General features: G+C 39.3%; 2 protein-coding genes across 5 annotated transcripts; one reads left to right on the top strand and one right to left on the bottom strand.

Annotated features, from left to right (window-relative positions):
- The first annotated feature begins 19050 nt into the window (after positions 1–19050).
- Positions 19051–61984, top strand: MED23 (mediator complex subunit 23). Of its 3 annotated transcripts, XM_043888131.1 has the most exons (30): positions 19051–19286; positions 19647–19678; positions 19830–19917; positions 22222–22346; positions 24185–24296; positions 25725–25823; positions 26606–26707; positions 27145–27214; positions 28383–28495; positions 29852–29947; positions 30492–30509; positions 35757–35957; positions 37649–37792; positions 39006–39151; positions 40229–40474; positions 43088–43230; positions 44561–44735; positions 45370–45533; positions 47604–47728; positions 48764–48969; positions 49054–49234; positions 50297–50467; positions 50907–51123; positions 52811–53047; positions 54067–54232; positions 54794–54866; positions 57469–57683; positions 58346–58466; positions 59205–59336; positions 60908–61984. In XM_043888131.1, exons 1-30 carry the CDS (start codon positions 19239–19241, stop codon positions 61073–61075), a joined length of 4134 nt encoding a protein of 1377 aa, XP_043744066.1. In that variant the 5' UTR covers positions 19051–19238; the 3' UTR covers positions 61076–61984. The 3 variants fall into 3 exon arrangements, with proteins under 3 accessions (XP_043744066.1, XP_043744067.1, XP_043744068.1); XM_043888132.1 differs by lacking the exon at positions 30492–30509; XM_043888133.1 differs by lacking the exons at positions 29852–29947; positions 30492–30509.
- Positions 61985–64554: 2570 nt separating this feature from the next.
- ARG1 (arginase 1) lies at positions 64555–78513 on the bottom strand. 2 transcript variants are annotated; one of them, XM_043888130.1, is made up of 9 exons: positions 78421–78513; positions 77962–78161; positions 73596–73668; positions 70836–71010; positions 68823–68982; positions 67012–67106; positions 65539–65643; positions 65183–65319; positions 64555–64945 (listed from the first exon to the last, which is right to left on the bottom strand). In XM_043888130.1, exons 2-9 carry the CDS (start codon positions 78016–78018, stop codon positions 64779–64781), a joined length of 969 nt encoding a protein of 322 aa, XP_043744065.1. In that variant the 5' UTR covers positions 78019–78161; positions 78421–78513; the 3' UTR covers positions 64555–64778. The 2 variants fall into 2 exon arrangements, with proteins under 2 accessions (XP_043744065.1, XP_043744064.1); XM_043888129.1 differs by having other exon boundaries at positions 77962–78164; positions 78421–78491.
- Between the last annotated feature and the right edge of the window lie 36736 nt (positions 78514–115249).

The following is a 115249-nucleotide window of genomic DNA, read 5'->3' as shown; positions in this document are numbered from 1 at the left end:
TGAGTGACAGTAGTTTGAATCGGTCGTCTGTGTAGCTGGTTTTCGAGGATCTTAGTTCCCTGACCAGGGATCAAACCTGTGCCCCCTGCAGTGGAAGTGCGGAGTTTTAACCACTGGAACGCCAGGATCTACTTTGTAAATGTTGAAATTAAACGGGGAACTGATATGTTAAAAATAATCAAAAGGGAAGCCAGTCTTCTTGTGGGGAAGGCTGCTCCTGCGGACTTCACTTGAAAGCTCCTAGGCCTAATTGAAACGATTACCTGGACTCAGTACCGTTCTTGTAGTAGTGCTATATTGTATTAGATATGTTCATGTCTAATGAAGTGGGTTTTGAAAATGCCAGTATCCAGTGGATTGCCCTTTTGATGTCAGAACATGTCTTTTCAAACCGCAGAATCCCCTGCACATGTCAAAAAACCTCATGCCTTTTGCTGTTCTTTCTTGGTCGTGGATTGCATAATGCAACTTTCTCTGAACAGACAGACTGTGGTTTGATACCATGTGATTGGGTCACGTCTTTGCTTCCTGGTTCTGGAACTGAGGGCAGAAACTGGCATTTTCTCAGAACTTTTCATGCCTTGTCCCATAGAACTGGCTCAAGAAAACTTTTGGAATCTTCTAAAAATGTATAGTCTGTCTTGACCCAGCCTGACTCCAATACTTAGGGTAACATTTAATGCCTTTCTTAATGTAGTTTTCTCAGTATCAAATCCAAGCAGTCTCCATAAATATTAAGATTTGCTGCTACTCTGAATTAGATCCAGGTTTAACTGTACAGTTTCAGTCCAGATAGTGCAAGTAGGTTTCTTACGGTTACCTTTTTCTGGTGTGAACTTAGGATTGATTGACTTGTAGGCTTTTTGCCTTAGAAACTTTCTCATATGCTAGAGGAATAAGCCTGATTGGTTTTATGGGTCCAGTTTTATAGATCAGATCTGGCCTTTTGACAGCTGCTTTCTCAGTTTGGCAATCTGAGAGCAATAAGCATTATAAAGAATGATTTATAACTTAAATTTTGACTTACAGGATATACAAATAGGTTGCTTTCACATTTCTCAAAGGTTTAGTGGACCTTGCATCATCTTATCAATCTGAAAGGAACATATTTTAAGAATGTGCCAGGAATTCTACCTGCCTTGTCTCATTTAATTTGCATGACCAACCTTAGATGATAGCTGTGTAATAATACAAAAACTTCTTACTGTGTACCAGTTAATTTCCAGAAGAGTCTTTTTAAGTCCATTTGTTCCCAAGTCCAGTGACCAGTGCTCCAGAAATAACTGTAGATTTTGATGATATTGGTTTTAACCCAAGATTCTTTTTAGTTCTCTTAAATATTTTTCAAAGATGTTAACATTTTGTCATTCATATTTTAATCATAAACACATTTGTAAAAGGAAGACCCTTCAGATGGAACAGATAGTGACTAACAGTAATCCAACTACTGAGACTCAAATGATTGCGCATTAATTACCATTAATTCCATCTGCCTGCGTAGGCATAGTTTTGTCGGGATTTTGCTCAGATTGGAACTTAGTTTGTATTGATGAAAGTTGGTAAAATAGAGCTTCTGTGTTTCCATTTTACAGACCAGGAAACTGAGGTCATGGTGGTAATGAGTGGAGCCTGTGTTTGAGCTTTTCAGAGTGTGGACTCTTTGCACTACATCATGCTGCTTTCATACACAGTAAACACCTTGTTATGCTCACTGTGTCAGGAAGGATTTTTTTTTTTTAAACCATGAGAATTTGCTTCACTTTGTCTTTATTATGGGATTCCCTGGTCTTTATTACAGTTCACCTCTTTGAAATTGTAGGTTACTCAGATCTTGCAGTCTTTGACATAGATAATTTTAATTTTTCCAGGGAGTCTAGTGACAATTGATCACTCACTATTCGTGTTGATTTGTTTATATTCATAGCAGACTCTTATGCTTCTCAAATTAACATAGGCACAGACCTGAAAATTTGAGTCAGAGAAAAGAAAAAAGCTATCATTGTCCATCATTAACGTTTGGCTTATTCTTCCTCCTCCATACATTTTTTGTATAATATAAACATTCTTTAATCATTCTGTTTTAATAGTTTATCAAAACTAATAAATATGTTTTTAAGATGGCAAAAAAAAAAAAAAAATTCATGAAATCCTTTTGACCTCCAGCTAACTTCAGGATGCTTCAGAGGACTCTTGTATATCCCAAAGAAAGACATTAAGCTAATTAAACTTATCTGGTATATAAAATTACATGGGGAACACTGCCAAATGAGTAATAATACATTTTTTAAGTTGTATAGGTAAATATTATTACTATAAAGGCTCTAGAACTCATATTAAGTTGCTAAAATTTGAAGAGTTCTGGTATATTGTCAGTGCTAATACTAGTTATTATATAAGTATTGTATGTTCCAGAAATTGCCAATTTCCTTAATAATTGCCTTGTAATCAGGTCTTTAACCATGCTTTTTAAGTCTTTTTCATTTATAGACAGTTACTGTCTTACTCTGATGCTTGTGGATGACTTGTTTTCATGCTCCAAAACTAAATTAGACTTGGTAGCAGGTATGAGGGTTATTTCAGAAAGAATACTAAAGAAATAAGAACAGGGTTTCCTTTAACTGCTTGTATCTTACACTCAGTTGAGTCTCTTCTAAGCTCTACCACATTCGGCACAATTCTGTAAGCCAACAAACTTCTCATGAACTACTGTTGCTTTCTGCCCTTCATATCACCTTGGTTGGAAGTAATAACATTAATCTTGCAAATTTGCTTCCTGCATCACAAGAAGAAAACAACTGTGGCTCCAATTTGTTAACTGATTATCTTCTTGCTCCAGGGATGATTTACAAGAAACTCCTATTGATAAGACTGATCTAACCAGATCTACAGATGGGTCATACTTAATTGACAAGCAGGGTCATTACAAAGTTGCAAATGCAATAATGACCACAATGAATGTCATTATAAATTTTTATTTACCAGAAAAAAGTCAGCAGAACAAGTCACATGAATTGTCTTTACTCTAGCATGTCAAGTAAAGATCAGGTGAAGTGAAGTGAAGTGAAAGTTATTCAGTCATGTCTGACTCCTTGCGACCCCAAGGATTATACAGTCCATGGAATCTCCAGGGGATCTTCTTATCCCAGGGATCGAACCCAGGTCTCCCACAAAACAGGCAAATTTTTTACCAGCTCAGCCACCAGGGAAAGTGAAAGTGAAGTCACTCAGTCCTGTCTGGCTCTGCAACCCATGAGTGTAGCCTACCAGGCTCCTCCATCCATGGGATTCTCCAGGCAAGAGTACTGGAGTGGGTTGCCATTTCCTTCTCCAGGGGAATCTTCCCGATCAAGGAATAAAACTGGGGTCTCCAGTGTGAGGCTGCGCCATGACAGGCAGCATAGATTAGGAGTAGGCCTGGTTTTCCAGGGTAACATGATTATCAGGCCACCTGGAGCCAGCCAATCAACATGCGCCCAGTAAGGAAAAGGGAACCTATCAGGGGAAAGCTGAAAAGCCCCGAACGCCCAAGTTTGAAAAAAGCCGCGAAGGTTTGAGCCAATAAGATTACTTTGCAAACATGTAACCAGTCCGCTTAAGCCAGCTACCAACTGCTTATGCACACCTTATAAATTGGGTAACAGCTCGGGCTCAGCGCTTTCTGACCCTGCACCACTGCGTTGGTTGCGGCAGTGAGCCCTGACTCGAGTCAGCAATAAACTTCCCTTTTTTGCGAGTTGCATTGTCTTGGAAGCCTTCTCTCTTTCTGCTCGGGGATTCAGATATCGGGCATAACATCCAGCATTGCAGGCGGATTCTTTAGCAGCTGCAGATTCTTTATCAGATTCTTACCCCGGTAAGGTAACAAGGTCATGTAACAAGAATTTATAATGAGGTCAGTATACTTTCTAAGTCACATAAAAACTTTGGAGTGCTAGAAAACAATGAAGTTTTTAACCTCTTCAGGACAATCTACTTTAAAAAATAAGTTGCACAGTTATTGTTATACAATTGCCAAAACACTTGGCAATTATTAAAACAACGGGGCATTCCAAGCCTGACACTGGGGAAACTAAAAGAAACAGCTTGCTGATGCTGCAGCCCAACAGCAGCTTTAAATATGCATCCTGTGCAGCCTTGAGAATGTCCACTGCTCTCCAGTAGCCCTGCTAACCCAATAAAAGATTCCTTTCCTAGGGACTCAAGAAAGTGCCACCATAGAAGGGAAACAGATATTGCAACAAAAGCTGGGAATTTTGACCCCATGACTAAACTAATGAATCTAAAAGTGGTTTAGAGGATTTTTGGTTTTGTTTTAATCACTAAGTCATGTCCAACTCTTTTGTGACCCCATAGACTGTAGCCCACCAGGCTTCTCTGTCCATGGGATTTCCAAGGTAAGAATATTGGAGTGGGTTATCATTTCCTTCTCCAGGGGATGATTTAGACAGAACAAAACAAATTTATAGTGTCTATTGAAGCCCAACTGCCACTGCACCAGTACATCCTTCAACCCAAAGGGCATCTGGAAAAAGTGGTTGTGGGGGGAAAGCAGTACTTTGGAAACTTTCACCGGCAATGCTGCAAAAGGAAGTATATTACATTCTTGACAGGGTCTCATGAAGACACTTTAAAAATTGGTAATGACTTTTCCAGAAAGCTCCCAGGAGATGTAAAGGATCATGAATTTCAACCTAGAGATTTGGTTGACTGGAACGGGCATCAAATAAAAGATTGTTTGCAATCAGAATGGGAAGACCCTTAACAGGTGTCATTGTTAAGAACTAATCCATTCACAGCCAGACTGAAAGACGATGATTCATGGATTCACATCTCTCACTTTAGAAAGGCTCCTCCACTTGAATGGTCTTTGACCCCTGTTTCTACACCTGACTTCAACTAAGACAAGCATCAGCAAGCGAGGGCGAGAAGACAACAGTAGCAAACTGACCCATCTACTCCCAACCTCCAAAGATTCTAAGTTGTTTCATCTCCATCCTCAGCTTCTAGGGTTTCCAGCTTTCCATTAGAATTGCTACACCCTATTCCTTAGGCAGGTAGGTACACTCCCTAATCTTCAAATCTAAGGCAGTATTTCTTCAAAACCAAATGGCTTTGTTTTATACTATTGCATTTTGGGGTTTTTTATTGGGGGGGTGGGTACGGGAAGGTTTCTGACTTCCTCAAAGTTCACTCCTTTATTCATACACCCAGAGTGATGGTCTCAATAGCCGCTGACTCAAACTACCCATCCTGGCTTTCAGAGCTCTCCAATTCTGAGAGGTACTACTCTGGACTCATTCTCCAGGCAGACCCGACTATTTGCCTGAAGGCCAGCTCTAACAGTGATCTGGCCTTCATTGCAAACACACCCTAGGTGATCTCACTTTGTCCAAGTCCTACTGGTCACCACAACCTCCTTTTCTGCCTTCGCTTCTTTCCTGATCTTTTGATGCATTTCCTGTTCCCAATGTCAAGCCTCTACTTTGAACCAATTTAATCACATTGGTTTGACTACTAACACGCTTCCTTGGGTACTGTTTTATGTTCACCCTTTTGCTCCATCTGTTTTGGTCAGCTCCACATAATTTTTTCTTTTTGCTGAAGGAGAAGAAAGCCTCTCTTTTCTACTCAACCTCTCAACCTCACCACTATCTCCTTCCATGCTTGGATTCCCATGTCATTCCAGTCAAGTGCCTACAAACTCTCCCGAGCCGACCCCCATCCCGAACCTGGAGGACAGAGCATCTCACCAAAAGTCTCAGAATCGAAAGGAAATTGCCCAGCTACATTTCAGAGTTGCTTGGAACTTGTGACCCCTTGATTTCTTTCAATTTTCCCCTTTGGACATGGGGATGTATATCCTAGGCTGTCCTACCGTTATGCTTTGGAAGCAGATAACTTGTTATCTGGTTTCACAGGTTCACTGTTGTTGCTTCTCATCTGCTCAGTCATGTCCAATGCTTTGCAACCCCATGGAATGCAGCATGCCAGGCTTCCCTGTCCTTCACTATGTCATGGAGTCTGCTGAAACTCATGTCCACTGAGTCGATGATGCCATCCAACCATCTCAACCTCTGTCACTCTCTTCTCCTCCTGCCTCAAACTTTCCCAGCACCAGGGGCTTTTCCAATGAGTCGGCTCCTCCCATCGATGGCCAAAGTATTGGAGCCTCATCTTTAGCATCAGTCCTTCCAGTGATTGTGCAGGGTAGATTTCCATCAGGAGTGACTGGTTTGATCACCCTGCAGTCCAAAACACTCTCAAGTGTCTTCTCCAGCACCACATTTTGATCTATGATCCTTTGTCTTAAAAATGTATATGGCTGTTCTTTCAACTTCTTCAGGCAGAAGAGTTCTCAGAGCTGCCCAGCTTATAATCCTCAGTGTGGCTCATATAAAATTCCATTTTTTTTTAACTTGATAGGTAACTGCATTACTGTCAACACTTTCCTGGCATAGTCAGCAGAACATCAAGGACACCCACAGAGGACACCAGGAGCCTACCCTAAACCATTGCTTGGTCCCAGCAGGGGCCATCTGAGTCCTACCCTCCCCCTGGTCTTCCTCAAGTGCTCCGGTGAGTTCTGATCTCTGTCTGAACATCATTGTTTTAAATGTCTTGAATTGTACTCCAACAGTTTGTCTTGGGATTTGGAGTCTTAAGAGGCTACCAGTATATTTCCTATGCAGGGACCTAAGGGGATCTTTGGAGTGAACTGGGTGACTGTCCTTTCATAAAATTTGGTTTAGGGTTACTTTGAATTTAGGTGGGATGGGGTGCGCGGTAGGAGGGAGGTTCAAGAGAAAGGGGACATATGATTACCTATGGTTGATTCATGTTGATATAGGACAGAAACATGTATAATGTTGTAAAGTACATAAATAATGAATGAGTTTTATTTTTAAAGGTGAAAAGAGGTAAAAATGTAACTTGATTTACCTCTCTGTTGAGAGGAATAAGTTTTCTTCAAATATTGTTCTGTTTTTGATAACAGATATTTGTAAAGCTTCTTTACCAGTAACTATTCTCGCTTGTCTTTCAGATCTTATTGTCATTTTCTTGTGTGAATAAGCACGGCTTCACACTGACATGATCCTCCTTGGCCAAATGTTTAAAACCTTTTTCTGTCTTGACAGTCTTTCTAAAATCAAATTCATGAAGTCCATATGACTTCCCGCTAAATTCAGGATGCTTCAAAGGGCTCTTGAATACCCCAAAGAAAGATACTATGCTAACTAAACTTATCTGGTATATTAAATTACATGGGGAACATTGCCAAATGAGTAATAATACATTTCTTAAGTTGTATAGGTAAATATTAATATAGAAGCTTTAGAAATCATAAGAAGTTGCTAAAATTTGAAAAGCTCCACTATATTGTCAGTGTTAATTCTAGCTATCATTTTAAAATGTTCTATGTCACAGAAATTGCCAAATTTCCTTAATAATTGCATTGTAATCAGGTCTTTAACCAAGCTTTTTAAGTCTTTTTCGTTTATAGACAGTTATTGTCTCAGTCTGATTTGAATGCAGAGTTCGAAAACTAGCAGGGAGAGATAAGAAAGCTTTCCTCAGTGATCAGTGCAAAGAAATAGAGGGAAACAATACAATGGGAAAGACTAGAGATATCTTCAAGAAAATCAGAGATACCAAGGGAATATTTCACGCAAAGATGGGACAATACAGGACAGAAATGGTATGGACCTAACAGAAGCAGAAGGTATTAAGAAGAGGTGGCAAGAATACATAGAAGAACTGTACAAAAAAGACCTTCATGACCCAGATAATCACGATGGTGTGATCACTCACCTAGAGCCAGACATCCTGGAATGTGAAGTGGGCCTTAGGAGGCATCACTACAAACAAAGCTAGTGGAGGTGATGGAATTCCAGTTGAGCTATTTCAAATCCTGAAAGATGATGCTGTGAAAGTGCTGCACTCAATATGCCAGCAAATTTGGAAAACTCAGCAGTGGCTACAGGACTGGAAAAGTTCAGTTTTCATTCCAATCCCTAAGAAAGGCAATGCCAAAGAATGTTCAGACTACCGCACAATTGCACTCATCTCACAGGCTAGTAAAGTAATGCTCAAAATTCTCCAAGCCAGGCTTCAGCAATATGTGAACCGTGAACTTCCAGATGTTCAAGCTGGTTTTAGAAAAGGCAGAAGAACCAGAGATCAAATTGCCAACATCTGTTGGATCATCAAAAAAGTGAAAGAGTTCCAGAAAAACATCTACTTCTGCTTTATTGACTACACCAAAGTCTTTCACTGTGTGGATCACAACAAACTGTGGAAAATTCTTCAAGAGATGGGAATACCAGACCACCTGACCTGCCTCCTGAGAAATCTGTATGCAGGTCAAGAAGCAACAGTTAGAACTGGACATGGAACAACAGACTGGTTCCAAATCGGGAAAGGAGTACATCAAAGCTGTATATTGTCACCCTGCTTATTCAACTTATATGCAGAGTACATCATGAGAAACACTGGGCTGGATGAAGCCCAAGCTGGAATCAAGATTCCTGGGAGAAATATCAATAACCTAAGATATGCAGATGATACCATCCTTATGGCAGAAAGTGAAGAAGAACTAAAGAGCCTCTTGAGGAAAGTGAAAGAGGAGAGTGAAAAAGTTGGCTTAACTCAACATTCAGAAAACTAAGATCATGGCATCCGGTCCCATCACTTCATGGCAAATGGATGGGAAATAGTGGAAACAGTGACAAACTTTATTTTTCGGGGCTCCAAAATGACTGCAGATGGTGATTGCAGCCATGAAATTAAAAGACGCTTCCTCCTTGGAAGAAAATTTATAGACAGCATATTAAAAAGCAGAGACATTACTTTGCCAACAAAGGTCTGTCTAGTCAAGGTTATGGTTTTTCCAGTGGTCATGTATGGATTTGAGAGTTGGACTATAAAGAAAGCTGAGCACCAGAGAATTGATGCTTTCGAACTGTGGTGTTGGAGAAGACTCTTGAGAGTCCCTTGGACTGCAAGGAGATCCAACCAGGCCATCCTAAAGGAAATCAGTCATGAATATTCATTGGAAGGACTGATGCTGAAGCTGAAACTCCAATACTTTGGCCACCTGATGAGAAGAACTGACTCATTTGAAAAGTCCCTGATGCTGGGAAAGATTGAAGATGGGAGGAGAAGGCGACGATAGAGGATGAGATTCTTGGATGGCATCACAGATTCAGTGGACATGAGTTTGAGTAAACTCCAGGAGTTAGTGATGGACAGGGAGGCCTGGCGTGCTGCCGTCCATGGGGTTGCAGAGTAGGACAAGACTAAGTGACTGAATTGAACTCAACTGATGCTTTTATGAAAATGCTTGTAGATGACATGCTTTCATGCTCCAAAACTAAATTCAACTTGGTAGTAAGTATGAGGGTTATTTCAGAAAGAATACTAAAGAAATAAGAACAGGGTTTCCTTTAACTGCTTATATCCCACACTCAGTTGAGATCTTCTAAACTCTACCACATTTAGCACAATTCTGTAAGCCAACAAACTTCCCATGAACTATGGTTGCTTTCTGCCCTTAATATCACCTTGTGGATGTAATGATATTATTCTTGCAACTTTGCTCTCAGCATCACAAGAAAATAACTGTGACTGCACTTTGTTAATCGATTATCTTCTTGTTCCCAGGAATGATTCACGAGAAACCCTGTTGATAAGGCTGATATAACCAGATTTACAGACGGGTCCTATTAATTGATAAGCAGAGTCATTACAGAGCTGCAAATGCAATAATGTCCACAGTGCATGCAATTAAAAACTTTTATTTACGAGAAAGAAAGTCAGCAGAACAAGTCACATGAATTGTCTTTACACTAGCATGTCGATTAGCTAAAGGTCAGGTGAAGTGAAGGGAAATGAAAGTCACTCAGTCATGTCTGACTCTTTGCAATCCCATGGGCTATACAGTCCAGAATACTGGAGTGGGTAGCCATTCCCTTATCCAGGGGATCTTCCCAACCCAGGGATTGAACCCAGGTCTCCCAGACTGCAGGCAGATTCTTTACCAGCTGAGCCACCAGGGAAGCCCATGAATACTGGATTGGGTAGCCTGTCCCTTCTCCAGGGGAATCTTCCTGACCAAGGAATCAAACTGGGGTCTCCAGCATTGCAGGCAGATTCTTTACCAGCTGTGCTACCAGGGAAATACCTGGTAAGGTAGCAAGGTCATGTAACAAGAATTTATAATGAGGTCAGTATACTTTTGAAGTGTCATAACAACTTTGGAGTCCTAAGAAAACAATGAGGTTTTTAACCTCTTCAGGACAATCTACTTTAAAAAATAGGTTGCACAGTTATTAACTGTTATACAATTGCCGAAACACTTGGCAATTATTAAAACAACGGGGCATTCCAAGCCTGACACTGGGGAAACTAAAAGAAACAGCTTGCTGATGCTGCAGCCCAGCAGCAGCTTTAAATATTCATCCTGTGCAGCCTTGAGAATGTCCACTGCTCTCCAGTAGCCCTGCTAACCCAATAAAAGATTCCTTTCCTAGGGACTCAAGAAAGTGCCACCATAGAAGGGAAACAGATATTGCAACAAAAGCTGGGAATTTTGACCCCAGGACTAAAGTAAACTAAACTAATCTAAAAGTGGTTTAGAGGACTTTTGGTTTTGTTTTAATCACTAAGCATGTCCAACTCTTTTGTGACCCCATGGACTGTAGCCCACCAGGCTCCTCTGTCCATGGGATTTCCAAGGTAAGAATATTGGAGTGGGTTATCATTTCCTTCTCCAGGGGATGATTTAGACAGAACAAAACAAATTTATAGTGTCTATTGAAGCCCAACTGCCACTACACCAGTACATCCTTCAACCCAAAGGGCATCTGGAAAAAGTGGTTGTAGAGGGAAAGCAGTACTTTGGAAACTTTCACCGGCAATGCTGCAAAAGGAAGTATATTACATTCTTGACAGGGTCTCATGAAGACACTTTAAAAATTGGTAATGACTTTTCCAGAAAGCTCCCAGGAGATGTAAAGGATCATGAATTTCAACCTAGAGATTTGGTTGACTGGAACGGGCATCAAATAAAAGATTGTTTGCAATCAGAATGGGAAGACCCTTAACAGGTGTCATTGTTAAGAACTAATCCATTCACAGCCAGACTGAAAGACGATGATTCATGGATTCACATCTCTCACTTTAGAAAGGCTCCTCCACTTGAATGGTCTTTGACCCCTGTTTCTACACCTGACTTCAACTAAGACAAGCATCAGCAAGCGAGGGCGAGAAGACAACAGTAGCAAACTGACCCATCTACTCCCAACCTCCAAAGATTCTAAGTTGTTTCATCTCCATCCTCAGCTTCTAGGGTTTCCAGCTTTCCATTAGAATTGCTACACCCTATTCCTTAGGCAGGTAGGTACACTCCCTAATCTTCAAATCTAAGGCAGTATTTCTTCAAAACCAAATGGCTTTGTTTTATACTATTGCATTTTGGGGTTTTTTATTGGGGGGGTGGGTACGGGAAGGTTTCTGACTTCCTCAAAGTTCACTCCTTTATTCATACACCCAGAGTGATGGTCTCAATAGCCGCTGACTCAAACTACCCATCCTGGCTTTCAGAGCTCTCCAATTCATTCTCCAGGCAGACCCGACTATTTGCCTGAAGGCCAGCTCTAACAGTGATCTGGCCTTCATTGCAAACACACCCTAGGTGATCTCACTTTGTCCAAGTCCTACTGGTCACCACAACCTCCTTTTCTGCCTTTGCTCGTTTCCTGAACTTTTGATGCATTTCCTGTTCCCAATGCCAAGCCTCTGCTTTGAACCAATTTAATCACATTGGTTTGACTACTAACACACTTCCTTGGGTACAGTTTTATGTTCACCCTTTTGCTCCATCTGTTTTGGTAGGCTCCACATAATTTTTCTTTTTGCTGAAAAAGGAGAAAGCCTCTCTTTTCTTCTCAACCTCTCAACCTCACCACTATCTCCTTCCATACTTGGATGCCCATGTCATTCCAGTCAAGTGCCTACAAACTCTCCTGAGCCGATCCCCATCCCGAAGCTGGAGGACAAAGCATCTCACCAAAAGTCTCAAAATCAAAAGGAAATTGCCCAGCTACATTTCAGAGTTGCTTGGAACTTGTGACCCCTTGATTTCTTTCAATTCACCCCTTTGGACATGGGGATGTATATCCTAGGCTGTCCTACCATTATGCTTTGGAAGCAGATAACTTGTTATCTGGTTTCACAGGTTCACTGTTGGTGCTGTTCACCTGCTCATTCATGGCCAACACTTTGCAACCCCGTGGAATGCAGCATGCCAGGCTTCCCTGTCCTTCACTATGTCATGGAGTCTGCTGAAACACATGTCCATTGAGTTGATGATGCCATCCAACAATCTCAACCTCTGTCACTCTCTTCTCCTCCTGCATCAAACTTTTTCAGCATCAGGGTCTTTTCCAGTGAGTTGGCTCTTTGCATCTGATGACCAAAGTATTGGAGCTTCATCTTTAGCATCAGTCCTTCCAATGAAGGACTAGATTTCCTTTAGGATTAACTGGTTTGATCTCCTTGCTGTCTAAGGGTCTCTTAAGAGTTTTCTCTAGCACCACAGTTCAAAAGCATCAATTCTTTAGTGCTCAGCTTTCTTTATAGTCCAACTCTCACATCCCTACATGACCACTGGAAATACCATAGTTTTGACTAGACAGACCTTTGTCAGCAAAGTGATGTCTCTGATTTAATACACTGTCTAGATTTGTCATAGCTTTTCTTCCAAGGTGCAAGTGTCTTTTAATTTTATGGCTTTTTAATTTCACAGATTCATAGCTGGAAGGGAATATTGCCTCAGGATGTCTCACACCTCAAGTCTGACCTACACCTGATTTAGATATTTAGACAAAATTCTAGAATTGGAGTTGATGCTAGAATGGCTAAGTTTTGTGAGCTATTGTGATGGGTGAAATGTATTTTGCATGCTACAAGGACAAGCTTTTGGTGGCCCAGAGGAAAGAGTTTTGAGGCTGAATTGTATGCCCCTCAAATACACATCTTGAAAACAAAATTTTATTTGAACATGGGGTCTTTGAAGAGGTAATTAAGTTAAAATAAGGTCATTATGGTGGGCCCTGACCCAGTGTGACAGGTGTACTTATAAGAATAGAAGTTAGGCACAGACATGCACGGGGGAGGACCATGTGAAGGCACAGGGAAGAGACAGCCACTCACAAACCCAGGAGAGAGGCCTCCAAAGAAACCAGCCAACTGATAAACCTATGAATTGTAAATAGTTCTTATATGTTTATAAATATAAATAATGAAATTAGTGGATTTTGACTTATTGAGCAAAACAGGCAATTTTGATCTCAAATTTTTACCAAATTGATCTCAGACTTCTAACCTCCAAAACTGTGAGAAAGTACCTTTTTATTTTTTAAGCACCCAATTTCTATTGCTATGGCAGCAAACTTATACACTCAGGCTAACTCTTGGAGTTAGTCTCCAGCAGAAAATTCGAATTCTTTATATCAGGTTTTTAGAAGTTCTTCAGGGCAGTTCAGTTTGGTTGCTCAGTCATGTCCAACTCTTTGTGACCCCATGGACTGCAGCACCCTAGACCTCCCTGTCCATCACCAACTCCTGGAGTTTACTCAAACTCATGTCTATTGAGTCAGTGATGCCATCCAACCATCTCATCGTCTGTCATCCCCTTCTCCTCCTGCCTTCAGTCTTTCCCAGGATCAGGGTCTTTTCAAATGAGTCAGCACTTCGCATCAGGTGGCCAAAGTGTTGGAGTTTCAGCTTCAGCATCAGTCCTTCCAATGAATATTCATGACTGGTTTCCTTTAGGATGGACTGGTTGGATCTCCTTGCAGTCCAAGGGACTCTCAAGAGTCTTCTCCAACACCACAGTTCAAAAGCATCAATTCTTCCACACTCAGCTTTCTTTATAGTCCAACTCTCAAATCCATACATGACTACTGGAAAAACCATAGCTTTGACTAGATGGACCTTTGTTGTCAAAGTAACGTCTCTGCTTTTTAATATGCTGTCTAGGTTGGTCATCACTTTTCTCCCAAGGAGTAAGCGTCTTTTAATTTCATGAGTACAGTCACCATGTGCAGTGATTTTGGAGCCTCCCAAAATAAAGTCTCTCACTGTTTCAATTGTTTACCCATCCATTTGCCATGAAGTGATGGGACTGGATGCCATGATCTTTGCTTTCTGAATATTGAGCTTTAAGCCAACTTTTTCAGTCTCCTGTTTCACTTTCATCAAGAGGCTCCTTAGTTCTTCTTCACTTTCTGCCATAAGGATGGTGTCATCTGCGTATCTGAGGTTATTGATATTTCTCCTGGCAATCTTGATTCCAGCTTGTGCTTCAACCAGCCTAGCATTTCTCATGATGTACTCTGCATATAAGTTGAATAAGCAGGGTGACAATATACAGTCTTGACATACTCCTTTCCCGATTTGGAACCAGTCTGTTGTTCCATGTCCAGTTCTAACTGTTGCTTCCTGACCTGCATTCAGATTTCTCAAGAGGCAGGTCAGGTGGTCTGGTATTCCCATCTCTTGAAGAATTTTCCAGTTTCTTGTGACCCACACAGTGAAAGACTTTGGCGTAGTCAAAAAAGCAGAAGTAGATGTTTTTCTGGAACTCTCTCACTTTTTCGATGATCCAGCGAAGGTTGGCAATTTGATCTCTGGTTCCTCTGCCTTTTCTAAAACCAGCTTGAACATCTGGAAGTTCACATATTGTTGAAGCCTGGCTTGGAGAATTTTGAGCATTACTTTACTAGCGTGTGAGATGAATGCAATTGTGCGGTAGTTTGGGCATTCTTTGATTGCCTTTTTTGGGATTGGAATGAAAACTAACCTTTTCCAGTCCTGTGGCCACTGCTGAGTTTTCCAAATTTGCTGGCATATTGAGTGCAGCACTTTCACAGCATCATCTTTCAGTATTTGAAATAGCTCAACTGGAATTCCATCACCTCCACTAGCTTTGTTCATAGTGATGCTTCCTAAGGCCCACTTGACTTCACATTCCAGGATATCTGGCTCTAGGTGAGTGATCACACCATCATGATTATCTGGGTCATGAAGATCTTTTCTGTACAGTTCTTCTGTGTATTCTTGCCACTTCTTCTTAATACCTTCTGCTTCTGTTAGGTCCATACCATTTCTGTCTTTTATTGAGCCCATCTTTGCATGAAATGTTCCCTTGGTATCTCTAATTTTCTTGAAGAGATCTCTAATCTTTCCTAATCTATTGTTTTCCTCTATTTCTTTGCATTGATCATTGAGGAAGGCTTTCTTATCTCTCCTTGCTATTCTTTGGAACTCTGCATTCAAATGGGTATATCTTTCTTTTTCTCCTTTGCTTTCTGCTTCTCTTCTTTTCAGAGCTATTTGTAAGGCCTCTTCAGACAGCCATTTTTTTTTTCATTTCTTTTTCTTGGGGATGGTCTTGCTCCTTGTCTCCTGTACAGTGTCACGAACCTCCGTCCATAGTTCATCAGGCACTCTGTCTATCAGATCTAGTCCCTTAAATCTATTTTTTACTTCCGCTGTATAATCGTTAGAAGTTAGAAATTCTTACATAGTAAAAATGGCATTGCTTTTGTTTAGCCACTAAATTCTAACTGTACTGCAACCCCATGGACCACAGCCTGCCAGGCTCCTGTGTGCATGGGATTTCTCAGGCAAGAATACTGGAATTGGTTGCCATTTCCTACTCCAGGGGATCTTTCCAACTCAGGGATTGAACTCTTGTCTCCTGCATGGCAGGTGGATTTTTTTTTTTTTTTTTTTTTTACCACTGAGCCACCGAGGAACCCCAACAATGTCATGCAGTGTTGCATATACATACACAAATGTTAGGGAACTATGTATCTTCCAGGTCAAAGATTTGTATAGCAAAGCCACAACAGGAGAATTATTAGATCAAAAATTAGCAAGTGAACAGCATGAGTTCAGCTGTATGAGGTATTCCACAAACTTCAAAAAAAAGTTAAAGGTCACTTGGACCCCTATGACACTCAGGAGTTTTTTCACTAGTTAAAGCTGATCATCAAAAAAAAAAAAAAAAAGACTTGTTTATTAGGAGTTGGTGATGATAGTGGCGTATGAAAAGAATACAATCTCAATAAAATAGTAACAGATAGATTTCAAAAATATATAAAAGGGATAACATATCATAACTGAGTAGCATGTATCCCATGGAGGCAACGTTGGTTTAGCACTGATTCAGGGCAGGCTGCCCCAAGATGTGCCTCTCTGGAATGCTGAAAAGACTCAGAAAAAATCTTTGAACTTCCCCCCCACTTATTAACTGAAAGAATTTAAGACATAAGACCTGTTTGAGGAAGGAGCTCACACCATAAATAGTATAGTGAAATATGAACTAGGGGTGGTAGACAAGGAGGAACTTTCCAAACTGGTTAGATCAAAGTCTTATCTATGTTCTATTGTCTCTAGATGGCCTGGCAAACATTTGCTCACGAAACATTAATTCTTTTCATCCTGCTGTGAATACCTTACTTCCCTTTGGAGCCCAGACCCCACCTTCTTGTTCCAGGCAATAATACTGAAGTGTGTTGCCATTTAATTGCACATCAATTTAAAAAATTGACTCAGGGGAAAACACATTAAGAAGGTCTAGAAATGGATGGCCAACTTTTATTTAATGAACGGAGCATCAGTGAGCATAAGATAAAAATTAATTGCATTTGGCTATGACAGATAATTCTTACAGACCATCTTGGTGATGATGTATGTCACTTCACTCGCGTCTGACTCTTTGCAACCCCATGGACTGTAGCCCACCAGGCTTCTCTGTCCATGGGATTTCCCAGGCAAGAATACTGGAGTGTGCTGCCATTTTCTCCTCTAGGGGATCTTCCCAACTCAGGGATGGAACCCGCATCTCTTGGTCTCCTGCATTGGCAGGCAGTTTCGTTAGTACTTATGCCACCTGAGAAGTCCACTGACCATCTTATCTACTTAACTACACAAGCCCTGGCCAATATCAAGAATAGCTGGCATTTGCTGAGAATACAGTGATGTGGAACACAGAGCAGAAATGTGGAAATCTGCTAGATAGTAAGTGAAAGCTGTCTTAGAAGTGAATCTGATGAAAGATAATCCACAATAAAACAATCTGTTTAGCGTACAACAAAAAAATAGATCCCTAGGGTACCTGGATTTTAATAATTCTGACTCTCTCACCCTTCTAGCTTGGACATTCTGCAAAATATACTCTTCAATACAGTTCATTAAATACCTAGTACGGAAGGAACAGTGGATAAATACTCCATAAATGAAATTCTCTAGTACTTCTGCACAAAAGTGTTATATGAGGCTAAAGAAGAGACCCCTAAATCAGCTTGAAGAATAAGACCAGTTTCCCACGAATATGTCAAACTGATGCTTGAGAGAATAAAGCTCTGGCATGCTCCGACCAGGCCAGTGGACCAATCCTCCTCTTTGCCACCCTCACCAAAGGCTCGAGGTATTCAGTAATTGACAAATATTATTGTTTTTAGATTATGGTAACTGAAAATAGTAGATTTTATTCAATTGTTTTAATTAAAACAATTAAAATCAATTATGATGCATTCATTCATTTTAAAAACCTTCACTGACAGCCTGCCGTGTTCTGGCACTGTGCAAGGCAGTGAGGTTTCCATAGTAGAGAAGACATGGTCCCTGTCGTCAAGAAAAGTGCAGTTTTCAACGCCTGGCTCCAGGCAGCTGGTGGAGCCCCAGAAAGTCAGCAGCTCGCAGACATCAAGTCGACCCAGGTTGCAGGAGGGGCATTTCCCTCGGGCTGTAGCCCCTAAGCCTCAAGTTTATTTTTTTAATTCCCAAGGTACAAAAGCATTAGCGCCAAGCAGGAAGCAATTCCCGCTTCAGCTGGGAAGTGGTGGCCTGCAGCCAACCTCTCCTCCTCCTGCCTTCGGTTCAGTCGCTCAGCCGTGTCCGACTCTTTGCGGCCCCACGGACTGCAACACAGCCGGCCTCCCTGTCCATCACCAACTCACGGAGCTTGTTCAAACTCATGTCCATTGAGCCGGTGATGCCATCCAGCCATCTCATCCTCTGTCGTCCCCTTCTCCTCCTGCCTTCAATCTGTCCCAGCATCAGGGTCTTTTCTAATGAGTCAGCTCTTCCAAATCAGGTGGCCAAAGTATTGGAGCGTCAGCTTCAGCATCACTCCTTTCAATGAATATTCAGGACTGATTTCCTTAGGATTGACTGATTTAATCTACTTGCAGTCCAGAGGACTCTCAGGAGCCTTCTCCAACACCACAGTTCAAAAGCATCAATTCTTCGGTGCTCGACTTTCCTTATGGTCCAACTCTCACATCCATATATGATTACCAGAAAACTACAGGTTTGACTAGATGGATCTTTGTCGGTAAAGCAATGTCTCTGCTTTTAATATGCTGTCTAGGTTAGTCATAGCTTTCCTTCCAAGGAGTAAGCATCTTTTAATTTCATGGCTGCGGCCACCATCTGCAGTCATTTTGGAGCCCAAGAAAATAAAATCTCTCACTGTTTCCATTGTTTTCCCATCTATTTGCCATGAGGTGATGGGACCAGATACCATGATCTTAGTTTTCTGAATGCTGAGTTTTAAGCCAGTTTTTTCACTCTAATCTTTCACTTTCATCAAGAGGCTCTTTAGTTCTTCACTTTCTGCCATGAGGGTGGTGTCATCTAAGGTTATAGATATTTCTCCCGGCAATCTTGATTCCAGCTTGTGCTTCAACCAGCCTGGCATTTCGCATGATTACTCTACATATAAGTTAAATAAGCAGAGTGACAATATACAGGCTTGATGTATTCCTTTCCCAATTTGGAACCAGTCCGTTGTTCCATGTCGGGTTCTGTTGCTTCTTGACCTGCATACAGATTTCTCAGGCGGCGGTGCCTTGGGCTGGAGGTTTCACTTGGGGGCGCTCGCATCTGGCTCGTGGATCGCGCTTCTCCACAGGCGGAACCCTCTGGCTGGGTCTCTTGTTTCTGTGAGTTCCGTAGTCCGCGCACACCCAGCGCTCCAGGCTTCCGTGCGGCTTCCGGCTGATTGCTGGGCCCCGGAGGGGACGGTGCCGGCTCGGCGCCCGAGGAAGAAGTTGAGTCCGGCGACTTGAAATTACCGGCAGGCGTCTCCGGCCTTCTGCCCATCCATTGCCGGAGTTCGGGCCTGACCCGTGCCGCGCTCCTGGCATCCACGGAAGGCGAGGGTGATGGTCCAGATGGAGACGCAACTGCAGAGCATTTTTGAGGAGGTGGTGGTGAGTGGAACTGCCAGGGATCCTGGGCGATGGCTGGGTGAGGGGGTGGCTCGGGGACAGCGGCTCAAGAAATCTGGCCCGCGCAACCTCTCCCCACGTCTTCCTTGTTGTGACATCAAGTATGTGTGCAAGGGCTGAGCGATTCTCAAACTACTGTCAAATTCAGGCTCATTTGAAATCCACAACACCCTTTGTTACAGACCAAGCTGGTGGGTATTGTTTGTTTCTGCTCGTTGCTGACTAAGGTGATTTGCCCTATGTTGCACTGTATTATTTTGATCGGGAAGGCCCCTCTCCCTCCCTTAAAATAATAATTAAAAAAAAAAAATCATGTTGTTTACTATTTTTGTTTTTTAACAGAAAACGGAGATTATAGAAGAGGCTTTCCCTGGGTGAGTGTATACGTGGCAGATCTTTGTGTTTTTACCTAATTATAAGATTTTCTTTAGATCTGTCCTGGAGGTTTATAAGATCTACTATTCTGTTTATGTTGAATTACCTTTTTAAAACTAGTGGCAAATAATTCGATTTTTGTTTTTTTAGCATGTTTATGGACACCCCTGAAGATGAAAAAACAAAACTTATTAGCTGTCTAGGGGCCTTCAGACAGTTTTGGGCTGGTCTTTCTCAGGTGAGCACTGCATTTTTAATACACTCAGCTGATGATTCTTGGCCCTTTATTTTTTTACACTTACTTTGATGTTGCTGTTAAGGTTTTTCTGGAAAAGGAGAAATAAAATTGTCATCATCTTTTATTTGTCTATTCTGGCTTCCGTTTGTTTCAACTTGTTTTCTCCCAGTAGAGAATCTGTATTGAAAAATCAAGTTGACCATAACACAGTGTGAGTTGTTTTTATAAATCTCTCCCAAGTTAGATTGTATAAAACCATTTTCATCCTATTCTGATTTATTTAGTGCACTTTAGAACAACTGTGTTAGGAGTTGTAATGGATAAAAACTTCATTCATTGAATCAGCAAAGGAACTGGTCCAGCATTGATACAAAGATATTATAAGAAAGGTGCTATAGTAAAGATACAAAGATGCCACAGTAAGGATCCAAAGATACTTAAACAAAATTGAGGCAAGTACAGTGAAACTTAATAATAAAGAGCCTTCACTAGAAATTGCAGCCTTGTAAAAGATAAAGTGTTTGAACCTTAAAGAGCTCATGATCCAGTAGTGCATTACCTTCTTATGATGCCTCATAAATAGGAAAATGAGAACTGTTTACCGTTGAGCCGCTAGTGACAAAGACTCACTACTCAGAAATGAATTGCATAGTTGCAGTACATTCATTCTCTTATCTTTCTTCTACTTTTGATTATTTTTTAATATATTGGTATGGTACAAAATGCAGAGGGGTACCAAAAGTTCCACCCAATGGGTAATCTGCCTTCTGCTTCTCTTAGCTTAGTCATTTGTTTCTTTTTCTGTCTGATCCGCGTTTCCAGTTTGTTTCTTTCTAGAATGTTTAATGCATAGAATCATTGTTATAGAATGTCTGTATGCCATGTACAGTATTCATTAGCACCTTGCTTTTTCCCTGTTAAATTCTCAAATTGATGTAATTTTATATCAATCCATTTCAAGTTACTTCTGCCCTCTTTCTTATAGCCGCATTATATCTTGTTAAATGGCTGCACCGTCCTTTGTTTAACCAGTCCCCCGCCATCTGCTATGTTGCTTCTTACCTTTTTCTCTTTAAATGATACTATAATGAATAGTTTTAGGCAGGGGACACAGAATATATTATTGCTGGGTCAGAGGATATTTCTATTGTAGTTTTTATAAAAATAATCTAATAGCTTCCATAAGGGTTTTACCAGTTTATCCTCCCACTAGCAATATATGAGTGGGGTATATATTGCTATTCCGTCAAGCCTCACAGTAGCATATTAATGAGCTTTTTGATCTTTATCAGTCTAAAGCATGAGAAATTTTATCTCAGTGTAGTTTTATGTTGCATTTCTGTGAGTGATATTGAACATCTTACATCTTTCTAACATAATGTTTTAATAATTGATTAAACAATTTATGAGTTAAGATAAAACTCTTTGTCTTCAAGAATTTTGGATTCTAACGGAGGATCCAGGAAGAAAATAAGTATTTCTAAACCAGCACTGTTTTGTTTTGTTTTGTTTTTCATTTATTTTTATTAGTTGAAGGCTAATTACTTTACAGTATTGTAGTGGTTTTTGTCATACATTGACATGAGTCAGCCATGGATTTACATGTATTCCCCATCCCGATCCCCGCTCCCACCTCTGTCTCCACCCGATCCCTCTGGGTCTTCCCAGTGCACCAGGCCCGAGCACTTGTCTCATGCATCCAACCTGGGCTGGTGATCTGTTTATTCAGCGATAGAAATGTGAGTGAGGGACAGTGGTAGCACAGCAGGACATCTTGAGGATGTTCTGGAATGTAATCTTTGATTTGGGCACCACATTTTGGTATCAGATTTGAAGTTTTGGAAGTCTAGAAGTTGGATATGTCATTAGTTCATGACTGATTTGGCTCTTAGGGGTTAGAGTCACTAAACTCTCCTGAGGCTGCTGTAGTTCATAGTGGGTTTCTCCCCCAGTGACGGGTATTTATGTCTGCCATTAAGGGCACTGCCCTCAGCGCCTTCCTCAGCCTTGGCTAGACTTCTTTGTTGGTCATGAATATGTTCATAAAATCATACTGTTTTTGGAGGTCCCATGTAGTAAAAATTGTGCAAGTTTTAATCTATATAATTGTGTGATTTTAAGCTTAATATAACTCAACTACTACATCTGAATATTTTCAGTCATTTTTAAATTGTTTTCATCCATTAATTTATAATGAAGTATCTCACTCATAGTCTTCATATATACTCCCAGATACTATTAGCTCTTTGTTATTTATAAAATATAAGTCTAGACCTAAAATGTGATCATTTTCTGATTTTCTAGGAATCTCATGAACAGTGCATCCAGTGGATTGTTAAATTCATTCATGGCCAGCATAGTCCGAAAAGAATTTCTTTTCTTTACGACTGCTTAGCAATGGCAGTTGAGACTGGTCTCCTTCCACCCAGGTATGGTTAATGATGAGTATGAGCAGTCGAAGAGTTTTCTTGTTTTTATTAATGTTTAGAAATTGGTTGAGGTGATTGTTGTAAAAGGATACGAGAATAAAGAAGGCAGTTACAGTCAGCAAAAAGTGCCTCGTAGTATCTCAGTTTTAATTTCGAGGATGCAATATTCTTGAAATTGTATACTTCAGGTGCTTAAAACCAGGCCGGCTTTGCCTTTTAGCCCAGGGATTAAAGTCACTCACTTTGACAAGCTTTTCCAGGTAGTGTTTGTTGTATTTGTTACAGTCACTGATCTGTTTGTTGAATTTTTTAGATTCCACATATAAGTTATGTCATACAATATTTGTCTTTCTCTGTCTGACTTATTTCACTTAGCATAATGCTCTTCTGGTCTGTCCATGTTATTGCAAATGGAAAAACTTCATTCTTTTTTTGTGGATGAGTAGTAGTTCACTGTGTGTGTGTGTGTGTGTCTGTGTGTGAGTGTGTGAGTGAGTGAGAGAGACATCTTTAACCATTCATCTGTTGAGGGACACTTAAGTTGCCTTCTTATCTTGGCAATAATAAATAGTGCTGCTATGACCATTGGGATGTGTGTATCTTTTCAGATTACTGGTTTTGTATTTTTTGGTCATGTACCCAGGAGTGAAATTCCTGGGTCAGTTCCAGTTACCTTTTGCTGCATGTGAATTGCCTCAGTACTTCATGGCTTAAAACAGTAATAATCCTTTTATTATTAACATTCATGATTACAGTGCTTGCTTGGACAAGGAGTAGGTAGGATTTTCTCAGGTTTTGTGTTTACAATTGGATGGTGGCTCTGACTGGAGTCATGACAAAGATATTCCCATTCGTGTTCCTGACTGTCACCTGAGAGACTTCGGCTGGCACTGTTGGCCGGAACCTACATGTGCCTTCTCTGTGTGACCTTGGCTTCCTCGCAGTGTCGTGGAGTCCAGGAGCAAGCATTCGTAAGAGGGCTCAGCAGAAGCCGTATCACCTTGCCTTGAAAGCCTTTCACTTGCCAGTCTTGGACCTGCCAAACTGAGGGATAGATTTTTTTTTCTACCCTTTTGACACTGATACTTTTCCTGGGAGGAGCATCAATATCACATTTTAGAAGAGCACTGGGAGGAGCATCAATATCACATTTTAGAAGAGCACATGGGGTCAAAAGTCTTATTGCAGCCATCTTGGAAAAACAGTTTGCCACTAATTGGTTAATGGTACATTTAACCAATAGCTTTTGGTACATTTCTTTCTAGCAAAAATATAACATAATTAATATTACTTAGTTCTACTTTGGAGAAAGCAATGGCACCCCACTCCAGTACTCTTGCCTGGAAAATCCCATGGACGGAGGAGCCTGCTGGGCTGCAGTCCATGGGGTAGCTAAGAGTGGGACACGACTGAGCAACTTCCCTTTCACTTTTCACTTTCATGCATTGGAGAAGGAAATGGCAACCCACTCCAGTGTTCCTGCCTGGAGATTCCCAGGGACGGGGGAGCCTGGTGGGCTGCTGTCTATGGGGTCACACAGAGTCGGACACGACTGAAGCGACTTAGCAGCAGCAGTTCTACTTTAGGACTTCCCTGGTGGCTCAAGATGGTAAGGAGTCTGCTTTGGGTTTAGTTCTACTTTGGGTTTAGTCTTTCATATAAGTAAAAAATATAAAATGCTTTATGTAATTTTTTGAGTGTGCTTGAGTAATGTACCTTTATGACAGTTATTAACACTTACTATGACAAATATAATATCCAGAGTTTGTGGACCTTGGCTATTAGAGAACTTACAGAAATTCTGTCTTGTAACTGGAATAGGTATTCATTTTTTCTAGGATGGTTTGTGAATCCCTGATAAACTCTGACACACTTGAATGGGAAAGAACGCAGCTCTGGGCCTTAACATTTAAACTGGTTCGGAAAATAATCGGAGGAGTGGATTACAAGGTACTTTTTTTTTCCGATTATAAAAAATAATCGCTGTCAGATATGATTAATTTTTCCATGTATATTATTTTAATTTCACATAGGAGAAATGAAGTGGAAGCCTTTGTAAAGTCTGTCTCTTTTTTGTTGTATTTCCTGAAGGAGTTTAAAATCGCCCAGTGTTTCCCACAGGTCTCCGCTCCTCTCCCGACGTTCTTAGAAGTGCGGGCGGCTGCTGAACTTCTGTGACAAGTAGCGAGTCACCAGGCAGACTCGGCTCTCTCACGCCACAGATCTTATGATGTTGGGGCCCCTTTCCAATGGAAGAGCATAGAGCAGGGAGGTGTGGAATTGAGAAGGGATGTAGGCATCAGCGGACAAAGGGAGCCAATCCCGCTTCACCTTGGCCACCTCGGACACTGTCATTCCTTCACTGGTACCTTCAGCACTCTGCTCCTGACCAAAGCAACAACAGACGCTCTAGTTATGTCTCATAACACAGCTCAGGAGCTCCACCGCTGCAGAAGCTTCTGCTTCATGCAAGCCACTTTCGTTATTGTCTCTTGAAAGACTTGGCGGATACCTGACCCTGTGCGTTATATCTGTATTTTCACTGATCTCAAATGATTTAACTGATAATTATTGGCCAGAGTCATGATTTCATACAAAATTAGTTCTAAGAAGCCTTTTCTAATTGTTTTCTATTTACGTGTGCTTCTCTTTTCTTAGCAGGTTAATATGTAGTTTTTACCTCCTTATTTGTATGGTGCTTCATAATTGTTTCTTTCATGTATATGTTCTGTCTGTCTTTTACGAGACTGATGACATAGTTTATACTATGGAATGAAATGTCTTCTCTGTGTATTAGATTCTGCTCTGAAATAATGCAACTGGTCATAGAGCTGAATAGATGACCAGTTAGCAGAATAGCCTTATTGGCTAAGTTTGAGGGGTTAAAGTATGGGATGAATGATGGGAAAGAGAGAATGAAGTTAGAATATATACCAAAAGGAAGGTGCAGAAAAGGTTGTCTGCCAAAAAGTTGAATATTTGTTGTCCATGTTTTTCAGTGTTTTCAAGTTCTTCCAAATATATTTTTGTCTGTTAAGCTCAAATTAAACTTTTTGGTCCCTCATAATAATAGAAACTTTTGTAATGGTACGAAAGTAAGGAAAGCTGAACGGAATGTGAAAAGTTTAATTTTAATCTATGAATGATTTCCTTTGTTCATTCATATGGCAAGCCATTCTTTAAAACTCTGCTTTGGAACATGATGCTTCTCTTGGGTTAATGTTAGGGGTTTGAATGTTAGCTTTGGTTCAGAAAAATTAAAAATGTGACTTTGAGGGTTACATATTTTTCCAAGTATATAATCTTGAAAGCTTTAGGCATTTTAACCAGCACCCGGGACTTTTAAAAAATTTAATCTATGACTTTTTGTTCTACCAGGGTGTTCGCGATCTCTTAAAAGTGATTTTGGAGAAAATCTTGACGATTCCCAATACAGTGAGCTCAGCTGTTGTACAGCAGCTTTTGGCAGCAAGAGAGGTAATTTAAACTTGTCTGCAATTCACTGATCATCTCCTAAAGATGTCTAGTTTTATGGTTCCGTGCTTTTAAAATTTACGGTAGTTTGTAAAATGTTCCATTTCTTTAGTTCTACAAAAATCATATTTTCAAGGTACTATTTCACTTCCACTGTATTTCAGAAGGAAATTTTCCATTTTAATTCATAGTTTTTAATTATGAAAACAACAATATTGATGGTATTGTATCTTCAACCGTTATGAGATGTCAGCCTATGAGCCACTTTAAAGGTCTTTGTGCTTTGTATCTAGTGTTACAAGAACTGTTATTTTAGTCTGTTGCCTTCCTGTTGGTTTTAGTCACTCAGTCGTTTCCAACTCTTTTTGACCCCATGGACTATAGCCCGCCAGGCTCACCTGTCCATGGGATTCTCCAGGCAAGAATACTGGAGTGGGTTGCCATTCCCTTCTCCAGGGGATCTTCCTGACCCGGGGATCGAACTTTGGTCTCCTGCATTTCAGGCAGATTCTTTACCACCTGATCCAACAGGGAAGCCTACCAATATTTAATGCAGGTTCAATGTTACTTACTATCAGGAATCTAGTCTGTTATTTACTATCAGCAATCATTGTATTAATCTTCATTTTTAGATATTCACACTTAAATGAATTTTTATGCTATATTTAAGCCAACTGAATCCATGAAATAATATCTCTACTTTTTAAATATTGTTGTTGTTGGATTTAAATGGCACATCTGTGGGACTATTCAGAATAATAACATAGCCCTTTTATTTTTCCTAGGTTATAGCATATATCTTGGAAAGAAATGCTTGTTTACTACCAGCATATTTTGCAGTCACAGAGATCAGGAAACTATATCCTGAGGGAAAACTTCCACATTGGGTAAATTTGATGGTTTTTTTTTTTTAAATTTTAATAGAAATTTATATTAAAAATTATTATATTAATCTGATTTTTTGTGTGCTCATTTTTTAATGGTCACTTTATCCTTAGATAATATGTGGGTTTTTTTTTATGATGCATTTCTTTCATTTCTCTGCTGTTCTGTTGAGATAGTTTATATATATCATGTCGTAAAATATACGCAGCTTCATCAAATAGCTAAGGAGATGGTGGTATGACCTGGCTTAATTCAGGGATAAATAAACTGGTAAGTAATTGTTTAGGAGGAAGTGAAAGGGAACTAACCTTTGAGTAGTTTTATGTGCCAGGAATTGTACTAAATCTTTACATATTATCTTGTTTTATGTAAATGATTCTTATATTCAGAGCAATCTTGATTTTATTTCTCCACTTGTTTTCATTTTATTTTGTTTTAGTTACTTGGAAACCTGGTATCAGACTTTGTGGATACCTTCAGGCCAACAGCAAGGATAAACTCCATTTGTGGTAGGATTATAATTTAAAATATTCTAAATAGTACCTGATTTTTAGCGAGCTGACTACTGAACCAAGTTGACGGATGAAATCTTACACATGTCTTGGTGACTTGCCATCTTAGTGTAACTCTAGGAGCTTTTATCTCTATAGCGTATACCTCTGCTCCCCAGGCACCTGGAAGTCTCAGCAGATCTGTCTCTCTGGCTCTAGCGCACCACATTGTCTGACTCCCAGCCCATTCCAGTTCACACCTTTGCTCTGTATATAATTTATCTTGTTTTCCACTTGTTTCATGTTTATTAGAGTCTCTGAATTTCCTTTTAAAAATAAGCACATGATTTGCAGTTTTTACAATTCTCATATGTATATTCCTGAATTACTTCTAGAAATCATGGTAGCCTGAGAACAGCCTGTGATTATAGACCCTTATTTAATCTATGACCAAGTTTTTAGCACTTTCTGTGAGTCAGGTGCTATTCTGGGCACTGAAAATACAGAAAAGAAATGAAAAGGACACGAGACCGATAATTCTTAGGCTTTTAGCTTTCTTAACTGAGTGGATATTGACATCATTTGATGAATTATGGAAAGTGGTGCAGATTTGAGAAGAGTGAGGATGAATTTAGTTTATATTATATTGAACTTAAGGTGCCTGTAGGACATCCCAGTGACAACATTTATCAGGCATTTGGATACATGGACTGATTAATGGTCAAGTACTACATCTAAGGCCTCTAGGAACATCCTGTTTAAAGTTACTTAGTTTGACCCAAGATTAAAGGTCTGTAAACTTTTTCTATAAATGGTGATACAACAGATATTTTGGCATTGTGGGCTATGCATTCTTAGAGCTACTCTGCCCTTAGAGTGCAGAAGGAATAGAATTCCAGTGAAACTTAACGGGAGCAGGTGGATTTGGTTCATGGATTGTGGCTTGCTGAACTCTGTCCCTGGACAAATGCAACATTTGTGAGTTTGGAAGTCTTGTGCAAATTGGTCTTTAACCACCTGGACTAAAAATATTCAAAGAAAATTCCCAGGCTTCTAGCTAATTAAAACATATTTTTAACCAGTGCCTGGTTCAGCATAATATTCATTAACTATTTGTAGAGTGAATGAAGGACTAGGCATTGCTATGTTCACATTTACTTACAAGCCTGTTTTGTAACACCTACAGGCCGTTGCAGCCTTCTACCAGTTGTAAATAACTCGGGTGCCATTTGTAATTCATGGAAATTGGACCCTGCAACTCTCCGTTTTCCTTTGAAAGGCCTTTTGCCATATGATAAGGTATGTTGCTCAATATGAGGAAGCTTTTGATCCTTCAGAGTCTTCATCCAAGATTATATATTGTGTAATGCTAAATTGTCTCTTCATAGACTGAAAAAGTAAATATTCAATGAAAGATAGTTTATAACCATAAACCATGGTTTATGTCATGATTTCAGGATCCAAGTTTAGCCTGTGGTTTGTGATATTGCATGTGTTTACATTCCAGCAGTCCACTTTTGGCAAAGTACTTGGTGTTAGAAAACTGAATTTTTAAATTGATTCCTTGTTTTCACTTTTCCTTTACAAAGCAAGGACCAAAAGTGAATTTGCAGTGTCCCTAAAACTTGAAGAGTGAGCCTCCTTATTTGTTGCATTTTTGTCAAAAGGGGAGAGGTGGGGAAGGACAAAAGTAGAGTAGAAATTTCTCAAGGAGAAAAATCCACATATATCCATAATATGAAATATGAGGTATAGACATAGCGCTTTGATGAAACACATATGGCAGATTTATCTTACTATCTTGGGGTTTGGCGTGATGACAGAGCAGGTTATAGGGAGGGCCAAATAGTTTTCATGTAAATATTTCATGTCAAAAATGATGTAGAGAGTGATTGGGAAACTTATCCCAAAGTGAAGGAGGATAAAATAGTACAACTAAGGTGACAATCCACAGCTCTTGGGATATTAGTCAGCAAAACTTTGAAAGATGAAAAAGTGATAAACTACAGGGAATTTACAATCATAGCAGTAATAAAAACAGGTAAACTTATTGTGTACTTCCTATATGCCAGGCACAGTTTTAAGAACTTTCCTTCGTAACAGCTTTTATTCTTAACTATCATCTTAATATTTCCACTATCCAGGTGATGAAACTGAGACACAGAATGGGGTGTTAGCTTTAGCAGACAGTATGGTCAGGATTTGAGCTCAGATAATCTGATTCGGAATCTACGCTATAAAGCCCTGTGCTGCCGATGCACTTGTCCTCCCGAATCTGGAAATGATGTTTATGTTTACACTTGCAGAATAATGGTTAGAAACTGCCCCCTTTCCTCTTTGATTAGATTTCTGGGCAGAAAATCCTTTCCTTACAGTGATGCTTAAGACTTTCACATGACTGTGGCCGAAGCCATTCTAAGGTTTTCTCTATGACCATGAACAAGTCCCTTCAACTCGGTTACGTCATTTATGAAATGAAGGGTGGGAGCAGATTAATTGTAAACACTAAAATCCTTTGATTTTTTCCCACTAGATACTGCCTACTGTGTGAAGGTAACAAGAGCCTTTAGAGGATTTTTTTATCCCAATTTCAAATTTTTTGAATGAACATTAACTCTAATCTTGAAGCAATGATTTTCTTTATTTTCTTTAAAGGATCTGTTTGAACCCCAGACTGCTTTGTTGAGATATGTTTTGGAGCAGCCTTATTCCAGGGATATGGTCTGCAATATGCTAGGTTTAAATAAGCAGGTACTGTACTGTGCTGGAAACCTAGTGAACTCTGCATAGAATCTGCACTATTCTTTTCTCTTTTCTTTGCTATAGCTAACTGAGCAAAACAGTTAAGAACTATTTGATGATTTTTTTTTAGTATATGGTTTATTAAGTAATGTATTATTTCTATCATTTATATATTGCTTTAAGAATGTTTAAATTAAAAAGGAGATATTTTAAAAGTTGGTTTATTTTGCATTGCTTTTTTTTCTATAAGGCCAGTTTCAAGTATACCTTTTGCCAGAGAAACCTACACATGACTTAACCATAATTTTTGACTTTTTTTTTTTTGGTTTGGGTGTCTATTTTTATAACCCTTGGTATCTTCAGCGTGGCCTCAATTGCTGGTTTTTTTTTTTTCTTTTTGGTGTATGTTTTTGGTGGTTTAACATGTGGGCGGGTTTGTGCTGACTCTGGGTTCCTTGAGGCTGGCCTCATAGTCACTGTTTTGTCTTTTCTTTTTTTCTTCCTTTATTTTTGTTCTGTCCTGTCTTGTCCTGCCCATCCTCCAATGCTCTAGACCTTGAACATTGCTCAGGTATGTTCACAACCTTACTGTTGTATTGTGACTAACGATACGCTGGCCGCTTTGTAGCCACTGATTCCATTTAGAGAATACATGTATGGTCGGGGCTTGAAATTGGCAGGACCATGCTGAGACCAAGGCCACTAAAATGAATTTCTTCTTGGGATTATGAGAGTTGTTTTTGGTGGATTGTTTTTGGTTTTGGTTTTTGGTGTTTGTTTGTTTTTTGTTTTTTTTTTTTAATATTCTTTTTTCTTTTTTTTTTTTTAAATCAAGAGACAACACCTGGCACTTGATAAAGCCTGTCACTTTTTGATGAGTTGTTTTTCCTTCCCACTCCATTTTACTGTTTTTCCTACCTTAGGGCTAAAGCTAGCCTGGTGGAATTTTCAGAGATGGAAAGATTTGTGGTGGCCTTTATCTTTCCAGATAATTAAAACATAAACAAACAACAACATCAATAAAAATACCTGCCTTGCTTTGCCTAAAAACAAAAACAAATTAAAAACAAAACAAAAAAAGAGAAAAAAACAGTTTAACAGAGATACGTTACTTTTACAAGTTGGAGTGGTAAGCTTTACATGGGGAAGTTTTTTTGGAAACGTGGAGGTTGACTGAGAAATGTCACACTCTTAGGTGACCCCACACCTGCTTGACAAACACGCTTCTTTGTCAGTCTTTGCCGGAAGTGACCCCCTCCTGGCGTGAGCGCCTCAGTGGAAGGCCACGTGTGGTAGGAGGAGCACGAAATGGCCAGACTCTATAAAACGGACTCTTGTACATTCCCAAGTCTGTTCCAGGACTTTTCACCTTTGAGATTTTAAGCAAAATAGTGGTTCTAATTATTTTTGTTAAAAATTTTTGAGCCCAGCATATTAAAATAGACCAGCTTTTTGATTTTAATAAGACGTTCTTGTCCAAGTTATATAAAATAGCGTTGCTGTTTGCAATACTATAGTGAAGGTTGTGCCAGTGCTTCCATTTATAAAGCCCTATTTTTAAGGACATATAGCTTGGCCATAAAACTTGCTCAGTGTTGAAACTTTGCATGCCAAACCTCACCCTAGTAGCAGTATCTCTTTTATTATTTTAAGTTTTTTCTTCTGAAAAATTTACCAAGTCTCCTTGTTTGGACAAGCCTTTGTTCATGTGAAACTGAAACTGCTTCACACCACAGTATCTGACAGTTACCTCACATAACCTGTCAATGTAACATCTTAAACACCAAGTCATTAACTCTGATGAGCTTTCACTTGAGTTAGAGGTAAGTATTCAGTTAACCTTGAAAGAATGCTTTCATGCTATGTCTTAAACCTAATTTTTGCAATGAACTTTAAGGCATACTTGACTCAGTTTTTTTTTGCAGTTTGGTGAATAAACGTACCCATGGTCATTTGAATCCCACCCCCCAGATATCCTTAGCCATCCTTAACTTTTTGCTTTTGGAGGGCAGCTCTTCTCAAATGAGAAATTGATGAAATTTAGAGAAGGATATTTCTGATCTGATCCTTTTAATAACAAGTTTCAACCTAAAAAAAGTTTATGACTAAGACATAAATCCATAAAAAATAAAGTTTATAATGGAAATGCTGACAGAACATTATTAGTATTGATCCCACTATAGTGTAAACATTGTCAAAAGTTCACAATTCATCAGTAATTGTTTTGGTAGAAAACACTGTAGTGAGTGGATTTGTAAATGTATATGCCGAATTGACATACTATTTTTACCACCTAGAAAGTAAGGTGGAAAATGAGAGCACCCTGTATAAGAAGCATATGATTAAAAATTAACAAGTTATTACATCTTTTATCATTACAGAACTATATCCTGCACTATACTTTCTTATCCTTTCTCTAGCAATGCAATAATTTACTTAAAGCTTTGAAACCTTTTAAGAGCTGTCCATATTGTATTTTCCAGTAGGAATTGGGCTATGGTAATTTATCCTAAAATCGGTTGCATTCAGAAGGTCATTAATAGCCCAGTTCTGCGACCAACAGGGTAGAGTGTTCACAGTGGAAGAATCTTGTTTTGTGTGTTTGCACAACAGTTTGTATTCCTTCTACTGAAAAGGAGCTTTACAAAACAGATCCATCCTCAGGCTCCTACGTGGTGGTGTATGAACTCTGACTATGCTGAGATGGTGAGGTGCTAGACTGATCATTCAGTCTGTCCTTAAAAGGCACCATTGAAAGTGGTGTTTACTGGCAGGGGACTCCAGTTCTGGTTAATAGAGAATATGATAAATGAAATACAAAGGGATTTTTCTTCCCAAGTTGTCCTGAATAAATACTGCTTTAAAATTAATTTCTGTCTCTGAAATAATGGTTTTTAAAGTAACCAATGCCTGCCTAGGTTCATGGGCTTCCCAGGTGGCACTAATGTTAAAGAACCCACGTGCCAGTGCAGGAGATGAAAAACTCAGGTTCGATCCTTGGGCTGGAGGATCCCTGGAGGAGGGCACGGCAACCCACCACAGTATTCTTGACTGGAGAATCCCACGGACAGAGGAGCCGCATGGGCTGCAATCCATAGGGTCTCAAAGTCAGACACAGCTGAAGCAGCTTAGAAAGCACACTCCTAATTATACTATGTTAAAATTGTACCACATAAGCAGTACCAAGACCATTACATGGAAATATCAGGGGCCGCTTAATATAGGATATGGTTACTGAGACTGAAGGCATTATCATTTGCCATTTTAAATAGTGGTGGGAAAAAAATCAGGGGCATGGGTGGGGGTTATTATGCATGTTTCCATTAATGCCTTGTGCCTGATTTTTAGACTGAAAATCTAAAATAAGTTTCCAATACAGTTTGAACCATTATGCAGAAATTAAAATGCTGAATTTAGATTCTTACTGTTAAAAAGAGGCTTTAACTAAACATGCATATATGTATGATGTAAGCTAATTCAACTTATCTACCTACATCTTGAAGACTTAAATTCATGAAAACTTTCAGCCACTTGTGAACAGTCATAGACATAGCATCCACTGGCTACCGGTCTAGTGATTGATAATTAGCCTTTATTCACAAGTCATTAAACTGATTTACAGATTTGTTCCACTTTATAAAATAATTTATGTGGTAGAGAGTCTTAATTTTAATGTACTTATCTTTTAGCAGTTGAAAACTAAAATAAAACTTACTCTAAAGTAGTTAGCAGCACAGCTCATTTTATAATCCATACTTCTCTCTCTCTCTCTTTTTTTGGTATTATTAAAATTGGCAAGTAAAAGAAGAACATGTTAAAGCTATCCCTAAGCTTGGTTTGAGAACTATCCTTGGATTTAACCAAAAACACCTGGGAAATACAGAGTTAATTTTGACAGATGTTCTTCTACCCTCAGACTAAATAGCTGCATTTGGTGCCCGAGATATACCTGACTGATTTAACTGTTAACAGAAAATTTGGGGGTAATTTTGAATCTTAATACATATTGAATGATTGTCAGCTTTGACTGTAAATTTCCCAGTTCTTACTTTGCCAAAATCTTAGTATTTTTGGTTTTCCTCTAAATCATGAACTATTTGACCACAAATCAGTGCACTTCTAAAAATATATAGGTTAAAATTCAGTTCTTTAAAACAAATAGCTGGTACTAACATGGAAAACTCAAAAAAATGACCCAGGTGCTAAAAACCAACTTGGTTTAGTTTGTTCTTTTTTCCTGAGGCAGATTGATGGAAGACTGTCGTGGGTGGAGGAATAGATGACAAATTGGTTAGTTTCCAAACTAGAACCAAATTCCCATCACTAACGAAAAATTCCTACTGGAAATCCTGGCTTTACTTCTTTTCACAAATTTTTCTGACTCTTGTATACTTTGAATGATCTCACTCTAAATTTGTGTTGTCTGACACATTTCTTAGGTTGTTGGTGGTTGGCAGAACTAGTGAATTTCAAGCCCTGTACACAGTAGTTTTGCATGCTGATTTAAGAAATAGTTTGTAGTGTTGTCTGTTGCACTTTGCTCTGCTTCATAATGATAATTACATTTGGAGGAAAAGTACTGTAGTCCCAACTGGTGGTGTTAATATTGCTCTTCGTAAAACTGTAATGTGGTTGAACTGTGATCATGGCATTGTGTTTTTGGAAAAATTATGAAACAACCATTGATGCTTACTGTTTGGGATAGATGTTTGTTTTATTTGCATGCTTTAAGGAGGTGCAGCTATATTGGAGCTTTACAAGTTTGGAGCTGGCAGAAAGCATGCAAAAGAGGGGATGCTATTCATTATGTTTTGTTTTTTTCCAAATTCGTCCCCATTTTGCATTTCCCCCCTAAATTTAAGGAAGTCATATCCCTTTTTCATGGCAAAAGACTAATAATCACATCTAAAGTTTATAGGGAAAGCATCTGTATTAGTATTGTATTCATTAGTAAGGCTTCCAACTGCCTGGCTATTAAGTCATATAACATATTTTATTAAAAATATGAAAATGGCTTAAAATATGGCTTAACATTTCTTTTGATAAAAGCTTTTGAATCGCTTTAAAAAGCATAAACCTTTTTGCCTCTAGAAAGGGAAGTTGCATTTTCATTTTTAGTGTTTAAACTCAATTCTTTTTCTTGTTTTAGATTTTAAAATAGTCTAATTTAAAATTAAAGCTGCATAATGTTTGACTTCAAGAGGGAAGAACATAGCTTTAACTTTGAGGCCTTTTTTTTTTTTAATAAAGGAAGTTTCCATTTCAGTATCAAATAAGTACCACACGTTGAAAAACAGACATTGAATATTTAGATATACCTCTGTATATAAAGCTAGTGTAAACCAGTGGTGATTACTTTTAAGTAAATAGATCACACACTGCTTTGTTCACTCTCTCGTCATAATATGTGATTCCTGGAAATCCAGGGTTTTCATATTTTGAGTTAGATTGCAAAATTAATACTGTTATCACCATTTCATGTATCTTTAAAATGCTCTTTGTTCAAGAAATAAATAACAGAATTTTCTACTGTGTAGTTCCCTCTGTCATACTGAACAATGATGTCTGTAGTAAAAGTCAAAAGCTGATGGGAAGCCTGTTTTAGGTGAGACCTGAAAAACTAATTTTTTATGAAACTCATCCTCTGTGATCATATAACATGGTGCAGCTTTAATGGACTAAACCTAGCCTTAACTTTCTAAGTTCAACGTCATTCCATGCTTCTTGGCCTCTCTGTTACAATGAACGCCCCTTGACTGGTAACTTGGGAGCTGACCGGGAGGCTCTTGGAATACTGTATTCAATCTCTGCCCCACAGCACAAGCAGCGCTGCCCTGTGCTGGAGGACCAGCTGGTGGACCTGGTGGTGTACGCCATGGAGCGGTCCGAGACGGAGGAGAAGTTTGATGACGGGGGGACCAGCCAGCTCCTCTGGCAGCATCTCTCCAGCCAGCTCATTTTCTTTGTGCTTTTCCAGTTTGCAAGTTTCCCACATATGGTCCTTTCTCTTCATCAGAAGGTGAGTGCACGCCCTCTTTCAGAGCCATTTCACCTGCTGATGAGTCTATTTCAGACGAGTGTATCTAGTGAAACAGAAGTTCCGAGCTCTGACTTCTCTTTTGTTCAGTGCTCTTATGATTTCTTCACTTTTCACTTTTTTGTCACTGTAAAAACTGGATTCATTTATTTATTCCACATATTCACAATGCCAGGACCAGGAGATACAAAATGAAAAGGTACTAATATAGTACCCTCAAAGAGCTCCTTACTGGTGAGAAGATGTAGGTATAAACAATTGGATTATAATAATAATAATGGAAACATGTTTCCTTGCAATAGAAATGAAAGAGAAAAATCCCTGTTAAAGACACCCAAGAATGGCTTTATCAAAGGGGGCTTGAAACTATTACTTGAAAGACAAGTAGAAATTTGCCAAGGGGAAAAGATAGGAAAGTGTTACCATGGCAATAAAATGATCATTTAGAGGCAGAAATGTGTGAAAACATGAAAGAAAACTATAGAAGGGAAAGTGATGGTGAGATGAGGAAAGCAGGACAGAAAGACCAGACATGGAGACCTTTATATGCCCCTGTGTGTGTTCTAAGGATTTAAAATTTACTTTGGGAAGTAAATGAGGAACGGAAAGACGTCATCAGATACAAGCTGGAAAAATTACTGCTAAGCATCACATATGGGAAGACAGTGATGTAGAGATGAATGAAGCCAAAATCAGAGGCCAGGAAACTAGTAAGAGCTGTTGCAGTGGTCTGGGGGAGAGAGGCTGAGGCCTAAACCAGGAAAGAGGAGGAGCGAGAAAGCAGGGAGGCAGGGAAGTGTGTTAATAAGACATGATGGCAATAGGTGACAGAGTGTCAGGAATCTAGGACCACTCACTGGCTTCTGCTTTGGCAGTGAACGAAAGAGGAGGACAGTGAATCCAAAACAAAGAATACGTGTGGCAAAGTAAGTGTGTGGGAAGGGTTGGTTTTAGGCACAAGGCTTTATACACATTGAATGGGAGTAAAATGAGTGGTGTTATATCTAACATCTTGATAGACTGGATTATCCTGGGGAAATTTTTCATAAGAGTTGTTAAAATCCTTTTAACCACCACTTACTTACCACCCCTATCTCCACCACTGGTTTCTGTTACAATCTATAGGAAACCAGGAAAAGTATTTTTGATAACCAGTCCTTGAAGAGTAAAAAATAAATAAATTTAACCTTTTTGTTATAATAATAACAAACTCTGGGTTTTTTTTTAATTTATTTTTAATTGGAGGATAATTGCTTTGCAGTATTGTATTGGTTTCTGCCATGTATCAACATGAAGCAGCCATAGGTGTACATATGTTCCCTTCATCTTGAACCTCCCTCCCACCTCCCACCCCAGACTCCTTGTGTTTTGATGCGGTATTTTTAGTAACATTCCCATATTAAACTTGGTTCTCATGCACACATACTCGACTTAATTATGTCTAAAACATTTCAGTTTCGATTTGCATAGTTGTCTTGGAAATCAGGGAGAAGCAATATTAATTTTAAAAGCGTTGCTGGGTGTGCCTTGAGTAGAGACAAAGTAACCAGTAAATGCCAAAGTTAGGTGCTAACTTTCTAAGAACAAGATTTCTCTCTCTTTTTTTTTTTTCTTTAAACTTTATATATCTGTTTCTTTGACTGTGTAGATGTGCATTTAAATATCTTTTACAGTTGGCGGGGCGAGGACTGATTAAAGGCCGAGACCATCTTATGTGGGTTCTCCTGCAATTCATTTCTGGGAGTATTCAGAAAAATGCGCTCGCTGATTTCCTTCCTGTCATGAAGCTCTTTGACCTTTTGTACCCGGAAAAAGAAGTAAGTTTAGCTAGTATGATTAGAATTACGTCTAGTTTATGTATAAGAATGTTAGTGTAATTTTGTGAAAAGAGCACTGGACTTGAAAAATGGAAACATGGTTCTTTTCCCAGTTTTTGTAATAGCTGTAATCACGGGATGGACATTCAGTCTCTCTTGACATTAGTTCATTTCTAGGTAAAATGAAGAAATTTAACTAGATTGTTTCTGAAGTTTATCTTTAATCACAGTCAAATCACAGTCAAACAGCTAGTATGGCAAGCTCTTTCTCTATATTTTAAAAAGGTTTACAGTTTTTTAAGAGCGTGAAAGTGTTTTAACGTATACACATTTAAGGACCAAATAACATCAGTATCTGTTAATTTTTTTTTTTTTTGGTTGTTTGCTAATTGAGTATGTCACAGTAGTAAAGTCGCTGTCGTGTCTGACTCTTTGTGACCCCATGGACTGTAACCTATGAGGAAATTTTCCATCCATGGAATTTTCCAGGCAAGAGTACTGGAGTGGGTTGCCATTTCCTTCTCCAATGTCACACTAGTGCTTGTTATATAAGGTGTTTGAAATATGGTATGTATTGATGATTGCCATTTTTTAGGAACATTTTATTATGGAAATTTTTAAATGCACCAAAAATGTAGAGTAAGTTAAAAAAAGAAACTCTCATGTACCCATCACCAAGAAATGTTCTTATTTCTTCTTTCCTTCTCATCTTGTTTTTCCTAATGCTGGATAATTTTAAAGCAAATTCCAGACATCTGTGTCATTTCACCCATCAATATACAGTATGTATGATGCTGCTCATTTAGATTGCTTATCTCTTACATGTTGTTGAAAAGCATACATGTGACTCTTAGAAATTCTCTATTCATGTGTATCACACTCAGTAAAATAATGATGTGATTAATTTTTTCATATGATGTGTTTAAATTTTAAAAAATAAAAATTTAATGATTGTGGATGCTCTGTGACAGTAGAAAAAGCTTGACTAAGCACCTGTGAATTTCTGTTATTTTCTTGGAAAGTAAAAGCAATCTTTTAGTAGTTTCAATATCTGATAGCTGTTAGATCTTCTGATTTGTATTATTGAACAAAGGACAGCTGGAGCTAACTTAACACAGAATGTTTTAAAAAGGAGTCCAGTGGAAATGGTGACTGTAATACATGTAATTAGTTCAGTCTGCTCTCTTAAAATATGCAAATTGTTCTTTTTTAGTTTATCCCGGTTCCTGACATTAACAAACCCCAGTCAACTCATGCCTTTGCCATGACCTGCATTTGGATTCACCTCAACAGAAAAGCCCAAAATGACAACTCCAAACTACAGATTCCAATACCTCACTCCCTAAAGCTTCACCATGAGTAAGTTGTTTGTAGCTTGACAGTTCATTTTTTTAACTTAATAGTGGGGTGAAGGCTAATGATAATTGTCTTAGTATTTATATAAAATATGAAAATTTTCCGGCATCCACTGGAGGTAAGGATAAATATTTAATGTGTACATTATAACTAAGAACCTGATCAATACCTGCAGCAGAAAGCAATTAGATTAACCCATCCTGTTTCTATGTGTGGGTGTGTATATATATATATATATATATATATATATATAAATTTTTTTAAAATTTTCAGGTCTATTTTTGCTTTTATGTATTTTACCTTAGTTAAAATACTTAATTTCCAAAAATATGTAAAAATGTTTCAGAATATCTTAGATTTGAGCCTGATTGAGATATCACTCACTCCCTGGGCTGCCAGGATTGACTGAACTGATGTGGTTGGCATGCTCTCTTACATCATTTCCAAAGCTGTGATTACCCAAAAAAGATGCACTTTTTTAGATAGGACTGGGCTTCCATCAAGGATGTTAATTCCCACCTAGACCTTCTGAAAAAGACTGTCAGGTCTGTTCATAGGAGACTTCAGGGTAGTCGGATTTCACATTTCATTTGACTTTCATTGTATGATACCCCTTAACCATTTTTCCTTAGTGATATCTGTAATGAAGGCATTTGAATGTTCTTAAGCAAGTAGATAATAGATAGAAGCCTAATTTATGAATCTGTGACTTATTTCTTCATTATCTGAGTCTTAGTGCAGTATATGTAGTACCTATTTAACAAATAACCATTCATTGTTCACTTTTAACTGCTAACATTCTTTCTGAAATGCTGCTTAAACCTTTCATGTGTCAGCACTCATTTGGCAGAAACTATGATATCTATAGGAATAAAGATAGTATATTTGTTCAGTCACTCAGTCGCGTCCAACTCTTTGTGACCCCATAGACGATAGCCCGCCAGGCTCCCCTGCCTTTACCATCTCCCAGAGCTTGCCCAAACTCTTGCATGAAATTAAACTTTTATTTTAAAAAAATGCAGATTACCTTTCTGGAATTCATTTTCATTTTTTTCTATTTAATGGAACTTGCAATTTTAGGTTCCTGCAGCAGAGTCTTAGAAATAAGAGTTTACAAATGAATGACTATAAGATCGCCCTGCTATGTAATGCATACTCTACAAATTCAGAATGTTTTACGTTACCTATGGGAGCTCTGGTGGAAACTATTTATGGAAATGGAATTATGAGGATACCACTTCCTGGAACGAGCTGTTTGGCTTCAGGATCTATTACGCCCTTACCAATGAACCTCCTGGATTCACTGACAGTTCATGCCAAAATGAGGTATATTCTTTTTATTTGTTTGGTTTTATGTCAGGAAATTGATATCAGTGTAGTAAAGACTTGATTTCATGATTATGTGCGTATATTTTATGGTCAGATATATATATATATATATTTTTTTTTTTCGGCATTTTTCTTCCTTTTTATTTTTAATGAAGTTTTTCCATAGTTAAATGTGCTCTCTTTGCTTAACCTTATGTCCTAAATATTTTCCAGCTTCTCGGAAAGCTTTATTAATGTTGTATATTTGATTGCATGATTTACCATAATTTATTAACTATTCCCTTAAAATTGGACCTTTAGGCTGTTTCCAAATATCTGGTATTATAACTGGCATTTTGATGAAATCTTTGTTCATATTTCAGATTGCTTCTTTTTTTTTTTTTTTTCATTTATTTTTATTAGTTGGAGGCTAATTACTTCACAACATTGCAGTGGGTTTTGTCATACATTGACATAAATCAGCCATAGAGTTACATGTATTCCCGATCCTGATCCCCCCTCCCACCTCCCTCTCCACCCGACGCATGAGACAAGTGCTTGGGCCTGGTGCACTGGGAAGACCCAGAGGTCAGATATATTTTTAAAAACCTTTAGGTTTATTCTATAACAAAAATGGTATTGTTTATTATGGGAATTCTAGAATATACATATAAGCCCAAAGAAAATGAAAATAATTGCTATAATCCCTCCTTGAAAAATAAGCATTGTAAAATTACATTTATATATGTGTATTCTGAGTCCTTTTTCTATGTGTGTATAAATATGAATTTATAGGGGGTTTTTTTGTTTTTTTCAAAAATGTGCTCTTAACTAAAGTACTGTTTATAGCCACCTTTTTCTCATTGTTTAGTTGCTAAGTTGTATCCAACTCTATTAAACACCTGTTTATTTTCATTTTTTAATTAAACATCTTCTTAGGGCTAGTGCTCTTGAGAACCATCTGTTTTAATTGCTACATTGAGGTCTTTTTTTAGGTCTCTATGTGATCCTTCGGTCAATTGCATATTGTTGGATACTGAAATTATTTGCAGTGTCTTAGTGTTATAAAAATGGCTATGAAGATTATTTTTTTGGCTGTGTTTGCACCTATCCATAATTCCATTTTTATTAAACAATTTGCTGGAAGTAGAATTACTGCGTCCAGGGATGCAAAACCTGTAATACCTTTCTTGTATTGACTGTATGTAGGGGTGCTTTTAGAATTGGCATTTATGGTCTCTAAAAGACAGAAAAGGCCCCAAGTGCCCACAGGAGCTAAGCTGATGGTGTGAGTGAGTGGCGCCTGGTGCTGCATGCGGGCAGGGCAGGTAACAGTGTGCCCGGAAGCTTGTGTATAGAGGGGGTTGTGAGTGACTGGGGTGTGTGGGGCTCAACTCACGGTATGCCACTGGGGCTCATTTCTGTTATGTTAAACTGCGTACTGGTGTAGCTGGTTCTTCAAAATGTTTTTTGAAAAGGGCTAGAAATCCAGATTTTTATTTCTAGACTTCCAACCATTAAATGTTGACTCAGCTTCAAACACTGCATAGGTCCAAGAGAATGTGTGTGTGGGCCTCCAGGTCGGGAGAGCATTGGTTTCAGAACAGCCACGCTGTTTTTCAGGCGGTAAATGTTGTGCTAGAATCATACATGCACTTTATTGGCGTATGTGAGGGAGTTGCGTATAGCCCTGTTAATACCTTATATTAACAGGTAATCCTGTTAATATTTGGATTTGCAGTTACTTGTTAAGTGGTTCTGTAACAAAAGTTAATTTCTTAAGTGGTTTTAGTTACATATTTGGAAAAGAAAAACGGCCTAAAACCATTCAAGCATATTTTTTTTTTTAAAGATTTATTTTTTTTTCAATTGAAGGATAATTGCTTTACAGAATTTTGTTGTTTTCTGTCAAACATCAACATGAATCAGCCATTGGTATGCATGTGTCACCTCCATTTGAACCTCCCTCCCCACCCTGTGCCTCTAGGTTGGTACAGAGCCCGTGTTTGAATTCCCCAGGGCCTACAGCAGATTCTCCCTGGCTGTCTCTTTTGCATATGGTGATGTGAGTTTCCACGTTACTCTGTCCATACATCTCACCCTCTTCTTCCCCTGCCCTGCGTCCACAAGTCTGTTCTCTATGTCTGTTTCGCCATTGCTACCCTGCCAATAAATTCATTGGTACCATCTTTCTAGACTCCATATGTATACGATATGATATTTATCTTTCCCTTTCTGACTTACTTCACTGCGCAATAGGTTCTAGGTTCATCCACCACAGTAGAACTGACCCAAATGTGTTCCTTTTTATGGATGAGTAATATTCCGTTGTATATATGTATCACAGCTTCTTTCTTCCATTCTTATGAGTTGTACCCAGATTGTGCTGTTTTGTGAACAGAGAGACCCTGATGTGGGTTGAAAGCAACATGGAAATCAGAATCAGTCTCAGGCTGTACAGTGCATCACTGCCCTGTGTCCTGCAAAACCTAAGTGACAAAAACAGAGCGGGTTCATTTCAGCTAGGAGTTCAGATTTACACCAGGTTCCCTATGAGTAGAATAATTCCTGTATTTATGTTAAAAATCTGGATTTTTATTTTGTTTATTTTATGTTGTTGTTTCTCCGCAGCCTTATCCACAGCATTGCTACCAGAGTGATAAAACTTGCTCATGCAAAGTCCAGTGTGGCCTTGGCTCCAGCCCTAGTGGAAACTTACAGCCGCTTATTGGTCTATATGGAAATAGAATCTTTGGGCATCAAAGGATTTATCAGTAAGACAGGACTTTCTGGTGTTTTATAACCATTAACCTTTTTCTTCATTCAACATACACTTTTCTAGCTTCTAAGAATATAGAAGTGTGCAGAAGTCACTCTCATCGTAGAGATCACCTGCTAATGAGGAAAACAGAAAATATATATATATAATTTAAATATAAAATAAACAAATCTTACAGAGAAAAATAGAGCAAACAAGAGGGATAAGACCCTCACAGAGGGTCAAGGGAATGGGATACATTTTTTAAAAGTTACGGTTAAAAGGTGTGTTTGGGGGGGGCGGGGGGGCATGTAATTGTCCTAGGTGCTTGGGATACAGTAAACAGGGCAGGACAGACCTGTCTGATCATAAAAACCCTGGTCCCATTTGGCTGGCTTGCTGGTTTGCCCTGGGACAGCAGTAAGTTGCAAGTCTGACTGGCAATCTGAAAGCATGTTCCTGCATTGCATTACAATTCAGTGCAATTCAATGTAATACAGTTCAGTTGCATTACAATTCAGTTCCTGCATTACAATGTCTGTTAGTTATTATGCAGTTGTAAATAATGAACCACTTTCTAATGTGAAAGTGTTTTTCTGATTTGTGGTCATTCTAATTTTTTACCAATGCAGTATCATTTTAACCGTGGTTACTCTTCTTTCCAGATAATTGAAAGTCAAATTAAGCTTTCTTAGCAGAAAGGAGGGGGTATCATATAATTTGTGTATTAAAAAATGATCCTCATGCTTTGAAAGGTTGGGAACATTAACTTTGTTAAAATAATTTGAAAGATAACGAAATAAAAATAAATGAAGACATGAAGAAGCCTAGAGTAATTTTTTCCCATTTCCTGGCTCTTTACTTTCACAGATGAACTTGACTATCATTTTTCAAATTCCAAAGAAAAAAGCAAACTTGGTGTTACAATAAGAATCTGAATTTTCTTCCTTACAAAGTGAAAGTGAAAGTTACTCAGTTGTGTCCGACTCTTTGCGACCCCATGGACTATACAGTCCATGGAATTCTCCAGGCCAGAAGTGGGTAGCCATTCCCTTCTCCAGGGGATCTTCCCAACCCAGGGATTGAACCCAGGTCTCCTGCATTGCAGGCAGATTCTTTACCAGCTGAGCCATCAGGGAAGTCCTCTTTCTTACAATTCAAGTACAAATTATGGAGAAAATTGGGGAAATATATGTGTGTATTTGTGTGTATCTGTGTGTTTGCATATGTGTATGTTCATGATCAAAATCTTTATGCATAGAGTTTACCCGCTGTGACTTTTCTTTAAGTAACTTTTAATTCATAGCTTTTACTGATTGGTGTCTTAAATTTTCTTCTTCTTCAAGGTCAGCTCCTGCCAACTGTTTTTAAGTCTCATGCCTGGGGTATCTTGCACACTCTCCTGGAGATGTTCAGCTACCGGATGCACCACATCCAGCCGCATTACCGAGTCCAGCTCCTGAGTCATCTTCATACATTGGCTGCAGTTGCACAGACAAACCAGAACCAGCTCCATCTCTGGTGAGCTCCCTGGAGACCGTCTTTCCTTGGGTTTGTTAGAAAATTTGTTCAAGATGGTGAACTCAATCCATTACCTTATAATGTTCACTGTCATAAAATTCCTCTGCTTCTGGAGTGTTTTATTTCCAGTATAGAAAAAGTAGAGTTCAACTTCTTAAATAGAAACCTACTAAGATAGTTGCATCATTGCTTGGGGATCTTTGGACTGAGAACAAGTACTTCCACGACCTTTGACATTGTGTTTTAACTTAGTCCTTATTTAGGTTGTGGTTACAGTATCATGTCATTTTGATTTTGCTCTAATTGAAAATATATTCTGAATTTTTAAAGATGTCATTTTTAAAATGCTGTGTATCCAGGTGACATTTTTTTTTAGTCCTTAAAGCTACACATTATCTTTTTCAGATGCATAAAAATGTCAGATGATTTTTGCTATTAAGTTTGACACCTCAGATTTTTAAAAACAAGCAAAGCTTGTTCTCACACAGAAGAGTTTGTTTTTAATCAAAGAAGAGAATTTATAGTTTGCTTGTTTTCCCATTGTGATTAACCTAGAGTTACGTTTAATTCTAGAGTTCTGAGTTTATGTGCAGCTTAACTTCTCCACGATTGTGTCTGCTCTCCCACCTTGCAGCGTTGAGAGCACTGCACTCAGGCTCATCACGGCGCTCGGCAGCTCAGAGGTGCAGCCGCAGTTCACACGCTTCCTCAGTGATCCCAAGACGGTGCTCTCAGCGGAGTCTGAAGAACTGAACCGCGCCTTGATACTGACCTTAGCCAGAGCAACTCACGTGACAGGTACAGTGAACACGCTGCCCCCAGCCGCAGACACAGATGCGTCAGAGGGTGCCGTGTCTCCTGACTCCTGGGCTGGGGCTGGCGGGTAACATACTGAAAAGATTCTTCTCACTTGTATCCAAAAAACCAGTTGTTGTTTGGTTATCTTTACCATTTCAGTCATTAAAGCAAGTTCTTCTGTACTACCATTTTAACTTGGTTGAACATCAGTTTTTAGTCATCTGACATCATTTTAAAGTCATGGTTCCTGAGCTTTTTGGTCTCAGGACCACTTTATACTCAAAAATAACAATAATAATAATGATTAAAATTCCCAAACATTTTCTGTTGATATGGCTTATATCTGATATTTGCTTTGTTAGGTGTTAAAGTAGGACTTTTTAAGATCTGACTCATTTTACATCAACAATAAAAAGCCTATTGCATGTTAACATAAAGAATGTAATTTTTGGTGTAAAGGATCATAGCTGAATTTAATGTCTGGTGTAAAGGAACATAGCTGAATTCTCTTACATTTCACCTAAAGTAGATGTTACTTTAGAAGAAGTAAGTAAAAAAAAAAACAAAACACTGTATGGTTTTACACAGATAGGAGGTTGGGAAGGGAAAAAGTGTTTTAAATAGCTTTTTCAGCTAATTATGAATCCACTGTAATGTCACACAAAATTGAAAAATTCGTAGTTTCTTAAATGTTTATCGCGATGTGGAATCCGAAGTCCCATCAGGGAACCCTGCTCTGTCACATTATAATCCGCTCATCTGTTTTGGACATTTAGTGGATTTTGTGTTCATGCATGCAACTTTATGGATTGGTTTTTTGGAAAACATTGGTTTACTGGATTATGTAGGTAGATCTTATAAATGTTGACACATTTCATTATATAGCATCAGAAAATTATATTTTTTAACCTTGCTACAAATTTCATTAGAAAAAAAGTCTTTAAGTTTTAGAAAGCTATTGGGTTTGTGGTAGTGGATACAAGTTTTCCAAAATTCTCATTTTCGCTTGAAAGGTCAAATTTTATCGTTGGTGAAAGATACAGTCATTTGTTCTCCTTAAAGTTAGAGGCTCCCTTTATTAATTTTCAAGAAAATATCTGCCTAATGTCCAAATCTGAAAAACTATATGCTCTTTCAAGTAAAATTGGGATTCCATGAAAAAATAGCTAATTTGACCCAATACTCAAAGTATTTTTCCTCAAGATAACCTTCATACTTTGATATGTAGCAGCAACACCTTATGCATACTTCTATTTTATCACACAGGATGTTACAAACAGATGTACTTAAGGGCTGAGACATAATCTTTTTTATAGTTTAATCAAAGGTAGTCCTAAGTGAAACTGGCAGTTTTTCCTGCTGAGGGTGTGTTGTGAAGATTACAGTGGCTGTGAGCATAGTCTGGTAGCACTGTTTGATTTGTTCCCACGGCCAGCAGTGTTACCCCACCATTGCTTTCGCACCATCAGTGTACATTTCAACATGGTAAAAAGGCCAGTGGTGTCTTAGTATTATTATTATTATTATTTTTTTAATAGTGTTGACCTCATCAAATCCTTGAAAGATATTGGAGACCCACAAAGTTTGCAGACCAGACTTTGAGAATGGCTGTTTTAGAGAAATAGTTACTGAGTTTAGCAACCTCCGATACATTTGTGTATACTGTCTTATTTTACATAAATAAACCTCTTTGATTTAGAGGATTATAGACTGTAGGTGTTTCAATCACCAGAAGACATATCTGCTGTACTTTAATGGTTCTGTTTCCTTGGCTCAGTAAAGTGATAATACCTCACTGTCAGGAGTGAACTAAATGAGCAGCCGTAGTGGGCCTGTGCCACTGTTGTGTCGTTGATGTTCTGTAATCTTAAAAAGAAAAAAAGGTACCAGATGTCTTTTGTTTCTTTTTCACTAGCTATCTTCATATTTACTGATGTGATTACTAGTTAAGTGGTGAATGCTCTGCAGAAATTCTCTGACTGTACAAACTTGTGACTTTTTCTGTGATATCATCTATGAATTATGGACATGATCTTTTATATCTGGGTTACATTTACTTGTTTGTGTTAGATTTTTTTACAGGCTCTGATTCAATTCAGGGAACTTGGTGTAAAGACATACTTCAGACCATCATGAGTTTTACTCCTCATAATTGGGCTTCACATACTCTTAGTTGCTTTCCAGGCCCACTTCAGGTAATTTTGTTTGAATTATATATTGAATGTACAGTATATGAAATCATTCTTCCCATTTACTGTGTTATTCTAGAGTTTTGATGACATCCAAAGAAAATTAGCTTTTGTTTCTTCTTGTGAATCTTTCTTATTACTCCCAAAATCTCTTGAGCTCTTCCTTGTCCTATTGAAGGACCGGATGTGCCTCTAAAACTGCAGTTGTTATGGCTTCATCTTATTAGTTAACAGTTTTAGAATCTTGTGAGATGTAACACATGACCTAAACAATTCTTTCTCTCTCAATTGAACAGTAATGGGGAGAAACACAATGTAGTGGACCTTCACAGAATATACACATGTACATTTGACTGATTTTCTTTTAATCACACAGAGAGAAAAGCTATAAACTTGGCTATTATAATATGGAGAAAGGAAAACCTCATCCGTCTTCTACTTTTCAGAGAAAATTTTAAGCATAATGAACATCTGCTTTCTATAACTTCTAATAGGACTGGAACAGTAGGTCTCAAACTTAGAATCCCCTGGAGTGGTGGTTTAGCTAGACCCCTAGACTCCAGCTGCAGAGCTTCTGATTCATTAGGTCTGAGATGGGGGCCAAGAATTCGCATTTCTTACAGGTCCGAGGTCATGCTAATACTGATAGTCTGGGGACCATACTCTGAGAACCACCTGGTTAGTGTAATGGATTTTCCTCATAGGGATATTAAAATATATAACCCAAGAGTACATGCATATCTTTTTCTTTTTCTCTTTTTTCAAAGATGAGCAGAAGTATCAACAGATGACTGAAGAAAGTTTGATTTCAGTTTTGCTTGGAATTTCTGTTTAGAAAATCTAGGAAAGGAATCTTACGGATAATCCAGTCAAAGCCTTTATATTTTCCCAATATAGAAATTTAGGCCTTGATCACTGAGTTACTTGAGGGCACATGGAATTTATTAGTGTTAGAGTCAAGCCCGAAACTGGTTTCTTGATTCTGCAGCTAGTGCCCTTTTTACTATAGCCATTGAAATAAACTTCTGATCTTCCTTGTAGGCATTCTTTAAACAAAACAACGTACCTCAAGAGAGTCGTTTTAATCTGAAAAAAAATGTGGAGGAGGAGTATAGGAAGTGGAAGTCAATGACCAACGAAAATGACATCATCACCCACTTTTCTGCACAACGTTCTCCTCCTCTCTTCCTTTGTCTGCTCTGGAAAATGCTCCTGGAAACAGATCATATTAATCAGATTGGCTACAGGTAACTCGAAAACCTAGATCTGCATTCCATTTGTCAGTCCATTTTATCAGCAGTGTAATTTATTTTTTACTCTCTGCTTTCCAGAGTGCTGGAGAGAATTGGAGCCAGGGCCTTAGTAGTCCATGTGAGAACATTTGCAGATTTCCTGGTATACGAGTTCTCTACGTCAGCTGGAGGTCAGCAACTCAACAAATGCATTGAAATTCTTAATGATATGGTGTGGAAGTACAACATTGTTACACTGGACAGATTAATTCTCTGCCTGGTAAGAATACACTTACTTAAGAACAGATTTCTAAGCCGTCTCATTCTCTTTGGATCAGTGTTAATGACTAGATCTTGTGCCGATCTACTGTATGTTTCTAGTAAAGTAAAAGTTGCTCAGTCATGTTTGACCCTTTGCGACCCCATTGACTATATAGTCCATGGAATTCTCCAGGCCAGGATACTGGAGTGGGTAGCCTGTCCCTTCTCCAGGGGATCTTCCTGACCCAGAAATCAAACTGGGGTCTCCTGCATTGCAGGTGGATTCTTTACCAGCTGAGCTACCAGGGAAGCCCCATATTGTTTTTAAGGATTTAATGAATTTATACTGTATATCATGCATTGCTGTCAATTCCCGAAGGAATTAAAGATTCCCCAATTTCTTTATTCATCCATTCAGTAAGTAATTGAATATCTACTATGTTGTATGTACAGAAGGTAGAAAAGTAAGTAAGACAGATGTGGTCCTGGCTTTGTGATGCTCTGAGATGATTCTCAAAAACTCCTAGAAGAGGCAGGAAGTAATAATAAAAAAAAGTCACTGAGTTATTTTTCGGAGTGCTAATAATCATTTATGTGTACTTTGGTAGCCATAATATATAAGAAACAATGCTTCTTACAGTCACCCAGTATTCTCCAAGTGGTTTTTTTCTCCTGACTTTGATGTCTATTTCAGGCCAAATTTTAAGAAAAATCACTGAATCAGGCTGGAAACTGCCACATATTTTAATACTATAGTAGTGATATTTGAAGGGTTTAAGTGCTTAACATTCAGCTCTCAGCTCTAGAGCATAGAGATAAAGATAGTTACAGTCTAGTGAGGGAAATAAGGTAAGTCTGTGAATCAGTAAATAAAAGAGTAAAGATGGACATTCCAGGTGAGAGCCAAAACTAGGCAAGAAGGGGTCAGGCATATTTGAGGAATGCTGAGCAATTATTTTGGGGTGGATTGTACAGTGAAATTCTAATTCTGAGATTTTAGTGTCTTCAAATTTAGGATCTTTGGAGCCTTGCTCTCTCTTAGGTTTGTCATTTCATTTAATTGTTCTGTTCTTCTCCAAAGGCCATGCGTAGCCACGAAGGGAATGAAGCCCAGGTTTGTTATTTCATAATTCAGCTGCTGTTACTCAAGCCAAATGATTTTAGAAATCGAGTAAGTGACTTTGTGAAGGAAAATTCCCCAGAACACTGGCTACAGAATGACTGGCACACCAAGCACATGAATTATCACAAGGTACAAATAAAAATTAGTGCTTCAGCTCATCCTTTTTAAGGCCAGAGTTTAGGTCTGGCTAATTGACTTGGCTTTTTTCTCGGCAGGTCTGTTCTTTTCTCTCTGGTCTGTGTAGAAGTGACTTAGCTGCCTAAACTTTCTCGAGGTTCTAGAGTCTCTCTACTATTAAGAACAAATTGAAACTACAGTTTTAGTAGGTGTGGGTACTTACAATAGAAAATGAAGAGTTAAACCCAGTCCTTTCATATGTAAATCTCTTTTGGTATATCTTTAGGAGAATAGAAATTTTGTTAAGGACTCTAGATTTCATTGCATTGCCAGAGCAAACACAGTTGTATATTCTTTGAAAAATGGCAGGTTTATTTAGCTTTTTTTTTTTTTTTTAAAGAAAATTTAAAAAAAGATGCCCTAAACATTTACCATTTCCTCACTTCCACAGAAATACCCGGAGAAGCTCTATTTTGAGGGCCTGGCGGAGCAGGTTGATCCTCCTGTGCCGATACAGTCTCCATATCTGCCCATCTATTTTGGAAATGTGTGTCTCCGATTCCTTCCAGTGTTTGATATAGTAATCCACAGGTTTTTAGAGTTGCTCCCGGTATCCAAATCATTGGAGACTCTACTAGATCACCTGGGAGGCTTATATAAATTTCATGGTGAGCTTTTTCAAACTTTAATTCCATCTAAGCTCTCTATAGACAAAAGTAGTCTGGGCATGACCATATGGATAATAATAGTTCTATAAGGTTTTATTTTAATAATTTTTAATAAAAGCATTTTCATCAGAAGTGCTATGTGATGATGCCTTGATGTATAAAATAGACAACATAAAAATATCAATAGGTAAAATTATAGCAAAAATAAATAAATAATATGCAAGAGATGCCTTATTTTATATATTGTGGGATTAATTATCAAATCAGTACAGAAAGAGAGAAGTATGAGTTCAGAACAGATGGATATTATCGTGAACTAAATGAATCTTGGCAAGCTTCTTGGATGGATAGGGTTTGAACTATAATGTATGTGATTTTTATAAACAGGAGAAGAGAGCAAAATAGGCAGGAGAAATCCTTTGGAAAAATCATGGAGGTATTAAAAACAAGGCATTTTTTAAAAAATAATTGCCTCATTGGGCTAAATTGTACCTGGCAACTCATCACTGTAAATGCCAGGCTGAGAAGTTCTGATTTTATAATCTATAGATAATGGAGAATTAACTAGAAGTTATTGAGTAAAGTCATGGTATGGAAAGCATTATTTTAGAAAGGTGAGTCCAGTTCTAGTAGCAGAATGTCTCGGAAGGAGGAAGCCATTTCAAAGACTTGTGTCAGTTAGCATCTAAACAAGTATGGTGACACTGAAAATGAGGAGGAAGGGAGACAGAGTCAAGGGTAGGAACTGAGCTTGTTTGACCAGTTATGGGGAGAATATCGAAAGAAAGAAATCAAAGACAACTCTAAAGTTTTGAGCCTGGTAACCGAGAACGGTGAAGTCCGTGACAGAGCATGGGAGTCCTGGAGCAGCCACAGTCGGGGGATAGAGAGTATTTATCTGGCGGGGTGGTGGTGGAGGGGGACGTAGTTCTTCTTAGTCCTTGATCTAAGATATCTCCCTTCATAGCAGAGGTCTGAATTGCATTTTAGCACTGCAGAGTAAATATGAAGTTCAAGGGAGCTTTCCTTTAAAAATACTTCCCTTTTCGGATTGGGTAACATATGCACCTGATGCAGTAGAAGTGGTTAGTCCCACCCCTGGCCTCTAGCTTATTCTTGGAGCTCCTCCTTTCTTTCCCTGTAGGCAGTCACTGTTACCAGTTTCTTGTGTATCCTAACCTTAAATATTCTGGGGTTGGTAGTTTATTTTTTTCCACAAATATAATATATACATTATTTGTTATTAACCTTTATAAGGTTTTACAGTTGACTATTTTGTATCAGATCATACAGAGCTGCTTCATACATATCCATGATTAACTTGCCGTGATTAACATGCCGCTAACCAGTCCCCTGTTTTCATCATGTAGGCTATTCTAATCTTTTGCTAGTATAAACAGGCTGCAGTGACGTTGCTTACACATACATCATTTTCGCAGGATAAATTTCCAGGAGTGGAATTGCTATATCTAAATGTGATGCGTATCCTTCAGTAGAAGCTGTGTATATTGTTAGAAGCCTTCTGCCTTGCCCTAAAATAAAATTAGCCATTGTATGCAATTGCCTAACATGTGAAATAGTCTTATAACCTTCTGAGCTATTTTTTGGCAATCTTGAATCTAGATCAGTTTTTTACAGTTGTCGGTAACCAGGTAAACATTGTAGTGATCTGTTTTCTTCTTGGCAGATCGTCCAGTGACTTATTTGTATAATACTCTGCACTATTATGAAATGCACCTGAGAAATCGCGAAAGTCTCAAACGAAAACTCGTCCATGCAATCATTGGGTCGCTCAAGGATAACCGACCACAGGGCTGGTGTCTAAGTGACACTTACCTGAAAAATGCTATGAATGCACGAGAAGACAATCCCTGGGTCCCAGATGACTCTTATTACTGCAAACTGATTGGCAGACTAGTAGATAATATCCTTTTTATTGTGATTTTCCAGACTCTATTGAAATAACTATATGTTGATTTGTGTGAACATATGTTATCATTTTAAATATTCCAAAGTTTTTATATATTCTAAGACTTCAGTTTTTTAGAACATTTTATTTTTTAATTTTTACTTCTGTAAAGGTTTTGAAATCTTAAATTAGCAGCATAATGCCAGATAGGCAGAAATTTACTCCATTAAAACTTTTACTTAAAAAAAAAAAAAACCTTAAAGAAGAGATTTGTTTTAAAGAAAAACATTCCTAAATAAATGTACTATATATTATTTTATATATGTTTATTTTTATATATTATTTTATATATTTATGTATTATATATATATTATATTATAGTACATGCATTTGTTCTATGGAGAACATAGAACTTTGTTGCTGTAAATAAATCCCTGAATAATTTTTAAAACATTAATAGATAAAAGTAAAACTTTTTTTTGTAGTGAAAAAGATTCTATATTGGTGTTTTCTTTCTCTACTTCTGTTTTAAATTATTAACCCACTATACTTAATATGGCTATACACTATGCCACTCTATTCACTAAATAGAGCAGTTTTACAAAAATAGGCCTGGTTTAATTTTCCTACAGGAATTACTTGCTGAAGTAAAGGAGCTACTCATGAGAAAGTAATGTTCTTATTAACTTTCCTACAACTATTAAAAGAAAATAGGTTGATAAGCCTTCGGATACCTTGGTTGCTTCCACAGCCGTCATGTCACGGTAATAAGAACCTACTTATATATGTAAGACCAATCGTTGATACCTGTGGTTGAGCATATGGTTGCTATCAACACATGTCAGATTTATTTGTATTCAGTTTGTTATTGTTTGCCTCTTAAGCCCTCCGATAAATCACTTGCTGAGGGCTCATAATCAGATGTATCAAATGAAATGTTTACATGTTGAACCTTTGAAAACTGTAAAGCGCTATGCAAATATGAGCCTTTCGTCTCAGAATAATCCCCCGGTTATTGCTTTAATCGTCTGCACCGATGGCGGGCAAGTCTCCGGGTCCATTCCCAAACTGTGACTGGAGGTTCAACGAGTTTCCCAACCCCGCTGCCCACGCACTGCATGTCACCTGTGTGGAGCTCATGGCCTTGGCTGTTTCTGGCCAAGATGTTGGAAATGCTCTTCTAAATGTTGTCCTGAAGAGGTGTGTATCCTGTTTCATGCAAAAAGATTCAGTGTTTAACAGAATGGTATTTTATTTGGAGCTGTGAGACACACCTGTTGGCCCAAGGCTCGGGCACATGGAATACTGACTGCCTTTAGGTTTCAGATCTTGTCTTAGTAATAAAGGTGAAATGGAACGAGCCCTGAACAGCCAGAAAACCTGTGTTTGTTCATACTTCTACTCTTTATTAGCTGTTTGACGTTTAACTTAGGAATAACGTTAGCTTCTCCCTAAAGACAGTCTTTCAAGATTTTCTTCTTAAAGGCCAGTATAAAGTAGGGGATAATGATTGGAGAATAAATATAAATTAGTGAAATAGTCTTTCAGCTCAGCAACCATTGTTAAAGAAGAAAACTGAAAAAATTGAAAAGCCTTACTTAGCATTTATTTATATGTTTACTCACTAAAAATCCATTGTAGTTTTATTGAAATAGATCAGTTGTCAGCCCCCAAATTATATATCCTCAAAGTAAGATCCAATGTCAACCATATAAAATGTTTTTATAATTTTACCTTTTTGTTCTTTTTCCCAACTAACAGTCAGCCTTTAGTGCCGAGAGAGAACATTACAGCATGGATGAATGCCATTGGATTGATCATCACTGCCCTACCAGTGAGTGAATCATTGTGATTTATACAAGGTCATCATGCAGTTAATGAAATATTTCATTTTTTTTTCCACATTATTATTGCTTCTAAAATCTACAGTGCCTCTTTTGCATCAGATCTAAATAAATCTACCTGACTATGGGTCCCTACATCCCTTGGTCCCACTTTCCTATCCAACCTTAGTTTTCCTGATCTACTGGATCTGCTTTTGACCTCTTAACATATGTATCTAGATCCTTTCAGTTCAGTTCATTTCAGTCGCTCAGTTCAGTTCGGTCGTGTCCAACTCTTTGCGACCCCATGGACTTGCAGCATGCCAGGCCTCCCTGTCCATCACCCAGAGTACACCCAAACCCATGTCCAATGAGTCAGTGATATCATCCAACCATCTCATCCTGTCGTCCCCTTCTCCTCATGCCGTCAATCTTTCCCAAAATTAGGGTCTTTTCAAATGAGTCAGTTCATCCCTTCAGGTAGCCAAAATATTGGAGTTTCAGCTTCAGCATCAGTCCTTCCAATGAACACCCAGGACTGATGTCCTTTAGGATGGACTGATTGGATCTCCTTGCAGTCCAAAGGACTCTCAAGGGTCTTCTCCAACACCACAGGTCAAATGCATCAATTCTTCGGCGCTCAGTTTTCATAGTCCAACTCTCACATCCATACATGACTACTGGAAAAACCATAGCCTTGACTAGACAGACCTTTGTTAACAAAGTAATGTCTCTGCTTTTTAATATGCTGTCTAGGTTGATCATAACTTTCCTTCCACGGAATAAGCGTCTTTTAATTTCATGGCTGCAATCACCATCTGCAGTGATTTTGGAACCCCCAAAAAATAAAGTCAGCCACTGTTTCCACTGTTTCTCCATCTATTTGCCATGAAGTGGTAGGACTGGATGCCATGATCTTAGTTTTCTGAATGTTGAGCTTTAAGCCAACTTTTTCACTCCTCTTTCACTTTTATCAAGAGGTTCTTAGTTCTTCTTCACTTTCTGCCATAAGGGTTATGTCATCTGCATATCTGAAGTTATTGATATTTCTCTCGGCAATCTTGATTTCATCTTGTGCTTCATCCAGCCCAGTGTTCCTCATGATGTACTCTGCATATAAGTTGAATAAGCATGCTGACAATATACAACCTTGACATACTCCTTTTCCTATTTGGAACCAGTCTGTTGTTCCATGTCCAGTTCTGTTGCTTCCTAAGCTGCATACAGATTTCTCAAGGGGCAGGTCAATTGGTCTGGTATTCCCATCTCTTGAAGAATTTTCTGCAGTTTATTGTGATCCACACAGTCAAAGGCTTTAGCATAATCAATAAAGCAGAAATAGATGTTTTTCTGGAACTCTCTTGCTTTTCGATGATCCAGTAGATATTGGCAATTTGATCTCTGGTTCCTCTGCCTTTTCTAAAACCAGCTTGAACATCTGGAAGTTCATGGTTCACGTATTGTTGAAGCCTGGCTTAGAGAACTTTGAGCATTACTTTACTAGCGTGTGAGACGAGTGCAGTTGTGCAGTAGTTTGAGCATTCTTTGGGATTGCCTTTCTTTGGGATTGGAATGAAAACTGACCTTTTCCAGTCCTGTAGCCACTGCTGAGTTTTCCAAATTTGCTGGCATATATTGAGTGCAGCACTTTCACAGCATCATCTTTTAGGATTTGAAATCGCTCATCTGGTATTCCATCAGCTCCACTAGCTTTGTTCGTCGTGATGCTTCCTAAGGCCCACTTGACTTCCCATTCCAGGATGTCTGGCTCTAGGTCAGTGATCACACCATTGTGATTATCTGGGTCGTGAAGATCTTTTTTGTACAGTTCTTCTGTGTTTTCTTGCCACCTCTTCTTAATATCTCCTGCTTCTGTTAGGTCCATACCATTTCTGTCCTTTATTGAGCTCATCTTTGCATGAAATGTTCCCTTGGTATCTCTAATTTATCCTTTATTCCTGCAAATGATGCTTGTTGACACGTTTTTCAGGTACTTCTGCCATATAAGAGAATATGCCAGGACGCTTTTCCTTCTGTTACCTTCCCTAAAGCCTACTCATTCTTTGCTAACTTAGGGCTTGCTTTTTCAGTGAAGCCTTTTATAACTTCTCCACTCATGCGATGTCTCCCTCTGTGACCTCCACACATGTCTAGTTAGCACCACACAGATGTCTGACATCTTTGAGTGTCAGTAATATTGTCTAAAGCTGTGCTCTCCAAACTTGTTTGATGATGCGTCTTTATGAATCACTTTTTCCTTACACTCCTCCAAAATATACAGATATTCATATTTGTGAATTATAAGTGTGTACCAGCATTACCTGTATAGTAAATATAGGTAAAGTCAATTTACCATGTAGTAAATATCAGCTATTAAGTTAACTGGACAGACTCATGTCTGGAGCGCTCTTAACTCACAGACACTTCTGCCCGGGTTGTTACTGACTTAATTTGACTCATTGCGAAGCCACGCAAAGACACAAGCTGGATAAATGGAAAACATTGAAGAATGAGAAAGTGCTATTATTTTAGGCTTTTGGAGTAGAATACTGGATATGGAGTGGAATACTAGAGAAATGGTGTTTTTCAACAGGCTTTTTCTTGGTTTTATAGGAGCCGTATTGGATTGTCCTTCACGATCGAATAGTGAGTGTTATCAGCAGCCCCAGCTTGACGTCTGAGACGGAGTGGGTGGGCTACCCTTTCCGCCTCTTCGATTTCACCGCTTGCCATCAGTCCTACTCTGAGATGAGCTGTAGCTACACGTTGGCTCTGGCGCATGCAGTGTGGCACCACTCCAGCATCGGGCAGCTCTCCCTCATTCCCAAGTGTGTATCATGATTTCCTAACGAGATTTGACTGACTTTGTTTTTGTTTTTTAATCTCATGTACACTGGGGGTATATATCTGATTCAGTGGAACAGCTTACACAGTAAAAGTCTTAAGTAGTTTCTAGGTATCAGAAAGCCTCCTTTATGTCAGAATTGATTGAAGAAAATTAATTTATATGTATAAGTAATAATGTGGTATTCAGTTTTCCTTTGTCATTTCAATGGGCTTAATCAAATGCATGCTTTTTTCCAGAATATATCCCAAAATTTGCCTTTCAAACTGCATACCTGATACTGGCCTATCTTCTGATTATTATTTTTGACTGTATAATTGTATTAATTAAATTTAAATTTCTTGAGAATGGCTTTTATATTAGGTTGGTTATTCTCTTTTTATTTCAAATAATTCACATTCCGTCACTCAGTAATTGTCCTATTAGGAACAACTCCTAAATCTGAAGTAAATTATTTAATCAAATGAAAATAAGAGCCAGTGAGAGATATGAGATTAATTAGAAACGTTACCAGAATTAAAATAAACTTTAAAAAAATTATTACACATTTTGCAAATACTCGGATAGGCTGTATTAACAAAATTCAGACAATTTAACTGATTTCAAGTCATAAGAAATTTTTTCATTTTTATCTTTAAATTTTAGATTTCTCACTGAAGTGCTGCTTCCGATCGTGAAGACTGAGTTCCAGTTGCTCTATGTGTACCACCTCGTGGGACCATTTTTACAAAGGTTTCAGCAAGAGAGAACGCGATGTATGATAGAGGTAAAATATAATCTGGGTTTTCAGTGGTAAGGTTAAGTTCTAAAAAGTATATTAAGGTTTCTTTCCTAGTGTTTTTCAAACTCTGTATCATTACCATTAGTAGGAAAATCAGTTTAGCAGGATCTAAGAGCAATGCTTGAGGCCTTAGCATCCCCGTAACTTAGTATGCCTATAATGAGTTTTGTGGGGGATGTGCTGAACCGGAGACGCAGGGGAAAATACTCATCATCACGGCTGAGAAGAAAGTTAAAGATGGAGAAGTGCATTTGAGCAGGTCTACTATAGTACAGAGGAATTCGTTAAAGTCATGGGAATGACTAAAGTTGATCCCCTATAACAAAAGTGTAGAGAAAAGAGAATTCACCAAATATAGAACTTTGAAGTGTGAGACACCCAATGGAACTTAGAAGGTACAGTATATAAAGGCTCCATGAGACTGCCAAGTATCCCAGAAATTGAGAGATGGTTTCCAATAAAGGGATTGTCTATCTCTTAATTTTAAATTTTAAATTAGGAAGAGAAAGTGTATTTAATCCCTATTTGGGGTCAGTTGGTAGCACTCTGAATTCCATTATAATTGTAAGCAGTTTCGTATCACCCATGTCCATAGAGGTTTGTGTGATAGTAATACAGTTCCTCAACAAGGATGTTACCTTCTGTTTTGTTCTTGTCATGGAGACCAGCTGCATCATGATTGAACCATTTTTGACCATTTAAATAATTTTATTTGTTAAATAGATTGGTGTGGCATTTTATGACATGTTGCTGAATGTAGACCAGTGTAGCACCCACTTAAACTACATGGATCCCATCTGTGACTTCCTGTATCACATGAAGTATATGTTTACTGGTGACAGTGTAAAAGAGCAAGTAAGTTCACTTTACTTATTTTCCAGTGATGTTTAGTTTTGAAAACTTAAACATGCGGGGACATATGTATACTTACAGTTGACTCACATTGTTATATGGCAGAAACCAACCCAGCACTGTAAGGCAATCATCCGCCAATTAAAAAACAATAAATACCTACGATAATTTCTCACACTTTTCCCCCTTGATATTTGCAACAAAACATCTGAAAATGACCCGGGGAGTTATAGTAGTAAACCCAGCAGGAAGAAACAGTACAGCCTGGCTACTGCAAACATCAGCGAGTTTGTGTTGTGAGTGAAGCGGAGCCTGGTTTCCCCAGTGAATGGGGTGCGCTGTGAGAACAGAGGACGGACTGCAGTGACTACAAGATTAAAACCAGGAGGGCCGGGAGAGTGACTAATGAAGGGTATTTAAAAACTGAGGGCGCTGAACTTGAATTTTTTTAAAGTCCTAGGGAATTAATTATATCCTAACTATTTGGGGGTGGGGGGTTGTCATTTGTAATAGGTATTAAATCTGTTCTGTGTCACTTTAAAAGGCATACAAACTGGTGAAGTTAAGTTGTGACTCAGCATATAAAGAGCCACTCCCGGGGATGGCTGTCTCCAAGTGCAAAGGACCTCCTTAAATACCTCTTTAAATCCTGAGTTTCCTGTCTGTTGGAACCAGAATCTCTGCTCTTTTAGAAGGGTGGAAGGAAGGCAAATAGGTGAAGTTAAGTGACCTCCTTTCCACACTTTAATGTTATTTCTCTTTAAAATGGGAAAGGAATATACATTGATACACGTAAGCACAGGAATCCTAGTCTGCAGGATTCACTCTTTGAAGCTGGCGACATGGAGTGGGGAGGGTGTTGACTCCTTTACACCTCCACAGGATTGTCAAGTGGAAACCAATACAGAAATGTTTTCTTTAGCGTATTCCTTATATTTGAGCCTAAGAAACTTTGACACAAGGGAATACAGAAAGGAAGAATTTTTAATGGACTAATCTTTCCTGGTAAGGTCCAAGAACATATAAGTAAAGCTAAGAACACTATGGAACTACTTGATGTGTTTATTTCTTTAAAGCATTTTAAGTAAGAGTAAGTCTAATATGATTTAGTTTGAATTCCAGGTGTAAATCAAAACCAAAAAAGTTAGCTGTATAGATAAATGTTTTGAACTTAAGTTATTCAAAGATCTTTGAAATATAATGGTGCTTTGTGTAAAGATGGCATTTTAAAAGGATGAGTCCCTTGGTAAATCTGTAGAACCCCCAGTGTAAACTCTACTAGCTTTTGGCAGGAGGATGACTGCTGTCCAGGTCAGCGAGTATGTTTCTGTGAAGTGTATGCATATATAGATAGATGCACATACGCAAATGTACATGTATATAATATGTGCGTGAGGGACACACATGCCTTTTTCAGCTAAGAAAGAGCTAGTTTTACCGGCTTTTACATGAGACTTATCCACCTGTTGCCCTCCCTGGTTTATTGTCTCAGGAAATGTGTAAATCACTTCTTTAAAAGTGGAAAATTGAACTTCTCTGATGAAAATATGTTTCATTGTGCTTTTGTGTTTTAGGTAGAAAAGATCATCTGTAACTTAAAACCGGCTTTGAAGCTCCGTCTTCGGTTCATCACTCACATCAGCAAGATGGAGCCGGCCGCCGTGCCCCCGCAGGCCGTCAGCAGTGGGTCTCCAGCACCTCAGCCGGCCCAGGGGCCAGCGTCTCTGCCAGTGACCCAGTGAAGCCAGAGTGCGCCGCGCCGAAAGCAGACCTGAGTCTGTTAAATCTGAACCTGAGAGTGCTCCATTGTGATGGAGCAGAGCCAGCGGTGTTCAGGTTGTTTTATTTTGATTCATATGGTGAATCTGTTGACGTCCAACCCCTGTCTTTCTATTGCTTTGTCTCTAAGAGATTAAGTAAACTACACGTTGTTCATATCCGCAACCAGGTACTAGAGCTACCTAGGAACATTGACATATCTGATCAAATGACCTTTACCAGGCACTCTCAGTCTTTCCTATTTTGGCCACTGTTTTTGTTTTTATTTTTTAGTATTAATAAGTTATTCAGTTTTCAAATCCAGTTTTAAAGGCACCACACATGTAAAAATAGTTATTACAAATGCTTTTATACATAAATCTCTTTTGGTATATCTTTGCAACAAAAGATTTTTGTCAAGTAAAGGACTCTAGATTTCATTGCATTACAGGAGCAAACACAGTTTCATATTCTTTTTAAAATGGCTTAAACTTTTTATCATAGAGTTCCAAGTAAACAGGCTAATATTTCTATTGAAGTAGATTGGCAAGGTTTTGCCTTTGCTGTGGACTTGAACTTAAACTGTATGAAATGAGTTGGAAGCCATGTAAGAAGATAACATAACTTAAGAAAATCATACTTAAATGGTGATTCTTCAATCCCTGTTTTTAAAAATCAGTTACTTTTCCAGGTTGACACATTTACCTGGCAGATGATGTGATTCTTTGAATTTTTATAGTCTTAAATTTTTTTAATATTTATATTTTTAAATATCATATACATTTTGGTTCTTTAGAGTTTATTAGATTTTGAGAGACATACTGTTATTTTGGGGGTGTGGAATTAAGATTGTAAAAGACTTGGAAAATAATTAGTAAAATCTGTTGAACGAATAAACTGTCTGATTAGTTACTCAGTTTGAATGAGCGTCTGCTGGGTGCCAGGCAATGTGCTGGCTGGGTTAGAACAGAGAACTGAGCCACCTCCATGGACTGTACACTGTAGTCAATGACTGACATTAACCTAGGAATTAAGAGGTACTGATTTTTTTTTAAAAAGAATTAGTGAAGTTTAACTGTGAAATTCTATTTCCAAATCATTCCTCCTAGGCTTTTATCTTCATGATTCTTATTTTTATAATCACTAGATCTTTATTTGCCATGCAAGGACAGCTTAAAATATGTATAATGGTATAAACAATTTTTCTAAGCTAATGATATTCTTAAAATTCTCCAGGAATTTTATACTAGAAATGATTTCAAGTATTACTCTTAACCTAGTCTTGGTATATTCTTGCTGCCTCAAGGAATATATTGCTTTGAGATCACAGAATAGAAATAATTGTAACAATAGTATTATGCAAATAGAATAAAGAGTAAAATTCAATGTCAGTTTCTTAAGGACATACACATTCCAGTTAATTTTATTAAAAATTCAGTTTTTCAAAAAAAAAAAAAAAAAAATTCAGTTTTTCCTCTCTAGCTTTACAAAAGGGAATATGATTTCCCCAAATAGGCTTTTAAGAGGTTAGTATTAATCAGAGACATTAATAGAAGACAGAAGCTTAATTTGTGTTTAGAATATAGCTGAGAAAAAAATACTTACATCCATTACATCCTAAAATTTTTCTTTTTGAAAACTAATAACTTGAGCGTGGCTGTGTTCACTAGGCATTTCTGCAATGGTAGAAACAGTCATGTCTGTGCTGGGCAGTTCAATAGTTAGAAGCTCCATGTGCTTGTTGAGCACTCACAGTGTGCAACTGAATATTTTATTAAACTTTAATTAATTTAACTGCCTGTGACTGCTGTACTGGATAATGTTCTCTAGAGTAAGATCCATTATAGTTGCTCTTATCTGAAAGTTATTCAGTAAAACACTTATTCTACAAAGTCCATAGTGTCAACAGGTTTAAAATTCTGTATTGCAGGTAGACAATCAGATGATAGAGGTTCTTTAACACATAAAGCTGTTATAACAAGAATAACAAAAGGGAGGAGATATATGTATACCTATGGGTGATTCATGTTGAGGTTTGACAGGAAACAGCAAAATTCTGTAAAGCAATTATCCTTCAATAAAAAAATAAATTAATTTTTTTAAAAAAAAGAATAATAGTAAAAATTCTTTCGTGGAGCCTGTTTCATTACAGACTCCACTTTGAATTCCATGTAAGTTGGAGGAAAGGGAAAGAGTTCACTTCCCTTGTTTTGATTCTAGTTTATTTTCACTTACTTTCCCACTTTCTTCACTATATAATAGAGCTGAGATGAGTTTTTAGGATGTTCAGGAGTTCAGCCAGTGAGCACACTCTTAACTGCAGTGAGTAAAAGGTGGGGCATTTGGAAACTTGGGAAAGTGTTAGTTGCTCAGTAGTGTCTGACTGTTTGGGACCCCTTGGACTGTAGCCTGCCAGGCTTCTCTATCCATGGAATTCTCCAGGCAAGAATTCTGGAGTGGGTTGTCATTCCCTTCTCCAGGGGCGCTTCCTGACCCAGAGATCAAAGCCAGTTCTCGTATTGCAGGCAGATTCTTTACCAACTGAAATAAGTGAAAGGTGGGGCATTTGGAAGCCACAGATAATTTTCAGTTAAATTGCAACCTAAATTAGCATATCTTAGAAACAAAAATGGAGAAGGCAATGGCAACCCATTCCAGTACTCTTGCCATGGAAAATCCCATGGACAGAGGAGCCTGGTGGGCTGCAATCCCTGGGGTCACTGCGAGTCGGACACAACTGAGCCAACTTCACTTTCACTTTTCACTTTCATGCATTGGAGAAGGAAATGGCAACCCACTCCAGTGTTCCTGCCTGGAGAATCCCAGGATCGGGGGAGCCTGGTGGGCTGCTGTTTATGGGGTCACACAGAGTCGGACACGACTGAAGCGACTTAGCAGCAGCAGCAGAAACAAAAATAGTTGATTTCTCTGTTTCCCAAAGATTGCCTGAATAGCTGCCATGCTTAACATGATATTAACCAAGATCATACTTGAGGTTTAAAAAAAGTGAAACATGGTCATCTAACGTCAATGAACTTAGAGATTGCCCAAACCTTATAATAATACATTTTACAGATGAGGGAACCAGAGCAAAAGAGTTAAAATAACTTAACCAAGGTCTTACAGTGTTTTGGGGACAATAATTTCAGTGTGGTTTTTTAAGTATTTATGGTAGTCTTAAGCAGGATGTGTGTGTGTCAGTGTCTGTGTGTGTGGCATGTGTTTAGAAACTTGTATAGGGATGACAGAATCTTATAAAGAGATAGAGAAGAGCAGTTTATAGGCATCACAGCTTTGAACAACATGGAAATATGGTCCCTTTGCAGGTTGGGTAGCTTTATCTCCTGATATCAGGAGTCCCACTATACATGTGGGGGCTGATAAAAGTGTTTGTTTTTAATGCCAGCAAACTTTTATTTGGAAATGAATGTATGTTTCTCTAAGGACAAGTCTTTTGCCAAAATGGGAATATAAACTTTTTAATTTCACAAAAGTTAGCATTTCCATATCTTGAATTTCACACCAAGAGGGAATTGATACAGTTTATACTAATTGTACTAATATTTACCAAGGCAAAAGATTTTCCTGAAAGACCAAATCTTTGGGACAATAACTGTAACTTCAAACTATTAGATTTGCTAATCATGTCATTTAGCTGTGAGATTTTTTTATGTGATGATTCCACGTTTACTTCGGTGGTCTAAGGTAATCAATAGGTTTGTGGTTACCCTCTCGAGCAACCCCGAAGCAAGCCATAGTTACTGCTACTGTTGTGTTCACTGTTCGAGTCACTTCTTCCGGTGTCTTCCCCAGAGACGGGTTCACTTCCATTATATCTAATCCTGAGAGTAACCCTACAACAATAAATGGAAATAATGTAATTTATTAAATAGCTGATATTTGTAACTTAGTACAGACTGACTTGAAATATTATTATCCAGGAGTGCAACTGAAAACATTTCAGTCATTGTATTATGCAATGGGCATTCAGGAAGTGTCAAGTTGGGGCTTTGTTTTCAGATCAGGGAGGTATCAATATATATTGGCCAGGTGTACACTTTTCTCTTATGTTCGCTCAGAGTTTTACTCACCTGTTTTGTAAATTTCCTCTGTGATGTAGAGACCTTCTCTGTAAGACAGACCTCCTTGGACTGGTGTGCCAGTGGCTGGCGTGAAAGACGGGTCCAGTCCATCAACATCAAAGCTCAGATGAATTGGCCTTTTCTTTCTTTTAAAAGGTGGGAAAGGAATTCAAGTTAAAGTTGGTGGTTTAATATTTAGTAGAAAAATACAGTTCTTACTTTGTTTTACAAAAAGTAACAACCCCGTGAACTTTCATGATTGTACTTGCAGGCTTTGTTAATAACTTACATTGACTAGTGTTAGTAGCAAGTCCTTTTAATAATATTTATGTTTACATACACACACACACACAGAGGCATCATACCTTCCTAGTAGATAGCTGAATGTTTCTTCCATCACCTTGCCAATTCCCAGTTTATCCACTTCAGTCATTGAAAAGTATTTAATTCCCAGAGTTTTCAAAATATAGCTATGAAAGAGGCGATATTAAGATAATCTACAGTTTATAAGGAGGCTGACCCTCTTGTTTCCTTTTAGAGAAAAGATCAATGTGGTAAAGATCCAAAAATTATTTAAGGGGCTTCCCTGGTGGTCCACTGGTTGATAATCCACTTTGCAATGCAGCGGACGTGGGTTCGGTCCCTGGTCTGGAAAGATACCACGTGCTGCAGAGCAGCTAAGCTAGTGTGTGCCTCAGCCCCGGAACCAGCGTCCCAGAGCCCGTGAGCCACGACTGCTGAGCCCCCACACGGCGACTGCCGAAGCCCCCTGTGCCCCACGACAGTGGAGACCACCACACTGAGGAGCCCGAGCGCCACAGCAAAGGGGCCTTCACTCATCACAGCTAGAGAAAGGCCACGGGCAGCAACGAAGACCCAACATAGCCAAAACAGAAATCTTTACAAAAGAATACTTAAGTTTGGTGAACTGTATGCATATATCAATAATTTTTAAACAGCAAGTCAAGGTAAAAATCACCTACCTACATACATAGATATCTGTGTTGTTGCTATGTAGTCCGTAAGTCTTGTCTGACTCTTTGCAACCCTGTGAACTGTAGCCCACCAGACTCCTCTGTCCATGGGATTCTCCAGGCAATTACTGCAGTAGGTTGCCATTTCCTTCTCCAGGGGATCTTCCCAACCCAGGAATCAAACCCACGTCTTCTGCATTGGCAGGCAGATTCTTCACCGCTGAGCCACCCGGGAAGCTCATGTGTGTATATACGTGTGTATATAGATACAGATCTAGATACAGACAGGCTTCCTAGGTGGTTCAGCAATAAAGAAATCCATCTGTCAATGCAGGAGACATAAGAGACATGGGTTCGATCCCTGGGATGGAAAGATCCCCTGGAGGAGGGTATGGCAACCCACTCCAGTATTCTTGCCTGGAGAATCCCATAGAAAGAGAAGCCTGGCGGGCTACAGTCCATAAGGTTTCAGAGTCAGACATGACTGAAGTGACTTAGCATGCACTTAGATACAGATATAGATACATGGGGCTTCCTAGGTGGTGCTAGTGGTAAAGAATCTGCCTGCCAATGCAGGAGACTTAAGAGACTATATTCTCTTATCTCTATCCCTGGGTGGGGAAGATCCCCCGGAGGAGGAAATGGAAACCCACTCTAGTTTTCTTGCTAGGAGAATCCCATGAACAGAGGAGCCTGGCAGGCTACAGTCCTTGGGGTTGCAGAGTTGGGCACAACTGAGTGAGCACACACATACAGATTTATAGACTTGGTGTTGAAAATAATTTTTTCTCATTGACTTGACCAGCACGCCTAACATGAGAAAGGACAAAAAGGAAGGTAAACCACATCAAGGAATAAACTTACTGTTCTGCAGGGTCCACATCTCTCAGACCAATATACACAATGTCTTTGGCAGATATGCAGGGAGTCACCCAGTAGAATCCTGGGACCTCGGGCATCTAGAATTGCAATGGTTCCATTGGGTTATATATGCTTCTCTTGAGCAAATCTTACATTGAAAGTTAAGGACACATGTTAGATTGCATGTATCTTATATTCAGAACATAAAATTCAAGGAAATCATTAAAATATAGTACAAAATTAGGAAGAGAACGTCTGTCCCCCTGTGCTACCCTTGGTTGCTTTGGCCTTACCCAGCCTCGCCTGGTATCCCAGACCTAACCGGAACCATTTGTCAGCATTTACCTGCTCTACACTCCATTTCCACTGAGCCCTGTTCTCCTGGAACTCTTCTGTAAAGAAATCAGTGTGCTTTTGTAGCTTCCTTCTTTTCTTCTCTTTTTCAAAACAGAATTTATCCAGAGGATGGTTTAGAGTGGCTGATGAAAATTTTCAATCAGACCTTTGGTTTGACTGCATCTTCAAATGTCCCAGAGCCTAGCTTGGCTGTCTTATGAGCTAACAACACATTTGTAGGTGTATAAACCAATCATGTTGGTCAACTGTTTGGAAAATATTGCTGCTGACATTTAACATAAGGAGGTTTGGATCCCCAAGTATCATCACATTGTCCAATTTACTACAGTTGTATCAATAAAAATTGTTTTATTGGTAGCATATCAATAAAAATTATGAACCACAATGTTAAATCTTATTCTGAAATTTCATCTTACATTTTTTAGAAAGGAAGTTTCCAGGGAACAAGGAGATAGTTCTCCCTCTTGTGATTTAGACGGGTGCTTCTCATAGTAAAGATGTTAAATAATAAGCCATCGTAATCTGCATTTAAAATCTCCATGTTTGAAAAGGCCCTGTGTTGTGAGGGGACACTTGGTTAGAATGAGAGGCTGTGGGGCGTGTAACCAAAAGAGGAGGCACCGGGAACAGAGTTATGGTCCTTGCCTTTCTCCACATTTGGTGTGTGTGTTAACCTCTGACCCTTTGCTCACTTGGTCATAAAGGATTCCTCTCTGCCCCACCTACTAAGAATCAAAAGGATGGGGGCGCCGAGGACTGGGGGCTTTTGCCCACCCAGCGAGGAGCAAGCACACCGTCGGCAGCCTCCTTCCCTCCGCAGTCACCCGCTGGTCTGCCTCGCCCCCCGACCTCGTGCTGGGGAGGCCTGCCTGCCCTTTCGAGAAGGATCATGTGTCTGAAACAGCAGGCTGTGCCCCGAACCCTGTCCCCTCTGTCACCCTTAGAACTGCTTCACTTAAGGTCTTCATCTCTCTAAACCTAGAGATGTAAGGGGCCAAATCTCACGCTTGCATGACTGTAGGAGCAGAAACAGCATCCATGGGAGCAGTCTGGAGAGCACCGTGGTCCTGAGAACACTGGCCTTGCCGGGAATTCATACGACCTTAGGGGAAGACTCAACTGTAAGTAGCCATATTCTCCACTTAGGAGTGGAGAATTGTGTTCTACCTTTCTGAGAGCAGAGAATCTACATAAACCATTTGGAATTCTGAGGAGAAAAAAAAAATAAAAGGGAAGCTACACCCGAAGTCAGTTTGCAAACTATTAAAAATGTAGCGAGAGAGTCTCACTACCTCTGTCCACCCCCCCCCCCCCCCGCCATTGCTTATTGGCTGCTGAGAAAATGGTTTGAAAATTAATCAAGAATAAAATGGCACAGGGGTTCTTACGTTCCTTCTGGCTCCTGAACTTCTGCTAGAGATAACTCTTTTGTAACAGAACACCAACCAGCTGCTTACCTTTTCCTTTAGTTCCTTCAGAAGGAAAGACACAGGTTGTCCATGCAGGTTCCCCGTTGTAGTTGTCAGTGGAGTGTTGACGTCAGTGTGAGCATCCACCCAGATAACACAGAGATCTGGGTGGACCCTGGCGTGGCCAGAGATGCTGCCGATCGCCATGCTTTAAAGGAAAAGAAGTTCGTGTGAACATCAGGTTTGCAGTATCGGTGCATATATCATTTAAGTACTATTCTTGCCTGATTTTCCTTTAAGTCAAAGTGGCTAATATTCCTGAGAGATTTTAAACTGAAGATGCCAATTAAACAATCGCAACACTAGAGAAAGTATACCTAACACAATATTTACTAACAAGTTATATTTATTCACTGTAACAGCATTACTAAAAATAACTTTTACTTTTCTTCAAAACCACCTTCTAATAAAATTGCAAATTCTAGTTTAAAAATTAAATGTGTGAAAAGACAGTAGCCACACAAGAAGTTTTTTAGCATGAGATATCACTCAGTTCTCAGGGTTAAAACAGGCTCCTTTTCTGTACTCTCATCTCTCTTGGAAAATACTTAATTCTCCCAAGTGAATTATGACAGAGTCCTCCCATTTTTCTTAAAATCCAATTCTTTTACAATTGGGGAACATCACTCAAACCCCTGACATCCACTTCGGCCAGTGTGTCCTGGGAGCTCACTCTATTTAACATTCAGGTCCTCTGCTGGAACTTTCTAGTCTCCTGCTACGTATTTAAGGACTCACTCTTGGCCAGGTCCAGAACCCTTGAAATTCATCTCAAACACTCCCAGCTCTAGAAAACTTGCGGGAATGGCAAAGCTAAGTAATATCTTACACAAAAGTTAAAAGACCAGGATTTGCCATACAATGTCTGCATTCTCCCCCTTGTGAAAGGTCAGGAACCCTGCAGAGAACCGTGAACTCTCAGAAGCAGTCTCAGGCGCTGATGATTCAGCATGCAGTTTCCCTCTCCCTTTAGGTTTCTTTTTCTTTGTCCATGTGCCACTCTTAAAATTCCCACTTACAAATTTTTTTTACTTAAAAAAGAGAGCTCCAGTTTCTCAACGTGAAGTTTTGTCACAGAAGTCCTGAAAACACTTTGGCTTTCAAGGAAAATATGGAGGGGGCTGAAGTAATTAACTCCTGCATTGAGTCATTGTAATCTTTGTACTTGTGATCTAATCGTACTTCTGATTACATGTCCTGGGACCTTGAGAGTAAACATGGGAAGACTCACGCGCAAACATCTTTGCTGCATTATTCATAATGGTGAAATTTGAAAATAACCTGAATATCTGACAAATGAATATATATATATATAGAGAGAGAGAGAGAGAGAGAGAGAGAGATCATACCTAGATGAAATATCAAGCAACAGTAAAAATTATGCTCATATGTATTGTGAGGTATTAATAACATAAGGAAATCTGTAGTGTAGATGAAGAACAAAACAGGATAACACGTACAATTGTTAAAATTATATACAAGGAAAAAATTATGGCAGGAAGGAAATGTAACATTTTCAAAATTCTAGTAGAAATGGTTTTTAGAGCACTACAATTGCCACTATTTTTTTCTTTTACATATGCATGTATATTTCAAAAATTTGATAATTATTACTTTGATAGTGGGAAACACGTGCTTTAATTCTTGACATAAAAAGTTATTTCTGTTATCACTAATCAAGTACAATAGGCTGACTATTAATTTCCTCAGTGCTTATTTATTTAGGAATGTAAGCTTGACTATTTTGCTGAAATTCATTCACATACCATGTATTTTCTGCTGTCATAGAGAAAGGTCATGCAAGACTTCAAATAGAAGGAAGTTTTTGTTTCCAAAATAAAGTAGTAATCAATAAAATTAAAAGAAACAAGGCATAAAATGTGGTGTAAAATATTGATCAATACTTTCCTTTCCTATTTTCTCTCTTCTCATGGTTTTGGTTATACTTCCTCCACTGTACTTATACCAGACTCCCATAGAGATAAGCATTAAAAAAAAGACCTGTGGTCTCCGCCCAGGACAAGGCTGATCCTTCCAGTCTTCTTGACTTCTGCCACCACATCAGCCAGCTTTTTATTTGCTTCTCCCACACACCTTGGATTTTTCACGATTTGAAAGGGACTGTCATCAGGGTCATCGACAAAGGACAGGTCCCCATAATCTTTCACATCATACTCTGTAATTAAAAGTTTAGGTTACTAAAGGAGATTACAAAATAGACTGTAGGATGATTCTAATTTTACCAAATAGGTGTATTTGCAAAAAAAAAAAAAAAAAAGAAAAGAAAAGAACCCGGAAAGGCTGTAAAAACTCATGAAAGTAAAAACTATGTCCTCTATTACCTGACATCATCATCCCAACTTCACTGCACACCAGTGCCTACTGTATACTGGGCTCTACACCGGTGCCTGCTATATACTGGGTTCTCTGCAAATTCTTGACTCAAGTCAGGCTAGACATGAAAATGTAACAGTGATAAGCAGGCTTGGACTTGATGCATGGCATCACTGTCTTGGGTTCTGTTTGTGTGCTATTTACTTTTCTATGATAAGCTTGTTTTGTGTAGGTAATAAAAAAGCTGTTTTTAAAAAGAAAATATATTTATACATATATATATATATGGCTTCCTAGGTGGCTCAGTGGTAAAACATCCATCTGCCAAGTAGAAGACCTGGGTTTGATCCTTGGGTTGGGAAGATCCCCTGGAGAAGGAAATGACAACCCTTTCCAGTATTCTTGCCTGAAGAATCACATGGACAGAGGAGTCTGACCAGCTGCAGTCCATGGGGTCACAAGAGTTGGACACAGCTCAGCAACAATATATATTTATGCCCAGAAAAAAAAGACACTGATATTTTCTCAACTTCCTTACACTACATTAAGAGCCCTTGGATTCATCCCAAGCTGTCACCAACTGAAGCCACTCAGTTTCCTATTCTGCCTGCCCATTGTACCTGCCTCATAATGAGATTGTCTGAATTAAATAAGAATATATGATTAGCCTAATGCTTCCATGAGGTCAGGAAATAAAGGGTCTATTTTTATACTTTTTAAATAAATTGCAGGTAACCCAAAGATTCTAAAGACCTAGACTCACTTCCTAAAAGGCCCTGCTTAGGCTTCAAGGTACAGGCTTCATGTAAAAGTGTGATATGGGATTAATACAGTGTTCCGAATTAACCAGTCATGATATGCTGTACTTATTACATGTCCATGTGTATCCATCAATCAGTAACACCTTCAAGAGATTCAAGCAGATATAAAATGTGGCTTGTCAACTGAGGGATCTAGCTTTCTATTCTCGCTTGGGGTCTTTTTTTTTTTTTTTTAACTGTATGGGGTATAATTATTATTCACTAAAATACACTCATTTTAAATGTACAAGTCAGAAATATCCACAGACTTGCAAGTATCACTATAATAAAGATTTAGAATATTTTCATTACTCCCCAAATTCCCTCCTGCCGTTTAGGTCAATCCGTGCCCCTTCCCACAGGCAACTGCGGATCTTTCTCTTGCTACGCTTTTGTCTTTCCTAGAATTTCATATAAATCATACAGTTTGTAGCCTTTTGTGTCTGGCCTCTTTCATTCAGCATGGTATCTTTGAGATTCACCCATGTTCTTGCCTGTGTTCCCGTTTATCGTTGAGTATTACCTCCATGGTATAGATGTCCCACTTTTTGTTTATCCATTCACCAGTTGATGAGCATTTTATTGTTTCCATTTCCTGACTTTTATAAATAATGCTACTACAAACATTCAAGTAGAAGACTTTGTAGTATATGTTTTCACTTCTCTTGGTCAATTTCTAGGAGAAGATTTGCTGGGTCAAGAGGTAAATGCATGTTAATTTAAGAAACTGCCAAACTGCTTTCCAAAGTGGCTGTGTATTTATGCATTCCCACCAGAAATACATGAGAGTTCTGACTGGTCCATATCCTTCCCAACATTTCGTCGGGGTTTTACATATAAAGATGATGTTTACTTTAGCCCATACTTTAAAAATTATATTACTTTTCATCTGCATGCTCATGTGTATATATAGAAGTATATGTATATATGTACACATACTAGGATGTTAATGCAAATACTAGGTACTGTTATTCTTATTATATAACCATCTTATTTTATTTCTTTTTACAAATAAGTATCCTCTTGTTAGTAATGTACTTTCTGCTGCCCCTGGCTTTTCATTTTCAGTTTCCCTGGATCCCCTACCACCAACCCACGCCCTCGTTCTTCCACGCACAGATTCTCTAAAAGAGTAGTCTCACTGGAAAGACAAAATATCTGAGTGAGGCTATTCATCCAACAATGTTTACTGAGCATTCTCCCCGTCACTGCATTTTTTTTTAATAAGATGTACTTCTAAGGTGATAGTCAGTGCTGCTATAATGTCACTGTGGTATAAATGTCACTTCAGACACACCTCCAGAAGCCTGGACATTCCTTCAGAGTAAGAAAGAAATCATGCTGATCAGCTTTCAACTTAGAAATTACCTTGTTCAAACCAGTGGTTACCAGTGGGGAAGGGGTTGGGGAGGGACAATATAGGAGTAGAGGGTTGAGAGGTACAAATTATTACAAATAAAATAAGCTATAAGGATATATTGTGCAACATAGGAAATACAGCCAACATTTTACAATAAGTATAAATGGAGTGTAACCTTTAAAATATTATGAATCACTATTGTATAAATATGTAACATATAATATTGTACATCAACTATAGTAAAAAATTGATTGAGTAAACAGTTACCTAGTTCTTTAAGTTTCTCAAGCAGACCAGCCTTTCTCAGTACTGTAGGGCCTTCTTCCACTCCTCCTCGTGGCTGAAGAATGAAAACAGAATAATTCAGATATTATCATATCATCAAATCCCCACAATAGAAACCTTGTTCATTAATCAGTTGAAGAGTAACGATCATTTTTTGAGTACCTACAGGGTCAGGTATTTACATGATCTCACTGCATCACAGAGAGGTAGATTGAATTACTCCTATGTTGAGTATGAAGATATAGAATCAGAAAGGTTATATAACTTTCCTACAGGCACACAGCGAACAAGTGGCAGAGGCTTAGTTCACATCCAGGTGGTTTGGATCCCCAAACTTGCAGCTTCTCTTCTCCATCACACTGTGTTACCAACACAGTGGACACGTTTTGTACAAAAGCACTCTGAGAGAGAGACAGTGATCCAAAGGAGAGGGCTTTTGTCTTTGAGTGACTCACAAGTGAGTAGGGGATTTGGATATTTATTAATAATCCCAATTATAATACTTAGAGATTTGCGTCAACACAGTTACAAGATATTGTAACCACAAAAACAGGATGTTCCTAACCCTGTCATGGGTGGACAAGTTTCAGAGAAGTCTGCAGGGAACAGGCTGACATTTCTGCTGAGTCCTGCAACATGAGTAGGTGATTCAGGAAAATGGATGGGGTGATGAAGAAACTTTGCAAACCTGGAGAGCAGCTTGAATCAAAACATAAGGTGAAAAAAGAGTGTGACATCAGACAGACCTACGTGCAGGTCTGCATGGTAGTAAGTTAGGGCTCTTGTGGAGAAAGGAGGCAGCAGGGAGAATCATCACTTGGGAGATGAACTCACAAAGACCAACCCAGTGTTTCAAGTTTTGACCTGTTTAAGCATGGTTGGCACAATTCTACCTTTGCTCTTTTTACATCGGGGAAGCTAGCACGCTTCTTCCTTGCAGTAAGTCTTCTCCAGCCTCCTGGCAGATAAGCCATCTAAGGAAACAGTTCTTTTATGTGTTTCTCTGATTCCAATTTCCAACAAGGCTTTTCAATAGAGAAAGTTACTCTGCGCTGTTAGGTGGGAGTGACAAAGTGGAAGTGTTAGTCACTCAGTCATGTCCAACACTTTGCCACCTCATGGACTACAGCCCACCAGGCTCCTCTGTCCATGAAATTCTCCAGGCAAGAATACTGGAGAGGGGTTGTCCTTCTGGATTTCCTTCTCCAGGGCATCCTCCCAAACCAGCGAATGAGCCCTTGTCTCTTAGGTCTCCTGCGCTCACCACTAGTGCCCCTGGGAAGCCTGCTGGCAGGGGTGGAGATGTGCAGAAAGACACCGCGTCCATCCTCAGGGTTGCACTGTGGCACCAAACTAAGCGGAAATTCTTCCCGCCTCAAATTACCAGATGACTTGCCCTGACTACCAGGCAAATCCTCCATGTCAAATTCCTGTCCCTGGCAGCAAGGGACTCCCCCCAACACCATGCTCAGCCAGACACATTTGCTCCTTCACTTCACCGCCCTTTTTTATGACTCCCGCCCCTACCCGCTCAACAAGTAGATACAATTTCTCCTTCTTTAAACTCCAATAGAGTGCCACTTGGCTGAAATTTTGCCTTGATTTTGAGTTATTTGCCATTGTTTTCTCTCCCTGATTAGATTTCTGTCCAATCTTCTCCACACTTCCAGCACTGTATTTTTTAGTATAGAGCTGACACTTAGTAGATGTTCAAAAACTGTCAATTTGATAAAATTCCCTGACCTTTGCCCTCTCCCTTTCAAACTTTGGAACAAATTTTAAACACTCCTGACAAATGAACTTATTTACAAAACAAAAATAGGCTGACCAACATAGAAAGCAAACTTATGGCTACCAAAGGGGAGATGGAGATGAGGGGATAAATTAGGAGTTTGGGATTAAAATATGCACACTATTAAATATAAATAGATAAACAAAGAGGACCTACTGTTGAGCACAGAGAACAATATTCAATATCTTGTAATAAGCTTCAATGGAAAAGAATTAAAATTTTATATATATATATGTAATTAAATCATTTTGCTGTACATTCAAAACTAAAACATTGTAAATCAACTATATTTCAATAAAAATTTCAAAAATAAAACCATTGTGAACTTTCAGAATTATTAAAAAAATAAAAAGAAGAAGAAATCTTAAACATCCCTTAACTGATACTAAAATTCCTCCTCCAGATCTGTATAGGATTGACCAGGACGCTCTCCCCTCCCCCTTACATAAAATGACAGTAAAGACATTCCCACAGATATGGAGGGCTGGCTGTATATTTACAATAACACAGTTGTTCGGCTTCCCAGAGTGACACTTTTTAGCTTTTATTTTGCATCTGACTTAAAATGCTTCTCATGTTCTGACTTTTCTCATTGTTCTTTGTTAGCGCTACTGACTTTGAAGCTAGGCTCCAATCCCTAATTGACCACAACTCCAAGATCCACTGTACAACGAAAGATGTAACAGCGCCGGTCAGGAGCACAGGCTTTGGTGTCAGTGGAATTACAGTCAAAGCCGTGTGACCTTGAACAAATTACCATAGCCCTCTGAGCCTTAGCTAACACAATGGGAAAATAGATATACCTACTTTATTTTTGGTCACCACCCCCGCCCCTCAACCACCGCCCTGCAAGGGCATGGGCCTGAGGATGGAGTTCTTTCTCAGACTCAACCTTCTAGTCATCTGCCCTTTAATCCTCTCCTCTGCTTGTTTATCCAAATTTTATGTCCTTTGGCTGAGGACAGAAATTTATATGTTGGCTGATTTTTCCCTTCTATGCTATGGCTTAGAGTAGAAAACTCTCTCTCTGAGTTCTTACTATTATAAGACAATATAAGCGTCATTCTCGTGTGTGTGTACGGGTCAGCAGTGTCTTACTCTTTGCATGGCGCCATGTTTTAATAAGGAGCGGCTGTAGAGGCAGGAGGAATTATGGAGAATGGAAAAGGCACCAGGCTATGTTTCAAAATGTTATCCCCTAGAGGGGCTGTTATCATCAGCATGTGGCCTTCTGCTGGGGTCCAGGGATCAGAGCATGTTCAAGCCATTTCCTCCCTCCCTCTCTCCCTTTCTTTCTTCCTTTCTCCCTCCCTCCCCTCTTTTCTTCTTCTTTTTTAAATCAGTTATTTCATTGTGATCTTTGTTAGAACCTGTCAGAATAGGTGAGCACACTGTGGAGTTTGCAGTTAAGCCCAGCATTACAAGTTAACACCTCTTTGTCAGCAAAACCTCCCTGTGTTTTGGGAGAGAACTTTGAAAGTTTTCCAGGGGAAGTGAAGCAGGTTTCACTGACGTTTCAAATGCAGTTCGCATCTCTAACCTCTGACCTGTCCCAATTTGTTTTGTAATAAAAAAGTCACAGAGTGCAAAGCAAGAACTCAGAACTAAGAGAAGCAATACACTGGTCAATTGGGCAAAGAGAAAGGTCTAAGAAACCTGAGAAACTTCATTTAAAACAACCACAACCTCAAAAAAATCTGCATGGTGAGTTTTAATTCACGCTTTATCTTATTTGCTTTTGTTTTTATTCTTCCCCCACCCCTGTAGCACAAACACTTGGAGGATTTGAAGATATCTGTAATCTCATTAGATTTACCAGAATGAGTGTGCCTGGGCAGAAAAAAAAAAAAAAAAGGACAGTATATTTAAGTGTTGCTGGCATGTTTTAGAACCTGGGAATTTTGATAAATCCAATAGTCTTTTCAGTGTGATCAGTCTGCAGCTGGGTTTCCTTTTTCGCTTTTCATTTTTCATCCCTCAAAGAGAGGTACACAAAGAAGTCCACCTAGTCCATGAATCAACACTTTTAGAGAATCATTAAAGTGCTAAAATAATATAAATAACTCAAAAGGTTGATAAATCAATAATATTTAGCTTATTCACATTTTTAAAACTTAAAATTTACCACCCATCTACGAATTTTTCTAGGTATTAACTACATAACTAAAAACATATATTTTCTTAAAATTCTATCTCCTACATATACACAGTAACACCAATCGTGCTAAGAGCATGGAAATCTAAATGAGTAGCTACAAGGCAGAAATAGTCTATTTCCAGTCAAAATTATTTTCTCAAAAAATGAGGAAAAGTTCAGCAGATTTAAATAAAACTGGCTGTGGCTGAGATTACGTGTTATAGTTACAAATCTAATGTTATAAGTGGATTTGTGACCATACTTATACAATGATGTAAAATGATGAAAAGACTTTCATACAAATTTCAGGTCAGGTTGTATCAGGCTGTTTAACTAACCAGATGGTAACACCTTGCTAGTTCTGAAGCTCCTGACTTTTCTGCTAAACTCCAGTTATGCAAAGCCAGGCTTTTACTCACCTGGCCCTTTGAGAAAGGAGCTCCGACGATCCCTACGGACTGTGGCTTGGGACTCATAATGCTCCAGCACTGCTCAGCACGGCACCCGAGGTCTCCAGGTAGTCGTCCCTCTCTGCGACTCTCAATGGCGGAGGGCACATATTTTTTCTATTTATAATTGAGTTGAATCTGTTTACTCTAACGAGGAAGAGTGGCTCCACCTACTGAACCAAAGCAACAGTCAAGTCCGGCACGTTCATCCTCGGAATAACTTTGAGTCCTCCTGAGTCTAGGTCTCTAATTAATTGAGGTCATTCATGTAGCCAGTTCACACCCAGTTCACAAAGCCACCTGGCAACATTAATCTGTCCTAATCACAACCATGATTTCTTAATCATAGTCATCTTTTCTAACCATAATTAATTATAACCACAGAAGTGCCGTAGTTCTAGCAGCGCAAATTCAGAGCGTGGTACTTACTCTTTCAGGTCTTTGCATCTGCCTGTGTCAAAAAATCGGGGACTGGCAAGATGGTGTCTCACATCTTTTCCAGCCCTACAACCCTGAATTCAGTTTTCACTCTAGGATTAATGGTTAATCCACAAGACACACCTCACACACTACCGGGGTAGGTCTCGGGGAAGGCATATGACTTCCTTTTCTGACTATTAATTAGAGAAAAAATTAATTGCCTGATTAATAACCAGAAGTGTTACCATACTAGTTTTGAAATAGCATATGTCTGTTGTGCTCAGTTGTGTCCAACTTTTTGTGACCCCATGGACTGTAGCCCGCCAGGCTCCTCTGTCCATGCAGCTCTCCAGGCAAGCATACTGGAGTGGGCTGCCACTTCCTACTCCAGGGGATCTTCCCGACCCAGGGATCAAACCCGGGTCTCTTGCATCTCCGGCACTGGTAGGTGGCTTCTTTGCCACTAGCGCCACCTAGGAAGCCCCATGATACGCGTGGGAAAATAACAATTATTGGACTCAACAGCTAAAAGAAATATAGATGTAAAAACAGTCATGATTGAATTTTTATCATCTGCCAGATGCTGTTTTGTTTTATATTATCTCATTTGATCATCGTATGAATTGTATGAGCTGTCTCATTACTTGTTATTTTACTGATTAGGGAACTAAAGCTCAGAGAGGTTGCCAAATGGCACACAATGGAAAAACCATGACTCAGTCATAGCGATTCTGGACCCATCTAACTACTGGGCTTTACATTCTAAACACAGATGAAGTGTCAGCTATGCACGTCAGGCCACTGTGCCCTGGGAATATTATCACAAATGTATGGAATTAGGAGAAATGCACCCTAAAAATTCTTCCAATTTTAAAATGGCACAATTATAATTTTAAAGGAAAATTCATTTAGTAGAGACTAATTTCTTTCTCTTATTACAGAGAAGGTTGTGGACTATTTACATTTCATAAGGACAGGAAACTTGTCTGCTGTAACCCTCGTGCCAAGAGCAGTGTTGACATGTGATTGGCACTCAATAAATATTTATTGAATGTGTAAATGAGGAAACCAAGGTCTTACAAGGTCAATTTAAAGAGGAATATTTTCCATGATCTTCCTTTTACTTGTGGATTTGCTTGCATATCCTAGCTATTTGCTTCTGGGATTTTGTATAGTTAACTATTAACCTCTTACAGAACTAAAGAGGACCTAAAAAGCCTCTTGATGAGGGTGAAAGACAGGAGTGAGAAAGCTGGCTTAAAACTCAACTTTCAAAAAACTAAGATCATGGCATCTGATCCCATCACTTTTTGGCAAATGGAGGAAAAGTGGAAATGGTGGCAGATTTTATTTTCTTGAGCTGTAAAATCACTGTGGACAGGGACTGCAGCCATGAAATTAACAGATGCTTCCTCCTTGGAAGGAAAGCTGTGACAAATCTAGACAGTGTATTAAAAAGAAGAGATGTCACTTTGCTGACAAAGATCTGTATAGTCAAAGTTACGGTTTTTTCAGTAGTCATGTATGGATGTGAGAGTCAGACCATAAGGAAGGCTGAGTGCTGAAGAATTGATGATTTCGAACTGTGGTGTTGGAGAAGATTCTTGAGAATCCCTTGGACAGCAAGGAGATCAAATCAGTGCATCCTAAAGGAAATCAACCCTGAGTGTTAATTGGAAGGACTGATGCTGAACCTGAAACTCCAGTACTTTGGCCACCTGATGCAAAGAACTGATTTATTGGGAAATACTCTGATGCTGGGAAAGATTGAAGGCAGGAGGAGAAGGGGATGACAGAGGATGAGATGGCTGGATGGCATCACTGACTCAATTGTCATGAGTTTGAGCAAACTCTGGGATATGGTGAAGGACAGGGATGCCTTGGTGTGCTGCAGTCCTTGGGGCCGCAAAGAGTTGGACAACTGGACAACTCTAACAAAGAGTTAGCAACTGAACAACAACAACCTCTTATGGTTTCACATTGCAAATAACTTTCCTCAGTTCAGTTCAGTTCAGTTCAGTTGCTCAGTCGTGTCTGACTCTTTGTGACCCCATGAACTGCAACACGCCAGGCCTCCCTGTCCAACACCAACTCCTGGAGTCCACCCAAACTCACGTCCATTGAGTCAGTGATGCCATCCAACCATCTCATCCTCTGTCGTCCCCTTCTCCTCCTGCCCTTAATCTTTCCCAGCATCAGAGTATTTCCCAATAAATCAGTTCTTTGCATCAAGTGGCCAAAGTATTGGACTTTCAGCTTCAGCATCAGTCCTTCCAATGAACACCCAGGACTGATCTCCTTTAGGATGGACTGTTTGGATCTCCTTGCAGTCCAAGGGACTCTCAAGAGTCTTCTCCAACACCACAGTTCAAAAGCATCAATTCTCCAGCGCTCAGCTTTCTTGATAGTCCAACTCTCACATCCATACATGACTACTGGAAAAACCATAGCCTTGACTAGATGGACCTTTGTTGGCTACGTAATGTCTCTGCTTTTTAATATGCTGTCTAGGTTGATTATAACTTTCCTTCCAAGGAGCAAGCGTCTTTTAATTTCATGACTGCAATCAACATCTGCAGTGATTTTGGAGCCCAAAAAAATAGTCAGCAACTGTTTCCACTGTTTTTCCATCTATTTGCCATGAAGTGATGGGACTGGATGCCATGATCGTAGTTTTCTGAATGTTGAGCTTTAAGCCAACTTTTTCACTCTCCTCTTTCACTTTCATCAAGAGGCTCTTTAGTTCTTCTTCACTTTCTGCCATAAAGGTGGTGTAATCTGCATATCTGAGGTTATTGAATATTTCTCCCGGCAATCTTGATTCCAGCTTGTGCTTCTTCCAGCCCAGCTTTTCTCACGATGTACTCTGCATATAAGTTAAATAAGCAGGGTGACAATACACAGCCTTGACATACTTCTTTTCCTATTTGGAACCAGTCTGTTGTTCCATGTCCAGTTCTAACTGTTGCTTCCTGACCTGCATACAGGTTTCTCAAGAGGCAGGTCAGGTGGTCTGGTATTCCCATCTCTTGAAGAATTTTCCACAGTTTATTGTGATCCACACAGTCAAAGGCTTTGGCATAGTCAATAAAGCAGAAATAGATGTTTTTCTGGAACTCTTGCTTTTTTGATGATCCAGTGGATGTTGACAATTTGATCTCTGGCTCCTCTGCCTTTTCTAAAACCAACTTGAACATCTGGAAGTTCACAGTTAACTTTTCCTAATCTGTAAATAATCTGATAATTTTATATATATCATCATTTGAGATTCTTATTTTTAAAATAGGCAATTGAAAAAAATTTCCCTGGCACTTTGCATTTTGAAAGTTTCACTAGTCCTTTCTACTCAAAAATCACAAATACATATTTCTATATTTTCTCCTATTTGCTTTAGTTTGTCTTTCATGCTTAGTTCTCTAATCCACTGATACCCATCTTTGTCCATTGTGTAAGTTTTCCGATTCTATTTTCCACTGTAGAGTCCGTCAGTTTCCTCAATAACATCCATTAAGCAGTCCATCGATTTTCACTCATGAATTCAAGTAGTATTTCCCTCATGTATCAAGTTCACAATTGCAGGTGTGTCACTGAGCTCTTTCTTCTGATCTATTGGCTTATTTACCCATAGCTACACCAGGTCCACACTGCTTTATTATCATGGCTTTTTGGTATAAAAGTGAAAGTGAAAGTTACTCAGTCGTGTCTGACTCTTTGTGACCTCATGGACTTCACAGTCCATGGAATTCTCCAGGCCAGAATACTGGAGTGGGTAGCCTTTCCCTTCTCCAGGGAGCATCCCAACCCAGGGATCAAACCCAGGTCTCCCGCATTGCAGGCAGATTCTTTACCAGCTGAGCCACAGGGAAGCCCAAGATTATATCCCTTCTCTAGCAGATGTTCCCAACTCAGGAATCGAACTGGGGTCTCCTGCATTGCAGGCGGATTCTTTACCAACTGAGCTGTTAGAGAAACTTTAGCAACTGAGCTATGACTATTAGGGAAGCTTTATGGTATATCTTATCATTTTTTTGGTCGAGAGTAGCATTTTTCTCTTCTTTTTCAAAACTGATTTAGCTATTTAAGGATCTCTATTCTACTACATATTCAGAATAAGTTGTTGGATTCCTTTTAAAAACTTCTGCTAGAATTTTTAGTAACTCTATAAATGAGCCCATAGAGATTTGCTGTCTCTCAAATTTCATTGTGGGTATATTATTTTTATACCAACATCTGAAGTGTGTGTCTTTGCAACCCTATGGACTACAGCCTGCCAGGGTTCCCTATCCATGGAATTCTCCAGGCAAGAATACTGAAGTGTGTTGCCCTTTCCTTCTCCAGGGGATCTTCCTGACCCAGGGATTGAACTCACATCTCCTGTATTGGCAGGTGGGGCCTTTACCACTGACCCATCAGAGAAATTCTCTCCTAATAATACAAACCTCTTAACTAATATCTCTCCTCCGTCCTTCTCTTCATCTCCCTCTCCACATCTCTCACTCTCTTTCTCTCTTTCTGAAATCTTATCTAGCATATCCCTGAAGATGGGACCACATCTTATTTCACTTTGATCCAGAGCCACTAGAATGAGGTTTGATACATAGGTCCTTGTGTTAGCTTCCTAGAGCTGCCATAACACACTGTCATAAACTAGATGATTTAAAACAGCAGAAATGTTAAGAAATTATAAACATTAACTGACCCTTAAAAACATTCAGGGCTTTTAAGGGTTGTACTGTGTTCCCCAAAAGATATGGTGATGTCCTTATCTCCAGTCCCTCAGAATGTGGTTGTATTTAGAAATAGGGTCATTGCATACACGTATCATTAGTTAAATGAGGTCATACTGGAGTGAGGTGGTCCTACTCCAATATGACCTGTGATCTGTAGAAGGCTGTAAGTCTTAAGGTGTTGCAAAGCCATGCTCCTTCTGAAACTGATATGAGACTCCTTCTTTGCCTCTTGCAAGCTTCTAGTAGTTTCCCAGCATCTCTACCATCCCTTGGCTTTTGATGCGTCACTCTAACCCTCCATCCTCACAGGGTACTCTCCCTGTGTCTCTATTTCCCCATGGCCATCTTCTTGTATGGTCACAGGTCATATCTGAATGAGGCCCACCCTACTTGGCAGAGTCTAGCCCTTTCCAGGAAACCACTCAACTTTTTCAGCCTATATACCATAAATTCTCTGGTGAAGGATAGAGCTCCTCTGACATATATAAGTGCATACCTTCACTATATGGGTGGTTCAGAACACACATTTCTATTCAGAGAGAGGGAGGCTGATGAAAGCAGAGGGCCCTACCCACCTAGATTTCTTGGTAAGCAGTCAATAAATAGGTATTTACTGATAACCATTTTATTTAGTGCTTGCTTCCATGTTTTTGGTTATTTGGGACTTGAGGTATAATATATAGACACAACCCTTAACTGAGGCTGAACCTAGGATCACAGATTGCATGAACTTGTCAGGCCCCCTTAGTCTCCTTTAATCATCAGAGTTCCTCAGGTTTTCTTTGTCTTTCATGAACTCCAGACTTTTAAAGAGTCTCTCAGTTTAGGTTTGTCTGAGGTTTCCTCTGATTATACTCAAGTTTTACATTTTTGCAAGAATATCACAAAAGTAATAATGCTTGTTCTCAACGTGTCACATTGGAGGGCATGTGATGCTGATTTGACCCATTGCTGTTGAGGTTGACTTTGATCTTTTGGTTAAAGTAGGATTTGCTAGGTCTCACCACTGAAAAGTTACTGTTTTCCTTTTTGTAATTAATATTGTGTGAGGTTAATTAATCTTATGAAATTATCCTGTTCTTTATTATACTTCAACCCACTCAGTTTAACATTCATTGTTCTTGACTAAAACTTGATTATTACTGTGACATTTGCCAAATGATGGTCATTTATTTCCATAATTTTTTATATTTATTAGTTGGAATTCTACTCTAAAGAGGAGTTTTTACTCCTTCTCCATTTGTTTATTTATTCAGTTATTCACATCACCATGTAGTCCTGGTTTCCTGTTTTACTCTGTGTGTACTGAGTCATCATATTCTTTTATGAATGTTGGCATACCCCAACTCCAGATGATAGGTTGAGCCCTTCACCTCCATGGTATTTGAAAATAGGAGCCTTTGGGAGGTGATTAGGGTTAGATGAGGTCTTGAAGGGGGCTTCTATGGTGGGTCAGTGGTTAAGTAACTGCCTGCCAAGGCAGGAGACACAGGATCAATCCCTGGGTAGGGAAGATCCTCTGGAGAAGGAAATGGCAACCTACTCCAGTATTCTTGCCTGGAGAATCCCATGGACAGAGGAGCCTGGCGGGCTACAGTCCATGGGGTCCAAAGAGCTGGACACGACCGAGCACAAAGTCTCGAAGGAGGGGACCTCATGATGGGATTATTGCCACTATAAGAAGGGACACCAGAAAAACGGCTGTCCTCGAGGAGGAAATGGCAGCCCACTCCAGTATTCTTGTCCGGGAAATCCAATGGACAGAGGCACCTGGAAGGCTACAGCCTATGGGGCTGCAAAAGTGTCAGACATGACTTAGGGACTAAACAACAACAGCAAACATTGAGTACATATTAGCCAGCTTTTAAAAAAATCAAATAACTTGATTCTTGTTTTCGTTCAATTTAACTCACAGAATGTAGTATTATTGATGTCATATGTAAGAATAGCCACATGCTGTAAGTAGAAAAATTTGACTCATAATTTTATCACATGGGATATTTTTTCTTGGCCCCAGGTATTAATAAAAGGCCTTGCAGGCAAACACATTAATCTAACTTTTGAATACCACTTGTAATTTATAATTTTATTTTAGCTTTAAATTATTGTCCCATTTCAGTCCTAAGATTTTTCTTCCTAAGAGGCATAATTAACCAATGAAAAGTATTTTTTATTAGAAAGTAAAAATATAATATTTGCATATAAATGAGAAAACTTAAGATCAATACATTTAAAAGAAATAATGGTTTTAGATTACTTCCATGAAGAGCAGCTTTTATATAGAAATTTAGAAAGAAAAGAAAAAATAAGAATCATTGCTTAAAGGTATATAAAGATGCGAAAAATTTCAATTGTAAAAAAAAAAGCTAGCTGTCTTTCTCCATGGACGCACAAATAAGAGGTCACATGAGCACACGGAGAGATGGAAGCTGCTTACAAGCCAAAAGAAAGAAACCTTCCTGGCACCTTGATTTTGAACTTTAGAACTGTGAGAGATTTCTGTTGTTTAAGCCACGTAGTCTATCATATTTTGTTATAGCTGCCTGACCTAAAACATTACCATTTATTATTTTGTTCTCAGATTACCCCAGATTTGGCCAATATTTCAAGGTGACTTGTGCATTGTGTTTAAATGACCCCATCTTTATTGAGCACTTCCTTACTTTCTGACACCACTTGTTCTTTCCCTATGATCACCCTGGCCCTAGCCATTTGTCCAAGGAGCCCCAGTTCCTTTTATTTGAGAATGGTAGGTGGAGACCAAGATCTGGGTGTCAGGAGTGCCTATTGGTCTTAGGAAATCATTGCCTCTATGCTTTTTTAGCAGACAGAGCTAGGAAATACACACACAAACACACACCCCTATTCCTGTAACCATCCATCCATCTTGAAATAGTCCCCTTCACAGAACCAGGACCAGACAATCTGGAGATAGTTTGTGGGAGGGGACACATTCACACAGAGAGAAGGCCAGGAAATTTCCAGGAAAGAGGGAACTCACATGTTTATGTGATGTTTCTCAGCAGTCCAGTAGGAAGTCCCTGGGGGCAGAAAACTCTGAAGGGCATCAGTGGCTTAGAGCCTATATAACCACAGGGTTTATCTTATCTATGGCTAGCAGATGTTGGGCGTGTTTGGTGAAGAGTGCTAAGCAGGCAGGCAGCTCTAAATGGCTAAGAATCTGCTAATTTGGTCTATGCTTAAAATAGCTGGCTGTGTAAAAATTTGAATTTGGTGCTGGTAAGCTTTTGGGTTAATTGGTCCCAGTCCTTGTTGGTGTTTTTTTTTTCCAGTTTGATTTACACCACTATATAAAGTCAAGGTCTACAGTATAGTGATTTGACTTACCTATAGAATGAAATGATTAACGCAATAAGTTTAGTGAGCATCCATTATCGCATATAGATACAAAGTTAAAGAAATAGAAAAAATATTTTTCTTTTGATAAGAACTCTGAAATCTATTCCCAACAACTTTCACATCTAACTTTGTTGTTGTTTAGTTATTCAGTCATGTCCAACTCTTTGCAACTCCATAGACTGCAGCCCACCAGGCCCCTCTGTCCATGGGATTTCCCAGGCAAGAACACTGGAGTGGGTTGACATTTTCCTTCTCCAGGGGATCTTCCCAACCTAGTGACCAAACCCACGTCTCTTACATCTCTTGCATTGGCAGGCGGATTCTTTACCACTAGTGTCCCCTGGGAAGCCCAGTATCTCACCATACTACGTAATTATTGACTATATTCCCCACACTGTAGATGACTATATATGTGTGTGTGTGTGTGTGTGTGTGTGTGTGTGTATACATGATTGTTTTACATTGCTGATCTCTCAAGTACAAACATATTTTAACAACCTTGTATTTTTCCTACCCTCCACAAAGGTTTATTGTTTTTGACATTATATTTTACATCTTTTTGTCTTGTATATCCTTTAACCACTTATTTGGATATAGGCGATTTCACTGCTTTTGTCTTTTAACTTTCCTGAAAGTTTTATGCATGGTTGATTTACTATCTTTAATATATATTTGCCTTGAAAAATGAGGTTTTCCTTTCATAATTGTCATGTTCTAGTTATGGCCTTTCCTCTCCTGCTTAAAGTCTCCTTAGCATTTCTTGTAAAGCTGGTTTGGTGATGCTGAACTCTTAGCTTTTGTTCATGTGTAAAGCTTTTGATTTCTCTATCAAATCTGAATGAACACCTTTCCAGGTTGAGTATTCTTAGTTATAGTTTTTTCTCTTCCACCACTTTAAATATACCCTGCCACTCCCTTCTGGCCTGAAGAGTTTCTGCTGAACAGTTAGCTGAGAGCCTTAGGCGAATTCCCATACTCATCACTTTTTTCTTTTCCCTTGCTGCTTTAACTATTCTCTCTTTGTCTTTAATTTTTGCCATTTTTAAGTACAATTTGTCTTTGTGTGGTCCTCTTTCAGTTGATCTTGCTTGGAACTCTCTCTGCTTCCTAGACCTGGATGTTTCTTTCCTCTCTCAGGTTTGACAAGTTTTCAGCTATTATGTCTTCAAAAGAAGTTCTCATCTGTTTTCTCTCTCCCTTCTAATTCTGGTATGCACTATAATGTAAATGCTATGCTTGATGTTGTCTCTTAAACTATCCTCGTTTCTTCCTTGTCTTGTTCAGCTTCAGTGATTTCTACCACTCTGTTTTCCAGTTTGCTGATCCATTCCTCTGTATTATCTAATTTACTATTGATTCCTTCTAATGTATTTTTCATCTCAGTTATTGTATTCTTCATCTCTGTTTTGTTCTTCTTTATGTTTCTTAATCCTTTGTTAAAAACTCCTAATTTCTCACCCGGTTCATCCAGTCTTCTTGAGAGTGCTTGGAACATCTTTACAATCATTATCTTGTACCCTTTATGAAGTAGATTGCCTAGTTCAACTTCACTGAGTTCTGAGATTTTATCCTGTCCTTTCCTTTTGGACATAATCCTCCGTTACTTCACTTGGCTAACTGGCCGTTTTTATGTCTATGCACTGGTAGGTAGCTTATGTTTCCTGGCCTTCGAGAAGTGGCCTTTGGTAGGAGACCGCCTCTGCGTCCCAGGAGCTCTGCAGCCTCTGTCCGTGTCCCCAGATTGCCTCCTGCCTCTCCAGGAGGCTCTCCAAGATTAGCAAGGAGGTCTGACCCAGGCTCTCTTCAAATCACTGCTTCTTCCCTGGGTTATGTCGCCTGTGAGATTTTGTGTGCACTCTTCAAGAGTTGTGTCTCCGTTTGCCTCAGTCCTCTGGCTCTTCTGAAAGTGTTACCGGCCTTCAAAGCCAAATGTTCTGGAAGTTCACCTTCCTAATGCAGGATCTCCAAGGTGGGGAGCCTGATATGGAACTCAGACTATTCACTCAATGAGAAGACTGTAATTATCCTCTCATTTATAAGTTACCCACCTGGAGGCATAGGACAATACCATATCTCTGCCATTCCTACCTCTGTCATAGTTACTTCTTTATTTCTTTAATTGTAGAAGATCTTTTCTGCTGGTCTTCCAGTTTCTCCCACCAATAGTTGCTCTGTAAATAGTTGTAAGTTTGATGTGCCCATGGGAAGGGGTGAGCTCAGGGTCTTCCTACTCTGCCATCTTGGCCACTCCCCTATTTGGTTGATCTTACAGTATTTGGCTGGAATGTCCTTCAATCCATGACATTTTATACCTACATCTATTAATAGACAGGTGATCTCAAGTGAAGTAATTTTGATTTTTTAAATGTAGGTTTTATTCAGTGTTTGAACCACAATCTAAGAAAGTGATATCCTTGGCCTCTATTTTGATTCACTGCTTACTGATCTCCCCAGGTTGCTTTTTGGTATCATGAAACTGATCTTTTTGGAAAGACACAATAAGAAGTGACCTTATGACATCTATAACTGCATTTGCAGTGGAGATGTTATTGAAGGCTTTGTGTGTCATATCTTTAAGTGTTCCCTACATGCAGTCCTCTGAGTAATTTCTTTCAAAACTGAGTTCTATAAAGTGTTGCTTGGCCTTAGAAACAGTAGGTTTTCTTCTTTTGGACAATAAATACTATTCAACTAACTTTTGGTGGTGCTATCTTTTTCAGGAAGCTGAAAGCTAAATTTTTGTCCCACCCGTAGCCAATTATGTTGGACAATATTACTTGACTATGTGTATGTGTGTGCTCATTTCACTTTCATTTTATCTGATCCTGATTTTTAGTGTATTTTGTTGTTGTTAGGTATTATATGTTACCTAAAAGCACTCTCAAATTCTCCATAATCTTAAAACACGGGAAGAATTATTGAGTTGGCCAAAATGCTCATTTGACTTTTCCATAAACGTTCTCATGGGAAAACCCAAATGAACCTTTGGCCAACCTAATAAATAAGCAACTGAATAGTAAATTTAAGATGCTTTTATATATTCTTTATTTTTTCTTGAAAAGACATAGACTGATTTATTTGTATCTGTTGAAAAAGTAGTCCTAAATTGTTCATGAGACCGTGGCAAATAGAGACTTGGAAATGCCAGAGAGACCTAAGAGTATAAAAACACAGCTTCAGGTAAGGACAAGTGGTTTCTCAATTGGGTAGATCTAGTCAGTGCTCTTTTCTTGGATTTAGGAATGTCCATCACTTTCCCTTCCCACTGAGGTCTACTTTCTGAATATGATACTTCCAGAGTTTCAAAATTTTTGCCAACAAGGCCATTGGAGGCAAGAATATAAATGGTATTTACTATGTAATACCTGTGTACTTGGTTGCCAAGCTCTATTACAAGTGATCTTCCAGGAAGATTTGTGCTATTGCAAGAAGCTTATACTGTTTTCAAGACTTTCAGGCAAGTGTATGTGAGCTTAATATTTGATGCTCTCTTTTCCATATTGACAAAAAGAAGTTATATGCTCATTAAGACACATATATTAAATAGTTTTAGTACTGGTTGAATTTATATCTCTGTTTTAAGCATATTTCTACTAATACTCCAAAATAAAGGATGATTAAAATACTTATAAGACAATGCTCATAAATACACTTGCAGGTTAATTTAAAAAAAAAGAATGGCAAAAGGAAGTTGACAAAAGGTAACTGATCTTTTCATGTATTACAACCTGAGGAATTATCTCCTACCTATGCATTCATTCAACAAATATTTATTAAAAACTTATGTTGTACCAGGTACCTTCTACTCTATTTTTAGCATGAAAACCATGAATATATATAAACCAATATTTTATAATACCAAACTCCCAAGGAAACTGTTAGTAACCTGTGTTTTTCTATAAAACAGACATAGTTTCAGAAAAGTTTTATATCCAAATGTGAATATCTCTGATGAGACTAATTAGAGACATTTATCATTTCAATTAGGCAACTCAATTATTCATTGAATGATATGTCAGATTCCTCACTATTTTTATTTTTCTTACTGACGATAGACTAACATATTTTTATTTTTAAAATGGGTGTGTGCCCATAGTAAAATATTCAAAATATCAAAAACACAAGAAGAAAACAATACCCACAACCCTACTTCCCATATATGAATTCTTCTAATTTGCTATGCCATTCTAATATTTTATGCACTTACATATGTTTCTCATTGGAAACAATTCTATACCTCATTTTATTCTCTTAGAGTTATTTTCTGAACATTTCTTATATCATTAGTAATTTTTAAAGAATGCTTTAAAGAAATATCAATGTGCTATCAAATGATCAAAGCACAAGTAACCCGAATGATGAATGTTTAGATTCACTCTTTACTATTCTTGAAATTACTGTGTCAAACCTTACAAGTTATCCATTCTACAGGCTCTCAAACAACAGCCAAGAAAATCCAATATTGAGTGAGAGCATTTTACCAGCTTAAAACAGAAGCAGCTCTTATCAGGATTAGAAGGGGGGTGATGAATCTTGTGCAGCTAGTTCCGCAAACGTTTCAAATGTTGAGTTGCAGGAGGAGTTCGGAGTTCTGTCATAGGAGTCTTCCCCATGGAAACTGATGAAACATGATATGAATACTAGGACTCTATACATCACAGTAGGATGGAAGATAATGTAATATGGTGAAAAGTTCATAAATTCTGGAATCAGAAATGTCTGGTTTTGAATCTTGAGTATTCCACCTTGAATAACATCTACAAAATGGGGAAAATAATAACTTTTAATGATTCTGGTGAAGAATATGTTAACTAATGTATATAATATGTCCAATATAGTGTGCATCAAAAATAAATGCCTAATTTATTGTAGATTGATTATGATTATTAATACTGACTGTTTTTATTTTAAAATTATATATAAAACTGAGATCATGGCATCTGGTCCTATCACTTCATGGCAAATAGATGGGGAAACAATGGAAACTGTGAGAGACTTTATTTTTGGGGGGCTCCAAAATCACTGCAGATGGTGATTGCAGTCATGAAGTTAAAAGACGCTTGCTCCTTGGAAGAAAATCTATGACCAACCTAGACAGCATTTGAAAAAGCAGAAACATTACTTTGCCAACAAAGGTCTGTCTAGTCAAAGCTACGGTTTTTCCAGTAGTCATGTATGGATGCGAGAGTTGGACTATAAAGAAGTCCAACTTATAAAGAAAGCTGAGCACTGAAGATTTGATGCTTTTGAACTGCAGTGTTGGAGACAACTCTTGAGTGTCCCCTGGACTGCAAGGAGATTAAATCTGTCAATCTTAAGGAAATCAGTCCTGAATGTTCATTGGAAGGACTGATGCTGAAGCTGAAATTCCAATATTTTGGCCACCTGATACGAAGAACTGACTCATTGGAAAAGACCCTGATACTGGGAAAGTTTGAGGAGAAAGTAGGAGGAGAAGGGGATGACAGAGGATGAGATGGTTTGACGGCATCACTGACTTGGTGGACATGAGTGTGAGCAAGCTCTGGGAATTGGTGATGGACAGGGAAGCCTGGCGTGTGACAGTCCATAGGGCCGCAAAGAGTCAGACACGACTGAGCAACTGAACTGATATACATGTGTGTGTGCTCAGTCATGGATAACTCTTTGTGACCCCATGGACTGTAGCCTGCCAAGCTCCTCTGTCCATGAAATTTTCCAGGCAAGAATCCTGGAGTGAGTTGTCATTTCCCAACCCAAGGATCAACATATATGTGTGTGTTTCATTATTTAATAAAAATTACTTTATGAGGCAAGGCAGTGTCCTTCATCTGACTCTAGTGACGCCATGCAGCTATTCCAGGGGACAGTGACTTGCAAAAATTCCTTCTTCTGTGAATCAAAAGCCCACAAGCTCTTCAAAACAACGATTTCTCCATTCGTTGTGAAATAGATGGCTTAACAGAAACTGTTAGCAGAGCGGCTGATCAGTAACGAAAATTGATCTATTTGTCACTAAGGACAGCAATTGGAAGTTAAAAACCTCTACCCCAGGAACGGATTTTCTATCCTCTTCTTGTTGCTCAGTCGTGTCCAACTCTTTGTGACCCCCATGGACGGTAGCCTGCCAGGCTCTTCTGTCAATGGAATTTTCCAGGCAAGAATACTGGAGTGGGATGCCATTTCCTACTCCAGGGAATTTTCCCAACTCAAGGATCAAACCCATGTCTCTTGTGGCTCCTCCATTGGCAGGGGAATTCTTTTACACTTAGCACCACCTCGGAGTCCTTTTTATCCTCTAGTGTCATATAAATCACTCAGAGATTGTGTTTTATCTTTTCCATTAAAACAACTCTAAAAAATAAATTAGTGTTTATTAAATAAACAAAAAAAAAAAAGTGCTGAAAGTAGCACTTGGGGCTCCTGCTCTTAAACAATAAATTAGTTGGAAGGAGGACGAGTGCTGAAACATTACCTACAAAGTGCCCCTGTAATCACAGAAGGGCTGCCTAGTCGTACTGGACACCTTTAGTCTCCAAGCTAGAGCCACCCTCCATGCCAGGAGCCATAGAGACATAGGTGTGGACATCGGATTTTCTTCCTTGAGGGGCTACAGATGGTTATCAGGAACCAGAGAGTACATATCCAACATTTCAACCAGAGACTCAACTCTGCCTGCCCGTAAGAATTTCCCGGAGAGGTTTTAAAAGCATCAATGATTGGACTCCCATACCAGCCCAAATAAATCAGAACTTGTGGGGGACAGGGCTTGAGGATGACATATTTTGGTTTAGGCCAGCAAATATCAAACTTTAGCATGCATCAGAATCACTTCATGGACTTGTTAAAGCACAGATTGCTACCCCACATCTAATATAGTGCTTTTGCATAGTCTAGTAACAAATGGATAAATAGTGCTAGATTTGCATTTGAAAAGAACAAATTTCTAGGACAAGGAAGGTTAACTGGTGTCCATGGATGGAATTGGCTTCCCAGGTGGCGCTACTGGTAAAGAATCCGGCTGCCAATGCAGGAGACGCCACTGACACAGATTTGATCCCTGAATTGGGAATCTCCCCTGGAGTAGGAAATGGAAACCCACTCCAGTATTTTTGCCTGGAAAATCCCATGGGAAGAGGAGCCTGGCAGGCTACAGTCCACGGGGTCACCCAGAGTCAGACACATCTGAGCACGCACGTGCACACACATGGGTGGAATTGTCTGCAGTATTTCATGGACTTGGGTATTTGCACACACAGAGACCAACTCCTCACTCTCATAGGATTCTTAAGTGGGAGTACGGGTTTTATTGAAAGTTCTTTTCTTTTAGGCCTTTGTCTTCATAAATAGATTGAAGAAAAAGAAGTCATCTTTTATTTTCCCTAAAAAACAAATGTCAGTATTAACAAGCACAAAAATAGGAATTTTGTCTTATTAAATATAATGAACTACTAAAGACATTAACTTCTCCATCCAAGAGCCAGTCTCTCCTCTACCCCTCTCACATGGTAGACATGGAGAGGAAGTCAAAGATGTGGATATGTTTTGAAGCTTGTCTATTTCATCAGCATTTTGCATTCTCTTGGAACACACTGCACACCTAGTTTTTTCCACAATACTGTTCTAGCCTGTACACCCAGTAAATGCTTCTCATCTGGGAGGCTGTAAATGGACTCTCCCAGTGTTTCTCTGTCTGTGGTCTATGCACCACCTACCAATGGACCACCCAGTGGACGAGTTAAAAAGGCAAATTCCTGGGACACCTGCCCCCAGTCTGGTGAATTAGAATCTGTGTGTAAGAGGAAAGTTTCAAGTCTCCACTCTCCGGTCCCTGAATTCTGACTATTCTCAAATTTCTCAGATTATTTTGAAGCAGATGAAAAGCAGAAAACTGCTGGACTAGGCTGACAATGGTGTTGCCAGTCTTCTTTGAAAGCTCCCTCGAAGGAAGAGGTTTAATACTACTTCCTTGACTGGAGAAGCAAGTTCAAAACAGGAAAACGTCCCCATCATAGGGTCCTTAGAGATTCTTCTTAGAGTGGGCACGCTACCCAAAACAGTACATTTCCTGTAATCAATTTCCCAAGAGAGGTTACAGTTTTCTAGTTTTAGGGTTGTGTGGATAAAATATTTGGCTGAATAAAATATTACCTGCCATGACTGCTAAGAGTCATACTGAATGTAGGCTGTGCAAAATGTCCCTGTGGAAATAGAAAACTAGGCCAGCCCTTTCTGGGTGACAATGGCCATGAATAATGCACAGAGGATGCAGTTTCTTTTCATGTAGTTCTTACTGTGCTAATATTTGTGACCACTTTAGAAAGTAGAAAGTGCAAGGGAAATAGAAGGCATACCTTAAAATACATATCGAGCAAAGAAGTCCAACAACTTAGATGTTGCTTTCTCATATAGTGATACATGATTACGGGAGAGAATGACGAATAAGATGATTTCTTTGCAGATCAGATAGTAAGATTATCTCACACAGGGAGAGTTTGCTTGGTGTGAAAACTGTGTTAAGTATTTTACGTTTTTATCTTATGAAACCTCGTTAGTTTGCCACTTAACATCTTTTAATACAATTAAATATGGAATAAAATTAAGAAAACATGAAAAAGTGGTCTAAATAATTGGAGGCAACAGGTGAAGCCAGAAATCCTGGTTTGTTCTCAAGGTTATTAGCTTCAGGTTCTATGAGGTCATCTGTCAGGCAGATTTATTGGACAGGGTTACAGTTTGGTGAACCACCAAGTGAAATGGCTTAGGGAAGCACGAAGCAGTCCTCTTGGGAAAGAAAAACAAACACGTTTGGAACATCCAGTGCTATTTGCTATTTTCACCTGTGACGCTGAGGACAGAGTCACCAGCATTCCCATCAGAATGGAAGGGCCCAGGTGTCAGTTAACATTTGAAAATCCTCCTCTGTTTGCATAGTACATAACATAAGGCATCCTCTAGAAAGCAGTTCCCTCGTCTAAAAGAAGTTTACAATCTACTCTGAGGGGAGGAAGATAAATTCTCACTTACTTTTACTTATAAATGTGTGTGTGTGTGTGTGTGTGTGTGTGTGTGAGGGTCTCAGTCATGTCCAACTCTTTGCAGCCCCATGGACTGTGGCCACTAGGCTCCCCTGCACATGGAATTCTCCAGGCAATTATACTGGAGTGGATCGCCATTCCCTTCTCCCAGGCATCTTCCCAACACAGGGATCAAATTGTTAACCCTAAAAAGCAGCCTGAGCTTTGCAGATTCATGGGAAGGAATCAAGAAATAAAAAACAAAGTAATGGGCCTCATGGAGACAGGGCCCCTGTCCTTGGAGGGGTCCCAGAGTCCAGGGACGATGAGGCATAAAGAGAGGAGTCACAGAAAGCGTCTACCACCACCTCTGAGCCGGACAGACACAAGGGAAGGGGGAGAAAATGAAGTCCCTGGTTACCAGCCATGCCCAGGGCACACTGGGCTTTCCCGGCTCTGTCTCTGGGGGTTCCGCCCTGTCTTCTCTCTGCATCACAGGCCTCACAGGACCCCTCTTCCTCCCCTCTCTTCCTGAGTCTATACAGCCTGACTATAGCCCTCAACATCAGAGTCTGCCAGAGGCACCAGTGAGGTGTGAGATTCCTGACCTCCCAGAACCCAGTGTTCTTCTTCATCCCCAGCTCCACCCTCCCTGGAGGTCTGAGTGTGCCCAAGGCGTGGCTGCGCACCACGCTCTCTCCGAAGTCAGCCAGTCCCTCTTTTCAGTAGCCTATAGTAACTTAATAGTATCTTAACTAAGCACGGGCTGAATTCCAGCAGTGATCAAGTAGCGCTCCAGCTATTATTATTCATAATAATGTGATAACAGCAGGAGAATTTTATTACCAAGATCCCATAGTCTGGGCAGTGAGCTTAATATTCAACTAGGACTGTAGCATCTGGGGCAAGCAAGGGTCTGTAATGTGACCACTTCTCTGTGAATACTTGCCACTGATGTTAATTGTTCCTTAAGTCCCTTAGGGTGGCTCAGCGGTAAAGGATCCGCCTGCAATGCAGGAGACCCCCGTTCGATTCCTGGGTCGGGAAGATCCCCTGGAGAAGGGATGGACTACCCACGCCAGGATTCTTGGTCTTCCTTGGTGGCTCAGCTGGTAAACAATCTGCCTGCAATGTGGGAGACCTGGGTTTGATCCCTGGGTTGGGAAGATCCCCTGGAGGAGGGAACGGCTACTCACTCCAGTATTCTGGCCTGGAGAATTCCATGAACTGTTAGTCCATGGGGTCCCAAAGAGTCAGACACGACTGAGCGACTTTCACTTTCACTTTAGTCCGTTATTAACTGCTTTTACTGTGTCCTCTGCTCTTGGGTAGCCAGATCTGCAAAGTTCTCTACTATTGGCCAGCATCATCCCAAGGTATCTCCAGGTCCACTCACCTATGCAGCCACATTTCCTTTAGAAGTGGGAGAAAACCCAAACCATCCTGTATGATATCCCTCATCCTTCTCAACATGTTTTGGCATAAACATTAGTGAGTTCCCCTGATTTTGCTCTTGATATTCTAAGATAAGACTTTCAGACTTCTAAAAACCAAATAGTCAAATTTTGTGGTACCCTCAAATATCGATACCTGGCTCTTGAAAGTAAAAAATCACCTTTCGAAAGATGAACATCTCCCTTACTTCACAAGAGTTCACAAGAATCTCCATAGAGACCCAAAAGGTAGCAATTTGACTCCTCTCTCATCGTTCCTATCTTGAGAATAGCTCTGCTCAAAGCCATCTTTGCTGCTGGGAAAAGGGAAAAAGAATTCTGGCTACTGAAAAATGCTGGCATTGGGAAGATGGCTAAACTTCAATTTACTATCTGCAATTACCATCCTTGTACATAAGGAGGAGGCAGAACAGAATTCCAAAAACAAACATCAAGAACAAATACCTGGGCACTAAGCGGAGAACAGAGGGGAGTAGGCCATGAAACTGGGATTCACATATGCACACTGCTGTGTAAATCAACGACTAATGAGAATCTACGATAAAGCACGGGGGGTGGGGGAGAAGGTGCAGTCTGTCTGTAGGACACACATTAAGTTAACCTTAAAAATGCATTCCAATATACACATGCGTGCTCAATCACTTCAGTCGTGTCTGACTCTTTGCGACCCTGGCTCCTCTGCCCATCAGAAATTCTCCAGGCAAGAATACTGGAGTGGTTTGCCATGTCCTCCTCCAGGGGCTCTTGCAGACCTAGGGATCAAACCCACATCTCTTATGTTTCCTGCGTTGGCAGGCAGGTTCTTTACCACTAGCACCACCTGGGAAGCCCCCAGTATACAGTTGGTGCAGACAAGCACTGTTTGATTCCATCTACACAACGTACCTAGAATAGCCAATTTCATAGAGTCAGAAAGTACCTTGGTAGATGCCAGGGGCCCGTGGGAGAGGGGAGGGAGAATGGGGAGTTGGTGTTTACTGGAGACAGAGTTTCCGTTTAGGATGGTGAAGAACTCAGGAGATGGGGGGTGGTGAGTTACACAGCAGTGTGAATCTGCTTAGTGTCAGTAAGCGGAAGTGAAACTGACAGTCGCATCCGACCCGCGACCCCATGGACTATAGAGTCCACGGATTCTCCAGGCCAGAATACTGGAGTGGGTAGCCGTTCCCTTCTCCTGGGGATCTCCCCAGCTCAAGGACAGCTAATTATGATTAAAGGCTTATGTTTTATACTGTATGACTTTTGCCACAATAAGAAAAAATTTTAAAACTTGGGTTTCTTTTAAATGCAAAATAATGAGGATAATAGAAACATTGAGGCCAGACTGAGAGACAGTGGGTCAACGATAATTTATTACAGATGAAGCAAGGAGAGATGGCACACTCCTTTTCCCCACTCTCCAAATTCAGTCTTGTTTAATCATTACTTTTTCATAAAGAGTATTTAGGTCAGAGTTCCTAGTTGTAAGCAAGGAAAGCATATTCTGGCCAAGTAAGCTGAAAGAGCAATTTATAGAAAGGATCCCAGGCAGCTCAGGGAAGTGTTGGGTGGGCTAGAAAACCAGGCTCAAGGTTGTTTCTAGGAACAAGCTCCCAAACATCATTGTGGAAGGGAATCTGCCCAAGGGCACTCACAGTGACAGTTGCCAACAGATGGTACTGTTTATCCTGATGCCCTTAAGTGAACTGTGTCAAGTCTGCAAATGCCATGGTCACCCTTGACCTTCTGCACCAGGAACCGATCTTGCAGCTATGCAGAAGCCTCACAAGCCTACTGCCATGCAGGCCATCAGAAGGGGCATCATGCAGAAATGCCCTGCCTAAGTGTTCACTCTGCCAGTTCAGCCTGACTGGAGGGACCTAGAAAATACGAGAAAATGCCATTTTGCAAGGAGGAAGAGGGGAGAGGGGGAAGTGTGAGAATCAATTTTTCTGGGCTTTATCTACCCTTGTGAGGCTACATAGTCCCCCAAACATAGGAAGACAATTCAGAAGATGCTGAATTAGGAAAATTAATACATGAAGTTAGAAAAGGGTAGACATAACAGTGTTGTGGAGAGATCACCAAGATATGTGGTTATGTACAAAGAAGGGAAGCATAAAAATGAATAATACACTACCCTTTGTGTAGGAAAGGAAGGAAACAAGAAAAAAAATGTCTTAGCAAAAATAAACATTAGATGGCTAAAGAAGACACCATAAAAAACAGTTACCTCCATCTCTTTCCTAATGAGATGGAGTAAGGATGGAAAGAAGAATTCTTATCTAGATTTGTATTCTGAGTCATTACCTGTTAAAGAATGTCATTTTATTGAAACCTCAATGGTTGAAATTGAAAGCCAAACAAAACAAATGACCTCGGTTGTATATTAAGTTATAAGGGTCACTCTACAGAAGAAAGATGCATGAAGCCCAACTTTAAAACAAAATACCTTTACTGTACATTCTTACTAGGATGCATTTTAGGGAAGAAAAATCTACAAAAATTTTTTCTTAGCTCTTTTAGTGGTAATATTGATATTATATTTAAAAGTAGTTTCTTTACATTGTAGGATAAAATATGAGGGAAGAAAGACAAAACTTTAAAATTAAAGAAATTAAGTAAAAATATAGTAGTGACAATTTTTAATTGGAAATATCTGTATGAACTACTAATAAGCATAGTAGTCTCCCTGGTATGCTGCATTAAGAATATTGTTTTAAGTTTCTGCCTTCTCCATTGACCAGAGATTCAGTCATCTTTCTCTGTGTGGTACAGAGAGGGGAACACCCTCAGTGGATACAGGGTTCAGTTTTACAAGATGAGAAAGTTCTAGAGTGCCAGTGTCCAACAACATGCTTATAGCTAACACTACTGTACTGTACACTTGAAATGGATAAGATGGTGAATTTTATGTTATGTGAGTTTTACTATGCTTTTTTAAACAGAGCATCCCAAATTGGATTTATCCAGCAGACTTATGTTTTATTGCAATGTTTCCTAAAGACGTGACTCACAGACAATGGCTGTTTCTTTTCAATATACACAATTTTCAAAGGCTGCACTCCATTTACGGTTGGAAATATGGACTGCATTCGTGTGTTGTGTTGTACAATGCATCCTTGTGGCCTATCCCACATCTACATTCCCCGACTCCCATTCTCTCCCCAGTAACTGCTAGTTTGTTCCCCATATCTGTGCCACAGCTTTTTAAAAGCAGAGATGGGTTGGCAGGGTGGGGAGGGTCGTTTATTTATTTATTTATGGCGGTGCTAGGTCTTCATCGCTGTATGCATGTGGGTTTTCTCTAGTTTCGGCGAGCGGGGGAACTCTTCGTTGCGATGCCCAGGCTTCTAACTGCAGGGGCTTCTCTCGTGGGCTTCATACGTGTGCTTCAAACGAAGCACAGGCTTCGTTTCCTCGAGGCAGGTGGGATCTTCCCAGACTAGGGATTGAATCCATGCTCCCTGCACTGGCGGGTGGATTGCTAACCACTGGACCACCAGGGAAGACTCACAACTTTCTTTAAAAGAGAAGTTTGCCGTAACACCATGCTCCGTGTGAAGAACTAATGATGCCATTTAGCCTGTGTCATCCCACATGGTGTCAGCAGTATTTGCACGGGAAAAAGAAATGCCAACCACAGCCTGCCACTCACCAGATCTCCACGTTTTCTTCTTGCCTTAAAACTCCAAGAGTATGAACTAAATTCTCCTGTTTTACAAAATTATTTTTCCTATTTGGAAATTTATTAAAAAGAGAAAAAGAGCAAATAATACCACCATCCAATGACTATGTTCCTTAAGAAATTAGAAATCAAAATGTAGTATATAAGCCATCCTAGTGAGCGTAAAGTGCTGCCTCACTGTGGTTTTGATCAGCATTTCCATAAGGGCTAATAGTGCAAGCGTAGTTTCATCTGCTTATTGACCATTTGTGTGACTTCTTTGCAGAAACGAATTTTCAAATTCATTGTTCATTTTTTAATTGGCTATTCGGATTTTTTTTGTTGAGTTGTAGGAATTCTTTATATATTATGGATATCCGAACTTTATCAGAAAACATAGTATGTCACATAAAGTGAAAGTGAAAGTCGCTCAGTCGTGTCCGACTCTTTGTGACCCCATGGACTATACAGTCCCTGGAATTCTCCAGGCCAGAATACTGGAGTGGGTAGCCTTTCCCTTCTCCAGGGCATCTTCCTAACCCAGGGATGGAACCCAGGTCTCCCGCGTTGCAGGGGGATTCTTTACCAGCTGAGCCACAAAGGAAGCCTAAGAATACTGCTCCAGCAGATCTTCCTGACCCAAGAATCGAACCAGGGTCTCCTGCATTACAGGCAGATTCTTTACCAACTGAGCTATCAGGGAAGTCCCAGTATGTTACATACTGACTTCCAAAGTTTTACAAAAAAACAGTATATTAAATACTGATTCCCAAACTTTGTTATTAAAATCTATTACACAAGAGGGCGCTGGATTAACATATAATAGCTTGCCTTGTATAGGAATCAACATTTAAATTAGCTTTAGAATATAATTAAAAATAAATTTAAGCTGTGGTTTTTCCACTGCCGAAAATTGTCAGTATTCATCAATTGAAGAGTTTTTTCACATGTCATGGGGTAATTAATCTCTTTTTACTTCCGATATTACAAAAGTTTATTTGAATGAATCTTCCCAACACAAACACACACACACACACACACACACACACACACACACGACAAATGCCTGACAAATCTACACACATGCCTCTCACTTGATCTGAAATAGCAATCAGGTCTCACATTATTAAGCATTTTTCTTACCCATGAAATGTGTTAAATTAAGTAATTAGAAGCAGCTGTCAAATAAAGTAAATTCTACTGGTGATGCAGCATGTCCTTAAAAAGGTTTTTCATTGACATGCATTCTGAGTTTAAATCTTTAAGGGAATTATGTGTTATCATGAATCATAGTTCATTCTGGCAGGCTTGTTCCTCCTAGCTTTAAACTTCCCCATTCCACAGAGTTATTTATAGGGACCATCAAACCAAATCAGCAAAATTTTCAGGAGTGGGAAGAAATAACCAGATATATTCGTGTCTTCATTTCATATTTGCCCAGTAAATGTCCACAATGTAAAGATTTGAATGTATAGAGAGGGAAAAAAAGTCAGCAAGCTCTAATTAAAGTTCAAGGGAAAAAAATGCTCACAATCATACATCTTATTCTACAGACTGGGTATTCAACTTTGTAAGGACAACCCTAAATTTTATTAAGTCTCCCCCTGTTCCCATCACACTACTCTGAATTAAAAGCAGTGTGAATTCTGAGCCTCAATTTTCTCCTCTCTAAGGTAGGATCAGTATTCTCAATGTATTTGGTGCATTATGATGGCATTTTAAATAAGATAATGTTTATACATCATTCAGGTCAAACAATGTCTATTAAGTACTAGATATTCTTCTTTCCTTTCTTTTCCTTTTTTCTCTCTCTCTCTTCTCCTTTCTCCCTTCCTAAGCTCTCTGATTTCAAAAGATATTAGGCTTCAAAGAGAGGCAAGATTTCTACGTTGCTCTTACAGCCATGTTCAATATTTGGTGGTTTTTATTTGTCAGCTTCTTCTTGCCCCTTCCCTGGCCACCCCCCACACCACATCCATGTACAAAATCTCTCCAGGGACACTCCTTGGGGCTGTGCTCCAAGCACCTGGCAGAGTACCTGGAGCAGACTAATTCAGCTCTACTGTTTTGAAGGTCGTCTTCTTTTCCCATTATTATTCATTTCAGCTCTACTGAGGATGCATTGATGCACTATAATCAATAGTCTTAGGTAGGACCTTTATTGTCAGGTGAAAGAATCCACTCCATTAGTGAAAGATTTTTTTGAGAGATAGACACAACTCTCAGAATTCTTGGGGTAGTTGCAGAAACCAGCTGAACTTACAGGAACTGCTAGTTCTTCCAAAATAGGGAGCTGTTGAATCAGAAAGCCATGGATGCCGATGCCAATACTCAGCTAGTGCCATGATCTCTATTAGCAAAGTGGATTTCCCAAACCCTGCCTTTCCTTCTACATTCCTCAGAGGGGCAGCCTCTTTGCATACTGGAACCTGAGCTACACCTGGAACTTTACGTTTAAGAGAGATTGAGGGAGTATAACTGTTAGTTTTAAAGCACAGGAAGGCACAACAGAATTGATATTGGGGAGGATTTTAACTGAGTCGGTCCAGAGAATCCCTACCTTCTTTGTTTTCTCTTTGGTTTATTTTCATATAATTATTAGAGCTTCTAAATTCATTATTGGGCGGCGGATCGGCCCCAGGGAGGCCAGTGGCAATGGTTGGATGACATCACTGAGTCAGTGGACATGAGTTTGAGCAAGCCAAGGGAGATAGGGAAGGACAGGGAAGCCTGGTATGCTGCTGATCGTGGGGTCGCAGAGAGCCGGACACGACTTGGCAACTAAACAACAACAAAATTCGCTATTAAACACAAGTCTATGTTCTTCTGACATGACTGGTGAGGAAGATGGATGTGCAGAGGTTCAATAATGTGACACTATATTTAGGACTGCCTATTTTGAAACTATATATCCAGAATATTTTAAAAAGTTACCAAACTCAGTAATATCACATTATCTATTTTTCTAAACAGATGTCTATATCATACCTATATAGATTAAATACAGAATTTTAAACACGAAGGAAGAGATTGGTCAGTTTATTATTGTTTTCAATAATCCTTTTCTCCAGAGGTATTTGCTTAATCCCTGGAAAAGCTGGAAAGCTGTAGTCTCTGACACCTTACATTTTTAAATTCACCTGAAATTTCTTTTTATCCTAGAATAATTCAAAATACACTACAAGGAAGAATATTATCAAATGAAGGATTGCCATAGTTTTTTTCACTGGGATGATTATTGAACAATGTTTTGGTTTCAACTTAACCTCTACTGGGCCAATTATGTCCGTCTACGGCCTTTTACAAAGCAATGGAAGGCATTCCAAAATGAGAGAGATTATCAGCACAACTGAGAAGAAAATTAGAGTAAACGTGGGTTCCTTTTGATATGTTAAGTAATTTTCTGTATCTTTCTTTCCAGGTCTGACTTGTGCTCTATAATTTCCATTGCAATATCACAAATCAGAGGTAATATTGGGTTTGCAGAGCATAGTGAGCTTGAAAATTATTAAAATGGCTCAAATTTTTGCTCCTGAAATCCTTCAAAATGTCCTTTCTTTCTTCCTTTTAAACAAAACAAATGCTAGAGTGCCTTTAAAATGCATCAAAGCTTTATGGTAGGTTCTTTATTTGCATTGCTTATTTAACTCTGATTTGAACTTTGCAAGTAGTTTCAATCAATGGCAACAGAGAAAACATCAGCAATAATAATCACTAATTCAGTCATTTAAATCAGGACAATGAATAGATGTTCCACTGAACAGAGGACATATGTGATTTAAAGCTCATTCATTTCCCCCTTCCGGTTATAGTGGGATGGAATGAACTATTATTTGTGTACATCATATTCCCAGGGTGAAACACAGGCATTCAGACTGAATCATTTGAGGACAGTTAAGTAAAAGGATGGGGAAGGAAATGGCAACCCACTCCAGTGTTCTTGCCTGGAGAATCCCAGGGATAGGGGAGCCTGGTGGGCTGTTGTTTATGGGGTCGCACAGAGTTGGACACAACTGAAGTGACTTAGCAGCAGCAAGTAAAAGGAAAAGCCGGCTTAAAACTCAACATTCAAAAAACTGAGATCATGGCATCCGGTCTCATCACTTCATGGCAAATAGATGAAGAAACAATGGAAACAGTGACAGACTTTATTTTCTTGGGCTCCAAAATCACTGCAGGTGATAACTGCAGCCATGAAATTCAAAGACACTTGCTCCTTGGAAAAAAGCTATGACAAAGCTAGACAGCATATTAAAAAGCAGAGACTTTATTCTGCCAACAAAGGTCTTTCTAGTCAAAGCTACGGTTTTTCCAGTAGTCATGTATGGATGCGAGAGTTGGACTATAAAGAAAGCTGAGCGCAAAGAATTGATGCTTTTGAACTGTAGCGTTGAAGACTTTTGCGAGTCTCTTGGACCACAAGGAGATCCAACCAGTCAATCCTAAAGGAGATCAGTCCTGAATATTCATTGGAAGGACTGATGCTGAAGCTGAAACTCCAATACTGTGGCCACCTGATGGGAAGAACTGACTCATTTGGAAAAGACCCTGATGCTGGGAAAGATTGAGCGCAGGAGGAGAAGGGGATGACAGAGGATGAGATGGTTGGATGGCATCACCAACTCAATGGACATGAGTTTGAGCAAGCTCTGGGAGTTGGTGATGGACAGGGAGGCCTGGCGTGCTGCATTCCATGGGGTTACAAAGAGTCAGACACGACTGAGAGACTGAACTGACTGACTGACTGAAGTAAAAGGACCTTTTACAAAGATGTGGCAGAGATTAAGGAAACCAAGGTGAAGAGAGCGGGACTGAGAGTCTGATAATTGCAGATGGGTGTGGAAAGCTGTATCACCTCTGGACTCAGGGAGGTGGGGAGATGGTGTATTTAGCAGAACTGGATGGAGCAGCTCTGTGGAGATGGCTACATGGAAGGAACTGTGCTCTTCAGTAAAGAGACACAGACAGTCTGGTGTGGCCTGCTAAGGAGACAGTTGGCAGAAAGAAATACTCCGTTCACCCTTTTCCAGTCCTTCAATAACCTGCTGCTGCCTCTCAGTAGGAGGTGAGCTTAACTTGAAAGTTTACCTAAAATCTACATTGAGAAACAAAGAGTCAAGAATATTTAAAACGATTAGATAAGATCAAGACATACCCTACCAGGTATTAAGACTTATGACAAAATTGTAATAATTAAGACGATGTGACAAGGAAAGGCAAACAGAAGCAAAGAGCCCAGAAGTGGACCTGCCCACATTTGGTTCATGTTTATGTGACAGAGGCGGCAATACTGATCAGCGGCGCTCAAGAGGGCTAGGACAACTGGCTATCCATAAGGGAAAACACAAAATCAGATTCCTACATTACACCATATGCAGAAATCATCTCTAGGTGTATGAAAGACATTAAAAAAATAAAGCTTGAACATTTAATAAGAAAATGTCTTCATGACTTTGGGTAAGAAAGGTTTTCTTGAATGACACATAAAATATATATGCCATAAAGGAAAGGGTGATAAATTTGTCAGCATCAAAATTAGTGATGCTTACAAATGATGTGACTGACAGGGCTTAATTTCCAAGATGCACAAACAGTTCATACAACTCAATACCATCAACAACAAAAAAACCCAATCCAAAAAATGTGTAAAAGACTTAAATAGACATTTCTTCAAAGAAGACAGTCAGATGGCTGATAGGCACATGAAAAGGTACTCAACATCACTAATTATCAGATAAATGCAAATCAAAACTATAATGAGGTATCAACTCAAAAGGTCTACAAGTAATAAATGCTGGAAAAGATATGAAAAAAAAGGAACCCTCCTACCCTACTGGTGGGGAATGTGAATTGGTGCAGCAGCCATGGAAAACAGTATGGAGGTTCCTTAAAAAAATAAAAATAGAGCTGCCATATGCCTCAGCCATCTTAGTCCTGGGCATATATTCAGAGAAAATTCTAATTTGAAAAGAGACATGTACTTAAGTGTTCATAGCAGTACTACTCACAGTAATGAAGACATGAAAACAAACTAAATGCCCATCAACAGATGAATGGATGAAGAAGATGTGGTATATATACAAAATGAAATACAACCCTGCCATAAAAAAAGATGAAATGATGCCATTTGCAGCAACACAGATAGACCTAGGAGAAGGCAATGGCAACACACTCCGGTACTCTTGCCGGGAAAATCCCGTGGACAGAGGAGCCTGGTGGGCTGCCGTCTATGGGGTCGCACAGGGTCGGACATGACTGATGCGACTTAGCAGCAGCAGATAGACCTAGATTATGGTACTAAGTGAAGTAAGTCAGACAGAGAAAGACAAATATACCACTTACATGTGAAATTTTTAAATGGTACAAATTTATTTATGAAACAGAATCAGGCTAACAGACATAGACAACAAACTTATGGTTACCCAAAGGGGAAGGAGGGAAGGACAAATTATGATTTGGTTTTAAAAAAATAAGAGTATTAACAACAGTACCCACATCTTGTGGCATGAATTCACTCCATGCCACCCTACAGGAAAAGTGCTTAGCAGACAGGCCTCTGGCAAATTTTCCTTCTGTGACTCAGCCACATTGATCTTTCAGAATGCCTGGAGCTTTCTTCAACTACAGACCTATTTACATGCTAATGCCGTGTACTTTACTGCACAGCATTCACTGACTGGGTAATTATGCACTTACATGAGCAATAGCTTGATTAATTTCCATCCCATTGCTATGCTGTTACATTCCACAAAATCAGAGTCAGCATTATTTTGGCTCGGAATCATATCCCAAGAACCTAGTATATTTCCTGGCTCCTTCAGTACTTTCTGGTTGAAAAGTGAATGCATACACACTTAATAGATATTAGCTACTGAAACCACTTTAATGGCAGAAAGTGAAGAGGAACTAAAGAACCTCTTGATGAGGGTGAAAGAGGAGAGTGAAAAGTTGGTTTAAAACAATATTTAAAAAAACTAAGATCATGGCATCTGGCCCCATAACCTCATGGCAAATAGAAGGGGAAAAGGTGGAAGTAGTGACTGATTTCCTCTTCTCGGGCTCTAAAATCACTGCAGATACTGACTGCAGACATGAAATTAGAAACAATTGCTTCTTGTCAGGAAAGCTATGACAAACCTAGACAGTGTGTTAAAAAGCAAAGACATCACTTTGCCAGCAAAAGTCCATATAGTCAAGGCTATAGTCTTTCTGGTAGTCGTGTATGAACATGAGAGTTGGACCACAAGAAAGGCAGAAGAATTGATGCTTTTGAACTGTGGTGTTGGAGAAGACTCTTGAGAGTCCCTTGGACTGTGAGAAGATCAAACCAGTCAATCTTAAAGGAAATCAACCCTGAATACTCATTGAAAGGACTGGCACTGAAGCTGAAGCTCCAATACTTTGGCCACCTAATACAAACAGCTGACTCATTGGAGAAGGCCTTAATGCTGGGAAAGATTGAGGGCAGGAGGAGAAGGGAGTAACAGAGGATGAAATGGTTGGCTGACATCACTGATTCAACGGACATGAACTTGGGCAAATCCCAGGAGATGATGAGGGACAAGGAAGCCTGGCGTGCTCTGTCCATGAAATCCCAGAGTTGGATATGACCTGGTAACTGAACAACAACAACCATTTGTAAGTGTACGGTACAGTAGTGTTAGCTATATGCATATTGTTGGACACCAGAACTCTAGAACTTTCTCATCTTGTAAAACTGAAACCCTGAATCCACTGAACAACTCCCCCTTTCCCTTTCCTGACAGCTTTCTTTCTTCCCCCTCAGGAAATCTCACTTGGCAACTCAACAACAACAACTGATATTTTATTATTTAGTAACTTAACCAAGCCCATATAGCTAGTAAGCAAAAGAGTTGGGATTTAAGGCCCCCTGATGAAGTGCAGAAGTCCTTATCCCTGGGCTGACCCTATGTATCTGAGTCTCCTAATGAAGTGTCAGCTGGGTCACCAAACATAATAGGAGCTTGGAAAAGGGACATCTAATCCATTGGTTCTTTAAACCACTGGTGATTTTGCTCTACATGGAACACTTGGCAATGTTTTTGACTGTCATGACTAAGAGAGGGGATAAGTCGCCAGTATCTAGGGGGCACAGATCACAGATGCTGGTAAATACTCCACAATGTGCATGACAGTCCCGCAATAAAAAACACCTGGTCCTAATGTCAGTTGTGCTGAGGCTAAGAAAAACTGGTCTGGGCCATCCACACATTCATTTTGTAATTAGAACCATATTTTAACCATCCCTGGAAGACAAGAATCTTGCAGAGCAACCATTTTTGTTTTTGCTTTTTCTCCCTCAGTCACTGTAGATTTGAGTAATTAGCCAGCTCCCTAGTGAAGTCTCAGAATTCTGGATGTTCATCTAAGTCGCTTTCAGGTTTTCAGCACTTTGAAAGTTTATCCATTAACTCTGAAATCTTACAAAGCTTTGTTTTTTCTTTCTTTCCTTATATTCTGGTTTTTCTTCTTGGACCACTTACAGGACTCTGGGTGAAATCTTATTCTTTCCATTAACTTTCAGGTTTTAGTATCCAGTGGTTTTTCCATTCTATTTTCAACATTAAGAAATATTTCTCAGTCACAGAAAGATGAGAATAAAATGTTTTAACAAAGATTTTTACAGCACGGGGCCCCTAAGGGAACAATGCCTTTCACAGTTATGCTCCCGATCCTTTTGGTTGCCTCTGTGTACAGTATGCATTTTTATTTCACCCCAAAGTGAGAGTTGTTTTCTCTTCCACCCACAACAGTGCTGACTGCTAGTGACATATTAACTAAGGTAGATTGCATCATTGCTACCCAGAGACCTTAGCATGTGCTCTGAGTCAAGGATGCAGAACCGGGCTCCCAGAGAAGAAGGCGGAGGAAGATCCAAATGGAAACATCAACATCACAATGACCTCAGGGGTAGTGTTCTGGATCCAGAGTCTAGCTGGAGATGTTTTAGTGTTATAGAGTGACAGGATGTAGGTTTTACTCATAGCAAGAGAGACATTAATAACCTAAGAAGGAATAGAAATGTCTCTGCTTAAAATATTCCCTGTAGTAAAAAATCTGCTGCAAATGGTCTGACAGTTACCTTGAGAACAGATGAAGCAGGACCTTTTCATTAATGAAGATGAGTACCAAGAAGATTCAAAATTTCCTCCCCCTCACCTTCACTGTTTAGGAGCTCAACAAATTACTTAATCTCTTTAAGCCCCAGATTCCTCGTTTTTTAAATGGGGCTGATGATGATACATATTTCACAAGATTGGGATAAGTATTAAATGAGGTAATGAGTATAAATAGGCAGACCACCATACCTAACACATAGAATAACTACTATTATCATTGTTATTACCAACCCTGGTTACTTTTGTACATTTTTCCTATCCCTCCAGTTCAGTTCAGTTCAGTCACTCAGTCGTGTCCAACTCTTTGCGACGCCATGAATTGCAGCACGCCAGGCCTCCCCGTCCATCACAAACTCTCGGAGTTTACTCAAACCCATGTCCATCGAGTTGGTGATGCCATCCAGCCATCTCATCCTCTGTCGTCCCCTTCTCCTCCTGCCCCCAATCCCTCCAAGCATCAGGGTCTTTTCCAATGAGTCAACTCTTCGTATGAGGTGGCCAAAGTATTAGAGTTTTAGCTTCAACATCAGTCCTTCCAATGAACACCCAGGACTGATCTCCTTTAGGAAGGATTGGTTGGATCTCCTTGCAGTCCAGGGGACTCTCAAGAGTCTTCTCCAACACCACAGTTCAAAAGCATCAATTCTTTGGTGCTCAGCTTTCTTCACAGTCCAACTCTCACATCCATACATGACCACTGGAAAAACCATAGCCTTGACTATACGGACCTTTGTTGGCAAAGTAATGTCTCTGCTTTTAAATATGCTATCTAGCTAGAAAAATCCAAAAGATAATCACTAAGACTGAAAATAAAATATAATTAAATAGGGTGAAATGTTTTTTATGTTCTGAAAATTTTCCTAGAGTATATTTTATTAACTGAGGTAAAGGAAACTGCTTCTTTACCAAATGTATTTTAAAAGAAGACAGGAAGACAACGCACTGATTGGAATTAATGTGCTGTCTCTTCTTTTGCTAGTTTGACTGTCTTGTTATTTTACAAGTTATAAACCCTTCAGCATTAGGATAATTTGCGACTCTCAGAGTAAAATGTAAAAGAAACTGCGAATATGAGAGCGTCAACAGTCATTGTATTTGTGTGAGATAAAATGAGGGGAACACTATCTGACCATATTACCTCTAATTTTAAATTTACAGATTCATGCATCAAACACATGAATAAATTATGTGTTGTGTTTTAAGTGTCCCCAGGGAAGGAAAGGCATTTTTGTTTATCTTTTTGTTTCTGGCACCTAACTTTACACCTACCAGATAAAAGTTTCCTGCTACTTGTCACAAGAACCAAATAAATAGTTTCTGAATGTTAAATGCTCATAACAAGTCTCGTATGACCTGTGTGAACTATTAAATCAAAACCTCATGAGAGTGCCATAGCCTGAGCTTTAAAGCAAAAACATAATACATTGTTCAGTAACTCTGGCTTTATCACAAAGAAAGTTAAGGCGAAATTGGATAGAATGAAACCGAATATTCTATTTATAAAGTGTGGCTAATGGTCGGAATGGGACTAAGGACAGTACATTGTCATGGTGACAGCATGTGGGTTTGTTAAGCACAATGACAGTGTCAGTGTGTGAAAGGAGATTATTTGGAGAAATATTCAATTATTCTTTCTTTATTCAAGGGTCCTAACAACCATCATCCAAGAATGATGATAATGTAGCAAAGTAGCCAGGGATTTAAATTTGAGTCTGCACTCTCTGAACTTCAATGTAACAATCATAGAAGGCTGAGTCATTCACTCAATAGGCATTTAATGCGTGCTCCTGTGTGCCAGGTGCTTTGAGGTTGGGGACCAAATAGCTAGGATTCTCCACTAATGTAAAGCTACTGGTGTTGATAAGGGGATGTCTTAGTCCACTTGGGCTGCAGACCAGGTAGCATCCAAAGTAAGAGAAATTTATTCCTCGCAGTTTTATAGGCTGGAAACCCAAGATCAAGCTTCTAGCATAGTTGGTTAAGGGCCGTTTTCCAGGACGCAGATTTCTCATTGTACCCTCACATGGCAGAAGAATGGGCAAAGAATCTCTCTGGAGTCTCTTTTATAGGGGCACTCATCTCATTTACGGGCTTCCCTGGTGGCTCAGCTGGTAAAGAATCTGCCTGCAATGCAGGAGACCTGGGTTTGATCCCTGGGTTGGGAAGATCCCCTGGAGAAGGGAATGGCTACCAATTCCAGAATTCTGGCCTGGAGAATTCCATGGACTATATATATATATGTCCATGGGGTCACAGAGTCAGACACGACTGTGTGACTTTCACTTTCATCCCATTAATGAGGGCACCACTCTCATGACCTAATTACCTCCCAAAGCCATCACCTCCTAAGAGCATCACCTTCTGGGTCAAGATATCAACATATGAATTTTAGGAGTACACAAGCATTTAGGGAATAGCAGGGGGTAACGTTAAAAGACGCTTACTCCTTGGAAGGAAAGTTATGACCAACCTAGATAGCATATTAAAAAGCAGAGGCATTACTTTGCCAACAAAGGTCTGTCTGGTCAAGGCTCTGGTTTTTTCAGTGGCCATGTATGGATGTGAGAGTTGGACTATAAAGAAAGCTGAGTGCCAAAAAATTGATGGTTTTGAACTGTGGTGTTGGAGAAGACTCTTGAGAGTCCCTTGGACTACAAGGAGATCCAACCAGTCCATCCTAAAGGAGATCAGTCCTGGGTGTTCATTGGAAGGACTGATGTTGAAGCTGAAACTCCAGTACTTTGGCCACCTCATGCGAAGTGTTGACTCATTGGAAAAAACCCTGATGCTTGGAGGGATTGGGGGCAGGAGGAGAAGGGGACGACAGAGGATGAGATGGCTGGATGGCATCACCGACTCGATGGACATGGGTTTGAGTAAACTCCGGGAGTTTGTGATGGACAGGGAGGCCTGGCGAGCTGCGATTCATGGGGTTGCAAAGAGTCCGACATGACTGAGCGACTGAACTGAACTGAACTGAACTGAAAGTGAGAAAGTTACTTGGTTTCTTTGACGCTTTGTTCCTTTCTTGTTCTATCATTATACCCACAGAGAATATTGTTAGAATCCCTTCAGGGCCCTGTGAGTCTCCCTTCCTCCCTGGAATCCAATTGTCTTTAGAGTTTAACTTGTTCATTTGACATGTGTTACTACATTTTATAATGTGGCCTTACCCATTATAAAAGCCATATCATAATCATGAAATAACATGGGCTGCATGAAGTAACTGTAGTACGTAACTTGTTAAAAAGAAGCTAAATAGAGAGGAGGAAGGTGAGAGAGGACTCACAGAAGTAGAGACTATGCACATGAAAGCACGATGGAGAAGGCAGGGAGGTAAAGCAGGAAGGAGAAAAGAACGAATGCAAAAGTGGAGGTGGCTGACCTAAAGCACTGAGGTGGAGAGGAGCCATTCTCCAACACAGCCTATGTTTGTATTTCTGCATTCTGATCATTTTGTATTTTGACTCTCTCTTCTTTCTCCTTCTTATTCCTTTGATAAACTTTTTATTTAAAAATAACTGTCAACTTACAGAAAACTTGCAAAGATGGTACAGAGAGTTTCCACACACCTGTATTAGCCTGCTAGGGCTGCCACAATGAGGTACCATGGGCTGGGTGGAAAACATTTGTTTTCTCTCAGCTCTGGAGACCAGAAGTCTGAGATCAAGGTGCCATCAGACTTGGTTTCTGGTAGGGCCTCTCTTCTTGGTTTCTAGACAGTAGCCTTCTTGTTGTGTCCTTCTTGGCCATTTTGTATGCACAGAAAAGGGGGAGGGAGATCTGGTGTCTCTTCCTCCTCTAATAGGGCTTCCCAGGTGGCACTAGTGATAAAGAACCTGCCTGCCAATGCAAGAGACATAAAAGACACAGGTTCAATCCCTGGGTTGGGAAGATCCATTGGAGGAGGGCATGGCAATCCACTCTAGGATTCTTGCCTGAAGAATCCCACGGAGAGAGGAGCCTGGCAAGCTACAGTCCATGGTGTCACGAAGAGTCAGATACAAGTGAAGCGACTTAGCACACCTCTTCTAATAAGGCTACCAGTCCCACCAGATTAGAGCATCACCCTTATGACCTCATTTCACCTTAATGGTCTCCCTAAAACCCTTGCTCCAAATACAGTCATACTGGGGGTAGAAGACACAATTCATAGTCCATGGCAATACTTGCTGGCAGGCTATAGCTCGTTGGCTCACAATCTCTCTTTGGGGAAGGTGGACAAAGAAAGGGTAGAAGAAAATCCTACACACTCCCTACTAAGATTTCCTTTTAGTTGAAAAGTTATGTGCTCATCTTAAAATCAAGATTTTCTTATTAAAAGAAAAGGGGGAGTAAATATTGTTAGGTAGCCAGTGTCTGACACAAGGTCTAATATAGCTTGGTATTTGGTGACTCCTAGTTCTTCTGACTTTGAAAGCAAGAATACATCTGAACTACGTGAGTACAGATGAATCTAAAAACCACTGAAGCTTGAATTGGTTATGAGTGGTTAATTGTAAGGGGAAAGTGAAGTTGGGGGAAAAAATTCAAAGATGGTTGAGTTCAGAGTAAGCAAAACTAGGAAGTTTAGAGATCCATGAGGAGATAATAATAGGATGGAATAGAATAACGTGAGAATTTTCAGTTTAAGAGGTCTGTGGGGTCCAGATTCTTGGGGCCAGGGAATGAAAGGTGGTGGATGTAATGAAAACTGTTGAGCATGGCTGAGAGCAGTACATATAAATGCTTCATTTTCTGGTTGGCATGAAATGTTGGGACAAGTTTTACATGCTCTGCATTCAAATTCAGTAAGACAGGCATATGATCCCAGAGGAATCTGAATTCAAGGAGTTGCTTCTCTGTAACAGTCTGTTAATTGTTGAAGCCTGAGACAGGGCCTTCTATTCCTAATTCAATCTCAGTTATTATCCATAAGTTATCAAAATGGCAGAAGGATAGATTTTTTTCCCAGTGGCATAAAAACCTCTTTCTGTTCATGAGGAATCTGCCTCTGTTTCAAGAAGGGAAAGATTAGACATTGTGACGTGGGAAGTTCATAGCTCTGGATGGAAGAAAAGGTATCACTGAATAACAAGATCTTTCATAAATTTAAATTTAGAAGTATAACCTTCTGAATATTTTCCTAGAAATCATGAAGCTCTTGATTACTGTAAAACAATTTGAAAGCAGTCAGAGCAGAGTAGATCTACCTCAGCGCCATTAAATATGCTAGTTTTATTTCCTTTCTGTCCTTTATGCTCTACTTACTCTAAACATCTTTAAATTATTCATTGCACTGCAGGGAAATCTCTCAAAATGACTGTCTTTATGTGATCACTCATACTAAATGAAAGTGGTCCCTCCTCTCCCAACTTTGTTTACTGATCATTCAGAAGTCCCTTCTGTATCCAATAGCCTCACTCTCCACCACAAGCCTTGCCACTAATTTGGACATCTTTCCTACCCATGTTGAAAATTTACCACTCAGTTATCTCGGCTTCAGGACTTTATCAGTGAATTGAGAGTACTC

Source organism: Cervus elaphus, chromosome 26, assembly GCF_910594005.1.
Source record: "Cervus elaphus chromosome 26, mCerEla1.1, whole genome shotgun sequence".
NCBI classification, from domain to species: domain Eukaryota; kingdom Metazoa; phylum Chordata; class Mammalia; order Artiodactyla; family Cervidae; genus Cervus; species Cervus elaphus.
This window is presented reverse-complemented; position numbering and strand designations above follow the sequence as displayed.

What these genes read in the sequence shown, in the direction of transcription:
- MED23 (XM_043888131.1), top strand. Translation starts at nt 19,239, where the DNA reads ATGGTCCAGATGGAGACGCAACTGCAGAGCATTTTTGAGGAGGTGGTG. An exon ending in AGGGAAAACTTCCACATTGG is followed by an intron (nt 26,708 to 27,144) that starts GTAAATTTGATG and finishes ATTTTGTTTTAG; the next exon opens with TTACTTGGAAACCTGGTATC. An exon ending in GTGACAGTGTAAAAGAGCAA is followed by an intron (nt 59,337 to 60,907) that starts GTAAGTTCACTT and finishes TTTGTGTTTTAG; the next exon opens with GTAGAAAAGATCATCTGTAA.
- ARG1 (XM_043888130.1), bottom strand. Translation starts at nt 78,018, where the DNA reads ATGAGTCCCAAGCCACAGTCCGTAGGGATCGTCGGAGCTCCTTTCTCA. An exon ending in CTCCTTTCTCAAAGGGCCAG is followed by an intron (nt 73,669 to 77,961) that starts GTGAGTAAAAGC and finishes TTCATTCTTCAG; the next exon opens with CCACGAGGAGGAGTGGAAGA. An exon ending in TGAGAAACTTAAAGAACTAG is followed by an intron (nt 71,011 to 73,595) that starts GTAACTGTTTAC and finishes TTTTAATTACAG; the next exon opens with AGTATGATGTGAAAGATTAT.